Here is a 144,179-nt window from a genome sequence, read left to right as displayed (position 1 = left end):
CAACTTCATGGTGGGGGAGGACGGAAATGCGTATGAAGTCAGAGGCTGGACAGAGATTGGTGCTCACACTCTCAACTACAACCACAATGGCATCGGTAGGTCTTGTGTGTGTCAAGTCAACTTGTTCCTCTGCACCCTCATGGTGCTCGTACTCAATAGACGGACTCCGGAAATCACTCTGTCGGCTTTGTATGGGTTGCCGAAAGAGTGAATACTCTTCCTTTTAGTGAGGCAAGCTTTCAACACGGGCTCCTTGTCCACGTGTTTCACTCGGCACACCCCTTGCCTATAATGTCACGTTGGAACGTCAAAAATCAAGAGTATTCACTCTGTCACAACCCATGCAAACTGACCCGACAGAGTTATTTCCGAACATCGTCTATTGAAACGTTGGCACTATGTGTATCAATCTTTTGTCTATATGCACCAGAATTTGTGCTATGTAAGTCAGCAATATTATGACGGGTGTTAAAACTCTTTCCGGAACATTGCATCACATCTGAAAAAAATACCTGTAACGATCCGAATGTTTGCGTATGTTAGGCATAAGATCCTGAAAATGTTAGAGCAATCCACAGTGTCATTGCTGAAGTACCGTGCTTTTTGTTGCGTTGAGTATCTGTGTCTTTTAGCTTTAGCACAGTCGTTCGCATCGTAGAGTGGGATCGTCCACCTCCAGGGCCCGTATGCATGAGGAGGAAAGCAACACTGGAAGTAGAGGCCTCTTTCGGAAGTGGGAACTCCCGAAGTTTAACTTTCCAACTGTTCACTATGCATGAACGCCGGAGTGGTGACTTCGAGAGTATTCGGTCAAGGTCGCGAAAATTGGGGGAATCCTAACTAGTACGCATGCGTTTGTTAACGGTAAGCTTGCCACCAGAAGAAACAAATCTCATCGCGAGTTCAAAAAGGCGAACGTTGAGCGCGCTGTAGTACTAACAGCGTTATTGCTGTTGTTTTTTGAACGGTTAAACGAAAGGGTCGGTTTAAACCTGTGATGATTGTCTTGGAATCGAATGACTGCCTATGACAAATGACTTTGTTGGCTTGAATGTTAGGAGAAGAGTAAATGATTATGTTGAACTTCTTCTTTTTTTTGTGCTTTTTTTTATTTTTTATCTCAGCTGCTTGCTTCAACCCTTTTTTGTGTGTGTGTGGGGAGTATCCCTCTTCATTGATCTTTTTTTCTTTTATTTTTTTTCTGCTTTTTATATTAATTTTTCTACTTTAAATGTACCTATATCGTTAACAAGACTATTTCTAAATGTATTTTAAACACGCCCAAAAAACTTCCTTTACGGTAATTTTTAATAATCATATTGTATTTACAAATCACTTTATCCTCAACGCATTTCCAAATGAACATAATTTTGGGGCACAAAAAAACAAAAAACAAAACCAATTTTGTTCTCACAATAAGTACAACAATTACTGTATGTTGAACTTGTGTTTAATAATTTTATATCGGTAAAACTGTTGGACAAACATAGATTGGTTATAGAGAAACTTTGGGTTACTGGTAAAGTTTTAAAGGAAGAACATTATGCAGTAGACCGTAAATAACTAAGTTTAGTGACTTGTTCCTTATTTATTGGGGAAATGTCTGTCAAGAAGTTTAGAAAAGACAATACTGTTCATCGGTGTTTGATTTCCCTCGTTAATTTTTGATTACGATGGCGATGCATGGTTATGTACAGTTAAAAGTCAAGATTCGATTTTTTTGGGAAAGCATAGGAGTTTCTTTACGCGTTTAAAACAAATTAACACAGAGGCAAAAACCGGTTGTTGCAGTCTGAATGCAACTGAGGTCTATTAAGAAAAAGGTTAATTAAAAAAAAAATATAAAAAAATGTGTAGCTCACAGCGGCACTTGAACCCAGAGCGTCGGATTGAAATTCCGAATCCGTAACCACTGCACTATGCTACTCGTCTAGAAAAATCTCTATGCAAAGATGTGTTATCAGTTATTCAGTCGTGGTAGTTTGAAAGCTCACCACCTTCGCCGAATGACTCGAGCACGGTTTTTTCGGTCAGTAAATGATCGTACTGTCGGTTTTAAGCCCCTCTGTTTCAAGCTTTTCACCTAAATTAAACAAGAATGTCACAGTTCGTGTCTATGGTGCAAGGTAGCCGACCGTCTCATTGTAGCCAAGTTACGACAGTTGCTCGATTGACGCATTTCACGTCTTCAATATTGTGTCTGAGCTCATTTCCCAATGAGCTGCCTTTAAAACCAGAATGTCAGGCAATTGTAGCATGCGTTGGAGGTTTCTTTTAGATGGGTAAGGACCTTTAAAGATGCGATATCGTCGTATAAATGATGAAATTAACTTTGAAAGTGGGAACTTTGGAAGCAAAGTTGCCAGCTACTCGGTATGCACGAGCTAACTTGAACGCCGAAGTAGTGGCTTCGAGAGTCCTGAGGTAAAGGTCGAGGAAATTGGGGGAATCCCAATTAGTGCGCATGCGTTTGTAAACGGTAGGCTTGGCGACCAGAAGAAACAAATCTCATCGCGAGTTCGTAAATGGGCGAACGTTGATCGCGCTGCAGCTTTTACTATAGTTGTTGTTTTTGACTGGTTGAACGAAATGGTCTGTTCAAAGCTGTGCTGATTGTCTTGAAATTGAATTCTTTCTTTATTTGGTGTTTAACGTCGTTTTCAACCATTCAAGGTTATATCGCGACGGTTGAAATTGAATGACTCTGTAATAATGATTTTGTTGACCAGAATGTTGGGGAGAATAAAACTTTTTTTGTTTATGTGGTAGCGAAGTCGGTTATGTTAAACCTCTTTTTTTTAAATTTTTTTTTTAATGATTGTGTATCGGTAAAACTGTTTGGTTAGAGCGAAAGTTTTGGGCTACTGGTCAATTTAAAAAGGCAGAACTCAAGTTTTGGGGGGAATCAAGATAAGGTGTAGTGAAAAGAAGATAAGTTCAGTAACTTTCATATTAATTGAAAAAATGTGTGTCCAAATTTTACAAAAGATAAATTGTTGTACTTAGGTGTTAGTAAATTATGTTTGTCCTCGTTAATTGTGAACAGGATGTATGTTTATGTAAAGTTGAAAGTCAAGATTGGATTTTTTTTATCCTACGCGCGTGTGTGCATGTGTGTTTGACATAGAACACTTTATTATCTCAATTTCGAAAAACTCGGGTGTGGTGAATCACAACAAACAACATAAAACGTAAGAAAATAAATAAAATATCGAGGCGCAAATAATCAGCTCATAATAGTGTGCGTGTGGGGTGGGGGGTGGGGGTGCACACACACACACACACACACCGTCGCCGGAACACACACACACACACACACACACACACACACACACACACACACACACACACACACACACACACACACACACACACACACACACACACAATCAATCAATCAATCAATATGAGGCTTATATCGCGCGTATTCCGTGGGTACAGTTCTAAGCGCAGGGATTTGTATTTTTTATTTATTTTTTTAATGCAATTTATATCGCGCACATATTCAAGGCGCAGGGATTTATTTATGCCGTGTGAGATGGAATTTTTTTTACACAATACATCACGCATTCACATCGGCCAGCAGATCGCAGCCATTTCGGCGCATATTTACCTTTCACGGCCTATTATTCCAAGTCACACGGGTATTTGATGGACATTTTTATCTTTGCCTATACAATTTTGCCAGAAAAGACCCCTTTGTCAATCGTGGGATCTTTAACGAGCACACCCCAATGTAGTGTACACGAAGGGACCTCAGTGTTTCGTCTCATCCGAAACACACACACATACACACACACACACACACACACACACGCACGCACGCGCACACAAACGAACGCACAATTATACCCGCACCCACGCACGCACAGGCAGGCAGGCAGGCACTCGCACAAATGCATACAAACACTTTCACACACACGCACACGCACACACGCACACGCACACACACACACACACACACACAAACACACCCCCTCCCCCCACCCCCCCCCCCACCCCCCACCCCCCCACACACATGTGCGCGCGTGCACTGCAAACGAATGAATGAATGAACAGATGCACACCTACACACGCACGCACGCACACACACCCACACACACACACGCACACGCACACTCTCACACAAACATACACTCACACATGCACACAAAGACGCCCATTTACATAGAAACACCCCCTCCTATAAGCGGGGATGAAATTTTAAGAGTGGTGGCCAGTGACCCAGAACGAACAAAAGTCAAAGCTGGCAACTCAGGTTTGTATTCAGGGAAATTTACACGAAATGCACGCACGAGATACGACTTTTCTTTCTATTTTCTCTCTTTGGGACTTTCATTTGCGTTAGATCGGTTTTTTATGAAAAACCGAAGAAAAGCCCTGGTATTTTGCACTGAGAAACTTTGGAAGCAGCGTGTTTACTCCTGGGTTTCGCTGTAGTACAATTACCCTCACTTACTTCCTCGCTTGCTTCAAAAGTAAGCACTTTTTCCGTCCCATGCATGCGAAATTGAGGATGTACTTCCGATGTCGCTCAAAACGTAGGAAGTTGTCGCAAACTACCATCAATTACTTCCTCGCTTTGCTTCGAAGTAAGCCTTTCTTCCGGCCCATGCATACGAAAGTGAGGCAAGTTCTTCCGATGTCACTCAAAACTTCGGGAGTTATCGCGAACTTCCCCCACAAGCATACGGGCACAGATTGTCAATCAGCTGGTGCATGCACTGCCTATACCACCACTACCATTACGTATGATTTTGGCAAATTCGTCTATAGGCCTTTCCATGGGTGTCTCATTAATATATATTTATATATATTTATTAATTTTCATTTATTTCTTACTGAAACGTAACATTTTTCAGCGATCTGTGTGATCGGCGACTTCACGAACAAGGTGCCCAACACGGCGGCCCTCAACACCGTGAAGCAGCTGATCCAGTGCGGGCTGAGCAACGGCAAGATCTCCCCCTCCTACACCCTCAAAGGGCACCGTGATGTGGGCACCACGGCGTGCCCGGGCACCGCATTCTACAACCTCATCCACTCCTGGCCGCACTACGCTTCGGGCACCAATCACTACGCCGGGTAGAGTGCCCTTGGGTTCGTTCTGCAAAGAAATCGGCAGTTTGTTACGGCATGAAGTCTGAAGTTTCATCTTATTTTTGGATTAAAAGTTTTAATCAATGTTTTGATAGGTTCTCAAAGTTAAAATCAATTTTCAAAATGGATATTAATAACACACACGTTTTTGACTGCATCAAGAAGCATGCACACAATAACAATAACAAAGACTTTATTGTCCATTAAAATGAATGCATTAAATGGAAAATGTTTTAATCTTGTTTATTGTCCATGAAATGGAATACATTAAAATTAATGGAAAATGTTTTTAAGTTCATGTCTGTGTATGTTTCTGTATGTCTGTCTATGTTTCTTTATATGTATACATATGTATGTGCGTGTTAGTATGTGTCTGTCTGTCCGAGGCTAGCTGTCTTTATCTCCGTGTTTGTGTGTCGGTTTCGGTCTATGTCAAACTGGATAGTCATGGTTATAGACAGGCGCGACTGAGCAGAAATTGTGGTAAACACGATAATCTTACCGACACACTGCCCTTCCCTCCCATCAATGTTTATGTGATGCAGCGACTGATTTTCAACACTATCTCAACACAGTCTTGTTCGGGGACAGTTGCCCCCACTTACGGCAAATGTCGCCAGGTATTAACTGGTCTTCACACACACAATCAGACAGACACATACACCCACACTTGCCCCATGAAGAATACATTCACATTATCGTGTAGCCTGGGTGTTGTGTTTTGTTTTGCTGTTACATGTATCTATACTCGCAACGGTAAGGCTTTGAAGCACATGCACATGACGCTGAGTGGGTGGTTGGGGGGAGTTGAGCTCTCTTCTTGCCTACTTATAGACCCTCCCCTCCTCACCCTCCACCAGTTGTCATGCGCCTGTGGCAGTAAAGTATACACTAGAAGGAAACAGTCGGGATTAGTGAAAACAAATTTGTGCCAGGTGCCTGCGAGCCGCGCAGGTCGCCCGGTTAGTTCAAGTAATGGCATCTGCTACCTATACGTGAACTGACACTGTATGCGAAAGCTACCAAGCAGAAAGAACTTAGTTAACTTGCGTCAGGTGCCTATGAATTGGGTCACACTGCGTAAAAGTATCAGCAAACGAAGAGCGGATAGTGAAGAAATACAGAACGTACATGACTTTGACACAGACGTACAAACCCTGAGACTGGAACGCGTCAACTAGCAAGTGCGACTAGAACACACAGACGAACGCACAGACGACGGCATAGCACAATCGAATCAGAACAAGGAGTTTGTGCAAGAATTGCGTTCATAGTCGTATACGTGAACGCTTCGGAGAAGTGAGAAGCAAACAATGGCAGAGAAGGTTGAAGACACGTTTACGTTACCAGACGGCCAAAAAATTCCTGTTTTGGCGTTTGGAACATGGCAGGTCAGTGACGATTGTGGCATTATTGATGATTTTTTTCTTCTCCCTCTCTCTCTCTCTTTCTCTTTCTCTCTCCCTCTCTCCTACCGCAATTCTCTCTCTTGTCGAACACAATTACAGCCGGCGGCTTTCTATTCAGTTTACACTCGTGGTTAATCGATTCTTTTTTCTCTAATAATCTGTCCCTGATACAGTCCTTTTCCGCAGTTAGATTCTGTGTAGCAGGCTAATTGTATCACAAAACTAAGAACTCGCAGAACTATTGTATTTTCCGCGTGTAGGCTGTCATCATTATTCGCATTTTCAGCTGTCTGTCTGTCTGTCTGTCTGTCATTCTGTCTGTCTCTCTCTCTCTCTCTGTTAATTACCCCAACCCCTAGAATTGACCTTTACAAATCAAGTCTTTCTTATTCTGGCGCCTTATTGTGGAACTCCATTCCTGATTTAATTAAAATGCAATTCAGTGAAACTTCCTTCAAAGAAATGTATATGCTGTTTCTCTTGGAAACAAGTAAATAATTATGTGATATTACATCATTGCTTGGTATTCATAATGCATTTTGAATGTCTTTTTAATTGTTTGACATGTTAATTATATACATTGTATTGTAATTAGCTTAACTTCTATTTCTTCTTGTTATTAATCGAGTTACCCTCAATGGGCGAGGGCAGGACGAAAAAAAGCATGTATACTTTGCTTATTCTGTTACCCTCGATAAATAAATAAAGTTCAAAGTTCAAAGTTCTCTCTCTGTCTGTCTGTCTGTCTGTCTGCCTGCGTGTCAGGGTGTCTGGCTGTCTGCCTGGCTGTCTGTCAGTCTGGCTGTCTCTCTCTCTCTCTCTCTCTCTCTCTCTCTCTCTCTCTCTCTCTCTCTCTCTCTCTCTCTCTCTCTTTCTCTCTAGCTCTCTCTAAGAAATATTATCAAGCAGCTGGCAAAATATAACTGTACTCTCTGATTATATTGAAAAACATGATTATATGTAATTCATGAAGGATTTTATTTTTATTTTTTTTATACAAACACTGTGTTATATATAATTTTCAAGCATTGCTAAAGAATCACAATGCATCTTAAAATGTCTTATTGGTTGCTTAACATGTTAATTATGTAAATATGTCATTTGTACTATAGTTAAACTTATCTTTTATTTCTTCTTGTTTGTTACCCCTCAATGGGCGAGGGCCGGATGAAAAAAAGCATGTATACATTGCTTATTCTGTCACCCTCGTAAAATAAATTTCAATTCAATTCAATTCAATTCTCTCTATCTCTCTCCCTCTCTCTCTCTCTCTCTCTCTCTCTCTCTCTCTCTCTCTCTCTCTCTCTCTCTCTCTCTCTCTCTCTCTCTCTCTTCAAAGATTTTGATACGTGCTTTTGTTCATTAATCTCCCTCCCTATTTCCCTCTAGGGTATAACCTACTTAGGTAATCAATGAGCCTATTTATAGAGATATGACACTCTTTCTTCCTGGCATTGACCGGGGATGTTCCATCCACAGGCACATGACACTGGCGTGGGGTTGAGGTGGGTCGGGGGTGCGATGTCATCCAGCCTTCCAATACACGAATTAAAAAACAGCAGGAGAGCTCGATCCCCACCCCTCTTTTTCACCCTACCATTTTCCTGCGTCTAATGTTCGTAGAAATCAGCAATGTGGGAAAACATTTCATCCATACAGGCCGTATTTGGCCCGTTTTGCTTATCGCCTCAGAGCTCCGCCCATTTTGCTAATTCTCAGAGCTGGAACATTGTCTAAACGAATTAATTAAATTCGAAAGAAATATAGGACCAGTCCGTAAGTTTGTGTGTCATCAAAACATTGCGTTTGCATTGCTTTAGCTCCGTATTATGGTCTGTATGTACTGTGTTGGTCTGTGTTATCTGCCTAATCTGGGCCAGCTTATTTCAGTCTAGTCTAATCTAATCTTGCCGCTAGGTGAGCGGTGACAAGATCAAGGAGGTGCTGCCCTTAGCACTGGACACTGGCTACCGACACATAGACACGGCCTATTCCTATGGCAACGAGGAAGCCATCGGCGACGTGCTCCACGACTATTTCGCCCAGGACAAGCTCAAGAGGGCTGACGTCTTCGTTGCAACCAAGGTGACGTAGCTCCGTACTCGATGACGTCACCTTCATGTGACGTTAACATGTTTAAGATCTAACTACCACGGCTTACCATTGTTGCACTGATGTTCAAAAGAGGTGGTAATTTGATATCTCAGTAAGTGTAACATGACATCTTGAGACCTGACAATATGAAGATTAACGCTTATGTAACAGTTTGGTGAAGCTCTTATAGGCTATACCAAGGTCACACGTCAGTGATGTCAGTCACTAGTCAGCCCTTGGTAAAGAAACAAGTCAGCGACCTAACGAACTACCCATTGTGCGCTCAGTACGCAGTAACCGTTACCAGGAAAGGAAAGGGACAAGAAATTTAAGGGCCCAGTTAGTGAAATAAAAACAGCGATCCGAAGTTAAGATGCAGTCACGTTGATATTAAGTGCGGTAAATACAATATCAAAGCTCAATATTTGCATTTACATTTAAACCAACGTCTGTTCTGCACACAAAGTAATCCCATACAATAACCCTTTCACTGCCTTTGGGACGCTGACGTAGTGGGTAACTTTCTGTAACGGGCAACAGACCGTTCAATAAACAACACCAGAAGATGCAGTGTGTATGTGTGGTGAATTCATAATACATCGAGGACATACTGTCAATTCAGGTAAATACAGAAAACGCTTTGTATACAAATATTTGCTGTCAGAGAACATGTTAAGCATTGTACACGCGGCTATGAAAAGTGGACAATACCTTGGATGCACGTGCATTGTGTGTTTGACAGCTGTGGATGACCTTCCTGGCCAAGGACGACGTGCGACAAGGGGTGGAGGAGAGTCTCAGGAGACTACGACTGGACTACCTTGACCTCGTCATGATTCACGCGCCATGGGGGTTCAAGGTCAGTATCAAGAGTGCAAGGTCAGGGATTGAAGTTCAAGCTCGGTGGGTTCAATGTCGGTAAAACATACAGGGTTAGAGTGCATGAGAGTCAAGTTGCAGTGAAACTTCCTAAAATGGTCTGGGTCGGTCATGACCTTGGCAGTTTTAATGTCGGTCAGATGAGTTCCGGGCCAGTGTGTGAAGGTCAAGATCCGTCACGTGACGACAAAGGTTACTGAGGGGTTCTAGGTCAGGGTCCGTATGCATTTTATTTATTTTATTTACGAGGATTTATATCGCGCACGTATCTCACCACACAAGGCGACTCAAGGCGCATGTTACCTATTAATGCCGTGTGAGATGGAATTTTTTACACAATATATCACGCATTCACATCGGCCAGTAGATCGACTGCCTTTAGGCGCTGCATCCACCTTTCACGGCCTATTATTCCAGGTCACACGGGTATTTTGGTGGACATTTTTTATCTACGCCTATACAATTTTGCCAGGAAAGACCCTTTTGTCAATCGTGGGATCTTTAACGTGCACACCCCAATGTAGTGTACACGAAGGGACCTCGGTTTTTCGTCTCATCCGAAAGACTAGCACTTGAACCCACCACCTAGGTTAGGAAAGGGGGGAGAAAATAGCGGCCTGACCCAGGGTCGAACACGCAACCTCTCGATTCCGAGCGCAAGTGCATTACCACTCGGCCACCCAGTCCCTTGCATGAGGAGGAAGTCAGCAACACTGGAAGTAGAGGCCTCTTTCGGAAGTGGGAACTCCCGAAGTTTAACTTTCCAACTGTTCACTATGCATGAACGCCGGAGTGGTGACTTCGAGAGTATTCGGTCAAGGTCGCGAAAATTGGGGGAATCCTAACTAGTACGCATGCGTTTGTTAACGGTAAGCTTGCCACCAGAAGAAACAAATCTCATCGCGAGTTCAAAAAGGCGAACATTGAGCGCGCTGTAGTACTAACAGCGTTATTGCTCTTGTTTTTTGAACGGTTAAACGAAAGGGTCGGTTTAAACCTGTGATGATTGTCTTGGAATCGAATGACTGCCTATGACAAATGACATTGTTGGCTTGAATGTTAGGAGAAGAGTAAATGATTATGTTGAACTTCTTCTTTTTGTTTGCTTTTTTTTTTTTTATCTCAGCTGCTTGCTTCAACCCTTTTTTGTGTGTGTGTGGGGAGTATCCCTCTTCATTGATCTTTTTTTCTTTTATTTTTTTTCTGCTTTTTATATTAATTTTTCTACTTTAAATGTACCTATATCGTTAACAAGACTATTTCTAAATGTATTTTAAACACGCCCAAAAAACTTCCTTTACGGTAATTTTTAATAATCATATTATATTTACAAATCACTTTATCCTCAAAGCATTTCCAAGTGAACATAATTTTGGGGCACAAAAAAAAAAAAAAAAAAAAAAAAAGTATAATCAATTTCGTTCTCACAATAAGTACAACAATTACTGTATGTTGAACTTGTGTTTAATAATGTTATATCGGTAAAACTGTTGGACAAACATAGATTGGTTATAGAGAAACTTTGGGTTACTGGTAAAGTTTTAAAGGAAGAACATTATGCAGTAGACCGTAAATAACTAAGTTTAGTGACTTGTTCCTTATTTATTGGGGAAATGTCTGTCAAGAAGTTTAGAAAAGACAATACTGTTCATCGGTGTTTGATTTCCCTCGTTAATTTTTGATTACGATGGCGATGCATGGTTATGTACAGTAAAAAGTCAAGATTCGATTTTTTTTTGGAAAGCATAGGAGTTTCTTTACGCGTTTAAAACAAATTAACACAGAGGCAAAAACCGGTTGTTGCAGTCTGAATGCAATTGAGGTCTATTAAGAAAAAGGTTAATTAAAAAAAAATTAAAAAAAAATTTGTAGCTCACAGCGGCACTTGAATCCAGAGCGTCGGATTGAAATTCCGAATCCGTAACCACTGCACTATGCTACTCGTCTAGAAAAATCTCTATGCAAAGATGTGTTATCAGTTATTCAGTCGTGGTATAGTTTGAAAGCTCACCACCTTCGCCGAATGACTCGAGCACGGTTTTTTCGGTCAGTAAATGATCGTACTGTCGGTTTTAAGCCCCTCTGTTTCAAGCTTTTCACCTAAATTAAACAAGAATGTCACAGTTCGTGTCTATGGTGCAAGGTAGCCGACCGTCTCATTGTAGCCAAGTTACGACAGTTGCTCGATTGACGCATTTCACGTCTTCAATATTGTGTCTGAGCTCATTTCCCAATGAGCTGCCTTTAAAACCAGAATGTCAGGCAATTGTAGCATGCGTTGGAGGTTTCTTTTAGATGGGTAAGGACCTTTAAAGATGCGATATCGTCGTATAAATGATGAAATTAACTTTGAAAGTGGGAACTTTGGAAGCAAAGTTGCCAGCTACTCGGTATGCACGAGCTAACTTGAACGCCGAAGTAGTGGCTTCGAGAGTCCTGAGGTAAAGGTCGAGGAAATTGGGGGAATCCCAATTAGTGCGCATGCGTTTGTAAACGGTAGGCTTGGCGACCAGAAGAAACAAATCTCATCGCGAGTTCGTAAATGGGCGAACGTTGATCGCGCTGCAGCTTTTACTATAGTTGTTGTTTTTGACTGGTTGAACGAAATGGTCTGTTCAAAGCTGTGCTGATTGTCTTGAAATTGAATTCTTTCTTTATTTGGTGTTTAACGTCGTTTTCAACCATTCAAGGTTATATCGCGACGGTTGAAATTGAATGACTCTGTAATAATGATTTTGTTGACCAGAATGTTGGGGAGGATAAAACTTTTTTTGTTTATGTGGTAGCGAAGTCGGTTATGTTAAACCTTTTTTTTTCTTCTTTTTTTAATGATTGTGTATCGGTAAAACTGTTTGGTTAGAGCGAAAGTTTTGGGCTACTGGTCAATTTAAAAAGGCAGAACTCAAGTTTTGGGGGGAATCAAGATAAGGTGTAGTGAAAAGAAGATAAGTTCAGTAACTTTCATATTAATTGGGAAAATGTGTGTCCAAATTTTACAAAAGATAAATTGTTGTACTTAGGTGTTAGTAAATTATGTTTGTCCTCGTTAATTGTGAACAGGATGTATGTTTATGTAAAGTTGAAAGTCAAGATTGGATTTTTTTTTATCCTACGCGCGTGTGTGCATGTGTGTTTGACATAGAACACTTTATTATCTCAATTTCGAAAAACTCGGGTGTGGTGAATCACAACAAACAACATAAAACGTAAGAAAATAAATAAAATATCGAGGCGCAAATAATCAGCTCATAATAGTGTGCGTGTGGGGTGGGGGGGGTGGGGGTGCACACACACACACACACACACACACCGTCGCCGGAACACACACACACACACACACACACACACACACACACACACACACACACACACACACACACACACACACACATACACACACAATCAATCAATCAATCAATCAATATGAGGCTTATATCGCGCGTATTCCGTGGGTACAGTTCTAAGCGCAGGGATTTTTATTTTTTTGCAATTTATATCGCGCACATATTCAAGGCGCAGGGATTTATTTATGCCGTGTGAGATGGAATTTTGTTTTACACAATACGTCACGCATTCACATCGGCCAGCAGATCGCAGCCATTTCGGCGCATATCCTACTTTTCACGGCCTATTATTCCAAGTCACACGGGTATTTGGTGGACATTTTTATCTTTGCCTATACAATTTTGCCAGGAAAGACCCTTTTGTCAATCGTGGGATCTTTAACGAGCACACCCCAATGTAGTGTACACGAACGGACCTCGGTGTTTCGTCTCATCCGAAACACACACACATACACACACACACACACACACACACGCACGCACGCGCACACAAACGAACGCACAATTATACCCGCACCCACGCACGCACAGGCAGGCAGGCAGGCACTCGCACAAATGCATACAAACACTTTCACACACACGCACACGCACGCACACACACACACACACACACACACACAAACACACCCCCTCCCCCCACCCCCCCCACCCCCACCCCACACACACATGTGCGCGCGTGCACTGCAAACGAATGAATGAATGAACAGATGCACACCTACACACGCACGCACGCACACACACCCACACACACACACGCACACGCACACTCTCACACAAACACACACTCACACATGCACACAAAGACGCCCATTTACATAGAAACACCCCCTCCTATAAGCGGGGATGAAATTTTAAGAGTGGTGGCCAGTGACCCAGAACGAACAAAAGTCAAAGCTGGCAACTCAGGTTTGTATTCAGGGAAATTTACACGAAATGCACGCACGAGATACGACTTTTCTTTCTATTTTCTCTCTTTGGGACTTTCATTTGCGTTAGATCGGTTTTTTATGAAAAACCGAAGAAAAGCCCTGGTATTTTGCACTGAGAAACTTTGGAAGCAGCGTGTTTACTCCTGGGTTTCGCTGTAGTACAATTACCCTCACTTACTTCCTCGCTTGCTTCAAAAGTAAGCACTTTTTCCGTCCCATGCATGCGAAATTGAGGATGTACTTCCGATGTCGCTCAAAACGTAGGAAGTTGTCGCAAACTACCATCAATTACTTCCTCGCTTTGCTTCGAAGTAAGCCTTTCTTCCGGCCCATGCATACGAAAGTGAGGCAAGTTCTTCCGATGTCACTCAAAACTTCGGGAGTTATCGCGAACTTCCCCCACAAGCATACGGGCACAGAACGTGACAGTCTGCATGCGTTCTGGGTATCTGCGGTAGATATTTGAGGCTGTCATACCAAATAGGTTGAAGGGACGTTATAAAAACAGCCAGCCAACGCTGTCTGCCCAGTCGCAGCGTCTGTCTGTCTGACTGTCTGTCTGTCTGTCTGTCTGTCTGTCTGTCTGTCTCTCTCTCTCTCTCTCTCTCTCTCTCTCTCTCTCGCTCATCAACTTCAACAACAACGACAACAACAATAATATCGCTTCCCTTTTCAAAGGTATTACTATTACTTGTAACATGAGGGGTGTTTGTGAATGCTTGTGTGCAGAACCGGCGAGACGGGACTCTCTTTCCCCTGGACAACCACGGCAACTTTGAGCTGGAGAACTATGATCTCATCGACACCTGGAAGGTATAACGTCCGCATTATTCTCCTGTCTTAGGTTCAGCAGGAATACTCTTTGACAAGCCCAGTGAAACCTCCCTTTACCTTGCTGTGTGGCTTTATTAGTGTTATCCCCCCCCCCCCCCCCCCCACACACACACACGCTTCTGTCTGTCTGTCTGTCTGCCTGTCTGTAGGTCTGTCAGTCTGTCTGACTGTCAATCTGTCAATCTGTCTGTCTGTCTCCCTCTCTCTCTTTCTAAAGAGTCAAAACAAAATGAAGGTGAATTTACAGATGTTATCTAATTGGGCGAAGTCGACCCCGCGAAGTCTACTTCATGAAGCTCGCTGCACGAACCTCTGGCACTGAATTTTTGGAAAAAAGATTGTGTGAGTCTTCGAGAAGTCAAATTTGGGTTCCGTTAAGGACAGCCTTAAAAGGGAGGTTCAGTGGTACATGACTCTGCTCCCTCCCTAACGCAGGCGCTGGAACAGCTGGTGACGGAGGGCAAGGTCCGCAGCCTGGGGGTCAGCAACTTCAACTCCGTGCAGGTGGACCTCGTCAACTTCGTGGCCAAGGTCCCGCCCGTCGTCAACCAGGTCAGTGTGTGTGTGTGTGTGTGTGTGTGTGTGTGTGTGTGTGTGTGTGTGTGTGTGTGTGTGTTTGTTTGGGTTTGTGTGCGTGAACGGGGTGGGGAATATAAGATCAGGTGGACCATATAAACTTTGTAGCCGTGCGAAGTCCTGCCAGTCAACTTGTTAGGCACCTAGTCAATAAGGAATGGTGTGTGTGTGTGTGTGGGGGGGGGGGGGGGGGGGCGGGGTAGTGCCGGTAGTGCCGGAAATTAAACCAGGTAGACTCATCAACGTTGTGGCAAAGTCTCGTCTATCGACGAGGTCAGCCAAACAAGCAAAGGACACCCTTGGGACTAGCCGATAGTGTCCGTCCGGCTCCTAGCGCCACCGAACGTGTCGTTTGACGGCACGCATAGGGGTGACACTGTACACTGGGACGCCACTGAACGTGTCGTTTGACGGCACGCATCAGTAGGGGTGACACTGTACACTGGGACGCCACTGAACGTGTCGTTTGACGGCACGCATAGGGGTGACACTGTACACTGGGACGCCACTGAACGTGTCGTTTGACGGCACGCATAGGGGTGACACTGTACACTGGGACGCCACTGAACGTGTCGTATGACGGCACGCATAGGGGTGACACTGTACACTGGGACGCCACTGAACGTGTCGTTTGACGGCACGCATAGGGGTGACACTGTACACTGGGACGCCACTGAACGTGTCGTTTGACGGCACGCATAGGGGTGACACTGTACACTGGGACGCCACTGAACGTGTCGTTTGACGGCACGCATAGGGGTGACACTGTACACTGGGACGCCACTGAACGTGTCGTTTGACGGCACGCATAGGGGTGACACTGTACACTGGGACGCCACGGAACGTGTCGTTTGATGGCACGCATAGGGGTGACACTGTACACTGGGACGCCACGGAACGTGTCGTTTGACGGCACGCATAGGGGTGACACTGTACACTGGGACGCCACGGAACGTGTCGTTTGAGTTTGACGGCACGCATAGGGGTGACACTGTACACTGGGACGCCACGGAACGTGTCGTTTGACTGCACGCATAGGGGTGACACTGTACACTGGGACGCCACGGAACGTGTCGTTTGACGGCACGCATAGGGGTGACACTGTACACTGGGACGCCACGGAACGTGTCGTTTGACGGCACGCATAGGGGTGACACTGTACACTGGGACGCCACGGAACGTGTCGTTTGACGGCACGCATAGGGGTGACACTGTACACTGGGACGCCACGGAACGTGTCGTTTGACGGCACGCATCAGTAGGGGTGACACTGTACACTGGGACGCCACTGAACGTGTCGTTTGACGGCACGCATAGGGGTGACACTGTACACTGGGACGCCACTGAACGTGTCGTTTGACGGCACGCATAGGGGTGACACTGTACACTGGGACGCCACTGAACGTGTCGTTTGACGGCACGCATAGGGGTGACACTGTACACTGGGACGCCACTGAACGTGTCATTTGACGGCACGCATAGGGGTGACACTGTACACTGGGACGCCACTGAACGTGTCGTTTGACGGCACGCATAGGGGTGACACTGTACACTGGGACGCCACTGAACGTGTCGTTTGACGGCACGCATAGGGGTGACACTGTACACTGGGACGCCACTGAACGTGTCGTTTGACGGCACGCATAGGGGTGACACTGTACACTAGGACGCCACTGAACGTGTCGTTTGACGGCACGCATAGGGGTGACACTGTACACTGGGACGCCACTGAACGTGTCGTTTGACGGCACGCATAGGGGTGACACTGTACACTGGGACGCCACTGAACGTGTCGTTTGACGGCACGCATAGGGGTGACACTGTACACTGGGACGCCACTGAACGTGTCGTTTGACGGCACGGACACTGTACACTGGGACGCCACTGAACGTGTCGTTTGACGGCACGCATCAGTAGGGGTGACACTGTACACTGGGACGCCACTGAACGTGTCGTTTGACGGCACGCATAGGGGTGACACTGTACACTGGGACGCCACTGAACGTGTCGTTTGACGGCACGCATAGGGGTGACACTGTACACTGGGACGCCACTGAACGTGTCGTTTGACGGCACGCATCAGTAGGGGTGACACTGTACACTGGGACGCCACTGAACGTGTCGTTTGACGGCACGCATAGGGGTGACACTGTACACTGGGACGCCACTGAACGTGTCGTTTGACGGCACGATAGGGGTGACACTGTACACTGGGACGCCACTGAACGTGTCGTTTGACGGCACGATAGGGGTGACACTGTACACTGGGACGCCACTGAACGTGTCGTTTGACAGCACGCATAGGGGTGACACTGTACACTGGGACGCCACTGAACGTGTCGTTTGACGGCACGCATAGGGGTGACACTGTACACTGGGACGCCACTGAACGTGTCGTTTGACGGCACGCATAGGGGTGACACTGTACACTGGGACGCCACTGAACGTGTCGTTTGACGGCACGCATAGGGGTGACACTGTACACTGGGACGCCCCTTTTCAGACCCCCACCATCCCCACACCTCCTCTTGCTTTAAGACCCTAGTTTTCTACATTTTCTTTCAACAGCTTATACAAATATAACTATATTAACAGACTCCATTCCTTTTAAGTCCAGATTTCCTCAGATTGTTGAAGGCTTTAACAGAGGGTTCCACTGTAGTAAACTTGGTCGTTGACTACAGGTGGAGTGCCACGCCTACCTGCCCCAGAAGGAGCTGCAGGAGTTCTGTGCCAAACGGGGGGTTCGTCTGTCTGCCTTTGCCCCCCTCGGCTCACCTGGCAGGCCCGAACACCTGTATGTTGACTTTGTCTTTGTCTTTCTTTTCTTATGTTTTAGAAGACACTGCGAGAGCAGTGTGCCTGTTTAATCAGAAGAAACATTGTATTCTTGATACGCGTCTCAAAGATCTTAAATAAAATCGAAGCACAAATTGTGTGTTATATTTATTTTATGTATTCGTATTAAAACATGGTAACATGTACAGTATATGTACAAACTTGGCATCTCTCTGTAGAATTGTACATTGAACTAAAATTGTATATTCTCTTATATTTCTCAGGCCAATGGACTTTCCATTTGTCCGATATTTACAATGTGCATGCGCTTATGTGTGTGTGTGTGTGTGTGTGTGTGAGTGTGTGTGTGTGCGTGCGTGCGTGCGTGCGTGTGTGTGTGTGTGTGTGGGTGTGCACAAACGTGTGCTTGCATGTCTACAACTATGACATTCTCAGATTTGTTTGTACAGAATAACAGACGGGGAGCCTGTACTCCTGCAGGAATCAGTGCTGCAGGCAATAGGTGCAAAATACGGCAAAACTCCAGCACAGGTAACACGTCATCTCCCTAATTCCTGTGCTGAAATAAATATGTTTGAAAATGTGTTGCATAAATATCATGCCTTCGACCATGTATTTCATTTGATTCAATTCTCATTTCATTTTATTTGAGTTCAAGCCTGTCAACTCTCCGAATTGCTACAGTGGAACCTAACTTTTAAAACTCTCCATTTCAAGCCTGTCAACTCTCCGAATTGCTACAGTGGAACCTAACTTTTAACACTCTCCATTTCAAGCCTGTCAACTCTCCGAATTGCTACAGTGGAACCTAACTTTTAAGACTCTCCATTTCAAGCCTGTCAACTCTCCGAATTGCTACAGTGGAACCTAACTTTTAAGACTCTCCATTTCAAGCCTGTCAACTCTCCGAATTGCTACAGTGGAACCTAACTTTTAACACTCTACATTTCAAGCCTGTCAACTCTCCGAATTGCTACAGTGGAACCTAACTTTTAAAACTCTCCAGTTCAAGCCTGTCAACTCTCCGAATTGCTACAGTGGAACCTAACTTTTAAAACTCTCCATTTCAAGCCTGTCAACTCTCCGAATTGCTACAGTGGAACCTAACTTTTAAAACTCTCCATTTCAAGCCTGTCAACTCTCCGAATTGCTACAGTGGAACCTAACTTTTAAAACTCTCCATTTCAAGCCTGTCAACTCTCCGAATTGCTACAGTGGAACCTAACTTTTAACACTCTCCATTTCAAGCCTGTCAACTCTCCGAATTGCTACAGTGGAACCTAACTTTTAAAACTCTCCATTTCAAGCCTGTCAACTCTCTGAAATGCTACAGTGGAACCTAACTTTTAAAACTCTCCATTTCAAGCCTGTCAACTCTCCGAATTGCTACAGTGGAACCTAACTTTTAAAACTCTCCAGTTCAAGCCTGTCAACTCTCCGAATTGCTACAGTGGAACCTAACTTTTAACACTCTCCATTTCAAGCCTGTCAACTCTCCGAATTGCTACAGTGGAACCTAACTTTTAACACTCTCCATTTCAAGCCTGTCAACTCTCCGAATTGCTACAGTGGAACCTAACTTTTAAAACTCTCCAGTTCAAGCCTGTCAACTCTCCGAATTGCTACAGTGGAACCTAACTTTTAAAACTCTCCATTTCAAGCCTGTCAACTCTCCGAATTGCTACAGCTGGAACCTAACTTTTAAAACTCTCCAGTTCAAGCCTGTCAACTCTCCGAATTGCTACAGTGGAACCTAACTTTTAACACTCTCCATTTCAAGCCTGTCAACTCTCCGAATTGCTACAGTGGAACCTAACTTTTAACACTCTCCATTTCAAGCCTGTCAACTCTCCGAATTGCTACAGTGGAACCTAACTTTTAAAACTCTCCAGTTCAAGCCTGTCAACTCTCCGAATTGCTACAGTGGAACCTAACTTTTAAGACTCTCCATTTCAAGCCTGTCAACTCTCCGAATTGCTACAGTGGAACCTAACTTTTAAGACTCTCCATTTCAAGCCTGTCAACTCTCCAAATTGCTACAGTGGAACCTAACTTTTAAAACTCTCCATTTCAAGCCTGTCAACTCTCCGAATTGCTACAGTGGAACCTAACTTTGAAAACTCTCCAGTTCAAGCCTGTCAACTCTCCGAATTGCTACAGTGGAACCTAACTTTTAAAACTCTCCATTTCAAGCCTGTCAACTCTCCGAATTGCTACAGTGGAACCTAACTTTTAAAACTCTCCATTTCAAGCCTGTCAACTCTCCGAATTGCTACAATGGAACCTAACTTTTAAAACTCTCCATTTCAAGCCTGTCAACTCTCCGAATTGCTACAGTGGAACCTAACTTTTAAAACTCTCCATTTCAAGCCTGTCAACTCTCCGAATTGCTACAGTGGAACCTAACTTTTAACACTCTCCATTTCAAGCCTGTCAACTCTCCGAATTGCTACAGTGGAACCTAACTTTTAAAACTCTCCAGTTCAAGACACTAATTGTTATTTTGTTGTTATTGTTTATATCAATTATCATCTGTACAGTATAATCTTTTTAGACCTGATTTCCTTAGACTTGTGGAGGTTTTAAATAGGGGGTTCCACTGTACCATGAAGTGTCACTTCCTTCACATATTTTTTGTTTCCCTTTTTTCGTAGTTTTCTAGCTGGGTAATGTTTGCATTCATCTGTGCAAGTATTGATTGTTGTTGCTTTTGTGTCTGTGTGTAGCTTGTTATGTGTTTTAAAAGTGCTACATGTAAATGTGTTTCTAGTTAATGGTGTTTCCTCTATGCATGCCATGCAGGTTCTGCTGCGAAGCCTGACACAGAGGGGTATCATTACCATATCAAAGAGTATCACTCCTTCCAGAATCAAAGAGAATTTTGAGGTAACTACAGTTTCTTTGTCAGCTGTCGCCGTTACTTATGGCTAAATGATGGACAGGTATGGCAAGGGTAGGTTTGTTTCATGAATTCAGTTCAATGTAAGCCTAGGTGTCACCTTTCCTAACCTTAAAAGATGTGTGTTTGTATATAATTATGTGGGTGTATGTGTGATAAACATGATCAGTGGTACCTTGGGACTTGTTGAAAGTGCACCTAAATTTGTAAATTGCAGGTGTCATTTCATGACAGGTTAATTGATCAAAGTTTTTAGACCAAAAATACAACAATAAGTGTCCTTTGTTGGGAGGTGTCCTCCCATCAGATGGGCCTCACATCGCAGGTACATGCACCACTGTATGGAGAATTCAAGAACACACACAAGATGGCTTTACTGGGTTCAGCATTGAGATTGACATTCAGATTTTGACTTAGAACTCTCTTGTATGAGATACAGTAGTACCTGTAATGAAAGGACATCATTGAGACGAGCCAAAAGTGTCCCTTATTTGTATGTGGCCGTTCATGAGTGGATTGTTTTTGTTAAATCTTTAGATGAAGGGACATCACAAAGTGTCCCGTTAGGGAGGTGTCCTCTCGTTCGGGGGCCCGGTAGCTCAGTTGGTAGAGCACTGGACTTGTGATCGGAAGGTCGCAGGTTCGAATTCGGGCCGGGACGGACACGGGTCAACTTTATGTGCAGACCCAGAGACAGAAGCCATGTCCCACCCCCGTGTCATCACAAAGGCACGTAAAAGACCTTGGTCATTCTGCCATAAGTGCAGGTGGCTGAATACACCTAAACACGCAGACACCTGGGTAGCGCGACTCCGTTGCTGCTAGCTTTCCACTGGGAGGAAGCGACCCGAATTTCCCAGCGATGGGACAATAAAGTAATGAAAATGAAAAAAAAAAGAAAAAAAAGACCACTTTGTTGAGTCACTTGAGAAAAAGTGACTCTATGTAATCGGTCAGTGTTAGTCTGTCCGGCCGGCCGTCCGTCCGGCCGGCCGTCCGTAGACACCACCTTAACGTTGGACTTTTCTCGGAAACTATCAAAGCGATCGGGCTCATATTTTGTTTAGTCGTGACCTCCAATGACCTCTACACTTTAACGATGGTTTCGTTGACCTTTGACCTTTTTCAAGGTCACAGGTCAGCGTCAAAGGAAAAATTAGACATTTTATATCTTTGACAAAGTTCATCGGATGTGATTGAAACTTTGTAGGATTATTCTTTACATCAAAGTATTTACATCTGTAGCCTTTTACGAACGTTATCAGAAAAACAAGGGAGATAACTAGCCTTTTCTGTTCGGCAACACACAACTTAACGTTGGGCTTTTCTCGGAAACTATAAAAGTGACCGGGCTCAAATTTTATGTGAACGTGACTCATTGTGTTGTGAATAGCAATTTCTTCCTGTCCATCTGATGCCAGTCATATAATATTCAGAACTGCGAAAGTGACTCGATCGAGCGTTTGCTCTTCTTGTTTAAGGGAAAAACTAGATTTTCCCTTTTACGTCCATAGATTAGCAATTACCATGCAAAGGAAGGCATATGGACCATGGAAATGTAAAAGTACTAGTGTCCTTCGCACATTCACGATCATGTCCAGATTTGTGCAGAATGTCACACGGAATGAGAGCATCATGACACTTGGACACGTACCAACAGTCAATAGCATGGCCATAGAGTGTGATTTTGTGGTTGTTGGATTAATGTAGCAGATTGACATAGGTATTAGAAAATCGACATAACAGGAAATGCCCACTCTGTACAGGAAGCGGCCAGGTTGTTGATGCTTTTTAGCATGTGGTTAAGTTGTAAGATATTGCTCGTATTCGGTGTGAAAGTCTGAAAGGATATCATGTTGTGATGAGTATGATCTCTTACACGGATAGGTATGTACCATTAAGCCCATCGATCACTTTGTCATGTGTTTGTCACAGATATTTGACTTCACGCTAGCAGCAGAGGACATGATGGCCATTGGCAAACTACGCAATAACCATCGCTTTTTCACATTTCACAAAATGTGAGTTTTGTCTATCTTTTTATTTTAGGTACGTTCCCTTTAGCTTTGGTTTTATGTGTTAGTGAACCAGCTGTTAATTACTGTCAGTGATTTTAAGGAGACAGTTTTTATGGTGATGTTTATGGTTCTTTAGTTTTACGCTATACACCTTAATTTTTATGCCATTTTTTATGTTGCTAGTGAAATGCTACCACTAGTAACATGGTTATGTCCTTGCATTTTAGTCGATGATCTGAGCATAAATTCATCTGCAAATTCGAGCCTTGAGCATCCCACAACTCCACTTGCCTATGTTAACCTGTTTGTGTTGAACTGTATGTCATTGATTGCTTGTTTGTTTCTTGTGAGTTGAATGTGTAATAATTCGTGTGTGTGCGTGTGTGTGTGTGTTTGTGTGTGCGCGCGTGTGTGTGTGTGTGTGTGTGTGTGTGTGTGTGAGTACTTGTGTGTTGCAGGGCAGGCGCACACCCACAGTATCCGTTCAACATTGCATTTTAGAAATGAGTGCAGCATTGTGCCTTTTACTTCCATGGCAAAGATTTCAGCCACTCATTGGATTCCTGTCCGTATTTGTGCAAGTTACCAAATGGGAATCAGGCAGAAAGGATTGTTAAAAGACATTGGTGATACTCGTTTTAACTTAGATTGCAGGTTTTATCAATAGTACTCAATTTTAGCATACATGTATTCCATTACTTTTAAAAATACCGTTTAATAATGTAGTGTACCAATACATTCCGTTTGAGTACGAACAATCTTGTTTTCCTCCGTCACAACTAACAACATCACCGGTTCCCGTAAAGACTTCCGAAATACAAAAATAACAAAGTGCAGTTAGCAAGTTTATTATTCGATGTGAAATCCCAGAGTTAATGCTTGAGATGTATGACACATGAAAAAGTCTGAAATGTATTAAGGAGTTCAAAACACTGAAGAGATCCAGGCTCTGAAACTCAGGTAGTGGGGTGTATCAGTGTTGTGTGACCATATATTTATGATAATAAGAAGAAGCATTGCAAGCTGATATTTTACATACAGAGCCAGAGAAAAAGGTACACATCAGCATTTTTCAGCATACATTGCAGTCTTCAAAGTAACGGATATAAGATTTTACATCCAATTTCAAAAGTATTTGTATGTAGCTAGGTAACGGTGCAGCATGAATGAATATCCAATGTTCTAATTTTCATCATAATCAGCATTATCTGAATGGTTTGTTTGAACTGAACATATTGAAATCAAAATGCGTTTCAAATAAGCCTAAATATCAGCATTGAGCTGAACAAGACACTCTTGCGTGCTTGCAAGGCGTTTGAATGAACAGCTGTGCACAACCATGAATTTAGATCATTGACTTGATTTACGAAACAAAAGGAAGTAAATGCTGTACATATACTATAGAGCCAGAATCATTACTAAGTGAGGCAAAGAGATAATAACAACATCTAAAAAAAACAAAGGGAGGTAAACACTCACTTCCTTTGATCTTGTCATTAATACTCTGCCCCACTCGGAAATGATTAAAAGCAATATATTTATTGGTTACAATCCTTATCGTGTTCTACTGGTAATTTTTAATAACCACTATAAAGGTATGCATATCTTTGAACGCACTTTTATTGTAATAGATGAAATGGTGATAACGGACATTCATAGTTGTGCGTTTGGTTGTTTGTCTTTGCAGTGACAATTTTACTCACACCTGAATAAAATGGTTGTCTAGTTGTATGACTGATGCAATAAAAGTGGTACTGCAACTGATATGATTTAAATGCATATGAATTTAGCTCAAACACGTGTGTGTGTGTGTGTGTTTTTGCAGGTGCCTTCAATAGATTTTTTTCTGAAATAACTCTGTCAGGATTTTGATACGCTATGGATCAGTGGGGCCCCTGACAGCAAGGCAAACACCAAAACCTGAACACATTGCCAAACATTTAGAATTAGTATACACAGCAACTAATTAACTCTTAAGTGTACATCAATTGTGCAGTGTCTGCTCGATATGACCTTAAATCTTTTGAGAGTGTGAATATGGGAGCTCACGATTGATGCAGCACTGATTTCTGGCCCGCAGTGATTACTGATATAGTGACGTGTTTTGCCAGACGTCAGGTGAGTTTGGCTTGAGGTGACCTGAGTTAGTGACAACGCGTTTTGCCAGACGTCAGGTGAGTTTGGCTTGAGGTCACGTGGGTGTTTTGCCAGACTTCGGGTGAGTTTGGCTTGAGGTCATGTGTTTTCAGTGATCACGGCAGGCCATTGACAGTGACCCGTGAGCTCTAATGTACATAATTTGGAGAAAGAAAAGATAGCGTATCGAGCGGACACTGCATTTGATACACATAGGAATGCATTTATTGCTGTGATTGCTCACAGGCTCATCAGCGACATATGCCAAAACTGTCAGGTGTGCAACTTTCAGAGCCAACACAAACCACTGCAGTCATTTCCTAACGTAGTCTATTGTACATGTACATGCAGGTTTGTGAAAGTGTTATACAGAGAGATCAAAACATCCTGGAAATGCAGTACATTACCTGTATAAGCCAAGCAAGCTACTCCGCTTGTAACGTTGACTTCAGAAAGTCAGAAATATTCATGCAAAATCTGATATTACATGATGATCTCGGATAAAATCATGTTCCAGTAACACACATCTTTCACACGCAAGCAACACACACTAAAGGATCTTTTTTATTATTTTTTTTATTATTATAATTATCATTAGTACATTCTGACAAAATGTTCAAGTGAACCTTCAAAGGCAAAAATGAATAATTACAACAGACAAGTGCATGATATTTTGCTAACTGCATTAACTCATTCGCTGCGTGGCGGAACTGGAATTCCGACACCTGTGTTTAGCGTTGGCTGCGTGCCGGTACTGGAGTTCCGACGGATATCACGAATTTTTAACGGTGTAAACGGTCCTGCTGACCAAGGGAAACAACCCCTGCAATGAACTTCTATCTGTCTACAGTGGTACCATTCACTGTAAACAGTTCCTTCCCTTAAATTGTTGGGATTAATAACAATTTTGTTGACGGTGTGCGACCCACGTGTTTTGACTTTTCCAAGATGGCGGATCGTTCTGCTGAGACGTAGTAACTTGAAAAGAGTGCTAGAACGTGTTATTCAGTACGGTTCTGATCTTGACCTCAGTGATGATGATAGTGGAGATGATATTTTAGATTCTGGTGACGATTTTGTGCCAATGGACGATCATTTGGGTGATGATTCGGGCAATGCAAGTGTCGATCATGACATTGTGTATGATGAACCCATGACGTAGAAAGTTTTTTTGTTTTGCTTCAAATTGGATATTTTGCCTGGATATGAAGACAACAAAAGGTATGTACTTTCAAATGTTTCATATATTTTCTAAAAGAGTAAGTTCCAAACTTTGCAAAAACATAAGGTATGTAAGGTTATCTTGTGTTGTTGATTTTTAATAATTTTTTCAAAATGGCTCTAAATCGCGCGTTGGCAGGGAACACAGGGGAAATTTAGACGCGCAGCGAATGAGTTAAATGACCTGAACAATAACTTGCACCAGACTATATGCATAATGTTGTAATGAGCTTTTTCAAGCCTTTATTTGTTAATACAGTCTTAACCTTACTGTCATCTGCAAGATGCACACGAACTCAGAGTAGAGATTCTTCCACGTTTTTCACAAAAATGTGTGGTTTCAGATTTTGTTTTGTCTCAGCCTCACATTTCACCTTTTTTCAGAATCCCTTCTCTACTTCACTTTCCTTACTCAAGTATTTGATTATTTAAAATGTGCAATAATCTAATATTAATATGGCAACTTGTTGGCAAAGTTTTGCATGTCTTCAAACCCCATTTTCACCCCTCCAGTGTTAGCCCTAATTATCCCTGATAAAAGAATGGCATTTCACCACACAACACTTCATGACATCTCTGGATCCAACTTTTTTTAATCCAAGGAAATACAACATTCTTGCATAGCTGCATGAATTAATTGCATCATCTTTTATCTTCAAATTGAAAATTTTGAAGAGAAATTTGTTTTTGCTGTTTCCCTGCTGGGCTCACTTGAGAAAGTCTTGGATACCAGGCACCCAAACTTACAATTACCTTAACTCAATACCTTCACCTATGAGAAAAGCGGCATTCATTCACCAATAGTTCCTTTCTGGACACAAGCTGCAACCACATATAGTCAGCACCAGATGCCACTAAAGAACAGAACAGTCCTTTCAGTACAAAGCTGGATGACAAATCAAAAATTTTAGCAGTAAATTTTCATTTGATTAATATACTTACCCAACTCACATATAGCAATTAACTCTAGTTCAGTGCTGGTAACGCTGTACGCATTCCCCTTGGTAACAAGGGAAGCCACTCTAAAAAAAAGAGTGACCCATACCCATAAGGCCATATTAATACATAGTTCCAACTTCCGTATGCGTGCGCATACGCCGCCATATGCATCATTCCAAACGAAGCCCAACTCACTCCCTTTTTTAGAAATCCACCCCCCACAGCGGGGAGGCGGGAGGGAATAAACGATGTGAGTTGGGTAAGTATATTAATCAAATGAAAATTTACTACTAAAATTTTTGATTAAATTACATATCTTACCCAACTCACATATAGCAGATTGCTACTATAGGTGGCGGGTACTCACCATCTCAAACACGAAGAACCTGCCCTGCAGCCACCAGAGCCGGCAAAGCAGAGGTGCCGTCCTGACGACATGAGGCGATATCCCTCAGATAGTTGTTAATAAAGATGTCCTCAGAGCGCCAGTATGCCGCCGCAAGGACCTCTGAGAGGCGTCCCGAGCAGAGCACCGCCAAGGAAGACGACCAAGCTCTCGCCTCATGTGTTCTGGCTGAGGTCAGAGGCAAAATAGCCCTAGCATCACCAGACTGGCTCTGCCACCAAGTATAAGCTTGCCTGATAGTCATTGATACCCATTTAGTCAGGGTAACTTTCGCAATGTCTCTACTTCTCACGGTATTGAGTGAAATAAAAAGCAGCTTTTGAGTTTCCGAACGAAGAGGAGAAGTTCTAGCCAAGTAACTGCTGCGGGCTCGGACCGGACAGTTAACGCCATCAGGATCTCCTGGAGCGAGCACAGCGCTCAAGGGGGGAATATGAATAACCGGGGAAGCATGACCAGACTTTTGATTTTTAGCTAAAAAATCCGGTCTGAATTTTAAAGAAAAAGAGCCGTCTTTCTCTAAAGAAATGTCCCGTGCCAGCCCCGACAAAGCATGCACTTCACTGCCACGCCTAGCTGTGGCGAGTAGAACGAGAAACAAAGTCTTCCTCGTAAGGTTAGCTAAACTAGCTAAATGTAGAGGCTCAAATTCCTCCGATGCCAAGTAACGCAAGACTAAAAACAGGTCCCACGCAGGGAGCTGAATTTTGGACCGAGCTGAATGAAGGGAAGCGCCCTTTATCCAGACCTGTTTACCCCTAAAACATTGCATGTGTATTTTCTGGGAGCAAAATGAGGCAAATGTGTAGTTTTGTAATTGAATGTGTAGAATTTCTCGTCGACCTATCACAACAACAAGAACAATGATTGCTACTTTTTACCACATGTATTGATTGACTGACGGAAAAATGGGAATTGCAGACAGTGCAATGAGCATGACGTTTTCCTTTCCGCGAAGAGACAAGGCATGGGTAGTCCTGATGATATTTTGGCAGAAAGACTTGGTTCGGCGCATTGCTCGTCTTTTTCTTTTTGGTCGGTGGCCTTTCGGAGTCATTTTCTTCACAGTTCTCATCTTCACTTTCGTGTGCTCTGCGTTCAGCCATTGTGTCGAAACGCCCGCATGGTTTGGCAGTAACGCGTTCAGTTGTGCCCGGCATTTGCTTGGAGAAGCCTATTCGGCATTAACAAGCTACAACGCAACGCCCGCGGGCGCTTTACGCGCTGCACGCAGCAAACGACTGCTGGCCGAAAACATGGATTGGAAAATGGATCGGTCAAGGGAGATGAAGAAAATTACGGATTGTGATATGCGTAGCCGAAACAATACCGTTTGCGTGCAGGGACGGGGCGGTGTGAGAGCACAACGGGACAAGGAACAGGTGTAAACAGTGAAGACGAAAAAAAAATTTTTTTTTTTTTTTTTTAATACCGTTTGCGTAGAAAACGACAGACTTGCGTAGTTGCGTAGTATATTATTCAAATTCGTAGTTTACTACGCTCAATGTGTAGTGTAAACAGGTCTGTTTATCACGCTCGCGATCACGCCACTTAAAGTAATCTTGTGGCCCAGTTGTCTAAGCGTTGAGGAGATAAGACAAGCAAGATAAACCCAAGAGGAGGATGTCCAAGTCCAAAGACGAAGTGACAACCGGCTGAAAACAGCCAGAGCGTACAAAACACGACCAGTCTCACTGCTCGCTGAGTATGGAAATGATGCATATGGCGGCGTATGCGCACGCATACGGAAGTCAGAACTATGTATTAATATGGCCTTATGGGTATGGGTCACTCTTTTTTAGAGTGGCTTCCCTTGTTACCAAGGGGAATGCGTACAGCGTTACTAGCACTGAACTAGAGTTAATTGCTATATGTGAGTTGGGTAAGATATGTAATTTAAAGGGGTGCTGAGAGGGGATTCAATGCATGTGAAAGCCAGCTGTTAGCTGAAAGAGTATTTTTATAGCTACTTGAGTTAAATTCACTCAGATTTTTTTTATCATAAAAAATTGCAGCACCTGCTTTTTTAAGCAAGTCGTCCTTGCTACTTGAGATTTAAGAATGAAATGCGCCTTTTTGTGTTCTGTAACAGGTTTTGTTCTGTAGGTAAATTTGACTAGAGTTCTTTGATTTCTTTTGATTTAACAAAACAAATTCAAACAAAAGTGACAACCCCTCAACAATCAATATAAGTTTTCCCACTAATAGCCTGAAAACCACCTATAAAATATTAACAATACACATACATGCACACATTGTTTCTTTTTTCAATAAAGATGTATCCGTGTATTAAAAAAACAAAAACAAGCTTAATCTACAAACCTATGCGATGAAAACATCTTTTAAATACTTAGCTTCCACCAGAACATTAATGTGTTGTTCACCCATTTGTTTCAGCAAACACTTGAACTACAAACCATTTAGTCCATAGATTGTGTTCTTATTTAAACATTTTGACTTCACAATGAAACAAAGAAAATGAAGCTACAAATTTGAACATCATTTACCAAGACACACTGAGCCAGTGTTTGGCAATGTAGACGTAGTACATGTACATGTATTTCCAAACTGCTGATTACAGATAAACTCCACACACTTCACCACTCACGATTCACATGGAACAACACAAAAAGCCAAGTGCACATCTCAATCCTGTGTACAATCAATAGGTCAGTGACAGATAACTCGTAAAATCACAGAATGCTATTAGTATTACACTTCATTCATACACATCGAACTTGGCTGCATTCCCATTGCTCACTCCAGCCAGGGAGAAAAATACACCACCATTAATTACTCAAACCATTTTTCATCTGCAGAAGAAAACATGTTTAAACATATGCTTGCAGAAACCAAAGAGTGTGTCAAAGACACCTAACGTTGTCAAACAATGCATAGAATGTTGTAAGTGGTATGTACAATACAAGGAGTGACTATATTTGGCTGACTCACATTAAAAATTACAATCATTCATGAGCAATGTCAAACTTTTTATTCTGAATATCTGTGACCACACAAAAACACCTTACCTAGAAACAAACAGCACATATTCACAACTTGATTGAAAATATCAATTACTTCACTCTACTATAAACGACTTAAACAGCGAAGATCTTCTTTTACAACAAAAGATTTCATGGCCACTTCTGGCAGTAAAATAGTTTAACTGACATGTACACACGTTTCAGAAAAACTCAACATTTACTGCAGGCAATGCCTCATGTGTACAATCAAATATAAACTAATTCTTCATAAAAAGACAGAGACATAACAGGTGTGAAATATTCAATACCTCAGACTATAATTAATTCTTTTCCAACCTTACATTAGGCCTTCTTACATTCAGTCTGAGTTAGCTTTATTCAACAAGATACAATTGGCAATTACATCTGACTGACTATCTTAAAAGTTGCTGCGATTGCAGCATGTCAGTAGGGTCTGATAATGTGATGACACAAGGCTAATTAAATGCCACCAATTACTGTCCAAGATGTGGCGCTTTGCAAAAACTTGTCCCATCCTAATGGTCCAAAAAGCCACAACAGCATGCAATGACATCAGCCTGCTCCATAACAAATCACTCCTGGCCATCTGGTACTAATCAACTTGCAGTCTTTCCGTTACAGACACATAATTACTAATTACGCCACAAACACCTAATGGAAAATACCAAACTATCACTTATTTTGTACAAGAAAACTGTTACTTCTTTTACACTTTTATGTCAGGAGCAGCTTTTCAATAATGTGATTCTTCTTCTAGTAGAATGCCAAATTTTGAAGAAACCGAAACAGGCCAAAGTAAAACTTTTAAAGCCTGCGCTCAAGACACTGTGTCTTAACTTTGGTGGGAGTTTTCATTATTTTAGTGGAGTTTACCGGTTAAGCATTTACTCTTTTTCTCTTCTGGCTTTGGGAGTTAAGAGAAACAATGACTGAAATTGGAGAAATAAAACTGAAAGCAAACGAGTTCTGATGTTCAAAGTAAGAAATTTTTATCCTATAATTCCTGTGAAATACTCACCGGTGGTGACATGCAAGAGTGACCAATCGAATATATTTTGAATATATTTTGATTCACCCCTTGTGATCATTAGAAAAGTATTAATATACAGACATATCCAGATTTGTTTGTTTGTTTGTTTGTTTGTTTATTTGTTGCTTAACGTCCAGCCGACTACGCAGAGCCATATCAGGACGAGGAAGGGGGGGATGAAGGGGGCCACTTGTCAAGCGATTCCTGTTTACAAATGCACTAACCCATTACTTGTGTCCCAGCAGGCTTTAGTAAAACTAAATTAATACCTACTGGAAGATTACCAGTTTCCAGTATGTTAAAATAGGCTTAACCTATCTACTGCTGGACTTACATCAGAACACTAACAGATTAAACTATACATGAATCGCGAGACAAGCGGCAAGAGAAGAGATTTTTGGAAAAAATACAGGTGAATGAGCAAGAAGGCAGAAAAAAGAAAAGAATTCATGAAGAAAAAGAGAGCATGACAGGAAAGAGGAACCAAAAATCTACCTAACAGCAAACTAGAAAGCTCCTGCGGTTCCAAAAACAGGAGGGGCTTTTAATTTCATAACCGCAGTGCCCCACTGCGGGAATATCCAGATTTACTCTCACCCCTTCCACATACCATACCATGACATTTTGATGTGACACATTATCTGATGCTAAGTATGTGTCCCAAATAAAACATGCTGCGGTCAAGCGTGTTTACAAGCCTAGCAAATTTGCGTCAGTGCATATACGCACATACAACTTTTGCAGTGTGTGTATCAATCATTTATCAAAAGACATGCGAAGTCATGACATTTTTGGACACAAGTGAACAATCCCATGACGAGTTTAACAACTTTTTCCGGAACATTGCATAACATCTTAACACATAACTGTAAGGATCCATTCGCTATGTTGACGAATTATTCTGAAAGTTTCAAAGCAATCCATTGCTAAAGTGCAGCGTTTTTTGTCATGATACCCCTAAAAGTTGATGCAAAAAGTCCCGTTTTTGACCGCTCTTGCGATCGACACCTTCATCAGTAGGAACAGCATAGCACACGAAATACGCAAGCTAGCTAAATAAATCAACCTGTTAACACTTTCGCGACGGGACACTGATAAATCAGTAACCGCGCTGACACGCCCATGGATGGGACGCGCATTTTTCAGTACCAGTCATACAAGGTACAAGACTCGTGATTGCTTCCCGGTTTTTGAAGATTGCAATAAATTGAGTTGTTTCCCTTGATACACGTGGTTTTCTCTTCCGGCTTGATCAAATTAGTGCAGATTTGCGTGGTGTTTTCGAACAAAAAAAATGAATCGAAGGCGAGCCTTGTCACGGGAGGAGATTCTCCGGATGTTGGATCTTGAGGATCCTGTAGATCATGATACATCGTGTCGTTTTAGCCTCAAGAAAGCGATAATAGCAGTGATATTGAGGAAGAAACAGTCCCGTTGTTGCTAGTACGAGTCGGCAACTACACGTGGTAGGGGGTGATACTGCTAGACGAACATGTAACTCGGAATTGTGCAGGAGCTATGGGGGCGTGGCAGCACTGATAACAATGGATGGCTGGAGCCTTCAAATCCTTTTGGAATTGTTCATAGGTGTACAGTTGGTACTTTGTTGTGAAAATGTGACTTATATTCAATATGGATTACCTAGACATCATTTGGTGAGTGTTACAGTTTTGTTTCATTTGAGTCAGGATGCTGTGAGTGAATGCGTGATTTGCTTGTTTTTTTCTTTGTTTGTTTGTTTGTTTATTTGTTGCTTAACGTCCAGCCGACTACGCAGAGCCATATCAGGACGAGGAAGGGGGGGATGAAGGGGGCCACTTGTCAAGCGATTCCTGTTTACAAATGCACTAACCCATTACTTGTGTCCCAGCAGGCTTTAGTAAAACTAAATTAATACCTACTGGAAGATTACCAGTTTCCAGTATGTTAAAATAGGCTTAACCTATCTACTGCTGGACTTACATCAGAACACTAACAGATTAAACTATACATGAATCGCGAGACAAGCGGCAAGAGAAGAGATTTTTGGAAAAAATACAGGTGAATGAGCAAGAAGGCAGAAAAAAGAAAAGAATTCATGAAGAAAAAGAGAGCATGACAGGAAAGAGGAACCAAAAATCTACCTAACAGCAAACTAGAAAGCTCCTGCGGTTCCAAAAACAGGAGGGGCCTTTAATTTCATAACCGCAGTGCCCCACTGCGGGAGTTTTTTTCTTTGTATACTGTCTCCTTATTTCTGTGTACAATGTCAACAATATTTCAGCTAATTCATAGGTTTTACACCTTGTTTGGTTATAACATTATTTATAATACTTTCTGTTAAAAAATAACTTTTAAAAAAAGCAGTGGAAAATAAAACACACAAAAAAACGTTAAAAAACACAAATTATCCCCCTTTCACCCCCCTTTGCTAAAACAAATCGCGTGACAAACTTATAAATAGCACGACTAAACTGGGCATCCATTTTTGAATTAGTACACAAAATTTGGTGGTGATTGGACTTAATTCAAGCTTGCTAGACAGATTTCTTTACAGTTACTGATTTTTGGGAAGTTTCTTGGTGGCAAGCTTGGGCAGGCAGGACGTTAACGCCGTGGCAGTGCTAGTCACAATAGTGTTAAGGCTAGATAATTGATTTGACTTTCTTCTTGTAGGTAAAAGTGGCAACGTTTTGCCTATTGTGATTTTGAATTGGGCCCTTCCGTTTTTGTCTGGTTGATTTTGAGGGTACCCTTATTTGAGTGGCGATCACGTGATCCCTGTAAAAGATATCTTTGATCCAAAAAGTGGTCCTGATATTCAAGTGAACGGCCTTAACTGGCATATCAAGTTTTAATGAAATTACTCGGGAATTAATTGGTTGCAATCATTTTTTGGCCAAGTTTAATTCAGCTATGGCAATAAGCAATACATGAAAAACAATCTGGTCATGTTTTCATGTCTACACATATCCTTTTTCCCCTCTCCAACTTTCTACGCAAGCACAATATGTTTCAAACACCTGTAAAAGCTTTATATTCATGTTTTAAAGATACATGAAAACTTTGTAGAGAACAAAAAACAGACAGTGTAAAAGCACTGTCACAGAGATACATGCACAAAAAAGGACACATATACAAACACAGGTTAACAAACAAAAATCATGGCAAAAAACAATCAGTATGATATGATGTATATACAATCATAAACAAATATGTAAGTTAGAACAATTCAAATTACTTGCACCCACAGAAACGCAAACAAGCTGACATTGCATATGTGTTTTGTCATCTCTCACACACACACACACACACACACACACACACACACACACACACACATACACACACACCTCATGCACAAACTAATTGTCAAGGTTTACTAACAGAAAAGCTTATAATATTCAGGGGCGGATCAGTTCATTTTATGGGGGGGTTTCCAAAAGTATATTGTGAAGATATGGGTGTGAAGGCGCGAAGCGCCGAGCCGACGGGTGAAGCGCCTAGCTTGCTAGGGGGGTCCGGGGGCATTCCCCCCCCCCGAAAAATTTTGAAAAAAAAGGATGCAAAATGGTGCAATCTGGTGCATTCTGAGGATGATCCCAAAAATTGAAACTCAACCCAAAAAAACACAAAAAAATATTTTTATTTTTTGGCTGGGGGGGTTTCCGGAAACCCCAGAAACCCCCCCCTCGTCCGCCCCTGATATTTATATCAGTTATATGATTGCCCATAAGAAAACCACAGAAAAATGGCTTTAAAAGCGACTATGAAAAAAAGAGCAGGACAGAGTATGACAAGAATTATAAGAAAAGAGAACACAAATTCTACAAACAATGATGCACATATAAAACAGGCTTTAAATCTGCATGTCAAAAATAAAGACGGCCACACACAGGCATGAAAAGAGTGACATTTAAGTAAAAATCAATCCTGGCAGCCACTGGTCTGAGGATTTAGCACGGCCATCAACATCGAACGCAGAAGAAGAAGAAGAAGTAAAAATCATAGCTCTGCATGGCAGACACGTTTGTGATCACAGGGTGCCGCCTAAAATCGGTCAAAGGACTACAACAAACAAATTGTGACCATTTCATACTTTCTTTCTTTCTTTATTTGTGGTTTAACGTCGTTTTCAACCACGAAGGTTATATCGCGACAGGGGAAGGGGGGAGATGGGATAGAGCCACTTGTCAATTGTTTCTTGTTCACAAAAGCACTAATCAAAAATTTGCTCCAGGGGCTTGCAACGTAGTACAATATACTACCTTACTGGGAGAATGCAAGTTTCCAGTACAAAGGACTTAACATTTCTTACATACTGCTGGACTAAAATCTTTACAAAAATTGACTATATTCTATACAAAAAACACTTAACAAGGGTAAAAGGAGAAACAGAATCCGTTAGTCGCCTCTTACGACATATTGGGGAGCATCGGGTAAATTCTTTCTCGTCCCAACCAATATGGGACTCCCCCTAACCCGCGGGGGGTACCATTTCATACAAACATGTCAGTTTCAACAATCATGCTTCCCAAGACAATGGTAATTTTTTCTTCACCCAAGTCACGTTGCCAATGTTTTTACAGAGTGACATAAATTAAACAATTTTTTCATCACCCAAGACTGACAGAGCCTGGGCTTTAAATTTTGTTTACGACTCAATTTCAGCATTATCCATACATTCCGCGTAAAACTCAGTTTAAAACATTTTCATGATAAAACAAATGTTTAGTCAGCAAAGCCTTGAAAAGTTCATTCATGGTCCTCTTAGAGGTGACACTGAGATATAAGTATTCAAATTGCAACTATAGTAGCTCTTTCTTTACACATGTAAGTTGTCCAGGACTGATAAACAAAAGTGATGGGCCTGGGAGCTCTGCAGTTCAGGTAAGTTTGGTGAAGGGATCAGGTTAATTCTTTCAGGTTTTAACATGATGAAACCACTCGATAACCCCACCTGATAGGGACAGTCTTGGGAGGCAATCAGTATTTTTTAAAAAGACATTTATTTCACATTTTTAACCAAATCAAAAATAATTGCACCAAATTTCAACCTAAATTGCAAATCATTAATTAACAAACAAAATACACTTTGTGCCCACAGTGTGCAGTCTTTATGGAGAGGAGAGTACTGAACCAGAGAAAACTTTGCAGTTCACTATAGGAACTTAACAAAAACAACAATAACACAATCAGTTTTAAGCCATTACAGAAAACGAAGCCATAAAAAAGAGATTATAATACTACAAGCAAGAGGGCAATAACCAACTGCTGCAACCTTTTTGCCTTCACAATCTACTAGCTGCAAATTAAATTCTTAGTAGGGATTAGTAGTGTAATGTACACAAATCAGAAACTAAGGAATGCATGCACTCACAGTTCACTTTCTGCCTCACTTGTACACATGCATTTACAGATGATTTGTTTGAGACTTATCATTCAGGCAATATTTGGAGTTGTGAAGACTCATTCCTGTCAGGCATGCATAATTCCAGATTCAATCATAAAGAAATAAACATCTAGGCCACACATTTCTGAAATGGCATCATGGCACACATTTCACATCAAATAATCAAAATGACCAAAATCACAAAAAGTAGGAGAACACTGAGGGAAAAACTGAACTGTGTTTGTGAAGAGTAAAATGATTGCTCTTCAAAATGATTGAGTAACATGACAAAGCTTTGGTAAGGAGTGACTCCTTCAGCACCAAGATGGCATCAAAGGTACAATTTGCAGAATGAAGGTCACAAATGAAACAAGTCGCGAAAGGCAAAATTACTACATTTAGTCAAGCTGTGGAACTCACAGAATGAAACTGAACTCACTGCATTTTTTCACAATGACCGTAGTCCGCCGCTAGTGCAAAAGGCAGTGAAAGTGACGAGCCTGTTTAGCGCGGTAGCGGTTGCGCTGTGCTGCATAGCACGCTTTACTGTACCTCTCTTCGTTTTAACTTTCTGAGCGTGTTTTTAATCCAAACATATCATATCTATATGTTTTTGGAATCAGGAACCGACAAGGAATAAGATGAAATTGTTTTTAAAACGATTTCGAAAATTTAATTTTAATCATAATTTATATGTTTTTAATTTTCAGAGCTTGTTTTTAATCCAAATATAACATATTTATATGTTTTTTGAATCAGAACATGATGAAGAATAAAATAAAAGTAATTTTGGATCGTTTTATAAAAAATATTTTTAATTACAATTTTCAGATTTTTAATGACCAAAGTCATTAACTAATTTTTAAGCCTCCACGTTGAAATGCAATACCGAAGTCCGGCTTTCATCGAAGATTGCTTGGCCAAAATTTCAATCAATTTGATTGAAAAATGAAGGTGTGACAGTGCCGCCTCAACTTTTACAAAAAGCTGGATACGACGTCATCAGACATTTATCGAAAAAATGAAAAAAACATCTGGGGATATCATACCCAGGAACTCTCATGTCAAATTTCATTAAGATCGGTCCAGTAGTTGACTCTGAATCGCTCTACACACACACACGCACAGACAGACACACACACACACACCACGACCCTCGTCTCGATTCCCCCTCTATGTTAAAACATTTAGTCAAAATTTGACTAAATGTAATGGAAAAAAAGAGGACAATGTTGAAATACTTGCAAAGAAACAAATATGTTTGGCATCCTGTTTGAATATATTTTGTCTGAATTGTTGCAGTCTTCTACCATTTGATTCAAGTGTAAATTTGTCGTAGAAAGTAGAAAAGTTAATATTAGTGTTTTTTGTGTGTGTTTTTTTAAAGAATAAAGGAAATATTTTACTATAAAATGAATTACTTGACTCTTTTTGCTATACAAAAAGAACATGTTAAAAACAGCTGTAAGCTGTTGCGGATGTCCTCTAAAGCCCCTTTTCAAGCTGAAAAAGGTTTGATTTTCTGCAAAAACTTGATGGAAAAAGTTATTATGCATAATGTACAAACCACAAGGCATCTCAGATAACTGACTGTTGCCAACCACAAAGTGTTTGTGATGATCATCATTCACACTTTTTCTTGTGGGAATTTCCTGCTTAAAACAAGTTTTCTGAGACACTTAAAGAAAGGTGGACCTTGAGACAGAGATCAGATCATAATCATTAACATCCCCTTATGTGCATCCTTAAGTATCAACATACTAGGGCTGTTTATAATTTTAAAAAAGAATATGCCATGGCCCAGAAGGTCCCACAGTTTTGCTGCCATAGTTTTAAAAAAGTGTCCATGAGATGATGATTTTCTCTAAGGAAACAGCGTAACTTTGGCATTTTTTAACCACCCTATGCATTATATATATATTTTTTTTTTAGCTCACTGCATTTTTTTTTTATGCACTTTCAATTCACATGTATGTGTACATATGCAAATACTGTATTGTTTTTCTGCATAAAGTTTCACCAAGTTCTGACATACTTTTTGTATATGGTGGCATAACAAGAAGAGCAAACGCTCGATCGAGTCACTTTCGCAGTTCTGAATATTATATGAGGCATCAGATGGACAGGAAGAAATTGCTATTCACAACACAATACAGATGTAAATAATTTGATGTAAAGAATAATCCTATAAAGTTTGAATCAAATCCGATGAATAGTTTCAGAGATATGATATTTCAATTTTTTTCCTTGAAGACATACCTGTGACCTTGAAAAAGGTCAAAGGTCACCAAAGCAGACGTCAAAGTGTAGAGGTCACTGGGAGTCACGTTCACATAAAATTTGAGCCCGGTCACTTTTATAGTTTCCGAGAAAAGCCCAACGTTAAGTTGTGTGTTGCCGAACAGAAAAGGCTAGTTATCTCCCTTGTTTTTCTGATAACGTTCGTAAAAGGCTACAGATGTAAATACTTTGATGTAAAGAATAATCCTACAAAGTTTCAATCACATCCGATGAACTTTGTCAAAGATATAAAATGTCTAATTTTTCCTTTGACGCTGACCTGTGACCTTGAAAAAGGTCAAAGGTCAACGAAACCATCGTTAAAGTGTAGAGGTCATTGGAGGTCACGACTAAACAAAATATGAGCCGGATCGCTTTGATAGTTTCCGAGAAAAGTCCAACGTTAAGGTGGTGTCTACGGACGGCCGGCCGGCCGGCCGGACAGACTAACACTGACCGATTACATAGAGTCACTTTTTCTCAAGTGACTCAAAAAGTAGACTACAGAACACATTTCACTGCAGAAGAGAATGTCAGATGGCCACTTACTTTTCACCACTGTCATTCTATTTAATTTACAACGACCTTAGTATCCTCGTTTGCAAATAATTTTAAGCTGAACATGTCACTACTGCTAAGGATCATTAAAAAAAAAGTATTAACACTTATGTGAGAGTATATATTTCACCTAAACAAATCCCCTCTGCTACGCCAAAGACAACTAACAATTATGCAAGTATATAGAAGACTCTGAACATGACTATGGGCTACAGCACTGCATAACTGTCTGCCTTTCTTACGTTTTTGCTGGGTCACTCAGAATGAGATAGCTAGGTGCAAGTAAAGAGCCACAAACTGATTTGATTGCAAAACATTTTGATTCGTGACATATTGGAAAATGTCCAAAAAAATTGATGATAACAAAAATGGCATATATAAACAGATGCTGCAAAATAATAGTCAACCGTTGATAGTTAAACGCTCGTCACAGTCCAGTTTAGTCTTTGTAGCTGCTCTTGGGTGAGAAACAAAGCCGTATCAAGCCATCAACGACATCGCATAACAGAATCGCCCCAAGAACAAAGACAGATCTCCTTCATAACGCAATCTCGCCCCATAGGGATGAGACAGGCAATAAACAAAACAAAAGAGACAAACAGCAAAAATTAAAAAAATAAAATAAGCAACTGAATGGCTGTTCATAGTGTAATCTCGCCCCAAAGGGATGAGACAAAAAGAGAGAGAGGAAAAAGCAAAGAAAAGGCTGTTGAAAGTGCATCAAGTAATTGTTGCAGCTTTTAACGGAATAATCTGTAACATTCACACAAATATACTTTCACTCCACCGACACCCCGAGGCATAAGATGATCAATAAAACTGAAAGACAAAGACTGGTGATGGTCTCATTGAGATGACGATGATGACGGTGAAGATGAGAGGGGGGTTGTCTTGTGTCGTTACCACTTCATGTCGCTGAGTAGCCACTGTTGGGACAGTTCAGCCGTACATGGACCTGTATCACACAATGGGATAAAGAAGAAATTATCAGTTAATTCTTCAGCACATCACTGGCTCATTCATCAGGACGGAATCACTGTTTAGTTTAAAAGGACTGAATCAACATTGAATTCATCAGGACTAAATCCCTAGTGAATTCATCAGCATTAACTCAGTAGTGAATTCATCAGGACTAAATCACTAGTAAATACATCAGGATTAACTCACCGGTAAATTCATGAGGACTAAATCATTAGTTAAGTCATCAGGATTAACTCAGTAGTGAATTCATCAGAACTAAATCACCAGTAAGTTCATCGGGAACAACTCACTAATGAATTCATCAGAACTAAATCACCAGCAAGTTCATCGGGAACAACTCACTAATGAATTCATCAGAACTAAATCACCAGCAAGTTCATCGCGAACAACTTACTAATGAATTCATCAGAACTAAATCACCAGCAAGTTCATCGGGAACAACTCACTAATGAATTCATCAGAACTAAATCACCAGCAAGTTCATCAGGAACAACTCACTAATGAATTCATCAGAACTAAATCACCAGCAAGTTCATCGGGAACAACTCACTAATGAATTCATCAGGATTAATTCACTAGTGATTTCATCAGGACTAATGGAAATAATGCGCCCAGAAAAGGAGGACAGTCATCTTATGATTTGTACCACTGTGCACGTGCCCAGAGTGATGTCCTGGATTCTCCTGAAACAACAAATGAACCTATCAAAAAAGGACTGACCTAATGATGGTGCTTCTTTGTCGTGTATTGGTGCTTTACCAAGACACTGGTCCGTGTTGACGTGGCGTAGTGTCAGTTTCTGAAAGAATATGAGGAAAACAGTCAAAACAGGGCATAGATGGTAACAAACTTGATTAATTTAATATAAACATAAGATTTCTGTTTGCATGTCCGTAGTTAAAGGCACAGTAAGCCTCCCGTAAACCATCACAGATACTGTCAGGCTTTTACACACAGTACAAACACCCTTCCATTTGAACACTCACCGAACGGGAACATCCTAGGTGCCCTACGTAAAGAGCGAGCAATTTTCAAAGAATTAATTTTTCGGATTGAGACCATCTCAATCGGACCCATCCTGAACTCAGGTTAAAAATGAGTTACTTCCCTTCAACTGGTGACAGCCGTGGAGCGATGATTATCAGAATGAATCGGACCGTGGTGCGTTTTGGCGCTAGACCTAACTTTTAAAATCTAAATAATAAATTGACAGCTTGTTACACAAACATTCTCAAATCATAAAAGAATTCTTTTTTCATCAAGACAAGATCAGTACAATTCGAAGTTTTGAAAGTTTGAAAAAAGAAAAGCCCGGAAGCAGGGTCACGCAAGGTCGTGGTTTTCATAGCAGACGGCGGTTTATAGGCAGTCGAAAGTCATCGCTAGAGTTCTTATGAACCACATTCGTTTGTTTCGTGCATAGTCAGAGGTACATAATAACGTGCTATTGCAGATAAGCTCACAGCGAGCCGCATTCAAATTACAAACTGACGACTGCATTATGAAAAAGGGAAACTGGATCACACGGGTTCACGATGGCTCAGGGGTAAGATAAACCACGCAAAAATAAATTCTTTGAAAATTGCTCGCTCTTTACGTAGGGCACCTAGGATGTTCCCTAGGGTGTTTGTACTGTGTGTAAAAGCCTGACAGTATCTGTGATGGTTTACGGGAGGCTTACTGTGCCTTTAACCCTATTAAAAAAATAAACTTAGAAAAAAAAAAAAAAAAAGGTCTTGAAAATAATAATAATAAAAGCATACATGAAACATAGATTAAGTCACCCGACCCTCCCCTGCCCTTCTGTATGGTAAGTCATTTCCCCTTTAAAAAAAATAAAAATAAATAAGCACACCAAAGAGAAATAAACATGGTGATAAAAAAAATCAAAAACCTTTTGAATAGATGCTCTTAAAAGCCAAGGGCTAAATACATGTAAAAGCTTTACTTTGCAGGTACATATATATATGTATATATGCTTCGCAAGGATCAGCAGCACAATTAATACTGTATTAGTACATGTAGGGTAAATGTTAGAATTTTAGTAGAAATCAATGACACAAGTCATTATTTCTGTCTGGTTGTTTGAAAAATAATGTTCTTGGTGACTAAATGCTCTCATTTGGACTGCTCAAAACCTATGAGTACCTCAGTGCATAATACAATGCCATATTTGTAAGCAGGCATACTGACGCTGGCAAAACACCAGGAACATTTTGCACATTCAAGCTCAGAAGAATAACATTAATTATCAATCAACTAGCACTTCAAAGGAAAATCAGCTTGTATACATGTACCATACATGAAATGAAAGTTTGCTGCTATTTTTTTGTTGCGAGAGGGTAGAAATTGAAAAAAGGTGACAAATTAGAATATTAACAAAAACAAAAGAGGGATAAAAGTATTAGTAGGTATGGTGAGAAAGAGCAAAATGTTAAAAATAAGGAATGAAAACAAAAAGAGTTAGATTCCTTTGAGTTTGTGATCTGATAACATCTACTGACTGACCAAAATCTTTCACAGAAAAAAAGGACTGTCGTCTACTAAAAATAAAAACAGGACTTTCTCAAATCTCGTCTTATTTAAAATAAAAACAGGACTTTCTCAAATCTCGTATATATATAACCAAATAGAAAATAGAAAATTCCCAATTTGTGCAACTTATCAATGCTTCATTGTCTGAATAAAAGGGCGTAACTTTGGTCAAAACACAAAACTTGAAACAACACAGGCAGTAAGTGGATCGGGGTGATTATTCAAACATAATGTTAATTGTACGAATACAGACATTCACTGTACACATCTTGGGCGATATGTAAACGCAGTGCAGTCAGTAAATACAACAGTGCTTCATGCTATTCATGCTACACATGGTGTGGTATTGCAGAATGTGTGGGTTCAAAGGGGAACTAAATGTCTCATGAAAGTCACGTACAACTGTGCTAATAGTCTAATGCACCCCTGACTATTAAGTTCAAATGATAATGCTTTACTGTCAAAGAACGCACAACTTATTTTCCTGTGTTTTTGTTTGTTTGTTTGTTTGTTTTTAATACATAACTATAGAGCTTTTTTGCTTGCTTTCTTTATATTCAATTAAATAATTCTCTTACATAGTGAATAACATTAAAGTGTATTGGGGACTGCACTTTGACCTGCTATCCCTCACAGAAGTTTCATTCAGAAAACAGAATGTATTATTATTTTATTTTATTTTTTTCCAGGAACTTTACTTTTGGCAACTTTGAGGAAATAACCATAACAGTTTGGGCCATATTTGGAAAAGTTATTGGAAGTCCTTGGCATGACGACAAAGTTTTTGGTCATTTGAAAAACGTTTTGCAGTCTTAATTGCCATCAATAATCCAGCGCTCACGTCCCTTTTTTTCTATGATCTTAAAATAGCACTCTGTCTCATTTGATTAAAGGCACAGTGCAGCTCACAGCCTTCGTTTTGCGTTTTTGTTGCAGCTGAGTGCATTTACAGTTCAAAAATCCTCCTATGGTAGTAAAACAAACCCAAAACTACCCAACAACGACATCTGTGAAGCTCGACAGTTTCTTGTTCACGCGAGTGCATAAATTAACCTAGTTATTACGTGGTGTTTGGTCGGAGTTCGATTCAACTGAGTGATTCCGGCCTCCATTTTGTTTTACACAAACTCATGATGATGTCTGACATAGTTTGCTTGTGACGTGTCTTTTTGTGCATTATGTGGTGATCTACCTGATCTAAATTTAGATCCAAAAATAGGTCAAGACCAGCCGGGTCCGAGTACGAAATTAATTCGTAAAAAAATCGCAGTTCTTGACTCTTTGGGTGCAAGTCAATGAAACTTGGTAGTTCTTCCAACGGATAGCTGCCTGAGGTATGACTAAAAGCCCCAGGGGCTCCGTGCACCTGGATTTGACAAGTTCAGTACCTTTAAGATTGACTTCCCAACTGCCAAACAACACCCTTGGATTAGTGCTGTATCCTTCAAATAAGAACCACTCTAAAGCCAAGAATCTTTAGTTCTGAGAACTCTGTCATGCACTAGTGTTGGCCATACACAGAGATTTACTGTGAGTCCAAAACAGTTATAGATCTCTCTTTGCATATTTAACAGCCTATTTCTTAGCTTCAGAGACTGCCCTGGGGTTTATACATGTTTTTCACCTCATGCATTTTGATTGTATGGCATGTTCTGTAAGATTATGAATGAAGAAAATAAAACCCCTGTTGTTTTTCTTATGAGAATATTCCAATATGCCACGTCTAACCATTTAAGATGACAGTTACGAACTATGACAATATGCATTACAACATAAAACACATACACCACATTGCATGATACTCACAACAACTCAAACACTGACACAATTTTAGGACTGCTAAATTGAATATAAATAAAATAAGGTTAAACGCTTACAATGAGTTCAACACCGCAGCGAATTGAAAAACAAAATACTGTGGCGTGCAGTTTAAAGAAAACAGTTACCTACAGTTATAGTGCTCATGCCAACAATATAAAGCTCACACAATGCTTTAAACTGAACTGCATATGTGTAAAACAGAAATACAGGTTAACAAATTTTTTAAATTACGGACAATACAGAAACAGGACTGACACACTAGGTCCTGCTCTTCAAATGGTTCTTTTCCACCTTTGAGATACTGAGAGACAGACACTGTTAAAAGTTAAAAGCCGCACAAAGCAACTCTGAGTATTCTGCGAAATAATGCAGCTGGTCAGACATATGTACAAGTAAAGCATTAGAGTGTTAGATTGACATTATGATCACCGCACGGTCAAGGCTACATGCACCCAAGCACCAACAACCATTGCCTTATTTGATAGCGAACAGCGTATCAGTTTGCACAGCAATCCTCTCAACCATGATTTATTAAAACTCAGTCTCAATTGGTTTGACATCTGCCTTGAGATGAGCCTTGCAGCTGGATTATTTATTCAAAAACTGTCTTTGGTTCATGAGGTTAATCCAATTTGTATCCATCCTTAGGCTATTTGTCTTTCTACGAATCTATTTGCAGCTAGGTTACTGGTTAGGACTCATTAAATGTGCTGTAAGGGAAAGCGTGAGTGTTACTATGACTTCACTAAGGGATGTAGAATACTGCTTTCACTCACTCAACTTATTACTAGTCCCTCACCAAAATGATCACTTGCTGGTATTTTATTCCTAGTAGCCAACATGTCAGCCCAACCTCAAAATTGACTGTAGTAGTTCTCACCAGTATTCTGATCTTTCCACAGCCGACAACAGCTTCACTACATAATAGTAGACTGTGAGTGTCCTCTCACCACAAAGCGACTAATTTAAGCAGTGCTAGACTTTCAATCCAGTGAAAAATTGCTAGGAATCATACGTATGAATCAAAGCTACACACTCTTATGAACCTTTTGAATAGATGCTCTTAAAAGCCAAGGGCTAAATACACGTAAAAGCTTTACTTTGCAGGTACATATATATATGTATATATGCTTCGCAAGGATCAGCAGCACAATTAATATTAGTACATGTAGGGTAAATGTTAGAATTTTAGTAGAAATCAATGACACAAGTCATTATTTCTGTCTGGTTGTTTGAAAAATAATGTTCTTGGTGACTACTGAATATCCATACAAGGAGGAAGGGTTAAAATTCTGAGAAATAAGAAACCGTTTTAAAAAAATCATTTAAACTTTTGCCCTAAGCCTTAGTTCTACATTTGTTAAAAGTTGTTCTGAGCGGGTTAAGTCCTGCTATTGAAGCAGATGGATGAAAAGGAAGTTAATGGAGAGTCTCTGATAGAGCAGAGAAGAGAATGAAAGTCAGGAACTGCAAGATGTCAGAGACTGGGCCTCTGTGGGGAGAGCTACCTGTTGGCTATAATCCCACTCAAGGTTGGGGGCGTCGCAGCGTGCAAACACGATATGACCGGCCCCGGCTTGCACGCACATGTTATCGTCCGTCATAATTTTCCGCTTCATGGTGTACGAGAAGACCTGTGCCATGCAACAGACAAGAAACAAAGCCACTGAAAGAGTGCCCAAAACTAGGTCAAGGTCACACAATGCCCTTGAGAGAGTGTGTCTGCAGACAGCATGCAGTCACCACATTTCTCCTCTTTCCTTTGGGTGGGTCTTCCACGTGAAAACAAAATGTATTCCGTCAATGTTTTTCCAAGCCAACTGCTTCCCCGCGTCATGCAGACTAGGCTAGACAAGCACACATCGACCCCCTACATCTGCATGTCAAACTGGCAAGTACACATGCTGACGTTTGACTCAGCTTGGCAACTGTATCGCTGCAAGCTTTAGGCAGCTGCACGCTTGCATTGAAACACACTTGTGACAAATACAACAACACCTTTGTAACAGGGAAAGCAGCCACATACAGAAAGACTGACGGTGACATAAACGATAAATGAAATTGCCTTGGTCTTGTCTTTTGTTTGGGGTGTGTGGGTCGGGGGAGGGAGGGGGGGGGGGGGTAATGGCAGCAAGAAGAGGGTAAAGGGGGGAGGGAGGGGGGGTAATGGCAGCAAGAAGAGGGTAAAGGGGGGAGGGAGGGGGGTAATGGCAGCAAGAAGAGGGTAAAGGGGGGAGGGAGGGGGGGTAATGGCAGCAAGAGGGTAAAGGGGGGAGGGAGGGGGGGGGGTAATGGCAGCAAGAAGAGGGTAAAGGGGGGAGGGAGGGGGGGTAATGGCAGCAAGAAGAGGGTAAAGGGGGGAGGGAGGGGGGGTAATGGCAACAAGAAGAGGGTAAAGGGGGGAGGGAGGGGGGGTAATGGCAGCAAGAAGAGGGTAAAGGGGGGAGGGAGGGGGGGTAATGGCAGCAAGAAGAGGGTAAAGGGGGGAGGGAGGGGGGTGTTCTACTTCCTAAAATGTAACTTTTTCAGTCATAGTGCCAGCGTTGTATCATTCCAGCATTCCATCCAGCCCAACTCCTGACACTAAACAACAAGCAGAAGTAATGCCTCAGTTACCTTTCTGCTTCACCTCTTGTGCCAACTGGAAGAGCTCAACTCACACTCAACTTTACAAGCTGCTAAAACAACCCTTCCTATACCTTCTGTTAGTTTGGGAGGACACGTTATCTTCAATGATTCAGTTACCTCTTACAGAATATAAGGGAGATAATACATTTTCACCGAATACACAGCCTGTTTTTTACATGCACGGCAGTTTTATGAACAAGTTTTGAAACAGACACTCATTGTATTTCCTCTCTGACCAGAGTTAGCTGCTAGCATAAGCTCTGAGTTATGTTCAGTAAACATGATCAATGAAGCATGACATAGATCACAAGAGGAGAAACTCAGGAAAACGAGACACTACTTAAACAGATCGGTTTGTGAACACAAGTCTGAACTAAGGTGTAGCAGGCAGTCAAGGGTACATGCACAGATTTGAGAGAAAAAGCCAGGTTTTACTTGCACACTAGAAATTCCAACTATAATTCTTTAGCTACGAATTCCATCACTGTGTTTATGTTTGCACTTCTTGGCATGTTCAGATAAAAATGTCTCTTTTTTCCTTGTTCAGACTACATGTTGACGGACAAACACAAATCAAGCAACAACAGCAACAAAACACAATACCAAATATGGTACATGTGCCTAACACAAAACAACATGCAGCATCTCAAACACACAGAGCATACAATAGAGTGCTGTTCCACAATGCCTTCGTCTGCAAGAAAGTGGGATGGGGTAGGGAGTGACATTTCACTTCAAGTGGTCAGCCGGTGAGGGTGGGGGGAAACGGTAGGGGGCTGGATGGTGTGGAGGTGGGGGGGAGATGACCGTTGTACCTGGCGATGATATTCCCACTTCTGGTTGCCACCCAGGCCGTGACACTGAAAAAGTTTGACCGGACCTCCCAGTGCCGACACGTCCAGGCACAGGTCATCTGTCTGTAAAGCTTTCTTTTTTGTATAGGAAAAGATCTGAAATGCACCACAGTCATGTTAGCATGGGTCATCACATACACTTATTAATGGTATCAGTCTTTTTGTTAAAACTGACTCCCCTTTCTCTGCATGCAGGGGTCTGGAAAATATGCAAGGAAAATTAAACTTTGTGGTCTATCTTGTATACTGCCATTAACTTTTAACTGTCCACTCTTAGTTTGGAAGAAAAGCAGGTATCTTATAACTGATCAGCACAGGCCATGCACTGCATCCAATATCCATTTAAAAATAAGTTTGCTGAAAAGGAGTTTTTGTGCATATTTACCTCTCATTATCATTATTAACAGCTATTGTGTTTTCAGCGTAGCAATAGGGTCTGATATCTTAGACGAGACAAGTATAATGCCGACGAGTCGAAGACGAGTCGCATTATACTTGTTCGAGTCTAAATATCGGACCCTATTGCTACGCTGAAAATACAATAGCGATTATATAGCTGTTCTGACCTTGATTTGTTGTTCCAAACTTACAAAATGACCGTTTTTGCGTCGATGCGTGAATCTCAGGTTTTGATAGCAGATGCCGTTTCTTATGCGCATTAGTTTTGCGCAGGCGCCACACTGACTTTGAAAAAAAAAACGATTTGACAACACAGCTGTTAAACAGCTTTTTATTAGTTCATTCGTATACAACAAAAAGAAGTTTGAGTTTTTTTAATTTTGAACAAGACTACTTATGAAGAAAACCAAAACACAACATCAACGGAAAACTAGAAACAACTGAAGAACTAGGATGCAACAAGGGGAGGAGAAGAGAACAACTAATCCGTACAACGCGAGCAGACGCAGCGAAGTTTTCAGTTTGGGTGAATGGCATTTATATTTGTCTCGTCATGAAGCGAATTTTTTAACCTCAGTTATAACGACTACATGAATGTTAGTGCCATGGGTTGTACATCAATACTTCAGAGGGGAAGTGGGGTATTTAGTGTGGAGTTACGAGATAAGAAAAGCCGAGTGCGAAAGTTTGTGTCAGTCGGCAACTCAGCTCACACAGGCACACACAAACGGCTGTTCCGTTTTACTCCCCTGTTTGTACTACACTGCCGAACTAAAGTTAAGGGCCAGAATAAGAATCATCTCTCATAACACAACAAATCAAAGCAACACCTTCAACCCTTGAAATGTTTTAATACGACATGTAACCGTTCGAGTCATGTGAACAAAATCACCAACAAAGAAATTTCATTTGCGCAGCAACCGTCGGAAGTACCCCACCCCCCTTTCGAAAAGTGGCAAGAAAGTTCTGTCAGTTTGGTCAAGTTCAGTAACGGGTGTGGCCACCCCGGGCTGCAAGGCATTCACCGATCCGTGAGCGCATTGAGTTTACATGGTTCTGGAGCATCTGTTGAGGGATTGCCGTCCACTCCTGCTGCAGGAATCGGAAGAGCTGGTCCACATCAGCAGGTGGGGGGTGATTGTCCCTCACCCGGCGTCCAATGATGTCCCAGAGGTGTTCTATGGGCGCCAAGTCGGGGGATCGGGCTGGCCAGTTCATCCTCACAATCTGCTGACGCTGCAGAACATCTTGGACCACCCTAGCGCGATGAGGGGTCGCGTTATCGTCATGGAGCATAGCGCCGGCACCCATGGCTTGCAGTGTAGGGATGATTTGAGGCCTCACGATTTCATCCCTGTACCGCACGCCGGTAAGATTGCCTCTAATACGGTACAGGGGGGTCCTCCCGTGCAGATGGAAGCCAGCCCACACCATAACTGAACCGCCTCCATACCTGTCATGTTCCTGGACACAGGCATCGATGAAACGTTCACCCGGACGTCTCCAAGTGCGTATGCGGGCATCACAGGAAGAGAGAGTGAACCGGGACTCGTCTGTAAAGAGTACCCTGCCCCACTGCTGTCTGTTCCAAGGCCGATGGTTGCGGCAGAACGCCATTCTGGCCCGGCGATGACGTGGTGTGAGGGGCGGACGGACGACAGTTCTCCTTGAGTGCAGGCGCACCTCACGCAGACGACGGGTCACAGTCATGCGACTGATGGTGACGTTGGTAGCGGCCCTGAAGTTGCCTATCAACGTCCTGCGGGTGTTGGTTCGGTTACGTAGAGCCAAGAGCTGGAGGTAGCGATCGTCTCTTCGATCTGTACATCTTGGGCGCCCAGACCAAGGTCGCTCAACAGCACTTCCGGTAGTCTGGAAGCGTTGGTGGAGCCGCTGAATAACAGAGTGGCTCACTCCTAGCCGTCTGGAAACTTCTCTGCCAGACACGCCGTCCTGCAGCCATCCCAGCGCCCGTCCTCGATCCAATGTTGTCAGTTTCGTTCTTGGAGGCATGCTTACTCAGAGCTCTGGTGCGCGCCCCTAAATACCCATTCCTGTGCAACTTTCGTTGAGGAGTTTTCAGTATAGCCATGGTTTGCTCGTGCACCATACCAAACACCGACTGCAATACTGCTTCTTCAGCTAAAGTCGAGCAAATTTTATAGGAAATTATCGTGTTTTGACAACCTTTTCACTGCCCCTAAAAACGGTGTTGCTGAACTGCAATGCGTGCAAAACAAGGTCAGACACGTGCAGCAGTGAGACAGGCTTCTGGAAAACCCAAGTTGGCCATTTTTTTGTCATGCAGTGTTGGCATAAAAAATAACAACGGAAAGCTGCGCAAATCAGAGGCCGGCCCTTAACTTTAGTTCGGCAGTGTACATCTTTCAACTTTGGGCATTTTGTGGTGTTTAGGGACAGAAAATAATTGGGTTTAGTCCTGTTTCATCGGGAAGTTAGCAGAAAAGGGTATGCTATCGACATTTGTAAAGCTGAAAAACATTCCCGAGAAGAATTTCAAGTTGTCAGTGTACTGTTGTCGATCAGTGAAACATCGTGTGGTACAGATGGGTAAACCGGAACCATGCGTCTTTGTTATTGACAATATGCTTTTGGATATTGGCAAAAATGGCCGACTTCCGTAGCATTATGCTTTGATGATCGGAAGAGACCATCCAATCACAGCCCCCAAATTCCCCCACGTGTCCATCAGAATAGCTATGTACATTCTTTCTGGTAACACTGTAAATATTTGACATCACAGCAGGAATGACATGAGAAGACATTGAATCATTTGCTGTTGCTCTCTACTAGGCCAGCTAAAGTTTGACTGCTTTTTTTTTTTTTTTGCTGAAATAAAACTGACATACAAGAATCACATTATATACTTTGATGTACAGGAATCTTACCTGACTAATTCACAATATGAAAGAACAAGAAGGGCAAAGCCCATACGACTCACATGCTTGACCTTCTGCTTTACACATTTTTCCTACCAAAATACATGTGACCTTGACCCAAGGTCAAGGTCATCCAAGGTCATGCAACACAAAGCTGTTAATTCAAGACATAGGAAGTACAATGGTGCTTATTGGCTCTTTCTACCATGAGATATGGTCACTTTTAGTGGTTCACTACCTTATTTTGGTCACATTTCATAAGGGTCAAAGTGACCTTGACATTGATCATATGGGACCAAATGTGTCTCATGATGAAAGCATAACATGTGCCCCACATAATTTTTAAGTTTGAAACAGTTATCTTCCATAGTTCAGGGTCAAGGTCACTTCAAAATATGTATACAATCCAACTTTGAAGAGCTCCTGTGACCTTGACCTTGAAGCAAGGTAAACCAAACTGGTATCAAAAGATGGGGCTTACTTTGCCCTATATATCATATATAGGTGAGGTATTCAATCTCAAAAACTTCAGAGAAAATGTGAAAAATGTGAAGGTCAAGATGCTATGTATGTTTTTTGGGGCCTTGTCATCATACACCATCTTGCCAAATTTGGTACTGATAGACTGAATAGTGTCCAAGAAATATTCAACGTTAAAGTTTTCCGGACGGCCGGACGGACGGACGGACGACTCGGGTGAGTACATAGACTCACTTTTGCTTCGCATGTGAGTCAAAAATGCAACACCTATTTTAGTCCTTATAACCGTTCAATCTTGCCACTCACTCCCACATCAAAACTGGATTCTGTTGAAATTTAAACATCAATTACCAACATTTGTAAAACACTTCTTACATGGAACTTTAAACAAACAAAAAAAGGTAAAGATCAGACTTTGATTTTAATTCAAATTTTAAAACAAAAAGACATGATGAACACATATTTTGAAGTCTTTGATATCGTTTCAGACAGAATTGCTGAAATAAGATATTTTTATTGTCACCATGCTGCATGCATGAAAGTCAGGAATGTGATCAGTTTTGTCTGGAATCTAAGCAAAAGGAATGTCCCTAATGACACAATCTCTCCTTTTGCTCACTCTGAGAAATGCTATTCTCAAACCAATAGTTCAATTTTAAAAAATTGACTTGCTGTGTACAAAATGTGAACTTCAAAATAAGACTTCCAATTTAATTTGGGGCTGATGTTCCTCTTAACCAACAACTTCAGGTTTATTTCACTGAAAAATGCAAACGCTTTCAATGACCAGACCAGCCAGACAGCAAGTATGAGTGATTGACCGACCTGGTTGCCTCCCTGTCCATGGCAGCCCACCAGACCCACTTTCTCTCCGCTCTTACGGCCCATGGTGTCGATACACTGGTTGGTCTCCTTGTTACGGATCTGAAAGACACCAGTGTTTGTTAGTCTCTGAAAGCACACCTGCTTTGGTAACAGTCACCAACAAGTTACATCAGGTCAATGTTCTTATAGCTGTCCCTAATTGAGCCAGAAGTTCAGACTTCACGCAGAGTTCACAAAGTCTTTTGACCGAAAATTCTGTGCCAAAGCTAACTTGTTATCTGGTGTGTTCTGATTGTTACCAGTAAAATTCAGACAAATACCAGGTAATATGATCCCTGATAAAGGTTGCTGCGCTGATGTTCCAGCGTTTGGGTGCAACCTCTCTAAAACGTGTTCAGAATGACGCGTGAGGAACTCACCTCTCCCAGTGAATGGTACTCCACTGGTAGCTGGGACTCTGGGTAGATGTTCTCCAGATACCAGCGGAAACTCTTGCATTGCAGCTTCTCCCTCAGAGCTTTCCTCTCCGATACATCCCCATACTCTGTGGCCCGCACACCTGACAAACAGACACAAACGCAGGTCACCATACTGATTTCACCTGCAGGTATTTCTTCAGTTACTACTTTCCAAGAACGGTTATGCCATAACAAACACATTTACAGTGACAAGTAGCTCGTACCAGGGTTGATTTTGTAGAAGAAGTCCTTGTACTCATCCATCCAGACTTCCACGATGCGCTGCGTGTTGTGGTTGATAATGCGAGCGACCCCGCCAGGCCAGGAGTACGGCGACGTCTTACGGAACACGTGTCCCACGCGAGAACATGTCACAATGAAGACCTGACCGCCACACATCCACACCTGTCGAAACACAAATACAAAGCTATTGAAACATAGTAGGTGGATAAATAACTCCAGTAATAAAGCTGATGTTCACAGCGCAATTGCTAGCAAAGTTGTGGGAATTTGGGTGAGTCAGGGATGGAATGGTAGTTACAAGATGTGCAAGATAAAGCCACAAACCCTGAATGACATCTCCAGGTTTTCTCCACCCCAAATGTCCATGCCCTCATCGTAGGAGCCGATTTCATAAAAATAGTCCCGGTCGATGGAGAACAGGCCTCCAGCCATTGTGGGTGACCTGAAACAGAGTACATGGGTTATTCTCCAGAGCTGTGTACCAGTGGAAACCATGTTTCGAAGGTGATATTTCTTTACTTGACTGAGACATTTAACCATACAAATTGATTTCATTAATACATACTGGTTCCATATGCAGAGAAAGAATTAGAAATACTTGCACATTTATTTTGTCTACGTTCAGTAAATTACAAGGGTTTCAAAGTACATCACCTTCGTAACAAGGAAACCAATCACCTTCGTAACATGGAAACCAACGGATATGACATGGATTTGAATACTAACAATTAAAAAAAAAAGACAAATATATAAACAATGTTTTTTGTTGCATGTCTGCATCATTATCTAACTGGAATATTACTGAAAAAAGTTAAAAGAATACATTCTAGTTGCCACCTAATATACGTTATAATCAGGACTGAAAATGCATGTCACAAAATGGTATACAGCTCTGGAGAATATGTATGTTCTCTATGATACTGGTCACATTTCGGGGTCGCTCTCTTTCATCATCCTATTCAAATTCAAAATTCTACTGTGCTTTTCAATGTTGGTTGTCATTTTAAGGGCAGAGGAGGCACGAAATTTAAGATGTGTTTCCAAGGCTTTTCAATCTTTTTTCCAAGATCTTGGTTAAAAACGCTCAAAAAAGGGTTTATTCTCAGAAAAAGTGTTATTTGCAAAAGGAACTTTAAGTCTTTCTCACCGTGTGGGAATGCTGCGGTCTCCACCCCGTCTGTCCAGCTCTCTCTGTGGCACAGGGTACCAGCGGAAATTGAGCTTCCAGTTGAAACCTCCCCACGTCATGTCCGACCCTGTGATGTACTCAAACGTATCATCACTGATCACGTCGATGATGGGGCACACCACAGATTTTCTGCACAAGACAAACAGAAAGGCTGGATGAATAAGAATTTTTCAGATTTTTTGTTTATGTGTGAATATGTGAATGGGCATATAAGAATCTTCATGTGTGTGTGTGTGTGTGTGTGTGTGTGTGTGTGTGTGTGTGTGTGTGTGTGTGTGTGTGTGTGTGTGTGTGTGTGTGTGTGTGTGTGTGTGTGTGTGTGCGTGTGCGTGTCTGCGTGCGTGCCATTCAGGCAAAATGGTTCGTAATTTCAGAATTCATTGCATGGTAGTATGAAATGCTAGGAAGTTAGCAGTTGTGGTGCTGAAATGTTAAGGGGAGGCACTGGTGTTGTGATTTTTTTCGTTTAATAACTCTCATGTCAAATTTTGTGTGTGCTTTAAAGTACACAGTCCATCTCCTGAGAAAATGTAAACAAATATTTGGGGGGACCATCGGTTGCCATGGTAGCAATCCAAGATGGCCGCCAAACTGCCCCTTTTAAAAAGCCTAAGGCTTTTACAAAACTGCCTGGAATTTTGTTTTGAGGCTTATTTATAATGAAAGCATTATCACGTACAGTAGTAGTAGTACAGACTCAAGTTTTTTTAACCTGCTTACACAATTTTTCACTGTAATGTAAAGTGCTTTGTGCTGTAAGAGAAACGATATATAAATGTGTTATTATTATTATTATTATCATTTAAGTTATTGAGACATCCCAGTGCACTAAGGGATTTATAGAGCAAATCGAGAAAATTCATTATTGAACGAAGCGCATAGCGCCGAGTTTAATAATTATTTTCGAGATTTGCTCTATAAATCCCTTAGTGCCCTGGGATTGTTTCAATAACGATATTGTCGGTACCGCCAGAAAAAAAAGAAGATACAACACGCACATTTTGCTACGCGCATTTGAATAGGCATAACTGTGTGGTCAGGTTGTAGAAGATCTACTTTTGTGTGGGCTGTCTCAAGTGTGTCGTGCTTTCATCACACGCAAACTCTTGTTTTAATTTCTGTTGGTAAATTCCAGTGTAGCGTTAAGCTAAACAGTGATGATCTTTCAGAGAGACCTCATTTGAACTCTGAGAAAGGACTGTGTTCTTAGTTATTTGCGATTCGAAACCTCAAGTCGAGCTTCGACGGATTGACTGTGCAGAGTGACTCCCCTTGAATTGGCTAACCCCCCAAGGTCGACGGTTAGCACATTTTCAAAATAAATGTGGCATGTTTCTCGTGTGGTATCGTTGCACTGAGTCTGCACGCATGAGGCAGGCTGGTAATAAGTCTTATATATATGGTACGGACGTTCTAAACCCTACACGTTTTCGATTCCGATTGTTCTTGCCTTGAAATAATAATTCGGAAACCATTCATTTACTGAACTGATGCATAATTATGAGAAGATTCTTCGCAAGTCGAAACTGAAAAATTAGACACAGCGAGTTCTATTTTTAGATCAGTGGCAACTGTGGCACAGGCACATGCAATCTGTCAGAAAAAAACCACTTCTGCTTTAATTGAGAAGCAGGAAATTTATGGTATTTTGGTATTGTGGAGAATATAAGCTACATGTCATTAATTAATTCTGAGGATGAGAGTACAGTCTCGCTTAGGCAAAGGGCGGAAGAATACGCTCTGTGGAAAAGTTAGCGCACTCTTGGAGTGCGCTGACAGTTTTAGCGCATCGCCATTAGCCAATCAACTGGTTCACATCAGTCATGTGACACCAGCACTTACTGACAATTATCATTATTATTATTATTTGTCCAGCTACCTGTCTCTGTGGATCTCGTTGATCAAGGGTTCCAGCCAGCCTTCAGTGCACTCGCAGTGAGCGTCCAGGAAAGTCAGCACCTTCCCTGTGGCCACCTTGGCACCTGCAACCAACACATGTTCATATATATATGATTTAGTGTGAACACCATCACAGCTTTACATTTCAAAGACATTTTCAAGCTGCAGAAAGAAAAGTTAAACAAAAATAAGAAAGAAAATAAGATGAGAAAGAATTAAAGGCACAGTAAGCCTTCCGTAAACCGTCACAGATACTGTCAGGCTTTTACACACAGTACAAACACTCTTTAATTTACACACTCACAGCTTTTGAACATCCTAGGTGCCCTCCGTAAAGATCGAGCAATTTTCAAAGAATTTATTTTTGCGTGGTTTATCTTACCCCCGAGCCATCGCGAACCCGTGCGAACTAGAGCGGTCGCAGTTGACTGTTCAGAGGAACAGGCGCTAGGCACAACCGTCATCTGCTACGAGAACAACGGTTTGCGCGATACGTTTCTGGGCTTTTCTTTTTTCAACCTTTCAAAACTTTGAATTGTACTGATCTTGTCTTGATGAAAAAAGAATTCTTTTATGATTTAAGAATGTTTGTGTAACAAGCTGTCAATTTATTATCTAGATTTTAAAAGTTAGTTCTAGCGCCAAAACGAGGTGCCTGATTTGCCGATCAGACGGTCCACGAAAATAAATTCTTTGAAAATCGCTTACGTTCTTTACGTAGGGCACCTAGGATGTTCTCCAGTGGTGAGTGTTTAAACGAAAGGGTGTTTGTACTGTGTGTAAAAGCCTGACTGTATCTGTGATGGTTTTCGGGAGGCTTACTGTGCCTTTAAGTTAAAGAATCTAGAAAACTTAAAGGCAGAGCAGAATACCAAACAAGTCGCGTAAGGTGAAAATACAACATTTAGTCAAGTAGCTGTCGAACTCACAGAATGAAACTGAACGCAACGCAACGCAGCAAGACCGTATACTCGTAGCATCGTCACTCCACCGCCCGTGGCAAAGGCAGTGAAATTGACAAGAAGAGCGGGGTATTCGTTGCGCTGAGAAGGATAGCACGCTTTTCTGTACCTCTCTTCGTTTTAACTTTCTGAGCGTGTTTTTAATCCAAACATATCATATCTATATGTTTTTGGAATCAGGAACCGACAAGGAATAAGATGAAAGTGTTTTTAAATTGATTTCGAAAAAGAAATTTTGATCATAATTTTTATATATTTAATTTTCAGAGCTTGTTTTTCATCCAAATATAACATATTTATATGTTTTTGGAATCAGCAAATGATGGAGAATAAGATGAACGTAAATTTGGATCGTTTTATAAAAAAAATAATTTTAAAATTTTCAGATTTTTAATGACCAAAGTCATTAATTAATTTTTAAGCCACCAAGCTGAAATGCAATACCGAAGTCCGGGCTTCGTCGGAGATTACTTGACCAAAATATCAACCAATTTGGTTGAAAAATGAGGGCGTGACAGTGCCGCCTCAACTTTCACGAAAAGCCGGATATGACGTCATCAAAGACATTTATCGAAAAAATGAAAAAAACGTCCGGGGATATCATACCCAGGAACTCTCATGTCAAATTTCATAAAGATCGGTCCAGTAGTTTAGTCTGAATCGCTCTACACACACACACACACACACGCACAGACACACACACATACACCACGACCCTCGTCTCGATTCCCCCCTCGATGTTAAAACATTTAGTCATAACTTGACTAAATGTAAAAAGAAGGTAAGGTAAATTGACTTCATGTAGTTCTGTGAGGTTTCCCTCCTAAAAATTCCTGTCTTTTTCTCACTGGGGACAGCAAGCTGCCATGCACTATGGGCCTGCTACACGGGGGATAACCGGTCGAAGGCCGAACAGAAGCCGAAGGCCGCTCATGACACGTGTGAAGGCAAGTTTTGTCTGTTTTCTAGGTACTGTTTGATTTATGTCGGGATTTAAGGTAAGCTACTGATTCAGCGATGACTAAATTTGTTTCTCGATGCATAAAAAGTCAGGGAGCGATTGATATTTGCCCGTAAATAGCCTTCAAAGCTGAAAATGTCCGCGATCGAGCACCGGAAATGGCTGTTCGATGGGTTTTGCAAGTAGAAATGTGCTTTATTTCACCAAATCAGCTCGTATTTGGTGTGGGTACGGGATTCTAGAGGACGAAGGAGTCATAAGATGTGCAAAGAAGTGCTATTTGGGAGTAGAATAAATCTTCCGAGACAGTAGACAAGAGAAGGTCATATTTGAGAGATGCGCGTAGGCCGATTGTCTTTCCGACAAGCGAATGATACAGCAGATTAATCATTCGTTTTGACCAGAAACCTAGTCTCTAGTTTTTATGAATGAGTTTTTTAATTAAAACAATCACGAGAACTCTCTCGCTTAGCCTAAAGGCTGTTCGATGGGTTTCGCAAGTAGAAATGTGCTTTATTTCACCAAATCAGCTCGTATTTGACATCGGTTTGGTATATGTACATGGGCACAAAATGGCGTCGAGTCCGAAAAAGTGATACAACCTCCGGAAAAAGTCTCTTTCTGGTGCTTCTTTTTTATCTAAAATCGTGAACATGAAGAGCATTGACGAAGAAGGTTTTTTTCTCGGCTCGGAACATGACTCCGTGGCGTGTGGTTCCCGTGTACGGAATATAATCGATGTTTTGTTGGTGATTATTGACGGTGATCTGTTGCAATTCTGTGACACCAAGTACAGTGTGCTCGGCAAACTTTCGCATACTGTCAGATCACTGTCCAAAATATTGAAAAAATACGGAGATTCTATTCTGAAATGGTCGGTCTTTCCCTTGCAAAGTTTGATCTGCCCCGAAGTTTGCCGAGTCGGATTTACCGGAAGATTACCACAGGCTAGAATGTTCGTCGTTTCCTGTCGTGATTTTCCGGCCGAGTGTATTAATGAGCCGACAGTCAAAATTCACTTCCAGAACAACAAAGTTTTTGTTGATTTTCGATGAAAAATCATTCTTCTGTGTGAAAATGAGTTAAAAACACAAATTTCATGATAAACAGCGGTACGGGAAAGGGTTTTCGGCCAACTGCGTGATGTGTCGTGACGCGTAAGTTATGTACTATTTTTTCTTCCGCGCATAGACTCGTTTCTACATGGGGTGTGAGCAAATTTTGAATACGATTCGTCCCGCGAGCAATCGCAGTTGCATTCGAAGAAGTCAGCGAGTGAGATGAACGAGGAAAAAGAGAACACAGGAGGTAAGTGTTTTGTCGTGATTTTTTGAAATGTGTTATGTACAAAATGATGGTCAGTTGTATCAACTTTTAAGATCATATTGCTGTTTGAGTTGTGTTTTCTTTGTTTCTGACGATGGTTGAGTGCAAGTCAAACATATCGCGCGCTAAACGAAGACATCGAAGTCTCCGATCTGACGCATTAGCGAAGAAATTTAATTTTTATTGTTCAGATACGAAGCTGTTGTCGTGACGGATAACGTACGATGCATGGTTCAGCTAATACAGTTTTAATCTTTTTAAAAATAGGTGGAAAACATTACTATGTTGATGTCTTTTGTTCCTGCGTTGAAAGGGACTTTCTGACGGGCTAGGACATCGGGTGAGAAAATACGGTGCGATGTTCATAACGTCACATCATGAGATTACTGTCTTCGGGCTAGGCGCGGAATATTTTACATTTTTATCAATGTTTATCTTTGATTTTCGTTCTTTCTGACTTGGGGTTTAATTTTTTTTTGTTCTTTGTTAATGAACGGGTTCTGAGACCCAGACCTTTCTCTGTGTGATTCGTGTTTTCTTCCATGACTGCGTGTACATAACTTCACACGCCTTTAGATCGAGATAGCTTGTCTGGGTGACGTGTGACATTATGTACACGTTATTGAAATCTTGTTCTGAAGACTGTGCAGTAGAGAGTTTTTTGTCACGATCAAATCTTGTTCTTTGTTGCCAGTAGAATTAAAAACTGAGCTGTAGATGACTGCATTCAGCTGTTTTTATGACCCTGAAAATGTTCATAACGTCACTTCATATTGTGTTGCTGTGATGGTTATGTACAATGAGCTATTCTGCATTTTGGTGTTTTTTTTCCCCGCTCCTTTTTTGTTTACACTGTATGTCTCAGCTGTTGTTGGATTTGTAACATAGTTCATTTTCCATGTTCTCTTTTGGTGCACATATCTGGGTGGTATTATGTGCATAATGTTGCACATTCCCTATGATTAACTATTTTTGGGATTCTTACTTGTTCCTTGAATGCTAGGTCTAGAAGTAAGAATTTGTAATGAAGGCTACAGATTTTGATTGATGCTACAGATTATTGTATTAAAACCTGAGTTATAATAATAAATGTGCATTTTGTGTACTTTTCCTAACTTTATTGATTTTGTTTGCCATTCATATTACCTCGATCATTTCATTTTTAAGTTCTCGGTGATAACATACTTCTTCGGTGTCTTTTGGGCTGTGCGTAAATTAAAATCAGGAAGGAATGATCTGTAGCGTGAAGTTAAACATAAACATGATTGTTTTGTGTGAAAGCATTTCATTGCCATTCTAGTTAAGATGAACTGCCGCAAGTGTAGTTTTAGGCACATTTGATTTAGTGACACTTTTATTAGTCATTTCTTCACTTTAATCTATTCAAGGCCTGGGCTAGGAGCGTTAGAGACAGACAGACCTGTTTACCCTTACTATTTTGGATTGATTTTTTAGGCTTTTGGTGGTAGGGGGGGGGGGGAATATTCTTTTTGTTTACGTTTGTAACCATTTGTTTACTATTTTGGTCATCAGATTACAATTTTGTTACTTGTCAATTGTTTGGGGTAAACAGGTCTGCACAGGGGATGGTTAGTCTGAAAGTTTAGAAACGTGGGAATGGGGTACACCAGACTAGCTTGCTGTCAGTTAATTGTGTCTAGTTATGAAGTCCATTTGTCTAAGGTGGTGGTCCCAGGTATATGCTCAGATGTGGTGTTTGTGCATTTTTAGCTGGGGGTTCCCAATCATGTACTCAATGTTTGCACTTCTGCATCAGACATACAAAAAGAGTTAGTTTCTGAGCAAGCATTTCTTTACAGCAGTCCCTGCAATGATGAAGGCCCTCCGAGAAAGAGAGTGAAAAATCGGCCACCGTTCTCAGCATCGCGTATCTGTGTGTAACCTCTTTCATTGACAAGATACTCTTGTTTCCCTGCAGCCTTGACCAGTGAGTCGGTTACCTAATCTGTGAACCCTTCAGTTGTGTTGCTTTGTCAAAAGTTAGACACAGTCAACTAGTTTTGCTCTGAGTGAACGGTGCAGCTGGCCTCAATTAGCCGGTGACACCTCTCTGGCCACAGCACCAAACAGTACATGGCTGGGGGGAGAGAGAGAGAGAGGGGGGGGGGGGGGGTAGCTGGCTAAACTCAGTGGGGTGTCCGGTGTCACTGAAGTCAGCAGGAAGAGCATTGGAGAGAAATAGAGAGGTGTACTCTTCCAAACAATTTCCAAGGATCAGTTGTCAGGGCTTAGGGTAGGAGAGTGAGAGCGGTTTGTGTACAGTCCGACTGAAGAGTGAAAAGTCACTGCCACAAGATCGGCATGCAGTCAATAAAGCCAGACAAGAAGAATGATTATGACATGCGGCTCTATCTGCTGGGTTTTTTTTTATTCAAACTGGTTTTCAACGCTTATTCTCACAAAACATCTGCACACCTGCCTCTGTGCTGTGTTTGTGTGGCTGCTTTCGTATGATGTCAGTGCATGGTGAGTGCGTTCACTGCCTTGTCACCACTTCCCCACCTTTTTCAGAATGTTTTCTTGGAGTTGGATAATTCTCCTTACTCCTCGCCCCCTCCTAACTTCAGTTCATACTTTATTGCGTGCCGACTGACCAGTCGGTGTGGCGTCCGTGTAGAGAAGAAGGGAATAAGGTTACACAATGCGCTAGTGTTTGACGCCAAGTTTCGTGTTTCGAGTTGCTGTAGTAAATATAGAGTAAACTTTGTCTTTGGGACTGACTTTCTGTTGTGTGCTATCCGTCTTTCGACTTACGTAAGAGAAATCCCATTTCGAGCTCAGGGTACTTTGTACACATAGATAAAGAGGGATAATTCCGGACCAGAATTTCTTTGTGTGCTAAGCGAATTTTTGACTTAACCGTTTGTGAGTTAGCTGGATTTGCCTGTACTGTAGTGTTGTAGATTCTTTGTCTGCATTCTGCATTGCATAACTTTTAAATCTTAAAGCATTCCTGGGTGGGAGTTTTTTTTTTAGTGTAATACATTTTGTTTATTTACCATGCTTTTGTCCTGTCTGTTGTTACATTTATTTGCTGATAAATGAAACAACAAGAGTGAAGGAGGTATTTTTTAACAAAGCCAATTGTGATAGGGATTGTTGCATGGCATTGTCACTTTTGAAGTTCCCCCATTCTTGTTTTTCATTAGTTGTGTTCTTTATCTGTCCAGGTATCTTCAAGTACCTTCTTAGACGAAAGAGGGCGTACAAGTACTCGTTTTGTGACGATGACCCTGAAGAGAGGACCTGTCAGCCCAAGCTTACCGGGTACAAGGCTCTCGTTCAGAAACATGTGCAAGTGGGGTCACTGGACACTTTTCGGGAGTCTGAAAAACAGCGTGTTAAGGTGTACAGATCTTCTCTGCCTGAGGTAAAACTGCAACGCAACAGGGAGCTGCAGAGGACACGCCAAGCTCGCCACAGAGAGAAGAAGAAGAAGGAAAAGGAGACGTCAGGCTCCACACGTGGCGCACATGACAGACTCAAGAAAGACGATGACGAGAGGAAGGCTGCACATCGTGAAAAGATGCGGTTGTGGCGGACTAAGCAGACTCCAGAAAAGAGAGCCTACCATAACATGAAGTAAGTTGTCAATTCATAAAAAAAAATTCAGCGCTTTTTATTTGTTTGGGTATTGTTGTTGATGTAGTATTTTGAATTATTTTCAGGTGGTGGTGCAGGAATTTATCATTTTTGACTCACATGCGAAGCAAAAGTGAGTCTATGTACTCACCCGAGTCGTCCGTCCCGGCGTCCGTCCGTCCGGAAAACTTTAACGTTGGATATTTCTTGGACACTATTCAGTCTATCAGTACCAAATTTGGCAAGATGGTGTATGATGACAAGGCCCCAATAAAACATACATAGCATCTTGACCTTGCTTCAAGGTCAAGGTCGCAGGGGCCATAAATGTCTAAAAAAAAACCAGCTATTTTTCCCATTTTCTCTGAAGTTTTTGAGATTCAATACCTCACCCCATCTTTAGTTTGGTTTACCTTGCTTCAAGGTCAAGGTCACAGGAGCTCTTCAAAGTTGGATTGTATACATATTTTGAAGTGACCTTGACCCTGAACTATGGAAGATAACTGTTTCAAACTTAAAAATTATGTGGGGCACATGTTATGCTTTCATCATGAGACACATTTGGTTACATATGATCAAGGTCATTTTGACCCTTATGAAATGTGACCAAAATAAGGTAGTGAACCACGAAAAGTAAAAGTGACCATATCTCATGGTAGAAAGAGCCAATAAGCACCATTGTACTTCCTATGTCTTGAATTAACAGCTTTGTCTTGGATGACCTTGACCTTGGGTCAAGGTCACATGTATTTTGGTAGGAAAAATGTGTAAAGCAGTTCTTAGTATGATGTCATTGCTAGGGTTAGCTGAAGGTCAAGGTCAAGCATGTGAGTCGTATGGGCTTTGCCCTTCTTGTGTGGTTATGTTTCATGTTATCTTGCCTTTTCAGATGTATGTATCCTTTAGTTTTTAGGCCTCATTATTTTATTTGTTTTTTAGGCGCATGGAGCGATACCGCAGTCAGAATTCTCCCCGACCAGCTTTGGATGTTTCACCTCTCCGCGACAGCAGCGAAGGTGCTACGACTCCGCCGATCTCCTCTTTTGCTGGGTCCCCTTTCCGGTCAAACGAGGCCAAGCGCCAAGCGGCCTCCAGAGCTAGCCGTCAAGACCCCAAGGACCCCGTCAAATATGCTGAAGTGAAGGCGTACCAGCTGGCACAGGCCATGAAGAGCCCGCGGAAGCGAAAGGCATTGGGCGAGGTGAAGATGCCAGCCTTCAAGATGCCATCATTTGCTGGGCGCATATTGCAACACTTATCAGCTTTGAGGGCTAAGAAAAAAAAGAAATACACTGTAGAACGGAAAAAACTTGTGTCGGTACTGGTGCAGGAGTCAACGGACTCCATTTTGTCCCTCAGCCGCCAGCTGGACCAGAGGTGGCACTTTGTCGCTGCTGCGTCCACCATCGAGCCCGAGGCAGAGGAGCTCCTGCATGCTGGTCGACATGGAGGTTCATTGAATCAAGACTTAACCGACCTTGTGGAGGGGTTTTATTCAAGACCGGAGACCTCGGTGATGGTGCCAGACCGAAAGATGGTCAAGAAAGATCTTGTACCACGGGCCTGCCTCACCTCATCACTTGCCAAAGTGCACCAGGCCTTTCTCAAAGAGACCAACCATAACATCAGCCTCACTGCCTTCAAGAAGCTGAGGCCGCAGCACATCCTTACGATGAACAACTTGAAGAGAACAAGCTGTCTTTGTAAGATGTGCACTAATGTGGCCCAAAAGTTGGAGGTTTTGCGCACCTGTCTCCCAGGACTCCCGTCTACACTTTCTGAGCTGTCAGACCTCACCCTCTGCTGCTACACAGACGAGGTAGGCAGATGGACCTGCATTGACAGGGAGTGTCCCAACTGTGGGGTGGAAGTCCTCACCCAGTCCCTGGCCCACCTTCCCATGGAGAAGAGTCTGTCATGGCTCAGATGGCAGCCCTATGATGTGTCCTCTGGCCAGCGCATCGGCAACATAACCGTGAAGGTTAGTGACTGTTTTATTTTGACATCTATGGTCTATTGCCGGTACTGCTTTATCTATGTTTGAGACTTGACATGTCAACAGTATAGGTTATTCATAAAAACTAGTCCTACATGCTGGTTAATATTGCTATGCACTAATTGCATTTACAGTAGAATCCCCTATTTACGACTTTGGAAAAACCTTGAAAATTAGGTCGTAAAAAGGGGGGGTCTTAAAATGGGGGTTTGAGTTTTTGGCCCGGGCGGTCATGAATTTGGTTGCAGTGTACGTACTGTTATGTACTGTCATGTTTACACACAGTTGCAGTTTACTGTCATATCAACACACACACACACCCAAACACATTACAGCAGAACAACTTTAACTCAATTTTCAAAGAAAATTTACTCATGGCGTTTAAATGCTTGCTCCCCCTGAGTGAAGCACATTTGACATTGTGGCGCAACCAGTAAAATCCGAATGTCCTAACTCGATAGAAAGCATAACGATTTTTCTCCCGAATTATCTTTTCGCTCACATGAATGTTTCTTCGCCTTGCATCGCTAAACTAGTCCCATGCACGATCGTTGAGGTTTTCGTACAGGCACCTCTCTTTGCATACTTTCGCTTCACTTTCTTTCTCGCCATCTCGATAACACTGAGTCCTTATCATTGACGATACACAGGATTTGCGTCTTCCCGACTCCTGAGGAAGTCGCCGCGAATTGCCATTTCGCTCGATTAGCAATTATTTTATTAGCTCTCTACTCAAGAGTCGGCGCTTTTCTCTTTCTATCGCGAATCTTTCTTTGTGAACAAGTCGTCGTGACAAGATAAGCGTACAGAGGAAAACCGGATGTATTAGGATCTCGCGCGTGCGAGATTTCGGCTTTGTTTTTTTCTCGCGGTAGTTGCACGAGAGCCGCCATGTTGTGTTTTCGTCTGCTCGACTGAAAATGCGCGAAAGTCGAATTCATCCCCAAAAGCTCGGTCGTAAGTCGCGTTTTGGGGTGAGTCGTTCACTGGGGGTTCATTATATAGTAGAACGCATCCGTGGTAGAAAAATCAGTCGTAAAAAGGGGGTGGTCATAAACAGGGGGGTCGTTAAGGGGGAGTACAACTGTATTACAAAAGCTCTACAAGTTGAACATTTTTCATATTTTCAGGGGACTCTTGGTGAACTCATTGCCGAGCTGGCAGCAGAGCTTCAACCCTTTGCTTGCCATCTGGCTGTGGCTTTCTGGCAGTACAGGCAGTTCAGGCAGCTCAGGGATCATCTTCCTCCAAACCAGGTGCTCACCCTCTTGGACTTCGCTGAGAACTACAGATGTGATTTTCAGCATGAGGTGCAAGCAGCTCACTGGAGCTACAATCAGGCTACAGTGCTGCCCACTGTTAATTACTACAGGTAGTCCTTGACTTTCTCCACAATCACTTTCTTTCTTTCTTTCTTTATTTGGTGTTTAACGTCGTTTTCAACCACGAAGGTTATATCGCGACGATCCACAATCACTGACCTATTCAAAATACCTTACATCAGGATAAAAGCGGCTAGTTTTGTTATGGTTATTTTCTTCTCTCTCTCTCTCTTTCTCTGGTTTGTTTGTACTTTTTATGGTTTGACATATCTAAATTTCAAGTTATAGCTGCCGGATGTCTTATTTCTGTCAGTTATTTTGTGTTATAATTTAATGCGTTCAACTTTTGCAGGTGCACTTGTGGTGAACTGGTGACTGAATGTGTCGTCTTCATCAGCAGTGACCTGCAGCATGACGCCAGTGCTGTGCATGCCTGTACAGCACAGTTGCTGCATCATCTGCGGGAGAAGAGGCATCTAAAAGTTGATCGTCAGGTCAGTGATTTTACCACTGTATGAGTGTGCAAGTTTGCTTTCCACGATTGGTTTGATATGTATTTCATTGTAAACAACTCCTACATGCCCGACAACTGTGACTGATCACGTTCCAATTTCGTGTTCTTTCAGTTTCAATTTACAGACGGAGCAGGCAGCCAGTTTAAGAGTCGGGAACCCTTCACGGACCTGTCCTGTTCTGCAGATGACTTTGGGGTGCCGATCGAAAGGTCTTTTTTCGGCACTTCCCATGGGAAGGGGCCTTGTGACGGTGTCGGCGGCATCGTGAAGTCGGCAGTGAGGAGAGCAGTGCTCAGCGGAAAGGTATGTGCGCTTTCTTAAGAGTTTTGTGTGTCTTAATTAAGTTGCCTTTCACGGGCGCTAAATTGGATAATGTGCCTGTCTGGAGCTTCAGTGTTTCAGCCCATAAACGAAGAAGCTGCCTCTTTATTTATGCTTTGCAGGTGCTGCTGCATATTTCTGTTGCATGTTGTTCATTGTGTATTTTGATTTTTTTTTCTTTGCAGGAGATCATCAGGAATGCTGAAGAAGCCTTCCAGTACCTCAAGCAAAACTTTGCGGTTGACCCAGATGGGGATGCCTGCTGCCACTCCAGAAGGGTCTTCTTGAGACTGGAGGATATCAACCGGAAGCGACCTGACCGACGACCAAACAACCCTGTTCCAGGTACGCGGTCAATTCACTGTGTTCGACCTGAAGAACCCAACACCATTCTTCACAGGAGACTTTCATGCTACTGTGCAGAATGTATGCTAGGGGATCCCTGCCACACCATGAGAACTCTCCCCCACGGTCAATGGAAGTCCCATGTCTTCCGCTGCCCTCAAGCTGTTCCTGCCGCCAAGCCCTCTGATGCCAAACCCTCCACTGCCTCCAAGCCCTCTGATGCCAAACCCTCCTCTGCCACCAGGCCCTCTGATGCCAAACCCTCCACTGCCGCCAAACCCTCTGATGCCACCAGGCCCTCTGATGCCAAACCCTCCACTGCCGCCAAACCCTCCTCTGCCACCAGGCCCTCTGATGCCAAACCCTCCACTGCCGCCAAACCCTCTGATGCCAAACCCTCCTCTGCCACCAGGCCCTCTGATGCCAAACCCTCCACTGCTGCCAAACCCTCTGATGCCAAACCCTCTGATGCCAAACCCTCTGATGCCAAACCCTCCACTGCCGCCAAACCCTCTGATGCCAAACCCTCAACTGCCGCCAAACCCTCTGATGCCAAACCCTCCTCTGCCACCAGGCCCTCTGATGCCAAACCCTCCACTGCCGCCAAACCCTCTGATGCCAAACCCTCCACTGCCGCCAAACCCTCTGATGCCAAACCCTCCTCTGCCACCAGGCCCTCTGATGCCAAACCCTCCACTGCCGCCAAACCCTCTGATGCCACACCCTCCTCTGCCACCAGGCCCTCTGATGCCAAACCTTCCACTGCCGCCGAGCCCTCTGATGCCAAACCCTCCACTACCCCCGAGCCCTCTGATGCCAAACCCTCCTCTGCCGCCACGCCCTCTGATTCCAAACCCTTCTCTGATGCCAAACCCTCCTCTGCCGCCAAACCCTCCGCTGATGCCAAGCCCTTTGCCGCCATGCCCTGTAATGCCAAGCGCTCCACTGCCCCCAAGCGCTTTGCAGCCAAACCCTCCACTGCCCCAAAGCCCTCTGCCGCCAAGTGCTCTACTGCCCCAAAGCCCTATCATGCAAAACCTTCCACTGCACCCAAGCCCTTTGCTGCCAAGCCCTCGGATGCAAAACCCTCCACTGCTCCCAAGCCCTCCGCTGACCCCAAGTGTCCTCCCCCCTTACCCATGTCTTTCTTCAGGGACATGCTGAAATCACTGGGAAAAGTGAAGGATTGGACAACATTGGAGGCTTTAGCAGAACAGCACCATGGGCTCATGCAGCCTGTAATGATGCAGCAACTGGACACAAGTGACTTTCAAATTGATGAACCATCATTGGCGCTCTTTCCAGCTGACGTCCCTTCCACTTCCAGTCTCTCGCCCATTGCCATCTACGGAGATGGCAACTGCCTTCCCAGGTGTGGGTCTGTCCTTGCCTGGGGAACGCAGGAGCGCCATCTTGAAATGCGGGCAAGGATTGCCCTCGAATTGATAATCAACAAGAGCCACTACCTGAGCGACCCAGACTCGACTTTCTGCGCTCAGTACTCTGAACATTTCCTCAATGAAAAACTGACCAAGGCTGCCATTGACAACATATTTCAGTTGGAACTTCGCGACATCTTCAAGGCTGGCACATACATGGGTATGTGGCAGGTGTTGGCCCTCACCTCTGTGCTGCAACACCCCATCCTCTCCATATATCCAGAGTATGGTGGGTACACAGTGAGGCCGCACCTCCACAAGCTTTGCACCCCAAGATCCCAACCCACTCCGGCTCCACACCACAGCAGTACATACCTCCCCGGCATAATGTGGACTCACATTCACGGAAAATGTCTGCCTGCTTTGACGTGGAGACCCAACCACTTTGTGGTTTGCTTGCCATCTTCTGGTATCCTTTTTGAAGTGAAATATTGTGATAATGAAAAGTGATGCTTATTCTTTTTTATTATTATCCAAATCATAGTAAGTAACCTTTATGTTATCATAAGAATTACATTTTTGCTTGTAGTACATGACCATAGTAATCTAGCAATATATTGTTGACATTAGCAATACATTGGTTTTTTATTTTGTTAGTCAGTGACTTTTAGACACTATCTTTTTTCTTTAACACTATCCATATGTTGGCAACTGTGCTTCTGTCTGTGTAAAGCCTGGGGACTTTGTTTTGGTTGGCATACCAACAGAAAAGACTGTGGTGGAGTATGTTGCGCAGGTAAGAAAACTTTCTGGTACTTAAAGAAGCTTCTCAATTTTTGAAAAGTTGGTTTGTTGTTAGTTTTCCATCTCAGTTCACCCTTATTCAAGGCGGTTCGAGTTTGTTTCCTTTGTAATTTTGAAAGATGCACGTTTGGGTCTTTCAGGTAAACTGTTAATGGCTCTAAAAGTTATATTTTTCAGGCTTGTCGCTTTTAACAAAAACTTGGGGGGGGGGGGCAAATTATGTGAGAATAACATAGCAATCATTTCAGAAACTCCATGCATCTATAATTTTACATTGTTTTTCTTTCAGATCACAAAAGCTTCAGCTGATGGAGCCTGGGGGGTCTTCCTGAAGGATGTTGACTGTGGGAAGAATAAATGGCCTGCCATATGCACAGAATTTTTTATTCCCTTGTGCGACATCTTGCGTGTCTTCAAGGAAAACGACTACACCATGTCCCTTGAAAACAGGGCTTTGATTTACACCTTTGCTGTGTAGATGTGTTTTTTTTATGCATGCACAAGACGTGAGGGGGTAAATCTACCTAGAGTTGGACAAAAAGCACTTTTTTTGAGACTTGTGCCAATGTGTGGCATCATTACGATGCTAAATCTCTATTTTCATTTACAGGAGATGCTGGTTCTAAGCAGGTGTGCATGAACCCTAAAATCTGGTCCCATTTTACTCTTTATTTCATTGTACACAAATACTAACTTAATTTTAGCATGCAGATTTTCTCTGGAAATGCCACTCTTCAGGGTGTTAGTACACCACAGTTTTCTTGGCTTTTATGCTAAAACCTTGTAATTTGTGCTGGAAATAGATAGCCATAGCTGGATCATAAACTAGCCATACTGTAACCGAACAGACAGAACAAAAATGTCATTTATACTATGCAGATTTTTAAAATTTGTTTTTATTGTGTACATGGCGTTTACTGCAGGGTTCGTACAGGTCATGGAAAACCTGGAAAGTCATGGAATTTGATTTTTAATTTTCCAGGCCTGGAAAGTCATGGAATTTCAATTCAAGTCATGGAAAGTCATGGAATTTAAAAAAATAAAAAAATAAAAAAAATACCCTTTAGCACGCCAGCGGCTTTTTTCGTCGCCCAGCCATTCACCCCCCCTTGCCAGCCAGCAGCGATTTGCGTCGCCAGCACAAGGCTTGTTCGTATGACCAACTTCTCGTTCGTATTTGCATACAAAAATAACGGTATTTTTAACGGAACTTGAGCCAAAGCGAGGCTCACTTCCTTCCGTTATCTCGTCTGCGCTGCATTTAAGTCTGTTTCATTGAAGTTTTCTGCTTATGTTTTTGCATCGATAATGTACTTTAGCGCTTCGACAAGCAAGATGGAGGATGATGAGTTTGAAACTTTCTTTCGAGTTGTTTCTTGACAACAAAAAGTATGCGGAATTGGAACGAATTACCAAGGAAGATCTTCGCAATGAACTGTGTATCGCGGTGAAAAAAAATGACAGTTCGTCAAGTCACAGTGACGGTTACGAAAGTGCAGATGGATACAAACAGTGGCTGGTCCAGTTTAATGAAATGACAGGACCAGCAAACATTACCGATAATCTGACTGCGTAGCAAATGCTTGACTTGCTTGTCGAAAAGACACTGCTTAGAAACTGACTCAAATTCAGTGCAAAGCAAGCCAGTGTCAAAACTGGCAGTGAAAAGACGTAAAAAGTTTGCGTGTTCGGAAATGGCGACCTGTGGATCTAGTCATGGAAAATGTTATTGGGTCTCATGGAAAAGTCATGGAATTTTGTTTCTAAAAACCAGTGGGGACCCTGTTACTGGTAGTATGCCACACACCTGCTTTTTTCTAGTTCAGGCTCCAGGTACACTTTTCCAAAGTACATGTTTCTAAAAACCTGTGGGGACCCTGTTACTGGTAATATGCCACACACCTGCTTTTTCCTAGGACCTAGTTCAGGCTCCAGGTACACTTTTCTAAAGTACAGCTTTGAGGGACAAAGAGTGTAAGAAATATTGTGTAAAAAGTGATACCAACATTTTAGTGATATGATGTGACTGTTATGTACACATGGCTCTAGTTGGGTGCCAACATTTTAGTGATATGATGTGACTTACTTATGTACACATGGCTCTAGTTGGGTGCCAACATTTTAGTGATATGATGTGACTGTTATGTACACATGGCTCTAGTCTAGTTGGGTGCCAACATTTTAGTGATATGATGTGACTGTTATGTACACAATGCTCTAGTCGGGTGTAATAATGTTTGATTTGTGTTTATGGTGTTCTTTTGATTTTTAAAGTGATTTAATGTGGGTCTTCATTTGGATTATGGTTATTTTCTGTGATAGTGCGCTTTGAATATTAAATAAAGTTTGTGACATTGTGACAAGTTATGTACTTATGCTGGAATTACAATTCACTATTTCCAGCGTGACTTCTTTTTGAACTTATAGTGTTTATGAGCTTATAAATGTGACAGGATTTGTCTAACCTTTGTTTGTGTGTCCTTTTTGGACAAAGTTTTCCTAAGCATGTTTGCATAATGTTATTGCAATCTTTTTTTTTCTTTTTTTTCTGTCATGTTTGTGAAAATCTATCAGCTTGCTTTTTCTAAAAAGCTACAAAACTGACATACCTGCCCACCCAATCCCAGGCAGCAAAAATAAAGAACAATACACCCAACTCTAGGTAGGTGTGTCCCCTGAGGCTGAGGTCAGACTTTTTTTTTGGTTTAAATTCAAGGTTTTTTTTCTGGATACATTGTCTTGACAATGACAGAATACTTGAACTTTATCATTTATTCATGTTCCCATTTCTGTTGATATTTCTCAACTCACAAAATGAAAGTGAGCTGTACCTACCAGCACTCACTGCATGAAAGATAATCTGTTGTGACGTTATGTACACATTCTCATGTTTTTTGCATTTTCTGATCTGAATTTATGTTTCAGGGTTGCTAATTGGTTTTTTATTTGTACCTTTTATGTGTCATTTGGGTTTTTTATAATTTCTGCCTATGAAGGTGTGGATATGTGTTAGAGACATCCCTCAGAATCATGGGTGTCACGGTGTGATGTTATGTACATATGTAGTTTTCCCTCTTATTTCTTACCTCCTGCATGTGTTATCTTGTTTGTATCAGGTTTTTTTATTCATAATGGTAACTGTCTCCCTTTGCTACTAATTTCTTTCTCAGATTTGTTGATTGCAGTTATTGTGGCACCAGTTTTAGCTGATATGGGCACTTTCATCCTCTGACTTTGCGTGCCGTTATGTACAAATAGGTTATTTTTGTTGTATGGTGGATTTATGGTGGTTTCATTCATAACTTTTTCTTCTTATGGGTACTTCTCATTTATTTGGATATGCCCATACATTTTTTTGTCTGTTTGGTCAGAATGTTCCAGTTTTAATGCATCTGTTTTGATTACGTCACGCTGTGATGTTATGTACAAAGGTTGACTGCTGCTGTTTTCTTGGAATTGTCAAGCCCCTATAGCAGAATTTTGCTTGTTTGCCACTTTTAACATCATAGTTGTTAGCATTTCTAACTATATTGGATGTTGGATTCATTCCTTGTTTTTTTGTGTGGTTTTAATCTTGATTTTGTTTGCCATTTGTTGCGGATGAAGTGAAAAAGTATGTTATTCCTTTAATCCTCTGTGGTTACATGTCTCCTTGCTATGGCTGTCTGGTGTCTAACTCTTGTACATGGGTTTTGTACTTAGGGGTCAGAAATCGTCCTTTGTAACCTTTTTTGTTGAATTTTAGTGATATGATGTGACGGTTATGTACACAATGCTCTAATCTGGTGTAATAATGTTTGATTTGTGTTTATGGTGTTCTTTTAATTTTTAAAGTGATTTAATGTGGGTCTTCATTTGGATTATGTTTATTTTCTGTGATAGTGTGCTTTGAATATTAAATAAAGTTTGTGACGTTGTGACAAGTTATGTACATATGCTGGAATTACATTTCACTATTTAGTTTAAAATAAACTTCTTTTTCAACTTAGAGTGTGTTTATGAGCTTATAAGTGTGACTGGATTTGTCTAACCTTTGTTTGTGTGTCTCCTTTTTGGACTAAAAGTTTTCCTGAGCATGTCACAGTTTTAGACTCCTTTTCATGCCTGTGACCATATATATATATATTTTTTCTAATCCTACCGCGAACTGGATAGCAGACGCGGCACGACTGTTGCACCACACTTTGAAGTAATCCCACACTTTGAAATAAATTACTTCAAAGTGTGGGGATGTGCCCCACACTTTGAAGTAAACCCATTTTTTACTTCAAAGTGGGGGGGGGGGGGGGGTGGATCTTCCCACACTTTGAAGTAAACTCAGTTTTTACTTCAAATTGTGGGGGGATCTTCCCACACTTTGAAGTAACTTACTTCAAAGCGTGGGACTTTTGCATCGCCTGTTTGAGCCTGATGATTTTGTCAAAAAAAATGGCAAAGTCTTTTGGATGAGTGAACAAAAAAAGTGAGCGAGCCAAGAAACATAGTGATGTTTGTTATCAGGCTTTAAACAATGTCCCATTGTTGAGTGTGACGAAAACTCGTGGTGACGATTTTAAAACATGTTGGGTCACGCATGGTCCAATCTTACATGGTCCAACCTTACATGGTCCAACCTTACATGGTGCAACCTTACATGGTCCAACCTTCCATGGTCCAATCTTACATGGTCCATATATATATTATTGGACCATGTAAGATTGGACCATGTAAGATTGGACCATGTAAGATTGGATCATGTAAGGTTGGACCATGTAAGGTTGGACCATGTAAGGTTGGACCATGTAATATTGGACCATGTAAGATTGGACCATGTAAGATTGGACCATGTAAGGTTGGACCATGTAAGATTGGACCATGTAAGGTTGGACCATGTAAGATTGGACCATGTAAGATTGGACCATGTAAGGTTGGACCATGTAAGGTTGGACCATGTAAGGTTGGACCATGTTATATTGGACCATGTAAGATTGGACCATGTAAGGTTGGACCATGTAAGGTTGGACCATGCAAGATTGGACCATGTAAGATTGGACCATGTAAGGTTGGACCATGTAAGATTGGACCATGTAAGATTGGACCATGTAAGATTGGACCATGTAAGGTCGGACCATGTAAGGTTGGACCATGTAAGATTGGACCATGTAAGATTGGACCATGCGTGACCCAACATGTTTTAAAATCGTCACCACGAGTTTTCGTCACACTCAACAATGGGACATTGCTTAAAGCCTGATAACAGACATCATTATGTTTCTTGGCATCCTCACTTTTTCTGTTCACTCATCCAAATACTTTGCCATTTTTTTTGACAAAATCATCAGGCTCAAACAGGCGATGCAAAAGTCCCACGCTTTGAAGTAAGTTACTTCAAAGTGTGGGAAGATCCCCCCACACTTTGAAGTAAAAACTGAGTTTACTTCAAAGTGTGGGAAGATCCCCCCCCACTTTGAAGTAAAAAATGGGTTTACTTCAAAGTGTGGGGCACATCCCCACACTTTGAAGTAATTTATTTCAAAGTGTGGGATTACTTCAAAGTGTGGTGCAACAGTCGTGCCGCGTCTGCTATCCAGTTCGCGGTAGGATTAGAAAATATATATATATATATACCAAACCGATGTCAAATACGAGCTGATTTGGTGAAATAAAGCACATTTCTACTTGCGAAACCCATCGAACAGCCTTTAGGCTAAGCGAGAGAGTTCTCGTGATTGTTTTAATTAAAAAACTCATTCATAAAAACTAGAGACTAGGTTTCTGGTCAAAACGAATGATTAATCTGCTGTATCATTCGCTTGTCGGAAAGACAATCGGCCTACGCGCATCTCTCAAATATGACCTTCTCTTGTCTACTGTCTCGGAAGATTTATTCTACTCCCAAATAGCACTTCTTTGCACCTCTTATGACTCCTTCGTCCTCTAGAATCCCGTATCCACACCAAATACGAGCTGATTTGGTGAAATAAAGCACATTTCTACTTGCAAAACCCATCGAACAGCCATTTCCGGTGCTCGATCGCGGACATTTTCAGCTTTGAAGGCTATTTACGGGCAAATATCAATCGCTCCCTGACTTTTTATGCATCGAGAAACAAATTTAGTCATCGCTGAATCAGTAGCTTACCTTAAATCCCGACATAAATCAAACAATACCTAGAAAACAGACAAAACTTGCCTTCACACGTGTCATGAGCGGCCTTCGGCTTCTGTTCGGCCTTTGACCGGTTATCCCCCGTGTGCTACCCATTTTTCTGTCACCAGGAAGACAAGCAAAGAAAGAAAAGGATAGAAGAAGAGAACAACAGTCACTAAATATGATTATGCATAAAGAACATAAGGACAACCAAATGAAATGCTGAACAAGACAAAGGGACACAAAAGAAAATATTCAATAATGTAACTAAAACATGTCAAAATCACATTGGACAGAAAACACCCTCTCAAAAGAAAAAGTACCAAAACAAATTAAAACGGGCAGAACAAAAATTTGAAAGAAAAAAAAATGAGAGCACAGACAGCATATAAAATTCTTGTAACCAGAAAATGTGCAAAAACTCTACCTCTGAGTCTAGCGCGGATGAGGCCAGTACGTTTCTCTGATCTCTCCACATGGACGTGAACAGGGAGCTTTGCCACGTACTCGTCCAGCTTGTGACCCAGGTGTTCTGAAAGAAAGAAAGCACAAACAGTGCACAGCTCGCCTCACACAGTATGTGAAGGAAAACTTCAAATTTCAAAATACATGTGCACAGATTGTATTATGAACAGATACATGCAACATAAAGCATGCATGCATACACACCCACAAACACACATGCAGTATGATAAAAAAAAAAAACTATCAAAACTACTTTTCCGATTTTCCGAGCTAACTGTGTCAAGGTTTGCCTTGCCAGTTAATGGGATTTTATCCTCAATAACTTGAGTGTTGACAGACTACATTAGTAATGCAATTTCAACTGAGTGCAGGTACTTCTGCCCCACATCAGGACCTAAAATTCATGAATTATTCAAACTCACACTGTTTTGAGTGAAGTTTTGTTAAAAGCATCCCAAAATGGCCTGAGGTACCAACAACCATCATTGTTAGCAGACTGTTTAACATGATTGCTGATTGATTTTGTTCTTGTTGAACGCACTTCACACATTCAGCTTGAGCTGCTTCACAGAATCATACAGAGAATTCACCACTAAAGCTGATCCTCTCAGAGCAAGTGACTATCACTGTTTACAGTGTACCTACATTTAAAACAAAAAACAAACAAACATGCAGTTGACCCTATCTTTAAAAGCCCTGTTTTCAGACCATAGTCTTTTTTCACATTTTCTGTTCATAACGGCTGTAAATTTACCTCTACATTAAAACTCACTCCCTCTCCAAAATTGACTTGATGACATTTGGGAGGTCTCAACATGGGGAGGGGTGGGGTCCAGTCTGTATATGTACACTTCATTTAAGGGCAAGTGGGCCAGTGCACTATGTTTTTTTTTAATTTCAATGTTTTATTTAGTTTGAATGTTATTTTATGAAAGTAATGAATAAACAATGATAAATGATGGTCACTTTTTGTATTTTGGGTTGCTGGTTTTTGTTTTACGCCACAAAAACAGTCAAAAACCGACAAAACTGGAGTACAGGGGGAAAATAATATTTCAGCAGATATGATTGTCACACTTCTAATTATTGTTATATTTTATCTTTCTGGGTATGCTCTAGGGGATTATGAAGCAGATTTTGATTGTTATATTTACATTTGGAGTTAGGGACATTTCTTTGTTACAACCGTAAAACTTTAGGGTAACCCCTGCAAAAATTTTGTTTATGACTGTAATACAATGGCAACAAAATCCTTTCGTAATCCCCCAGAAAGTGATATTCTGCACAAACGGCACAAAAAGTTATTGCTCTAGCTAAATTACAGCCAGAGAAATCGCAACACCACAGATGCAACTGCCGCAAAAATGGCTGACATGAGAAAAACGACGTTGAAGATAAACTATTCAAGTATTGTCTTTATTGACACATAAATATGACACTTTAGACAAAAACACAGACACACATGCATTTTAGGTATGTTATGAGACCATTATCTGCAAACAAATTTAAAAAAGGGTTTTGATCAATTTGTCCATTTTGCACTGGCCCACCTCCCCTTAACTGCCTTACAGCTGTGTCAGCACGTTTGAGATCCTGAGAGAACAGGCATGTTATAAATTACCACTTAAATTTTATCACTGTTCTGAATAATTTAGAATTGAGTAAATAAACTCAAGGTTGGTCCTGCTGCTTTATGTGATTACTTCTTAAGATTTTGATACAAACCAGGGCTACTTCTCAAACCTCCCCAAAAGTGTTACACACGCACCTTTGCAAATGTTTCACCCAGCCACACCTCAATCAGACACATACAAACAATTTGCACCATTGTCTGAAATACATGACACATTAAAACACACACATTCTAATATTTCACCATCAAAACTGTTAGTGATAAGTGTTTTAAACAGATCCAAAAAGCACCATAAAAAAACACTGGATGCAATGCACACCTTTGTCGCTGGCATCGTCTACAAGGATGATCTCCTCCAAAAGTTCCTTGGGTGATCGGTTGATGATGCTCCACACTGTACGCAGCAGCGTTGACCAGGCTTCGTTGTGAAACACGATCACGATGCTGGTCTTTGGGAGGGACTCAACTGGAGGGTATGACTTCTTCTTGCACCTAACAACACCAAACACATAGAATATATATTATGTAAGTAAGACATAAGACTTTATTACAACCATGTGTAGAACACCATGGCATAGTGTCTAAAACCAATTCAGGTGTGCTAGTACAAATCAATCAACGTGCTTCAGTACGGAATGCACAAAAACGTGAAGTACAGCACATATTCGACTTGTTGACGCATGGTCTACAGCTGAAAGAAGTTGACAAACAGTTTTATCTGACTCATACCTTGAAGGACTATCATTCTTACCACAGGTGAGAGATCAGAGCCTATTGCTAATACTCTCATGTCAGTCTATGTTTGATAAATCACAGAATTTGGAAGGAAAACAGAAATATGCTGGAGTTTTAGAGCAGTTAAGCGCATTCAACAATTCAGGCCCACCTATCTTCAGCATGACTTTTTTTTTTTAAATCAACAACCCTTGTTTCTGTTCAACAGTAATCTCATGCAAAACACATTGCTACATACACACAGCCTCTCCCTTTTCTTAACTTGTCAATTGTTTGCCCATCTTTTCCACGTAACAGACAGTGTTCGGTTTGTTTACCCCCCTCTCCCTTCTACACTGTGTTTGTCTGCATTGTTGTTCTTTCTAATGCCTGCCATGTCTGCGTTCCTGTCTGTTCGTCCTTTCTTTCTCTCATGGCTAACTTATTTTCTTATTCCACTCTCCTTCCCCACCCAACATCCCCAACCCTTTTTGTTTTCATACAATTATTTTACTTGAGACAAGTCAAAATAAACCGAAAAGAGAAAGAACTGAAAGCTTTATCAACACTTCTCCAGCAGCCATTAAAACACAATTACAACCATCTCAAAAGCAACATACCTACTGTGTACACTGAAAAATAGTGTGCTTCAAAACAGCAGTAGCAGACCTCACTTAAACGCGTCCCAACCGATCCGGCCTCTCCCATGATGCACCGCAAAAAAGGGGCGGAGCCTAACTAAATATAGCGAGAACGCATGCTACGCATGCTGTAAACAATCCCATGCTGTGTTAGTCAAAGCCGAATGGAAAGCGTGTACTGCCTACCTTTACTGCTGAAGAATTGCTGATGCGTAATCGTGCCACAGCATCGTCCAGAAATCAAAACACTTTCTTTTTAAGTTCCGCCTGGCACTGACACGGCGTGGATTCCTGGCATCCTGAATTTCACGAAGAGAGGTCACTATTCTGGAGTTGATGTTCTCATTCCAGTCTAGTATTGACATGTGCGTTCTCAGCGTGTAACTCTCGAGTGAAAGGCTGCCGTCTGTTCGTTTGTCATGGTACTGGAGCATGGTGTTGTTGAATGATTCAACGAAGTAGGTGTCCATGCAGTGAATGTAATCTAAAGGGTTCTTGAAAATGACTGTTCGTTCTAAAGCTTGTCGTAAAAGAAGTTCTGCCTTTGGGTCTGTGATTGGAAGTTTTGAAGGTTCGTACTGTGGGTCTGTTTTGCATCTTGACGTGGTGTGGCAGTCGTGGTGATTACCTTTGTAGTGTTGAATAATATTGATGATCATGGCTTGAAGTTTGGTAGGGTCGTCTTCACAGTTCTTCATGCTCCAGTACATGTGTGTCTTGATGCTGGCAGCCTTGTCACTCAGTTCTGGATGCCAGGTTTTTCCTTCTTGGTATCGTGGCCCAGTGCATACTGTTCGGACCTCTTTGGCGACGTTTTTGGCAGCGTGCCAAGTGTCATTAGTTGAGGTCGTGTCTGGCCGGTTGTCCCTCACCCACTTGTTCACGGTGGCGTTCCTGTCGTGACAGTGGACTCGTATGTGGACCGATCCATCCTCCTGCCCGTCCAGATAGTCGTAGACACGCTTAGTGCCAATCAGTTCGTGTTTCTGGGCGCACGGCTCATCGGTCCTGCTCACAACGGACACGTGTAACACTTTGTGGCTCTGTGCGCCCAGACACACAATGTCAGAATATCTTGAGTTTTTTCTCGTTCCGTGTCTGGCATCCGTAAGGATACTGATGCCACCATCCTCATAAAGAACAAGTTCCTCGAGTAGGGCGTCGTACGTCGAGTCAGACACCTGTCTGGCGACACAATCCTTGTACACGCTAAAAACATTACTTACGTAGTCATCACCCAGTTTGCCAATGCCTGCTGCCTCAACAATTCTCTGGTACTGGTTCAGCTTTATCCCAGAAACAAAATACCCATGAATCATTTTGCAGTTGACAAGGTATTTAACACCCAGGTATGGCGAGCTAGGCCAGTCGATTTTGTGATCATTATCACATGCAAAGGTGAAAAGACCGACATGTCCAAGCATTTTCATATTTGTACGCACAAGACTACATCCACACTGAACAGAATGATGATACACACGTTCACAAAACTTATCCAGGGAACTCTGGGCACAAACAAACAGCTGTTCGTCACTAGAATCAACACCACTGACAAGGGAGAAAGAAGTGTCTGCAAAATGTCCAAGAACTGGAGCATCAGTTGGTGCAGGAGGATCAAGTTCAATGTTTTTATCGATGAAAAAACGCAGTATAGTGTCAACAAGTTGTTTGTTAGTAACAGTGTTTGGATTCCCTTCTCCTAAAAATGTCTTAATCTTTCGTACTTGTGAATGAATCAAATCAATTTCATCTTTCTCTCCACTGAACTGAATTTTGCCTTCTGCTTTTCTCTGTACACGACCAACATTTCTTCGCTTTACAGCTTCTTCTGAGTCTTTGTAATATTTTCTTTTTTGTACGTTTGTTATGTCTTCCATTCTTGGAATACAAAATCACAGTCTAGGTACAATGCAACTCTCAACCGTTTTGGAAAAAAGCAAACCAAATTCCACAAGTAAATACTTCAAAGCCCTTCTCCGTACAGGACTGATAGAACATTTAGATAAATGACTGATTTCTGTGATTAATTCAACTTTTGAAGAATCAGTGCCAACACTATCTTTTAGAATGTAAGTATGTCCAGCTAGCACACTGATAGAAACAGACACAACAGAATAATTGGTGGGAATTTTTAGCGCCTTGTTTTTGGGCGCAAAATCTGGTCGAGATGACCGCACTTTTTCAAACTACAAAAGTAGAAAGGAAACTGGGGCCACAAGGAGGGGGGGGGGGCTACAAGGGGTGGGGGTACGGGGACACTGAGGGGTGGGGGACATGGAGGGGGTGGGGAGGGGGGCGGACCACTGACTTACAGAAAGGTCTAGTCTCTGTATAGTGAGTACTTGTAGGGCACACACAACCGAGATAATTAGACGTATTCATATTTCTGAGAGTAAACCCTCGACCCCCACCCCCTCCCCATCACAGGATTCGGAAACTCAACTCATGTGTCTTGCTTTCTGCTCTTCCCCCCGTTTGCATAGACTTGAAAATGAGCCAGTCTGTTGCCAGGGGGTTTTCATTAGTACCAGCTCACAAATATATAGGATATGTTGCAAAGTCAACGATACAATTTCAACTTGACCAACCTGATTCACAAATGAGCCTGGTCTTCTGTAAAGGTGTGGTTCTGCTTCAGCAGCCCGCGCGGTGTGAGGCCCACTAGAGGGTAACATGCCAACACAATTTGTGGAACTAACTAGGTACCTAAATACAATGAAGTAGAATGAGACACCGTCGTTTTTATTCATCCCTGGGAGGTCCCCACCAGTAGGGCGCGAACCCTATCTACGTGATGACAGACTGCCCTAGTTTCCCACCAGTCAGTTTGTTTCAGTTTTCTACAGAACCATGGTTAGCGCCCTGTACTGTTCAGTCATTTGCAATTTGACGTGTTAGTGTGTAAATGATAATCAATGGAAAATAACTCATTTGATTTGACTCTTTTAGGCGTAACAGAAGAACAACAAACGTCTGTTGAGACACTTTTTCGTGATCGTGGATGGTTTTTGAATACGAGAAGGAGTGAAGTATCAGTTTCTTCTGGAGATAATATTGCCAGCATCAGTGTCGAGAGGGACTCAGATTCACCAGCACTGTGTTCTGTGTCGGGTCGCGGTGTTTGTCCAGGCCTCAGCGTTGGTAGCGAGGGCGGTGAAAGCCGAGGAATCGGAGGGGCACAGGTGTCAGTGCCAGTGCCAGCCGAAGGGGAGTGTCTGTTTTGTTTTTGTTTGCCGTGTGTTGCAACGTGCAAACAGAAGTGGCTAGGCAGTGGGCAGCCAGCAAACATTAGAAATTCGGCGATCAGAAAAAGACTGTATAAAAAATACTGGACAATGATGTCAACACGCAATGCATGGAGACATCCTCTCTACATTCAAAAAAAGACACGCACACTTAGCATTGACAATCCCTGCACAGTTAATATACAAAGAGAGATCATGCCGGAATGTATACTTGATTTAGTGAGGGGACTTTATCCAAATCCAAACGGAATTCCATACCAAGGACATCACTGGTGGTAAAGGTAAGCGACAGCTTCTTGTTTCAGCATGTGTAAAGCTTGCCATGTGCTGTGTTATTTTTAGAACACTGTTGTGAATCTGTCACGTCAAGACCAAGTTTTCCACGCCCCCTTTTCGAACGTATTTCTCAGTTCAAATCTTTATCAACAAATATAACATTTCAGACAACTTTTTAACCGTTTGTATCAACTTCTTAGCCTTTGTAGTCGGAATAGCTTTGCGTATGCAAAATTATTTGAGAGAAAGCGACCTAGTATGTGAAATATTCAAAAAAACATCAGAGCTACTTCTGCTCGTGGCTCAGGAACAATTTCAAATGGTCTCCATAACGGGAGGCACAGGCGCCTTATATATGCCTGCCGGGCCTTTAAGCATATATAAATTATAAGCTCTATATCAAACTTATCATATGTATATCATGTAACACTCTCACTCATAGTTGTTCTTTTCATTATGAGCAATACCTGCAGTTAAAAGTACAGTGAATAAGGACCTCCAAAAATCTGAGAATATAAATCAGGCTTAAAAAGGAGGGATTTGTTAAAAATGTGGGTACATTTGCAGAGGTTATGGACAGACAATTTGAGAAAACAGTCTTGAAAGGGAGGAAGTCTTAATCAAATCTGTAGGTCTTAAAAGGGGGGTTCCACTGTAATAATAAAACAATCCCTCCTGTTGCTTCTTTTATGAGCTATCGATGGCAAAAATACCTGCAACAGCTGTCCTCAGACGTACATTACAGCTGGACATTATGAGATGGAAACAGCTCTGTTATCGCATCAGCTTTCCTTTTTGAAATTATGCAAACCGTGAAATTTATTAAAACTGTTCACTTTTTTTTTTACATCAGCATTGTGCTTGACATAAAAGTCAGAGACCAAATATTTTCCTGTATTCAAATACAACATTCATCATAAAAATACAGTGCATAGTAACTGCAGCTGTTCTCTGGAGTGCGAGCTCAGAATTCAGCCAACACCAGTACTACATGGCAACACCGAACTTACGCATCCATTCTGTAGTCTGGTAGAGAGCGGTTCAAAGACATCATGTCGCTGGCCAGCAGGTTGAACTGGTTGATCTTGAACATCTCCTTGGACTGGGCCTCCTTGTCCTTGGGAATGACCACTGCTTTGCCCATCTCCCCTGGCCCTGTCGGCACCTTCTTGGGCAGTAGGCCTGCAAAACCAGTCAGCGCATGTCTCTATCAAACACAAACCACTAACTTAGTACCCCATCAGACACTAATTTTAGCTTCTTTAAACCAGAACTGAGAAAGCATAAGCCGTTGAACACTAGCTAGCTCCATCACACACTAAACCTGTAAACCCAGTCAGCTCGCCATCAAACACAAGCCATTGAAAAAATCTATTACACAACACTGCCTTGGCTTCTAAACTTGGCCAAAAAAATTATTGCAACAAATTTCGCACCCAAATTAAAGCATTAATTCCCGTGAAATTTCATTAAAACTTTATATACCAGTTAAGGCCGTTCACTTGACTATCAGGATCACTTTTTGGATTAAAAATATCTTTTACATGAATCGCGCTACCGCCGCTCAAATAAGGGTACCCTCAAAATCGACCAGACAAAAACGGAAGGGCCCAATTAAAAATCGACAAAAAATCACAATAGGCAAAACTTTGCAACTTTAACATACGAGAAGAAAGCCAAATCAATTATCTACCCTGAACAGGTTGATTTGTTTAGCTAGCTTGCGTATTTCCATAGACCAAATAGCCTGGACCGCCAACTAGCTCTCTCTCCGCTCTTTCTCTCTATTACGAGGTAGCGGCCACCCCCATTTAGGAACGAAGAGAGGTACAGAAAAGCGTGCTATCTTTCTCAGCGCAACTACTACCCCGCTCTTCTTGGCCTTTCAGAAATCAGGGGGATGTCATATCCGGTGTCGATTGTAAACATAGACGAAGTTGCCGAGGTAAGTTCTGAAAATGCTAAAATAAACTCAGCTAAAGTGCATATGGAACATGTTTTTCGATGAGTTTTGTTAAGTTTAGTTTGGAGTTTTGGAAAATCCAGTTCATTGTCACCTCCCATTGTCACAAATAACTGGAGCGTGCTTTCTTTTCACTGTCTTTCAAACCGGACGCTAAGCGCCCCTGTGAAAATCGAGCGTCGTAACCTCGAAGGGTCACGTGACGAGTTGACGGTCCAGGCTATTTGGTCTATGGTATTTCGTGTGCTATGCTATTCCTACTGATGCAGGTGTCGATCCCAAGAGCGGTCAAAAACGGGACTTTTTGCATCATTTTTTAGGGGTGTCATAACAAAAAGCGCTGTACTTTAAGCTTCAGTCACACACGCGATTCAATCGTTCAGATTCAATCGCGCGATTCAATCTTGAGCCTATCACACATCACATCGTAGGCCATTGACCTGTCACAAAATGAACGATAGACGAACATTTGACGAACGATAACTCCACGCGAGCGGGGCGGAAGTGACGTGTCACAGTGAACACGGCAAACGCGCTTTGCGAGAGCAGACGCTAATGTTCGAACATCACTCTACCTTTCTGAAAAATACCTTTCAGCATTACGCTTTTGCGAGAAATAAAGTTCCCAGACAGTTGCAATTAATGTTTCCCAACCGCTGTGCACGCCTAAAACGTCTCCTTTATATTTGAGTAAGAAACTGTTCTTCCAAAAAGTTTTGAATCGACGAAGAGACGCTGTCCGCCACTGTCTGCCATTATTTTACGTCACGGCGTGTTCAAGGCCGCAACGACGCGTTCTGATTGGCTCTGCCCCTGCGATTGACTGACGACTGGGTCGCAGGAATAGAACAAGTTTTAAAGCTCAAAGCTACGAGGGAATCGCATGAGACTCAGTCGCAGACTTGTCGTGGCTATTTTCAACGACTCAGTCGCCCGTGTGACAGGGTAAATCTCACGATTGAATCGCGTGTGTGACTGCCCTCTTTGCAATGACTTGGTGGATAGTCAAGTGAACGGCCTTAACTGGCATATAAAGTTTTAATGAAATTACACGGGAATTAATGCTTTAATTTGGGTGCGAAATTCGTTACAATAATTTGTTGGCCACGTTTATTTCTAAAGCACTGTGGTCGCACTTACTTTTTTTAATTTAATTTTTTATTTTTACCAGTATGTCCTAATTTTCATGAATCCTGGCTAAAAAAGAACCCAGTCAAGTTTCAGATAACAAACCAAGTTATAACTTGCAGTAATTACACTATTAATATTCTGAACAGTGAAAGACAAGAAGAGCAAACGCTCGATCGAGTCACTTTCGCAGTTCTGAATATTATATGAGGCATCAGATGGACAGGAAGAAATTGCTATTCACAACACAATGAGTCACGTTCACATAAAATTTGAGCCCGGTCACTTTTATAGTTTCCGAGAAAAGCCCAACGTTAAGTTGTGTGTTGCCGAACAGAAAAGGCTAGTTATCTCCCTTGTTTTTCTGATAACGTTCTTAAAAGGCTACAGATGTAAATACTTTGATGTAAAGAATAATCCTACAAAGTTTCAATCACATCCGATGAACTTTGTCAAAGATATAAAATGTCTAATTTTTCCTTTGACGCTGACCTGTGACCTTGAAAAAGGTCAAAGGTCAACGAAACCATCGTTAAAGTGTAGAGGTCATTGGAGGTCACGACTAAACAAAATATGAGCCCGATCGCTTTGATAGTTTCCGAGAAAAGTCCAACGTTAAGGTGGTGTCTACGGACGGCCGGCCGGACAGACTAACACTGACCGATTACATAGAGTCACTTTTTCTCAAGTGACTCAAAAAAGTCAGTGAAACAAAAGATATTATATATTTATTGGATACCAGTAGGTCTGATTCAGTGGTTGCAAAAGAAATTTCGTCTCCAGTATTTTCAGATTTCAAACAGTTAGATACTGGAAATTTCTGGGTAAAACTATTATCCCTGATAAAGCAACTACCCCCTTCAGGCGAACGAACCTGCCTGAGACCACGTAGTCTAGTGCAGAACTCCAGCTTAATTATCATCAGATTAACTTTTCCTGGCTCAAATTAAGGCAGTTCCAGAATAAAAGAAAAAGATACTAGAAATAGAATGCTTAAAGGCACACTCAGTAAGCCTCCCGTAAACCATCACACTCTGATTCTGTCAGGCTTTTACACACAGTACAAACACCCTTTCATTTAAACACTCACCGCTTGAGAACATCCTAGATGCCCTCCGTAAAGAGCGAGCAATTTTCAAAGAATTTATTTTTGCGTGGTTTATCTTACCCCTGAGCCATTGTGAACCCGTGTGATCCAGTTTCCTTTTTTCACAATGTAGTCGTCAGTTTGTAATTTGAATGCGACTCGCTGTAAGCTTATCTGCAATAGCACGTTATAGTGTACCTCTGAATCTAAACGAAACAAACGGCTGTGATTCACAAGAACTCTAGCGATGGCTTTTGACTGTTCAGAGGAACTGGCGATAGGCATAAACCGTCGTCTGCTACGAGAACCACGACCTTGCGTGACCCTGCTTCCGGGCTTTTTTTTTTTAAACTTTCAAAACTTCGAATTGTACTGATCTTGTCTTGATGAAAAAAGAATTCTTTTATGATTTAAAAATGTTTGTGTAACAAGCTGTCAATTTATTATTTAGATTTTAAAAGTTAGGTCTACCGCCAAAACGCACCACGGTCCGATTTTGTTATCAGACAATCCGCAAAATTAATTCTTTGAAATTTGCTCGCTCTTTAAGTAGGGCACCTAGCATGTTCCCGTTCGGTGAGCGTTCAAATGGAAGGGTGTTTGTACTGTGTGTAAAAGCCTGACAGTATCTGTGATGGTTTACGGGAGGCGTACTGTGCCTTTAAATGCTATTAATTTTGGCATTCATTATATAAACATTACTCTGTACAATGCATTACTGATCTGCACAATATGCCTGAACTATGATGCAAATTATTACTCATTAGGTTAATGTTGGGATTTTTTAACCCTCATTTGAGTGGCTCACAGTCACTGACCCTAGCCTTATAAACGATATCCTCAATCCAAAAAGTAATTGCCAAATAGCCAAGACAAGCCATTTTTAGAGCAAAGAAATGTTGAATCATGTGGTGCAATGTTTTTGCTATGTTTATGAGGAAAATGTTCTCAATTTGATTAAAGATTAAAACTGTATGATACATCTAACTGAGGGATCACTGTTCAGTTACTGTACTGTCCTTTTGTGAAGTACTGGATATTGACATCAATAACCATTTTTCTCATTCTTCCCCTTTTCACTTTCATTTTCAGTTTCACACAGTCATTATAGTCACATACCAGTGGAATCACAAAAAACAAAAACCACAGAAATACTAAACCAACAAGGAAATGTAAACTATGAGTCAACCTAAAATGTATATGATTTTGATGACATTCATAAAATATGAATACTTTCGCCATGTCAGTAAGTGATCTAGTGATCCTTCACCTTGACTCGCCTATAACAGTATTAGTATAGATTTACTCTGTATTAGGGCAAGATGCAGTCACTATTGCTTTGTTCCTTTGATTTACATCCCTTTTTGCATTGTAAATAAAACCAATTATTATTATGAATTCAGCATACAACAAATAAATAAATACAATCAATTTAACTTATCAATCATATCTAACTGTGTCAATTTTCCTTCTTAAGGCAAATTATTTGGCTAATTGTCACACACACGGTTACACACACACACACATACAGACACACACACGAACACACACACACAAACACACACACATTTTTAGACACTATCTGACATAGTTTTACTATTACCCAGAACTGTTCTGAATTACTGTTAGTCTGATAACGTAATCCTGCCTGTTCCTCATTATCAGCAGATTATCACACACATACATAACGCTACAGACACACACATGTGATTAACATGTATCATTAAAGTATGCCACACTCACTGATCTCACCTGTAACACCTTGACAACCACATCAATAGATCTCATAATTTAAATGAGAACTTAGACACAAATATACCCCAACAAACAAGACACACACACAAAAACACACCTGTGTGAGACAATCACCAAACTCACCAAGATGCCAAACACAACTCACTTTTTGGGATGATTTTCTCCAGGAATCCTTTGGTGTCCTCTTTGTGCGACTGGACGCCCCCAGCGGCAAGTCCGCCATTTCCATTGCCCTGACAACCAGCATTGTTGGTGGTGCAGTCGGTGAAGTACATGAGGACGAAGACATCCACCATGACCCACACCATGGAGGTCAAGATGATGACCTTGCAGTACTGTATCCGCATCCGTCGCGACGACATGACCACTGCTCTGTAATCCTCGTCTCAAGGACGCCCCAAAATGGAATTCAAACTGGGAAGCACGTGTCAACCGTGGTCAATATGTCTCAGCTGATTCACTGTTCAAACTTGTCTCTTCCAAGTGAACCTTCTTCTCTCTCTCTCTCTTTTTTATAATTTTTTGTTTCAACTATGTGTGCCTGACTGCTGCAGAATATTTTCTAAGCAATATAGTGAGGTAGACTGGTATAGCTTGATCAATACTGAATCCGCTTCTGTTTGCAACTTTGCTGTGGCTGTTTGAAAGAGATCAATACGGTATCACTGACAGTACTGGAATGACTGGAGTAAGTTCACTGTAAGGAAGCTTTTTACTCTGCGGCACATCTTCATCCACACAACTTTGTGCTACCGCTTCACTGGGTATTGAATATTGCTGTCTGTTAGTCTTACACTATCTACCGCCCCAAAGCAAAACATAACTTTCTATTTGTTTTACACACAATTTTACATTTCACACCAGCAACAACTGCTATCACTGTAAAATTAGTAAAACTAAAGGCTATCACTCCACAAATTGCTGATTATAATTTTTTAACACCAAAAACGCATCAAACACAGCTGTTGCACAGAATGTCAAGTAGTCGGCAGCTTCATCTGTCCAGCATGTCACTGTTTCACATGATGATGCCACGAAACGTGCACACACGCTGGACGACCACTTGTGCGTCTGAGGGTTATGGACGGATGAAGAAACAAACTTGGGGATGAAGATTTTTTGTCCACACGGTGGGAGTGGGGGGCGACGGTGGTGGTGGTCAGGGCTGGAGGAGGGGATCCGATGGACAGGTCAGTGTTTGTGGTGTGGCCCAGGTGAGGTGTCGGTGGATTTAGAGCCTAGGGGGGCGTGATTTATCCCCGGCTTCCCGCCTGTTCAAACAGGGTCCCCAAACTGCAAATAAGCAGAATGAAAGCACACACTACTCCATCAACACGTCACAGTAAACGGCGTCCCTTCTTGCCAAGGGCCTGGATGACAACGAAATCGCCTGACATTTTCTCCTGGCTTTCTCACAAATTGATAGCCTCTAACAAATACTAGCTGTTTTAATGAGAACCACTTCACCAGCCTGAAGTTAAAGCCCCAGTATGTCTCAAGTGGTTTACAAAACGATTTAAATCTTCTAATGAAAAAAGCAGATCTAACCTTATGGAACACACTTGCAATAGCATTTAAAGCATTAAATGAAACAGTTCGTTTGAATTGCTATTTAGCCCGCGTAAACCACACACCAGATTTCGTGGTTTATCTAACCCCTGAGCCATCGTGAACCCGTGTGATCCACTTTCCTTTTTTCACAATTTAGTCGTCAGTTTGTGATTTCAATGCGAGTCTGGCTGTATCTGCAAAAGCACGTTATTGTGTACCTCTCATTCTAAAACGCAACAAACGGCTGCGAGTCACACAAACTTGTCGGCGGCGGCTGGCTTCAAAGAAAGCGAGCGCTATGCAGAAAAATTGTCTGCTTTGAGACACGACCTTTCGTGACCCTGCTTCCGGGCTATCTTTTTTAACCCTCACACTGGTGCAATTCTGTAACACATGTTACATAGCCACTGGTGATTTAACAGAGAGAAAAATAAAGAAAAACGGTCATATAGGTTTTCGCATCCATGAGAGGTAATCGGAACCGACCAAACAGACTGAGCCAGTTGCGCGACATATGTCGTGACAACCAGGTGACAGTATACGTAAAGTAGCGCGACATGAGTCGCGACAACCAGCCAAAGGGTTAAAACTGTCAAAACTTCGAATTGTACTGATCTTGTCTTGATGAAAAAAGAAATCTTATGATTTAAGAATGTTTGTGTTACATTAAGCTGTCAATTTATTATTTAGATTTTAAAAGTTAGTTCTAGCGGCAAAACGAGGTGCCTGATTGTAGATCAGACGATCCACGAAAATAAATTCTTTAAAAATGTCTCACTCTCGACGGAAAGCAGCCAGGATGTTCCCGTTCGGTGAGCGTTCAAATGGAAGGGTGTTTGTACTGTGTGTAAAAGCCTGAGAGTATCTGTGATGGTTTACGGGAGGCATACTGTGCCTTTAAGCTCCTATTGACAAGACGATGCAAAACCAACATGCACGTTTTACTGACAAAGTCAAGTGCACACCAGGAGTCTGCTCTGATCCACAATTAAATAAATATTTTATCTGTGCTGAAATAATCAGCTATGGATATCGAACATCTCACTGCAAGTACACATATATCTCCTTCTCTTCTTCTTCGTTCATGGGCTGAAACTCCCACATTCACTCATGTCTTTGCATGAGTATGACGTGTATGACCGTTTTTACCCTGCCATACAGGCAGCATACGCCGATTTCGGGGGAAGCATGCTGGGTATTTTCGTGTTTCTATAACCCACCGAACTCTGACATGGATTTCATGATCTTTTCAGTGCGCACTTGGTCTTGTGCTTGCGTGTCAACACGAAGGGGGATAAGGCACTTGCAGGTCTGCACATAAGTTGACCTGGGAGATCGAGAAAAAAAAGCATTTTCGGACCGCCTAACCTGCTTTGCGCTTTTTGCCTTCGACTATGTAATGTCCAATCAGAATTTGGTTGAGGGGGACAAATGTCTCATTGTCTTTTTCTTCCAGGTTAAACCGTACCGTGCTTCTTTCCTGCTCGAACTCACCACTTAAATGCTTTAATACATTATAGTAGTCCTGAAGTTGTCATGCCTGCAAAACAGCGTATGTAGTACAGTTTCTCCCCCACCCCCCACCTATCCTCCCCTGGTGCCCAGCTCAATTTATTTCTGTCCATCATTCATGATTTAGTAACAATCAGTGAACAGTATACTTATGGGTCTTTTATGTAAATTAATACATGTACCATCCTGGATTGTGTGAATTGTTTTGATGAGTAACGTCATCTTTGACAATTCTATTCATGTGTCAAAAACACGTACAAAGACGCACACAAAACTTGTACTGTCAACAACCTCCCCTTTCAAGATCGCCCAACATAAGACCAACCCCCCCCCCCCCCCCCCCCCCTTTTAAAGAAATTGTTTTTGCAGACTTTCTGTTCATAATGTCTGTAAATTTACCTCCATTCTTCTCCCTCTATTTTAAGACCCAATTTTTTCTGATTATTTGAAGTTCTAGTCAATTCATGTAGGCTGAAATGACCCCTACAATTAAGCTAAAATTGATTGAGAAGTTGTATAGGCTGCTGACAGAGGGATACACTATGCCAAGTTAAGGCAGAGGGATACACTATGCCAAGTTAAGGCAGAGGGATACACTATGCCAAGTTAAGACAGAGGGATACACTATGCCAAGTAAAGGCAGAGGGATACACTATGCCAAGTTAAGGCAGAGGGATACACTATGCCAAGTTAAGGCAGAGGGATACACTATGCCAAGTTAAGACAGAGGGATACACTATGCCAAGTTAAGGCAGAGGGATACACTATGCCAAGTTAAGACAGAGGGATACACTATGCCAAGTTAAGGCAGAGGGATACACTATGCCAAGTTAAGACAGAGGGATACACTATGCCAAGTTAAGGCAGAGGGATACACTATGCCAAGTTAAGGCAGAGGGATACACTATGCCAAGTTAAGGCTGGATTTCAACCCCACTTTGCTACTCCTCATCTCCTTTTAATTAACTGGAAATTCAAGCCACACCATTTCGAGTCTCTTTTTAGGGATTTATGTTGTTGGATATTATGTATACACACTTTTTCTTATGTCGCTGTGATCTCTTGTGAGAAGGTGGTCTTGAGATGTGTTCACTATCAATGTTATTTTCCCTACTTACTTTTTAGACCAGTAAATTAAGTCTGTTTATTAATTATTCTTGTTTGGAGTCAGTCATGAGTCACTGATACATGAAGGTATAACAAATCAAACATCACCAATAACTTTTCTGGTAGTAATTGCCAGCCAAACTATACCTTACTGAACTTTAAATAGGCTGTTACAACACACTGATTTTGATAACAAACTGATTTCCCATCAGTGTTGAGACCTATCATTTGCTTTTTGATCCAAACTAATCCAATCTCTGCTCAATTAATTTATAAGGGGGGGATGACTTTCTTTCTTTCTGTGGTGTTTAACGTCGTTTTCAACCACGAAGGTTATATCGCGACGGGGAAAGGGGGGAGATGGGATAGAGCCACTTGTCAATTGTTTCTTGTTCACAAAAGCACAAATCAAAAATTTGCTCCAGGGGCTTGCAACGTAGTACAATATATTACCTTACTGGGAGAATGCAAGTTTCCAGTACAAAGGACATAACAATTTTCTTACATACTGCTTGACTAAAATCTTTACAAGGGGGATGACTTGCCAGTTAATCATTTTAATCACATGGTAATCGCTGTCTTTCCATTCTCAGGGCACTAATTACTTCCCCCTTCATTACCACCAGCGTACATAAAAAGGAGTTTAAGGGACGCATGACAAATCTTCATCTGTCTCGTGATTTAAAAAAAAAACACCACTAGCTTTTGCTACACAATAACATGATTAGACTCATGTGCAAAATTCATAAAACTCTGCTCAACATTCTCCGTTCACTAAGCTTTGTGTGTGTGTCTTCTATGTCTACATTATTGAATGACACTTATGAGCTGTTATGCTAACCAAAAATCGTGGCAATTATGTCACACTGAAACGCTGAGTGCTGTGAGGCGTACACAATTACATGGCTAGATAGCCATCACACATGCTACAGCTACTTAAAAAGCAAGCTTGCTTCTCATTTCTTATGGCTTCCTGTCAAAGGTTATCTGCTTGAACACCACTCCCTTAATTCATAACTTTACCCTGTGCACGGCTACACCCATGTCTGAAGCATTGCCTAAATTCATTCTTTAAACTGTGTCGTCGTTTTGTTGAGTCTGTCAGCAAAAAACATCCATCAAAGTCAGGTAGTCTCAAGCTAAATTACATTAAACCATGATGACATTCTCTCACTGGCAAAGACAATTCATAGCCCTGCAAAGACCATACATTCCTCCCTTTGTTATGGTATGATGACTTTATGCAATACTGTTTTTGGACATATGGTACAATCACACGACCCTTGAAGTCTATCTGGAGGGATGCAGATCATGAGTCACTAATTACCTTCATAACATACCATGAATACCATCTCACCACAGCAACAAACCAATAAGCAATACCTGTTGCAAAATCTATTTAACCACTCTTGTCTGTCCTGTCCTGTTCCCCAACTGCGATTTGTGAATTTATAATTAACTATTCCTGTCATTGTAGTGCTGACAAAGGATCCAACGGTTGATACATTACATAATAAGGCTAAATGGGAAGAGGGGTGGGGGAGCTGTCAGGTAGGGGCAATTCCAAGGGAGTCAGGGTTAAGGTTGATTATCAGGCATTTAACAGCTCAGTCACACACATGTGCATAGATGTGCTGTCAGGAAGGGGCAATTCAAGGGGAGTCAGGGTTAAGGTTGATTATCAGGCATTTAGCAGCTCAGTGCATAGATGTGTGAGAGTGATTAACCTCAGAGACTAAAGGCACAGACTGGCTACAAGTCTTATGGTACTGGGTTCAAACCTTTTCACAAGTTTCTGTGTTCTAAAGTAAGCCATACGAATTATCTTAGACCCCATAATCTCACCAGAAAACATGCAGTAATATATGCCTAATTGTTTATTTCAGCGATTGTAAACAGAGCTATGTCAAAACAGGGTTTGAAGAAAAAGAACTGATACAGACTGTTATCAGTGTTTTAAAACAGAAACTTGCCTCACAAATATAAAAAGATAAATGACCAATAAAAAAAATAAGAATGTGATGAAACATCATGACTATCATACATTAAATACATATCATTTCTCATTTGACAAGCACCTCAAGTGGTTAATGCAATTTCTGGAGAAAAAAAACCAGTTTAAATGTTACAAGATGAAACGTTAGACCTAAATGGTAAATTATAGACACAAACCAGGTGCTTTTTCTAATTTGATTTTACTTTCCTTGCACGCCTTTTGCTTTGCTTTGCTTTGCTTTGCTTTCCTTTCTTTCCCCACTGTTACAGCTGCAAACCATTCATGTTATTCGCACCTTGAAAAGGGGATGAGCCATGAATGCCTCTGGCATTCTTTACATATTTGCACAATCAGCAACTGCCAACCTCTTAAAAACATCCTTGTTGAACAAATATACCCAAAGCAGCAGCTGAAAACTCTCTATGTTGTTACATTCTGTCTATTAGTTTCCATGCAAACATTCGTGTACCACCGCAGTGTCACCAGCAAGAAAAGTAGCAACTTGATATAATGTGAAATTTAGGAAATTATAAAAAAAACTGTTTTCTGACAGAATATTTGGTTGAAAAATGTTTGAAGTAGACTCATAACTGCAGTGAAAAAAATATACTGCAGACCTGAATTTTAGTCCAAGCAAAAACACATTTTCTGTAGAAATGTTGCAGCAGCCATACCAGGTGACTTAATATTTTATTTAAGCTACGGTCACATTATATAGCAATTTAAATCGTAGGATTTGTTCATTTCGAGACAATCCCCGATTGAATCACAAGCTGCTACCAATCACACGGCAAATACACGGTACGAGAGCAGACACTTTTTGGAGAAGCGGGTTCTACTAATGTTCAAATATCGCTCTTAGGCCTTAGTGAGAAGGTAATTACGCAGACAGTTACACCTGATGGTTCCCGACCTAAAATGTCTCCTTTGTTTCTGAGTAAGAAGCTGTTCTTCCCCCAAAAATTGAATTGACGAAGAGACGCTGTTCGCTGCTGTCCGCCATTTGTTCAAGTCACGGCGTGAAGGCCTCAACACCTCGTTCTCCTTAGTCCGCTCCTGCGATCGACTCGCAGGAATAGAGAAAGTTTTATTGCTCGAAGCTACGAGAGACTCACTTGCGAGTGACTCCTAACTCCATCGCAGCTCGATCTTATGAGCAAATCGTCCCATGTGACAGGACAAATTGTTGTGTCTGACGGGGGCATTACCATATTTACCACGAAGAAATAGTTGTAGTAAAATAGGCAGGTATGTCTGATGTACCTGATTTCTTCATACTTATCTATTGTGCGCATGCAAACCACTGACTGGCTTATAAGGTATGCCTCTCAGGCCTATGAAGATACATGTGAGAAGTCTGTGAGCCTGCGTAGCTCAGGTAGTAGAGCACTGGACTTGTGATCCTAAGGTTACAGGTTCCAACCCAGGCCGGGACGGACACGGGTCAACTTTATGTGCAGACTCAGACGAGTCAAAAATGGTATCCATGTCCCAGCCCCGTATCACCACTGCAGTGGCATGTAAAAGAGAGCTGAACTTTGAAGCAAGTACCACACAGCCGGCCGGCTTTAACCTGTAATCACGACGAAGTACCAACTCTAGTTTGTATGTTATGCAGTACGCACTCGATACGATACCCTATCTGTCAAAAATATGCACATTGGAGCTACGCTTCCCCGCCGATTGCTTGCTGATCACTGACAGTGATCGCTAAGCATCTGTGTTTTTCCTAAACTCACGTGTCCTCAAGGCAAACCCACGTGATCTCTGTCAAAACACGTTGTCTCGTTGTCACGTTGCTTCTAAAAAGCTTGCACGAGAATAAGAGGTTCTTACTCTGCCACACCACTTGAAAATCCGCTCCGAGTTATTTCCGAAAATATTCTATTCGAACGCTAATTGAACAAAAAAGCAGTTAAGTCTGTCATGTTAGCCATTTAGTAAGACTATAACACATAATGTGTTCCTAAGAAATCATAATGTATTATGGTAAAAGACTTTCATCAACATATCAGGATCACAGTGGAACCCCCCTTTAAAGAACTAAAAAGAAATCTGAGAAAATCAGGTCTTAAAAAGGAGGGAGTCTTAAATTAAGTTAAAACCAGGGTGAATTTACAGGTTATTAACAGAAAGTCTGACATAACTGGGTCTCAAAAGGGAGTAAGTCTTAAATTGGGAGGTCTTTAATAAAAGAGGGGTTCCACTGTACACTTAAATATTAAATAAACCTCCGTTCATCCATGGCATCGCATGTTATCTTGTCTCAACAGGGTGACTGAATGTGATGACGTCACTCATTTTTGTTCCTTCATCTCTGTAAAATCAGTAGATTTCTAGTGCAAATGGCACTGGACTGTGGTCAAATTTGTAAAAGCATTATGACACAAAACTTTCTTTGTTCTCTGAGGTAATGAAGCTGTGAGAGTCATAATCCCTGTTTTGGCTTAGTTGTGCAGCTGTATTTAGCCTGGCTCCCATTCAAAATTGGATCATATGTCATTGTTTCAACTAACTTTTTTTCATTCATTGTTTTTTATTTCTTTTCCTGTCAGGTTTGTGTGTGCTGTGGGAGAGTGACTTTTTCTTGCACACACCTCCGCCAAACATTGGAGGGGCCAATCACTAGCGAGTGGAGTGTCGGAAATACGACGACTATACGTGTTCCCGTCCACATGTTTCCAACACACCCGTCGCAAGTGATTGGCCCCTCCAATGTTTGGGTCAAGTGATTGGCCCCTCCAATGTTTGGGTCAAGTGATTGGCCCCTCCAATGTTTGGGTCAAGTGATTGGCCCCTCCAATGTTTGGCAGAGGTTTTGCAAGGAAAGGTCACTCTTCCACAACCCATACAAACCCGAAAATCGTCTAGTAGTATTAGTATTAGCCTAGTTGAGTAATTCGGTCAATACAAAATATTGGGCTAGATTTGCTCACTAGAATAACACTAGAATAACAGAGACAAAGAAAGGAGGTCATGGGATATAATCATATTCATTATTCAAAAGGCTGTGGCTATATCCACGGATCCATGTCTCTTGACTCAATGCTATATATCCACGTCACTGACGTCCTCGTACTAAAGGGACGTTACTCTCACCTTATATTTTCCTCTTTTCGGTTGGGCACTTCACTGACATGACCAAGACGTCAGCTGTAAAAATGTTAAAAGTCAAAATTCCCTATTTAATAATGAGTTAGACTCCATGAGAGGAATACAGGGTCTAAAGTTCGATCAGCAGCACTTTGAAGGGGAGGAGAGGGGAGTTTAAGTGATACATCTATGTAAACAAAGCCGGCTGCCGTCCCGCTACCGTTGTGACCTGTGAACATTGCAGTCCCCTCTCGTGAGCTTTTTTGTTGCAATCTCAGTTTTATCAACGAAATGCTTTGAAGAAAAGAAGAGTAGATCAAAATAGAAGGAAGAAAAGTTTAAGGGTCTAAAACATATGTAAATATTGTGCAGCAAAGGGAAGCTACCCACGGGAAAATAATCATCGAATATCCTGTTATTAACCAATGAGCGCTGGTATGCATATTCGGTGCAGATACATGATTTGTCCCCAAGTGGATTAGCGGCTCGCAAACGAAGATTCATCCAAATGATGGTTAAAAACAACCTGCAGCGGACGGAAGCTGAAAACTAAAGGCACATAATAGTTCAAACAATCATTCAACTGTATTTATTTGACCTTACACAGACTGTAGGAAGAAGCAAACCGTCTTGAACAATATTTTTTCCCAGGAAGCGACTCCAAGAACACAGAAGACTCGAAGGTGAGTGACAGACCTTGTAGTCTTTCTGTGATAGTAGTAGTCCAGTGGACGATACCTTCCGCCTGTGGACAGACGATACTACGAGTGTACGGTCTTGCGGAAAAAATGCAATGCATTCAGTTTCATTCTGTGAGTTCGACTGAGCTTCAGCTTGACTAAATGTTGTATTTTCGCCTTACGCGACTTGTTTAATAATGTTCTTAAAATTCTGACACGAAGAACGAGAGAGAGAGAGAGAGAGAGAGAGAGAGAGAGAGAGAGGAGAGAGGAGAGAGAGTGAGACTGAGTCAGGTGTGTGTGTCAGTGTGACACTGTGTGTGTCTGTGTGTGTGTGCGTGTTTGTGTGTGTGTGTGTGTGTGTGTGTGCTTGTGATAGCGTGCGTGCGTAGTAAACTCATGAAAGAGATAAAGAGAGTGACAATCGGCGTAACGGACAGAGGCAGTGTCGGAGTCAGTGAATGAGTGAGGATAATTGTGGTTCTGGGGTCCGAGGACAGTTAGCACAGGAGGACGGGTTGGAGAGGAGCTTAACATAAAAAAGAGCACCACACACTGTAACTTGGCTGCGTACACGATAAAAGAAACAAACATGGAGATGTGAACAACACCAAAAAAGAAGGAAAGGCCTACCTGCTTGATATAACATCAAAACACCTCTTTACCACTTCTCTCCACGTCTGCATTCACCATTGCATTGGGTCCGTCCTATCGCTTACTGCGTTCAAAAATCAGTCTCTCTTTTTGTCTCTTAATTTAGTTGGATTTAAGATACGCAGGGCATTAAGAACTGGCTATTTTAGAGACAAAAACAAAATTTGCTGAAATAAACAAAATATATTTTGTGTCTGGAGGTACATGTATACAGTTTTTGTTGATGTTGTTATTGATAAGGCGATGAAGAAAATAATTTAACCTGATTTGAAATCTGGACTTCATTCAAGAATGATCACCAATATAAGATGTTTGGTGGCTTGTTGACAGACCAGCTTTTTTGTTGGTCCAAGGGGACCATAATCGTCTTTTGTTTCATCTTTGTCGACCAAGGCCGAAGGCCGCGGTTGATAAATATGAGACAAAAGGCGATATGCTCCCCGAGGACCAACAACAAAATGCTGGTCTGACAACAAGCCACCAAACATCGTTTTTGCAGGGACTTATATTTTGTCATAATTTTGGTTGTGCAACAAAATGCACAATAACCCACAGGGAGACGAATTTTTAGAATCCAACTCCGGGCCACAAAGCATCGTCACAGTAGCACGAGATAACACGTCAAACTTGTATGTGACGTCAAACGTAGCTTGTTGATGCTTTTCTTCCAGTCTGAAAATGTACAGAGCTGCGATCATACCTGTGAGTTCAGTAAGTGTTGAGCATATTTCTTTTCTTTTAAGTGTTTTTGACTTTTCGTTGTGGATTTTGCGATTACAGAGATAAGTTGGAAATTGACCATGAGTCGCCGCGGTAATTATCAACATTGATTGGGTCTTTGAGAGTGAATGCTTACAATCGTTGTCCTCGGAAACACAAATCCAAAGCCGCGATGGTTCCACACATCAAACAATCAGCCTGATTGGCTTTTACTTTGACAATCCATGTTTTACCTGAAAGCTCAAACCCATTCACCACCTCGAGTTATTGCATGGGGAACATGAGATTTATTTCCCAGGTGTTTGTGAATGAAAACTCGTGAAAATGATGACAAACGTATTTATCCACGTGTAAACATGTATTGTGGCATGTTTTTCTTTTCATCGCAAGCGTTTGTTGTTCACAGCTCGTTTTCAAAGTAAACATACTTAAATACAACTTTAGAAAACCGGGACGAAACGAAAAGAAAGGAAGAAAAAAGAAACCAGTCAATTGCCGCAAGTGAATGATACGGTTTTCAGAAGGCAAATTCATATTCAATGCTAAAGGGCAAAGTGGCATCATCGTCTAAAAGCCAATCTGGCAGAAAAAAAACCCCAGCCAGTTAAACAATGAGACTTTGACAATGCTCAATTCAGTTGTGAGCACAGCTCCACCACTGAATGATCCAGGGACCACGTTAATCTGCAGTTGCGTACACCACCACCAGGCACGTACATAGCGCAGCCACGGTTCTTCTCCGTCTTCTTCTTCCGTCTGGCTAGTTGTTTTTTATGGGATGATAAGGGGTCAGTACAAGGAGAATGTGAGGCAAGTATATACTTTTTCTTTACGAGGGTTGGGACTGATTTGCATCAGTACAAGTGTTCTTTTCAAGTCATCCAACCAGCCCTTGGCAGTTGCCAAAGGAGGGACTTGACTAATCGGACATCCGCATGAAACTGAACTGTCACTGAGCAAGCCGCATACGTGAATCCGAGTCCAGTTCCAGACCTTCATCCAATATTCCCTTACCTATGATTTGTTTGTTGATAAACTTGATCGGCAAACACATTGGGCTGCAAAACTAAAGGTAAATATATATTTATACATATATATGCATACTGAAATTGCAACAACACTTCAGTTCAAATGTTAGAGCTAGATGCGAACTGCTGTTCGACTCATCAGTATCGGTACCAGAACGTAAGGCAAAATCGGTAATCTTGAACTTTTAATCTCTCTCTCTCTCTCTCTCTCTCTCTCTCTCTCTCTCTCTCTCTCTCTCTCTCTCTCTCTCTCTCTCTCTCTCTCACAGAGGAAGAGCATCTCAAACTTATGCCAAACAGGTTTTCCATTGTTGTTGTTGTTTTCCAGAATAAAAGAGAGTTGATATCTGTTTCACTTATTCTTGAATATCACCTGGGCCCGTATGCATGAACTGGAAGTCAGAAACACTGGAAGTAGAGGCCTCTTTTGAAAGTGGGAACTCCCGAAGTTAACTTTCTAACTGTTCCCTATGCATGAACGCCGTAGTGCTGATTTCGAGAGTATTCGGTCAAGGTCGCGAAAATTGGGGGAATCCCAACTAGTACATGCGTTTGTTAACGGTAAGCTTGGCGACCAGAAGAAACAAGTCTCATCGCGAGTTCAAAAGGGCGAACGTTGAGTCGAGCGCGCTGTAGAACTAACAGCGTTATTGCTGTTGTTTTTTAAATGGTTAAACGAAAGGGTCGGTTCAAACCTGTGATGATTGTCTTGGAATCGAATGACTGCCTAGCTATGACAATGACTTTGTTGACCTGAATGTTAGGGAGAAAAATAGATGATTATGTTGAACTTTTTTTCTCCTTTTTACATTTAGTCAAGTTATGACTAAATGTTTTAACATCGAGGGGGGAATCGAGACGAGGGTCGTGGTGTATGTGTGTGTGTGTGTGTGTGTGTGTGTGTGCGTGCGTGTGTGTAGAGCGATTCAGACCAAACTACTGGACCGATCTTTATGAAATTTTCCATGAGAGTTCCTGGGATTGATATCCCCGAACGTTTTTTTCGTTTTTTTGATAAATGTCTTTGATGACGTCATATCCGGCTTTTCGTGAAAGTTGAGGCGGCACTGTCACGCTCTCATTTTTCAACCAAATTGGTTGAAATTTTCGTCAAGTAGTCTTCGACGAAGCCCGGACTTCGGTATTGCATTTCAGCTTGGTGGCTTAAAAATTAATTAATGACTTTGGTCATTAAAAATCTGAAAATTGTAAAAAAAAAATTTTTTTATAAAACGATCCAAATTTACGTTTATCTTATTCTCCATCATTTTCTGATTCCAAAAACATATAAATATGTTATATTTGGATTAAAAACAAGCTCTGAAAATTAAAAATATAAAAATTATTATCAAAATTAAATTGTCGAAATCAATTTAAAAACACTTTCATCTTATTCCCTGTCGGTTCCTGATTCCAAAAACATATAGATATGATATGTTTGGATTAAAAACACGCTCAGGAAGTTAAAACGAAGAGAGGTACAGAAAAGCGTGCTATCCTTCTCAGCGCAACTACTAAACCGCTCTTCTTGTCAATTTCACTGCCTTTGCCATGAGCGGTGGACTGACGATGCTACGAGTATACGGTCTTGCTGAAAAATTGCATTGCGTTCCGTTTCATTCTGTGAGTTCGACAGCTACTTGACTAAATGTTGTATTTTCGCCTTACGCGACTTGTTTTTTTTTTATCTCAGTTGCATGCAGGCAGCTTCAACCCTTTCTTTTTTGCCTCTTTTTTGTTTTTTGTTGTTGTTTTTTTTTGTTATTGGGGAGCATCCGTCTTTATTGATCTTTTGTTCTGTTCTTTTTTCCTGCTTTTTATATTAAAGTCAAGATTGGATTTTTTGTGAAAGCATAGGACAGTTTCTTTACGAAATTAAAAAAAAAATGAACACAGAGACAAAAACCGGTTGTTGCAGCGAATGCCTACAAAGAAAAAGATCAATAAAAAAATAAAAAAATAAAAAAATTGGCTCCCAGCGGCACTTGAACCCGGAGCGCCGGATCGAATTTCCGAATACGTAACCACTGCACCATGCTACTCGTGTGAAAAAAAGCGTGATAAAAAGATGTAATATGAGTTATTCAGTCGTGATGGTTTGAAAGCTCGCCACCTCCGCCGAATGACTCGAGCACGTTTTTTTCGGTTAGTAACTGATCGAACTGTCGCTTTTGAGCCACTCTGTTTCAAGCATTTCACCTAAATTAAGTAAGAATGTCACAATTTGTGTCTGTGGTGCAAGGTAGCCGACCGTCTCATTGTAGCTAAGTTACGACAGTTGCTCGATTGACGCATTTCACGTCTTCGATATTCTGTCTGAGCTCATTTCCCAATGAGCTGCCTTAAAAACAGGAATGTCCTGCAATTGTAGTATGCGTTGGAGGTTTCTTTTGGATGGGTAAGGACATTTAAGAAGCAATATCGTCGTATAATGATGTCAAGTGAGAGACCCTGCAAATTAACATTGAAAGTGGGAACTTCGGAAGCAAAGTTGCCAGCTACTCGGTATGCAAGAGCTAAATTGAAAGCCGAAGTAGTGGCTTCGAGAGTTCTGAGGTCAAGGTCGAGGAAATTGGGGGAATCCCAATTAGTGCGCATGCGTTTGTAAACGGTAGGCTTGGTGACCAGAGAAAACAAATCTCATCGCGAGTTCGTAAATGGGCGAACGTTGATCGCGCAGTAGCTTTTACTTCTGCCTGGTTGAACAAAAGGGTCGGTTCAAAGCTGTGATCAGTGATTGTCTTGAAATTGAATGACTGTCTATAATAATGATTTTGTTCACCAGATTGTTGGGGAGAATAAAACATTTTTTGTTTATGTGGTAGCGAAGTCGGTTATGTTAAACCTCTTCTTTTTTTAATGATTGTGTATCGGTAAAACTGTTTTGGACAAAATAGGTTGGTTAGAGTGAACGTTTGGGTTACTGGTAAATTTGAAAAGGCAGAAATCAATCAGTGTTTGGAGAATCAAGATATAAGGTGTAGTGAAAAGAAGATAAGTTCAGTGACTTTCATATTAATTGGGAAAATGTGTGTCCGAATTTTTACAAAAGATAAATTGTTGTACTTTGGTATTTGTACATTTTGTTTGTCCTCGTTAATTGTCAACAGGATGTATGTTTAGTATAAAGTTGAAAGTCAAGATTGGATTTGTTTAGCCTACGCGCATGTGTGCATGTATGTGTGTTAGACATAGACATAGAACACTGTATTATCTCAATTACGAGAAACTCGGGTGTGGTGAATCATAATAAACAACATAAAACGTAAGAACATCAATAAAATATCGAGGCACAAATACTCAGCTCATAATAGTGTGTGGTAAGGGGGGATGGGGGGGCGGTGCACACACACACACATACACACACACACCGTCGAACACACACACACACACACACACATGCATGCACGCACGCACACACACACACACACACACACACACACACACACACACACACACACACACACACACACCGTCGAACACAGACACACCGTCGAACACACACATAACATCGAACACACACACACACACACTCACGCACACACACATGCACACACACGCGCGCGCGCACGCGCACACGCAAACAAACGTATGAAGGAACAGGTGCACAATTATACCCGCACGCACCCACACACAGGCAGGCAGGTGCACTCGCACAAATACATACACACACACACACACACACATACACACACACACACACACACACACACACACACACACACACACACACACACACACACACACACACACACACACACACAGATAAAGCAATGACCAAAAAAGTAGCAGAAATTTACACTTCAACACTCGAACACACACACACACACACACACACACACACACACACACACACACACACACACACACACACACACATAAAGCAATGACAAAAACAACAGCAGAAACTTACACTCAAACCCACACACTGCACACACACACACACACACACACACACACACACACACACACTCACACATGCACACAACGATGCACATTTTCATAGAAACACAGTAACCCCCTCGTACAAGCGGGAATGAAAGAGTGGTGGCCAATGACCCAGAACAAACAAAAGTCAAAGCTGGCAACTCAGGTTTGTATTCAGGGAAATTTGCACGAAATGCATTCACAAGATACGACTTTTCCTTTTATTTTCTCTCTTTGGGACTTTCATTTGCGTCAGCTCGGTTTGATATGAAAAACTGAAGAAAAGCCCTGCCTTTTTGCACTGAGAAACTGTGGAAGTAGCGTGTTTACTACTGGGTCTGGCTGATTTACCCTCATTTACTTCCTCGTTAGCTTCCAAAGTAAACTCTTTTTTCGTCCTATGCATGCGAAAGTGAGGATGTACTTCCGATGTCGCTCAAAACTTTAGAAGTAGTCGCAAATTACCCTGAGTTACTTCCTCGCTTTGCTTCGAAGTAAACCCTTTTTCCGGCCCATGCAGTGAGGCAAGTACTTCCGATGTCACTCAAAACTTCGGGAGTTGTCGCGAATTTCCCCCATAAGCATACGGGCCCTGGAAGAGTGTGACTTCTGCAGTAAACTACCTTGTATACGCCCAGTATCGAGTAAACGCCCACCTCCTACTTTTGGTCACATTTTGCGCACAGGGTACAGTACCTAGTAAACGCCCACCCCCCCAGTTTCGACCAGTGGAGTAGACAAGGAAAATTTAAAAAAAGATTATTCAGTCTGCTGTTATTGTTGTTTTTCAATTGTTTCCCTTCCTTGGAAATGTTTCGGGGAGTGGACAGAAAAAGGATTCTAGAGTGGCTAGAGAATCGCAATACATATTTGACTGGGAGGGAAAAGAAGAAATGAAAGCTTCATCTTGGGCGGGAAGTGATGTCTGAAGAGGTTGATTTACGTGTTCTTTGATTTCTTGACCAAGAATGGTTAGAAAGCCGTGTCGTCAGGAATAAAGATCTTTTGAAGTTATAAACTTGTTTAACAGACACTAAAGCAATAAGATTATCTTCATGGTTTGATTGCAGAATTCCTTGTGTGTATGTGTGTGTGTGTGTGTGTGTGTGTGTGTCACGCATGGTGTGTGTGTATACCTGCCAGTGTGTGTGTGTGTGTGCGTGTGTGCCAGTGTGTGTGTGTGAGAGAGAGAGAATGAGAGAGAGGAAAGTTGTGTGCAATAACGCATCCTTTGAACACTTCTATGCCAAATGACCAAAATATCGTTATTCTGGCTAATGAACCGCTCCTACAATGGGTATTGTCATCATTTTCACGAGTTTTCATTCACAAGCACCTGGGAAATAAATCTCATGTTCCCCATGCAATAAATCCCCTGTTACCATAGTTGCAGGAAACAGGATATACATGGATAATCAAAAGCAAACCCAATAGAAACGTTCGGGGATTCTTCGGCTCTTTTCATTGGCGTTTCCACCTAAACAGACGACACGACACTGCTTTGCAAATTTCTAAAAATGAACTGGCAAACTGGCAAAAGTAAACAAAAAACGAAACTACTTCATGAAAGGTCATAAATTCATCACAAACAAATGAAACCTACCGATATGTTTTGTCTTCTTACAAAGTCATGGAGTGCGTGTATCTGTGTTTCGATACACAGACGTTCGGAGAAACACGAACGTCATTAGTTCAAGTCAAACCAATTGACCCCTGACACACAAATTTTGACCCGTGCACAAGACGTTGTATCGATAAACGAAGCGCAAATAAGAAATAATAATAAAAGCCAAGAAAATAGCAACAAGATAATTATGCAAACATCTAACAAAGCCGAGCAAGCAGAATGACAGGTCTAATGAAAAGCAAAGAGGCACTGAGTCAGAAACAAGATCGCGATTCTTTCCTTCGCTGCACGACGCAAATCTTCTGTGACCTTTGACCCAACGTAGCTTCCACATTCGATCACTAAGCTTAATATTTACAACTGAAAGCCAAGGGGGTGGAATACCGAGATGAACCAACAGAACTGTGCATCCTCAAACCTGACATATTCATCCCAACATTTTATGAACTCAAAAACACAGAAAGTTGCTTTCACACGCCAGCTTTGATTGCCAGTGGTTATCAAAACGGAACTCGTGTGGTTATCAAAACGGAACTCGTGTTTCAAAGCATGGCTCCCTGTGTTGATTGTGCACTTAATTTTCTCACTACCAAAATGATGACAAAAACAATGTTTGGTGGTTTGTTGTCAGACCAGCTTTTTTGTCGGTCCTTGGGGGGCATATCGACTTTCGTTTCATATTTATTGACCGCGGCCTTCGGCCTTATATGAAACAATAGACATTAAATTACATATCTTACCCAACTCACATATAGCAATTAACCCATAGTTCAGTGCTGATACCGCTGTACGCGTCCCCTTAGCAACAAGGAAGACGCCTCTAAAAAAGAGTGACCGGGACCCGTAAGGGTATCCAGGCCAGCCCGTAAGGGAGGCTGCCTTCCATATGCGCGCGCATATGCCGCCATCTTGTCATTCTACTCTCAGCGCTCAGTGGAGCTGGTCGCTTTTGGTACGCTCCGGCTGTGTTTCAGCCTACTTGCTTGGTCTTCCAGACCTGGTTTGTGTTCCCCTTGGTGTCTTCTTGTCTCCGGACTTCGCATTTGCTGTTGAGGTGAGATCTTTCCAATTTTTTACCTGAATTTTGGCGACATTGTTGGCTTGTTTTCGGACTTACAAAATTGTTTCCAAATTTGTTTGTGAGTTGTTTTCATCATGGCCGACAATGCGGACGGGAAGAGGTCAACACCTAAACATGTAGCTGCTTCGCCCTCTCCCGTTAGGAAAAGTTCTAGAAGATCTAAATCGCACGGCGATACGCCCGTGTCTCTTTCGGGTTCGGAATCCAAAAAATGTAGTGATGTTGTTGTTGACGTGCCCGGAGTTTCCGGTTCGTCGGCTAAACCTACGGAGAAGCCCGTGCTCGGGGTTAAGCATGTTGTAGGGGATGTCTTGCCTGTAGGTTCTGGTTTTGCATCTGTGGATGTTGCCTCTTTGCTTTTGACATTAAGCTCACAGGTTTCGGCTTTAGCGGCTGAAGTTTCGTCAACAAAGGCGGAGCTACGTGCGCTGCCGGCAGGTGTCGGGGGTGCGTCGTCGCTGGCCAGTGTTCGTTTGCCTCCCTCTGCTACTGTTACGAGGGCGGACGTGCATGCGTCTCAGGATGGGATCTCTCAGGCTCCGGCTCCTGATGGGTCTCCGGCCGGTGTCCGGTCTTCCTCACAAGGTATGTGGACTACACGAGTAGCTGGGTTTTCCAGCGAAAGTGTAGAGCGTTGTCTTGAGAAAGTAGCCTCAGGTGAAAGCCCAGGTGAAAGCTCTGAACCACTTGCTGACATCGGCCGCTTAGTCGGTTCGTCAGTGGGTGCTAAGGGCCCTGACAAGCGAACAGATGTTCCTATGCTTCCCGCCTCGTCAGTAGACTGGGGCCAGGTTGAAAGGCATCTGCTTCCGCCCAGGGGGCAGGAAGTTGGTGGTAGTATGGCTGGTTCTGGACTTGACTCTGTTAGTCAGTACGGGGACCAGCCTCCGGAGTGCACGGAAGGGCACGAAGGCTACCTGGATGACGGTGCCGCCTCTCAGGCTGAAGGTGCTGGATTCTTTTTGCCACGACGGCTGCCAGATGCGGTGGCTTTGGCGGCTGGAGTGGCTTCGAAATATCTCGAGGAGGAGGTGGCGGTGAACAAATCTCAGTTCGTCCATCCTCCCTCTGCCTTAGGGGATTTCAGGAGTGCTAAGGAACCGAAAAGTTCGTTCCGATTCCGGGAGTCCCCCTCTGTGGCGGTCGAGATGTCGAAGGTTTTTTCGAACAATCGAGCTATGTCCGCTGCCTTTCCGCTGTTGTCACAGCATGGTGAGGCTCCGGAGGTGGTGGGCCCTTGGTTGGCTAAAGCGGGACAACATGTTCCTAGTTCTGCGCTCTCAAAGAGCTCTAAACTGGTGGTTCATCCCGTCACTTTACTTGACTCTTTTGCTTTGCCGAAATCAGTTCTACCGGTGACTCCGGAACTGCTTTCTTTGCGGGAGGATGGGTATAGCAGGGATAGAGTAGTCCCTTACACGGAGTCTGCTCTTCTTGCTTTGGAGGAGACGGGTAGATCTTTGCTCGAGTTGGCTTCCGTCTCTAGTTCTCTGCAACGCTCTTTGTCTAGGTCTATCGCTTCATCTTTAGACCCGTTTGAGTTCCGTTACAACGCCTCCCCGGAGGATGTGACAACTCTGTTGGCGACGCTTGCCAGGGTCTCTCAGGAACAGTTGAGCGTGTCAGCCAGGCTTTACGCGCATGCTGTGCATTCCCGCAGATCTGCCTTTTTGGCGGGTTCAAAGATCCGAGACAGGGGTACCATTGACAAACTTAAGGTATCTCCTTTTACGGAAGGTTCGCTGCTGGGTGCTTCCTCTTTGGACGCTTTGCAGAAGGAAACCCAGGACGCTAGAGATCTGGCTATTGCAAAGATTGCTCACCACGGCTTTCAAAAGGCTCAGAGCAAGCCTACCTCTCAGAATAAGGCTCAGCCTTCTTCGTCTGGGGGGGGCAAGATGCAAAATCAGTCCACCTCTTTTCGGGGTAGGGGGCGAGGCGCGCCCTACCAGAAGAGAGGCTCCTTTGGGGGTTCTCGGGGGTCGGGGCACAAGCCTCACCCCCAATGAGGGTCTCCCGAGCCACTATTCCCAGTAACCCCCGCCTTGGCCGCCTAGACACGCCTGGTGTCCAGCCGGTGGATTTTGGGAATAGTGCGTTCTGGATTCCGTCTCCTCTGGGCAGAGGGGAAGGCACCTCTGTCCAGGATACCTCCGCCTTTCAGATACCCTGTAGACCCGGAAGCCAAGTCAGCCGTTCATGCGGAAGTGGCTTCCCTACTCTTGAAGGGTGCGATAGAGGAAGTTCGAGATCGAGAGTCCCTTGGCTTTTACGGCAGGCTGTTCGTGGTGCCCAAAGCCTCAGGGGCATGGAGGCCTGTTTTGGACCTGTCCACCCTGAACAAATACCTGCGGGTAGTCAAGTTTGTCATGGAGACTCCTCTATCTGTGAGGGAAGCTCTGCGTCCGGGAGATTGGGCCACGTCGGTGGATCTCACCGACGCATATTTCCATGTGCTCATGCATGTTCAAGACAGGAAATGGCTGCGCTTTCTGTGGGGCGAGAAAGTGTTTCAATTTCGGGCACTCCCCTTCGGACTTTCCCTTGCCCCCTGGATCTTCACGCTGGTCGTTCGCCAGCTTTGCTCCCTTGTCAGACAAGAGGGGGTACGCCTACGGGCTTATTTAGACGATTGGTTGAATCTGCATCAGGATCAGTACATGTGCAGAACTCATACTGCGAGGGTCCTCGACCTGGCGGCTCAGCTGGGCTTTACAGTCAATCTAGGGAAGTCAGAGTTAGAACCATCCCAACGCTTCACTTACCTGGGCATGGATTTCGATACGGTGGAGTGGTTAGTCCGCCCCTCTCAAAAGAGGGTGGACAAGCTTCAGAACTTGGTTCGCTTGTTGAACGGAAAGAATGTGTCCACGGCCCGGGAGTTGTCCTCCCTCCTGGGGCAAATGGAATCGATGGCTCCCCTTGTGCCTCTAGGCAGGGTCCACAAGAGGCCGTTTCAGGCGGCTTTGCGGAGGCAGTGGGACCAAGCCTCTCAGGGCTGGAATGTTCGCATAGAACTGGGGAGTTGGTTCAGCAACACTACAAGTGTTTGGCTGCTCCCCTGGGTCTCTCAGGGTGTTCCGATCGTTCCTCCGGCGCCGGAGAACATTCTAGTTACAGATGCGTCCATGACAGGCTGGGGTGCTCATCTGGCCGATCAGACAGCCTCCGGTCTGTGGGATCTCTCCCTAGCTCCTCAGCACATAAACGTGCTGGAGCTGGAGGCTGTGTCTCTGGGTTTACGGGCCTTCCTGCCGCTTCTGGGGGGCAGTCATGTCCAAGTCCACACGGACAATACGACTGTGGCCGCTTACATAAATCGGCAGGGGGGCACACGCTCGCAGAAGCTGTCGGAGAGCGCTTGCCGTCTGTTGGTTTGGTGCAGCTCGCACAACATACTTCTCTCAGCGAAGTACCTGAAGGGCACGCTCAATGTATTGGCGGATGCCCTCAGTCGGGGGGACAAGGTTCTGCATTCAGAATGGACCCTCTCCCACCAGGCGTTGGACCGTCTTTGGGATCAAGTAGACAAGCCTTGCATAGATCTGTTTGCAACGAGATTCTCGACCAGGCTCCCCCTTTTCGTCTCACCGTTCCCGGACCCTCTGGCGTGGGCGGTGAACGCGATGGATCTGGATTGGACAAATCTGCCGGCTTACGCTTTCCCTCCGTTTTGCCTGCTAGGGAAGGTGCTAAGAAAAGTGGATCTGGAAAGACCAGCTCTGGTGCTGGTGGCTCCTCTTTGGCCCAGCCAGCACTGGTATCCAGACCTTCTGCGGCTGGCAGTGCGCCCACCCATTCCTCTAGGCATTCGAAGGGGCGACCTGTTACAGCCCAGGTCAGGGGTCCCGCACGAGAATCCACAAGCGTTGCAGCTTCACGGCTGGATTCTGTCAGAATCGCTCTGCGTCGTGCCGGGGCCTCGGCCACAACTCTGAAACTGGTACAGAAGGCACACAGAGACTCAACTAGCTCCGTGTACTCTTCTCATTGGGCTGCATGGGCTAAGTGGTGCTCTGAGAATGAGGTTCAACATCTTTCCCCAAGGTCCATGGAGGTAGCCAACCACCTCTCTTGGTTGGCTAGTAGGGGAGTCTCTCCTTCTTCACTGCGAGTTAGAAGGTCTGCGATTTCTTCCACTCTTAGACAGCTCGGTCGCAAGATCACTCTTGACGGTGTCATTTCAAGCGTGCTTAAGGGAGCTGCCCTTGACGCAGCTCTCTCAAGATCACAGCTCCCTGCCTGGGATCTGTTTGTGGTTCTCCGTTTCCTTGCGTCGGAGGACTTTGAGCCTCTCCGGTTGGCTAGTTTACCTAATTTGACGAGAAAAACTTTGTTTTTGGTCTTGCTTGCCACAGCTAGGAGGGGTAGCGAGGTGCACGCTCTTTCTGGTCTCGCTAAAGATATTTCCCTGGAGAGGGATGGCTCCTACTCTTTGAAATTTACGTCTAATTTTCTCGCTAAAAATCAAAAGCCCGGTCAGGCTTCGCCTTGCATTCGTATTCCCCCCTTGAGCGATATACTCGCTCCTGGAGACCCCGATCTGTCAAATTGTCCTGTCAGGGCGTTAAGCAGCTACCTGTCTAGGTCTTCGCCGATTCGCTCGGAAACTCAGAGATTATTGTTTATATCCCTCAACACGGTGCGGGCGAAGGATATCTCGAAGGTCACCTTGACTAAATGGGTTTCACTGACCATTAAGCAAGCATACGGATGGTGGCAACGCCAGTCAGGCGAGGTCAGGGCGGTGCTTCCGCTTACGTCAGCCAGGACTCACGAAGCGAGGGCTTGGGCGTCTTCTGTGGCCGTGCTTCGCTCAGGGCGCCTATCAGAGGTCCTGGCGGCGGCTTATTGGAAATCTGAGGACGTGTTCATCAATTTTTATTTGAGAGACATTGCGGCAAGGCGGCAAGATGGCAGTGCGGCTTTGCCGGCTCTCGTGGCTGCAGGGCAGGTCCTGCGGTCTTAAGTTGGTAAGTACCCTCCTCCTATAGTAGCAATCTGCTATATGTGAGTTGGGTAAGATATGTAATTTAATTAAAAATTTTAGTAATAAATTTTCATTTGATTAATATACTTACCCAACTCACATCGTTTATTCCCTCCCGCCTCCCCGCTGTGGGGGGTATGGGGGTCTAAAAAAGTAGTGAGTTGGGCTTCGTGTAGAATGACAAGATGGCGGCATATGCGCGCGCATATGGAAGGCAGCCTCCCTTACGGGCTGGCCTGGATACCCTTACGGGTCCCGGTCACTCTTTTTTAGAGGCGTCTTCCTTGTTGCTAAGGGGACGCGTACAGCGGTATCAGCACTGAACTATGGGTTAATTGCTATATGTGAGTTGGGTAAGTATATTAATCAAATGAAAATTTATTACTAAAATTTTTAAATATGCTCCCCCTCGGACCGACAATAAAGCTGGTCTGTCAACAACCCATCAAACATCTTATATAGTACCTAGCAAACGCCCACCCCCAACTTATGGGCAAAATTGGTGCATGGGGGGGGGGGGGGGGGTGGGCGTATACAAGGTAGTTTACGGATATATATTGTGTCAAAAAATATTTGTAAACATCTGTATAAATTATATTTATATTGCGTCAAAGGATATTTGTAAACATCGTGCGAGCTAATTATAGAACACCCTGACGAAGGCCACGAGGCCGAAATATTGGTGAAAACTTGAAGGCTTGTTTTGGTTATTTTTTCCTTATTTGTTTGTATATGTGTTGTTACTATAAACGCTTGGTCTGCACAGTACCTTTGAAGAAGGCCTGCAGGCCGAAAATTTGGAAACAAAAGATGAGACATTCTGGCTTTGTGTTGAACTTTTTATTGTGATGTATATATATATATATATATACATGAGGAATACCCGGCTTCGCCGGGGTGAATCGCGAGACAGAGACAGACAGCGTGGCGGTTCACCACAATCACCTTTGAAGGCGAAGTCCTGTCAAACGGGATTGAGAATTTTAGAGCTTATTTCTTAGCCCTATATTATCTGTTGTGGCTTCTCAAATGCCAGAACATACAGACAGACAAAAGCCGCTAGACCCCATCACAAACAGAACTCTACAATCCACAGGTTTTGCCCACACACACACACAAACACACACACACACACAGAAGCCGTATATATATATATGTATATCTATATCTATAAATATATAGAGATAGGTGACAGTGTATTTTTCGCGTGGCTATAAATTGATTCGACCTTTTCACTTTGACAGTAAGAACAACTTACGAGTGCAAGGGAAGCGTTCTGGACAGCGCAGTGACATTCTAAAAATAGTAACGTAGAAACGGGAATATGGATTGAAGCCACACGAAGGAAGGGAGATAAAAGCAAAACACTGGAGAAGATAAGGAAGAGTTACACAATCACCTTTGAAGGCGAAGTCCTGTCAAACGGGATTGAGAATTTTAGAGCTTATTTCTTTGCCCTATATTATCTGATAAGGAAGAGTTACTGGGAATGGTGAAATGAACAGAAAAACCAAAATCGGTTCAGCGCTGCGCGCTGAAAGCACGTGTTGAAATATCTCATCGATGATATTGTGTCCGGGGTGTAGCTGAATACGGTGTCCAAATTTGAAAAAGATCCACCGAGAACTTTGGCTTTGGTGTGTCGGTATGGGGGCCCGGGTAGCTCAGGTGGAACCAAAATCGGTTCAGCGCTGCGCGCTGAGAGCACGTGTTGAAATATCTCATCGATGAGGTTGTGTCCGGGGTCTCTCTGAATAAGCCCACCAAATGTGACCCTCCACCACGAAATGAGTCGCATGTCACCTCACGCGGTTCTGCGCTAGGCATAATATAAGTCCGGGGGGTGTCTAGTAACAGTGTGAGTGTCCCCATAGTCGCAGGCTTATAACTCGAACAGTTTTCGCTCTTTTCTAAAACGGTTTTCACCACTGGATAGAGAATAAAAAACTCTGTAAGAAAATGTAAAAATATGAAAATCATGAAAAGGTGACATGCGACTCATTTCGTGGTGGAGGGTCACAAATTTGAAGCAGATCCATCGAGAACTTTGGCCGTGCATGGCGAATACACACACACAGACACAGACAGACACAAGTCGTATATATATAAATATAGATATAATATCCCATGACCTCCCTTCTTTGTCTCTGTAAATGTACTCTAGGTATATATATTTATGGCCAAGAATCTGTCAAGGAGTCTAAAAAGACAATTTTTAGACTTTTTTAAACCTCCTTAAATTTACATGAATAAACATCTCGGTATTCCTGTCCTTCAGTTGGAGCATTTCATTTTCCAGTCAAGTGTTCGGTTTATCAAATATTTGCAGATAAAGCACAAATGACTGTATGTTACATTTACACCATAACATAATTTTAAGGTGCTGTCATTTTCTTAGGTTCAGCTTTAGGCAACGGTTTCACTATCCAATGGCTTGATGGCTGAATGTAGAGTTGATCTGTACTAAAGCAACACTTGAAAAAAGTTTCTCCTGTCTCAATAAAAATTAAGCAAAATCATTTATCCGTTAGTTACTTTACACCAAAGCCCAGAATCAAAGATATGATTCAACATTTACCTATTTACACTGTTTTTAAAACAATGAAATTCTCTATGGAAGTGCAGAAAAGGTTCCAGTAAATTTTCATGTCATTTGTTTTGCAAACCTTAACCTCAATCATCAGGTTATTACTTAATTTGAAAAAAGCACGGCCAGCGGTGTAGAAATTATTATCAAATCACCCTCAGTGTGTCTTTATAATTCTAGCTAGGGCACACAGCTGTTAGAGTGCAGTGGCTTTGATCTTGCCTCACAAGTTACCTCTATGTACTTCCTTTGGTGTGCGCTTAATACACAGGAATTGCCTATTCTGTTAATGTTTCTAATTTTTACCTTAAAAAGAAAAGTGGGGGTTGCGCCTTTTGCAACTAAGCTGCCTACAGTCCTGAAAATATGGTAGTAATTCTCCAATTATAAATTGATACATTACATGATACACATTGGAATGTATAAAGTGTATAATGTGAAATCATTGTTACATACGTATGTATTTAAAAATATTCCAGGTTTGTGGACAAGATGAGACTTCAAATTCAATCTTAACGTGTCATCATGATGTCAACAAATACCTCACAGTCTATGAATTCTGTGCCAGCAGAACAGCTACAGGACCACCCGTCAATTGAGGATATTGCTACCAGCATTCAGCAGGGCAAAGATGGAGATGAAATCATCAAGCATGTGAAGTTTCTGTCAGTTAATCAGACAGATTTAAAGGTAAAAGAATGGAGGACACGTTCATCCCTGAACCTGTTTCAGCTGGCCATACTTCACAGACAGAAAAACTTGGTGGAACATTTGTTGATACAGTACAGAAGTTTTATGCGCAAGGACCTGTATTGGACATGTAGACATCTTCCAAAGTCTCAGGAATCAGTAACAAAGCAGGAACAGAACAGGGGGCAGTCGTCTTCAAGTTCACTTGGGGTGGAGACAGGTTTTCCTCAGCAGGCAGCAAATCAGCTAGCAGCAGCGATATCAACAGCAGCAGCATCATCAGAGCAGCAACAAGTGAAAAGCGATGCAGAGGCAGGCATCTTTATGAATCACCCTCTGCATTTGGCCTGCTGGATAGGTGATGTGGACATCGTCAGATGCCTTATTAAACCAGTAGTAAGCTGTGTAGAGAGGAAAAAGTTCAGTCATGACCAGGAGCACTCATTGCCTGTGCTTTCTGACCAGAGCAGGGAGGAGTTGCAGGACTTGATGAGGACTGTGTGCACCATCTCCGTGGATGCAGCAGGGACAACATCTCAGACACACCCTCAAGGCTTGCCTCTGGAGCTGGCGGTCAGCTCTGGGAGCGTGGCATGCGTCAAGTATCTGCTGTCCAGGGTGTTGCTGCCCTGGCTATCCTCCCACTACTACTTCATGTGCGTGGAACTGAAGCGAAAGGCTGTCTCCTTGCACCTGGCATGCTGCTTCAGTGCCCCCAAAGTGGTGGCCCTTCTGCTTCCTGCCCTGTCTGAAGAGATTGTGCACTGCCGTGACGGCCAGGGACAGACACCGCTGCACTTTGCTGTGTGGAACGGAGACACTGATACCATCCGTCTGCTGCTGGAAAATGGCGCTGATGCCAATGCGCTGACTGATTCTTCCTATTCCTGCCTGCATATTTTATACAGGTATTACCACACTAGGTTTTACATAATACAGACCTGGGAACCCATACGATTTCACCGTATTTTGTACACCCGATTGTTTAAAATACGATCAGTATGGTCGGTGGAGAAAACAGATACGAGGAGAAAAATTCCTAGAATACTTTTCTTCACAAGCGCATCCCTGTCATTCCTGTATATTGATTGGGGCACTGTTTATTTTAATGATTAAAAATATCTTTATAACTTGGCATTTGATCAATGATTACAGCTTTGATCATTAAACATTGAAAGAAGCATTTGTTTTAAATGTATTGGTAAACTCGATGCAACAGACGCGAAGCATGTTTGAATCATCAATGTTCAAATGTTGTGTGGAGTACTCATTATTCCAAAAATACGCCAAGTTTGTTTGAGAATACTCCAAGTACAAAACAGGGGTTCCCATGTCTGATAATAGCTTACAGAGAATATTTTGTTCTTATATATCATGTTTTTTGTATGAACCTTTTTTATAAGTCTTTGACTCATTGACTGTACAATCGAACCTGCCCTTGTAACCATCTTGAACACGCGGCCAGTACAACTGGCCTTGACACGGAACGATTCAAGGGGGGCCATCTCAAGTCATCTGAAAGAGGGAAATCCAAACGCAATCCGCCTTGTTCGATTTTATGGGCTTGGACGATAGAGAAAAATAAGAAAAGCAAAAGCTGGAGTCCAGTCTGGACGAAACTGCTATCAAGAACGCAGAATTGATTTTTTCTGAGTTTTTTTTTTTTAGCCGTAAGCGCCATTTCTCATTTCGAATTTCTCATAACTGCTGTTCACCGCAGTGAAACCAACAAAGGGGCCTCACTCTGGAAGAGTTTCCTGCTCCGATAAACATGGCGCTTACGGCTAAAAAAAACTCAGAAAAAATCAATTCTGCGTTCTTGATAGCAGTTTCGTCCAGACTGGACTCCAGCTTTTGCTTTTCTTATTTTTCTCTATCGTCCAAGCCCATAAAATCGAACAAGGCGGATTGCGTTTGGATTTCCCTCTTTCAGATGACTTGAGATTGCCCCCCTTGAATCGTTCCGTGTCAAGGCCAGTTGTACTGGCCGCGTGTTCAAGATGCCCCTGTAACCACCTCTCCTAAGCAACTACCTGCCCACAACAACCACTCCCAAGGATCCCAGGCAGGTTTTTCTTCTAAATAGTTCACCTTTACCATTTTTAAAATACAGTCAGACCTGCATGTCTATAAAGACCACCCAAGGCACCCACCAAATGTGGCCATTATTATAGACAGGTGGTCGCTGTCTATATAATAACCGCCTGTCTAAATGACCACATTTGGTTGGTGCCTTGGTTGGTCGTTATAGACAGGTCTGACTGTATTTTACAAACTGTTGATAAAATAATGCAACATTTGAGGTAAGAACTTGGATTTTATTTTCAGGTCCATGCTACAGCCGTTCAACTATGAAGCCAACACACGTCTGCTTCTGCAGTATGGAGCTGATGTTAAATTGTGTGAGAGAGCATCCACTGGTAACAGCCCGGGAGCACTGTCACCTCTTCATGTTTTGCTGGAGGAAATCATGGATGCTACTTTAATGAGCTTAAACTCGTGGGAAAGGGTAAATATAGACATAGAGGACTTCATTATTTGAGTGAGAAATTCATGTAGGGGCATATTTCACAACTTCAAATAACATAAAAACATAACATGTCAAAACACCTTAGAACATCTAAAACACTGTGCATGACAGACAAATACTTTTACTCGTAGTGTTTTGTCATTTTAAGTTGCCAGGGTTTTCTTAAATACTATGTATTAGTACTTCTGGGAAATCGTTCACCAGAGGTACTCGATAATTATACAACCCTTTCATAAATTGGATCTTCAATACATCACTCAAAGCTTTGGAATTAATTAATATGAATAAAATACAAGAATTACGAGTTCAGAAAATTCAAAAAAGTTGAAAATAAAAAATAAATATGTTTAAAAAATTGATAAATTCGATCTTCAATACATCACTCAAACCATTGGGATGAATTAAAATGAATAAAATACAAGAGTTACGAGTTCAGAAATTACAAAAAAGTTGAAAAATTAATTCAGAATATTCTTGCCAACTATGCGTATCGAGCCCGTGACCGCCGGGTTTGTGGGCGAGTACACTACCACCAAGTCAATCTGGCACACAACTCTCGGGGTGAAAATAGAATTTTCAACTTCGAACGTTACACATGAGTTCTCGAGCATGTGTCGACTCCTCTGTTTACGAGTTTCTCCGTTAGTGTTATGTACATTCTGTCAATCTCACTCGAGGTAAGTTAAGTTGATAACTGACGCTATGCGCCCGTTTACTTCGTATGGAAAGCAAGCAATTTTAAGGAGCCCTGAAAGTAAAAAAAAATAGTGATTCTGAACATTTACTAGCCAGAGAGCAAACTTTACTAGCAGAACCAACAATTTGTTTCAGCAACTTTACTCGCATTTGGCGATTAGATGAACATTTCTGCTCGCCAGTTACATGTTTCTACTTGCCATGGCGAGTATTCTACTCGCCACTTTCAGGCCTGTTAAGTAGCGTTAATTTCAAGTGTGTCCGACATTATGTTGTAGTCCAGCTCTGAAATGCATTGACCAATCACCGAAAGGCTCTGACGTAATTTTTTAAAAGGATTTCCCTGCCCAGAATTCAATATTTTTGATGACATACAAAGGATTTAGTTCGGGACGCCGCCGCCCTATAATCGGTTTATTATATAAAGGGAAGCAAGCAGTTAAAAACGGGCGTCAACAGAGCCAATGAAGGGGGATACTAACTTGTAGTAATCATTCGCTTGTGACAACACAGACACCCCCGAAAATCAATTCCCAAAAGCGGGGTTCCCACATTAAAATTGACAAAAAGCAGAACAGCTAAAACTGAACTAGTTTTGCATGTCATTGCAAAGAACAACCCATTTTTGTATTCAAAACAGGCATTGTTGTTCATCTATCTTGTCAAACTATCACACACACATACTTTTTGGGGGGGTTGGAATTAAAAGGACAACTTAACCTTACAGAACTTAGTGTTTTAACTAGTACTTTCTGCTATAAAGGTATATATATTGTGCAAAGATGAGCTGTGGTTCCAGATATTATTTGTGCTCAGATTCAGTGCTCAGATTCAGTTGTCATGGTTATTTAGTATGTATATATATTTGAATCAGGGGTCTTTACGAACATCATGATGTCTGTTGTGTTTCATTTCAGAACTTGGGACAGAGAGCAGACCAGAGCCTGTTTGCCTACACACAGTCCAAACGGCCAACCAGGCATTTGTCCTCCTGGTCTGACTACCTTCAGGGTTTGCTGTCTTGTATGCGTCTGCTGCTAGAGGCGGGAGCCAATGCAAACTTTTCAGCAGATGTACCAAACTCGTCTGCTGCTACTACAAGGAAAACTCCTCTTGAGGTAATATGCTTGTACAGTCGGAATCGGTTATAACGTAACCGGTTATAACGTAGATTGGTTATAACGTACACTTTATTTTTTCCCGGCCAGCGGTGTTCTTATTTATCACTAAAAATGAATCGGTTATAATGTAACCGGTTATAACGTAGATCGGTTATAACGTATATATATTTGTTGTTCCCATGCCAGAAAAAGAACCTAGCTGTAGCAAGATCTAGATGTGGCACTTTTCAGCACGTGTTAAGGGAACGTGTACGGGTAATGTCATCAAATCTATTTTTTACATCACGCGTTAGCCAAGATCTACAGTCTTGGTGGGAGCAAAACAACGTATAATTTGGAACATTCAGGTGACCCGCTCCAACAAATGGATAACAAAGTCGCTGAGGCTGAACAGAGATAACAGCAATAAACCTGAGCCATGGCAACAATTTGGGATTTTGAGATTTTTGCATTTCTGTAATCTACTAAATGTGTTTGATCTATTCTGTAAATATTAATTTCAGATTCGCTTTGCAAATATAATAAAAATGAGGTTTTACGCACTGCAGACACGAAACGAGCTCCCTTTCACCCCCAGATCATTGTTTCTTTCTTTCATTTTCATTTTTTTGTGATGCATATTGAAGAAAAGTTTACATCTGATCATTATCAGTCACTTTCAGCTTAAGAAGTAAAACTAAAAACCCTGTTGCTAGGGATTTATTCCTGTTACCATCACATCTGCTTTTCTCAAAATGGCCGCTGGACTTTTAGCAAACTTTAAATCGCTATATTTCATCAATGCTAAACAATAGACACTTGTTTTATAGACCATCTGAAAGCTGGTTATCTTCTCTTTCAATAGATACCAAACAGTCCAAAATGTCAAAAATGACACTTTGTTATCATTTTGTTGGAGTGGGTTACTGGAGAAAAAAAGTGAGTCACGGGTGACGCAATATCTACATGTACGCGTACAGGTCTTTGCTACAAGTTCGATCATCTGGAACAATGTATTACAACATTTGTGGTTTGTTACAGTTGCAAAGCACCTCGGGAATTTTTGACTCACATGCGAAGCAAAAGTGAGTCTATGTACTCACCCGAGTCGTCCGTCCGGCCGTCCGGCCGGAAAACTTTAACGTTGGATATTTCTTGGACACTATTCAGTCTATCAGTACCAAATTTGGCAAGATGGTGTATGATGACAAGGCCCCAAAAAACATACATAGCATCTTGACCTTGCTTCAAGGTCAAGGTCGCAGGGGCCATAAATGTTGTCTAAAAAACAGCTATTTTTCACATTTTTCCCATTTTCTCTGAAGTTTTTGAGATTGAATACCTCACCTATATATGATATATAGGGCAAAGTAAGCCCCATCTTTTGATACCAGTTTGGTTTACCTTGCTTCAAGGTCAAGGTCACAGGAGCTCTTCAAAGTTGGATTGTATACATATTTTGAAGTGACCTTGACCCTGAACTATGGAAGATAACTGTTTCAAACTTAAAAATTACGTGGGGCACATGTTATGCTTTCATCATGAGACACATTTGGTCACATATGATCAAGGTCAAGGTCACTTTGACCCTTATGAAATGTGACCAAAATAAGGTAGTGAACCACTAAAAGTGACCATATCTCATGGTAGAAAGAGCCAATAAGCACCATTGTACTTCCTATGTCTTGAATCAACAGCTTTGTGTTGCATGATCTTGGATGACCTTGACCTTGGGTCAAGGTCACATGTATTTTGGTAGGAAAAATGTGTAGTGTATGATGTCATTGCTAGGTTTAGTTATTTGACCTTGACTCTGAAGGTCAAGGTCATGTAAAGGTCAAGGTCAAGCATGTGAGTCGTATGGGCTTTGCCCTTCTTGTTATTCTTGTCCCAAAGTCGAGGACACACACACACACCACTGTGCAACACCCGTAATAAACAGCACAAACTAACGACACAAGAGCACTTCCCATGCATCAGTAGTTGCAATACCTACCCAACACACACACACACACACCACTGACGAACACCCGTAATAAACAGTACAAACTAACGACACTCTCTCTCTCTCTCTCTCTCTCTCTCTCTCTCTCTCTCTCTCTCTCTCTCTCTCTCTCTCTCTCTCTCTCTATCGCTTGAGGTATTACACACCGGTACGACCGAACTAAGGTATCAATAAACTACTGTTGTGCAGCGGGTTGAAAGAATACCCTATACCTCGGAGATATACCTTCACTCGGTCTCAACGACGTCACGTGACTAATGTTATATGGTGGAAGAGAATGCTGTCGCTTATTTTCCACCCTCAGTTCGGTAAGACTGAAACGATGCTCAGTCATGGAAAGAACTATCCAAACTTGCAAGCACAGCCGCGGTTGTCCTGTAAGTTCCCGATCCATGTTAAACCCTCATCCTCAAAAGGAAAATAAGTGACAGCATTCTCTTCCACCATATAACATGTCACGTGACGTCGTTGAGACCGAGTGAAGGTATATCTCCGAGGTATAGGGTATTCTTTCAACCCGCTGCACAACAGTAATTTAACGTTACCTTAGTTACCTTAGTTCGGTCGTACCGGTGTGCAATGGGTGCTCTCTCTCTCTCTCTCTCTCTCTCTCTCTCTCTCTCTCATTATTATTATTATTATTGTGATCATTTTTATGCGCCTAATCTAGATATAGCCCTAGGCGCTTACATATTAATTTCTGCCGTTTAAAATGGAATTTTTTTACAGACAGACAGACAAACACACAATATATAACGCATTCACATCGGCCAGTAAAGCTCAGTAGCCTATTAGGCGAGCATTCACCTTTCACGGCCTTTATTCCAAGTCAAACGGGTATTTGGTGGACATTTTTATCTATGCCTATACAATTTTTGCCAGGAAAGACCCTTTTGTCAATCGTGGGATCTTTAACGTGCACACCCCAATGTAGTGTACACGAAGGGACCTCGGTTTTTCGTCTCATCCGAAAGACTAGCACTTGAACCCACCACCTAGGTTAGGAAAGGGGGGAGAAAATTGCGGCCTGACCCAGGGTCGAACACGCAACCTCTCGCTTCCGAGCGCAAGTTATATGACAGTACCCTCTAGTGAAAAGTTCAATGATATGACGAATATGACGTATGCAATAGAAAACCACATTTTACCATATTAGCGTTAACAAGTCGCGTAAGGCGAAAATACAACATTTAGTCAAGTAGCTGTCGAACTCACAGAATGAAACTGAACGCAATGCCATTTTTCAGCAAGACCGTATACTCGTAGCATCGTCAGTCCACCGCTCATGGCAAAGGCAGTGAAATTGACAAGAAGAGCGGGGTAGTAGTTGCGCTAAGAAGGATAGCACGCTTTTCTGTACCTCTCTTTGTTTTAACTTTCTGAGCGTGTTTTTAATCCAAACATATCATATCTATATGTTTTTGGAATCAGGAACCGACAAGGAATAAGATGAAAGTGTTTTTAAATTGATTTCGACAATTTAATTTTGATAATAATTTTTATATATTTAATTTTCAGAGCTTGTTTTTAATCCAAATATAACATATTTATATGTTTTTGGAATCAGAAAATGATGGAGAATAAGATGAACGTAAATTTGGATCGTTTTATAAATTTTTATTTTTTTTTACAATTTTCAGATTTTTAATGACCAAAGTCATTAATTAATTTTTAAGCCACCAAGCTGAAATGCAATACCGAAGTCCGGGCTTTGTCAAAGATTACTTGACGAAAATTTCAACCAATTTGGTTGAAAAATGAGAGCGTGACAGTGCCGCCTCAACTTTCACGAAAAGCCGGATATCAATCAATCAATCAATCAATGACGCTTATATCGCGCATATTCCGTGGGTACAGTTCTAGGCGCTCTGCAGTGATGCCGTGTGAGATGAAATTTTATACGGCCAGTAGATTGCAGCCATGTCGGCGCATATTTACCTTTCACGGCCTTATTCCAAGTCACACGGGTATGGTAGACAATTATTAACTGTGCCTAAGCAATTTTGCCAGGAAAGACCCTTTTGTCAATCGTGGGATCTTTAACGTGCACACCCAATGTAGTATACACGGGGGGTGGTTCGGACACCGAAGAGAGTCTGCACACAAAGTTGACTCTGTGAAATAAATTTCCGCCGAACCTGGGATCGAACTCGCGCGGACAGCGGCCAACTGAATACAAATCCAGCGCGCTACCAACTGAGCTATATCCCCGCCCGGATATGACATCATCAAAGACATTTATCAAAAAAATGAAAAAAACGTTCGGGGATATCAATCCCAGGAACTCTCATGTCAAATTTCATAAAGATCGGTCCAGTAGTTTGGTCTGAATCGCTCTACACACACACACAGACAGACACCCGTACGAAATGAACATATATGAACATATAAGAGACATATAAGAAACCTATAAGTTTCTTATAAGAAACATATAAGTTTCATATATGACAAGTAAAAAGCTATGTATGTCAGTTGTAGGAATAGGTTTCTTATAAGTCTCTTATATGAAAAAGACCCCAATTCATATAAGAATCATATATAAATCATATATGAGAACCTGCACTTCCAGAAACCTATAGTTTTCTTATATGTTTCTTATATGAATCTTATATGACTCTTATATGAATCATCACTTAGTTTCTGCATAGGAGAATTCAGGACTTAGAAAAAATATTGGACAATGCTGAATTACTGGCAATACTGGCTTTCATATATGTTTCATATATGAACAGGAAGTGGATGGTTTGCCTTGAGCATTATCTCCCCCTGACTGAACGGCCATCTTTGTGACAGCAGCTCTGTGAGGATGTTTAGCAGAAAATCAGTGAAAGAGCAGGACTAAAATGCAAAGTTCTTACAGAAATAATTGGACTTGATGTATGAATATGTGAAGAGAATGTTTATGTCATGCTGATGTTTGTGGGTGGCTGGCAGCCCAACCAACCCAACAGCTTGACACTGACAGGTTTGTGTTTTTATTCAAAATCCAGAATTTCCCTCCATTATTTGTTTTACTTTACAGTTCTGGTTCTGCATCAGGTGATCAAATCATGTTTACCAGCACTACTTTGGTTCAAGCAACAAGAAACTGTGACAGCTGTGCATATTCAAGAAAATTATTTGTGGCTGTAACTTGTTTGTTGTTTCTTGTTCATAATTTCAAGTTTCAAAGTATTGGATTTGAAGAGGACAATGCATGTCTTACTCCTCTTCTTGTGACCAGTGATTTAGAGATCTGTTTGTTTTTGCCCTCAAAATAAACACAACTTCAGTAAAGATATGTATATATACTGAACCAAAAGGTATTTTGCCGTTGGATTCATTATAATTCAAAGTCAAGACAGTTAAATTGGGTTAAGCAGGTGTTATTTCCCTTGTAAACACAAATGTAGGTCAAGGTCGTGTATCTAGTATGAGACATATAAATATCATATATGAGACATATAAGAATCCTATAAGGGAGATGTAGGTTTCATATAAGATTCTTATAAGTCTCATATATGAACATTTCATATAAGAGACCTATAGCCAGGGTTCGTACGCTCCTTGAATCTCCTTGAATCTCCTTGAATTTTCAACCCCCCTTTTCAAGGACCTTGAATCTCCTTGAATTTGGAGAAAATGGTCATTCTTGTGTTTAACCTCCTTGAACCTCCTTGAATTCTGAAGTGCAGGCAACAACAAAAAAATGTTAATATTAAAGTTTTTCAGCAATTTATATTGATTGTGTGCGTGTTGTGTGCAAGTCGTGTGTCGTCTGCCATCGTGCGAAGGGAAGTTGAAACCGATTACTTCCCCTTCATCCGGGTAGCTTTTAGCGCCATTTCTGAAGAAGAAGTGTGTCGATTCATTGTGACAGCGTTTCAAGCCATCGCCGGTCGAAAGTCGTAGTCATGCCGGGTGGAAAGTGCTTTTTTAACCCACGATGGCTGGAGGAAAAGGAATACAAGGATTGGATCCAGCGGGATTGCGACAAATACAAGGCTTTTTGCAAATGCTGCAAAGCACGTGTGGATATTTCAGTGATGGGCGAGTCAGCCCTGGTTAGCCACGCAAAAGGAAAGAAACACACAAATAATTTAAAAGCGTCTGCACCTGTAGTCCCGATTGCAAACTTCTTATCTGTAACGTCATCGCAAAGCTCTCAGTCTGCTTCTGTAACTGCAACCCCGGGTCCCGCGATGCCAACGTCCTCTCGGACTCTTTCATCATTTTGAGCTTTGAATGCATGGTTGATGAAAGTTTTTCCACGTGTACACCTATGCAATTTGACCTCCTTGAACTCCTTGAATACTCCTTGAAAACTCCTTGAATACTCCTTGAATTTCACTGTCAGGTGTCTGTATGAACCCTGTATAGCTTTCTTATAAGAGAATATAAGATTCATATAAGAGACCTATATGAGCTCAGGTTATAGGTTCATATATGATTCATATAAGTTTCTTATAAGAATTTACCTCATTTGCATTTAAAATACCTATAAGCCACATATATGAAATTGTCATACAAGACTCTTATAAGAATCTTATATGAAATTGGGTCCAATTTCTTATAAGAACGTTTCGCACACACACACACACACACACACACACACACACACACATACACCACGACCCTCGTCTCGATTCCCCCCTCTACGTTAAAATATTTAGTCAAAACTTGACTAAATATAAAAAGGGGGAAACGGGTTATAACGTACTGTTTCCTCTTATATACGTTATATCCGATCTAACCGGTTATAATGTAGACCGGTTATAACGTATAAAATACAGTTTCCCCTGAGCTACGTTATAACCGATTCCGACTGTATACAGTTGAACCCGACTTTTCAGGTCTTGGCGAGGTGGAAGTCTTACAATGAAAGGAAATTGACAGAGGTTATGCACAGAAAAGCTGAGAAAACAGGGTCTTAAAAAGGCAAGCTCCTGGTATCTAATAACAAGTCGCGTAAGGCAAAAATACAACATTTAGTCAAGCTGTCGAACTCTCAGAATGAAACTGAACGCAATGCAATTTTTCAGCAAGACCGTATACTCGTAGCATCGTAAGTCCACCGCTCGTGGCAAAGGCAGTGAAATTTAAACAAGTACTCAGTGCAGCCCTGAAAAATCCAAAAACTGGTGAACTAGCCTTTGGCTTTGTGCTTCTCAAAATATACTAGCCAGAGAGAAAATTTTACTCGCCAAACGAACCATTTGTTTCAGCAACTTTACTCGCATTTGGCGAGTAGATGAAATTTCTACTCGCCAGTTACATGTTTCTACTCCCCATGGCGAGTAAAATACTGGCCACTTTCAGGGCTGCAGTGCAAGTTAAAAGTAAGTGGTAAGTGAGTAAGGCCTTTTAATTATCTACTTTGTCTTTGCATGGGATGGTGCACGTTTGTTTCATCAATTGTTGGGGATTTTTAAAATCAAATTTTCAACAGCCACTTTTTCACAAAGTAGGTTGTACATTCACACAGAAGACAAACACTTAAACAAATAAAAAATAACAGCACATATTCTTCAAACTTGTATAAACCCATGTCAATTAAACTTTTAAACGTAGGTGTTTTTTTTTACAAGTTTAAACAAAATTAAAGACAGTGCGAACCCTGTGACTGTTTACCCTCATCTGTGACAAAAAGATAAATCATTGAGCCATACTTCCCCTTTAACAAATTGATTTAGCAATGTTGAAGCTTGATGAAATGCAATCCCAGAGTCCTGACGCAGCTTGTTTCACAAAAACATGTGGTCGCCACAGTGCTGCCTCAACTTTCAGATATTGACTGAATGTTAAAAAGAAAAACAGTTAAACATACCCACATTAATTAGTTTCAAACGCTGCAGCATTTTTAGTCAAATAAGATTACTGTTTTGCTGCTCTCTGTGTATGTATGTGTAAATACAAATTTGTGAATTACGGGCGAGACATTGCACAGTGTTTCATGCATCTGCATGCTCCAGGCAGATTTGAGTAGTGTTACCTCCCCTGCTCCGCATTTAACAGAGATTTCCTGTGCATGAGTGTACACTTCAGATGAGGGCAGTTTAAATCACAGCAGCATAAACTGTTTCAACCAATGAATTTAAACAATGTGTATTAAATTACATATTCTTACTCCGAATCACATGATTAGCATTGACACACTTCGAGATGCTTAGGTCTTGATAATAATAATAATAATAATAAGAACATTTATATAGCGCTAAATCAAAAACTTTCGTTAAAAAGGCTTGCTCTAAGCGCTTGACATCTAAACTAAAACGTCATTCACACTCTTTGCAATGATGTACAAGAACTTCATGTCACACTCTTTCATTCAGTATAGCACCATTCACACAGTTGTTATTCTGTACAAGACAATAAGTTAGTCTAACATTTAGAATGTTCATAAGATGAAAACAAGAGAAAACCAGACTGATTAAAACAACTGCTTAGTGCTAACAAAGCATGAATCTTAATGATAACGTAATACATATTTAACTGTTAAGACCATAAAAAAACCTATATGCTAAAATAACTTCGAACTTTTAAGAACTTCTTATAAGATACACAGCACATCTAGATAAACACCAGAATGATAAAACAAAAGGCAACTCGTTAAAACTATTAAATGCATCAATGTCTAAAACACGAAAGACTCAAATATAAGATACACAATTCTCTAGAATTGTTTATTAAAAACTGAAACCGACCTGCTCAAAGTAAATCATACCCACCCCCTCCCTACCCACCCCCAACCCTCCTCCTACACTAAATACTAATTATTTCTACTCTTAACAATTCCCAACTACACGTTATCCATAAACTATGCACAGGAACATGTGTGTCAGCATTATGTGGCACCGACATGACTTGTGCATATCTAGCTTACAGCTAAGGGTTAAAGTTAAAGGACTACTGCAGTGAAAAATTATATTTATAATAATTTAAAACAAAAGACAAAAATAACAAGCTGAGTAGAGATGGAACCGTTACAGAACAGGATGGCAAAATGTTGCGACTTTAGGAGTTGTGTTTCTGGAAGAGGTGAGTTTTGAGTGCTCGCTTGAATGACTGTACTGACTGAGAGTGGCGAATGTGAGAGGGGAGAGAGTTCCATTGAGTAGATGCGCAAAATGCAAAAGTGCGTTGTCCATATGCTTTTGATTTTGTGTGTGGGATGACTAGGGTGCGGCTATCAGAAGAGGAGCGGAGTTGTCTAGCAGGAGTGTATACAGTGAGAAGTTCAGAGAAATAAGCAGGAGACGAGGCAGAGAAGAAGTGAAAGCAGAGAGTGGACAGTTTGTATTCAATGCGGGCTTGGATGGGTAACCAGTGGAGTGTGCGGCGAAGTGGTGTGACATGATCTTTTTTTCGTGCTTTGAGGATCAGGCGTGCTGCAGAATTTTGAACTTTCTGTAGTTTGTGCAGGAGGTAGAGCACCATGGTACTTGCCACCCGCGGTTGCCTCCCATTAGTGGGTGAACTACGTCACCATTGGTGCCTACCATGTGATTAATATCAATCGACTTCTATCACTTGAGAGAGACGGTCGTGTTTTGCTTTGCTCTGGCTGTTTCGTTGTCTGCTGACACCCACCGGCCTCGGCCCCCGTCTTCTTGCTGGCTTCCCCGACCCGGAGGCTTGGGAGACCAACGCACTGGAGATCCCCTGGTCGGGTCTAGAGGCTTACGCCTTTCCTCCCTTCCAGCTGCTCAGCCGGGTGATCAGGAAGGCGGAGCTGGAGGGACCGCCTCTTCTTCTTCTGATCGCCCCGTGGTGGCCATCTCAGACTTGGTTTCCGGACCTTCTGAGGCTGGCCAGGGGTCCTCCTATCCCTCTGTCTCTCGTGAGGGGAGAGCTCATTCAACCTCGAACAGGCGTCCCTCACGAGGATCCTCAGTCTCTAAACCTTCACGCGTGGAGACTGTGAGGTCAGCTTTGAAACGTTCTGGCGCTTCAGAACGTACCTTGCACCTAGTTCAGCGCTTTCATAGAGCTTCTACTTCAATGGTGTATTCCTCTCACTGGAAATCCTGGGTTACGTGGTGTCAGTCTCACAGAGTTAATCCGGTGGCACCACGTACTATGCATGTGGCCAATCATTTGGCTGATTTGTCTTCACAGGGAGTCTCCTCCGCGTCGTTGAAGGTCCGTAGATCGGCAATCTCTTCGACCCTTAAACAGACCGGTCACTCCATCAACCTTAGTACAGTGATTGCTGGGGTTATCAAGGGGGCAGCCCTTGAGGAGGTCAAGACGCGCTCCTCTTTACCCAAGTGGGACCTCTTTCTAGTCCTGGAGTTTTTGCGCTCTTCGGCTTTCGAGCCTCTAGCTGACTCTAGTCTTCCTAACCTTACTAGGAAGGCTCTTTTTCTCCTCCTCCTGGCTTCAGCTCGCAGGGGGAGCGAGATTCACGCTCTTTCGGGTAGTCCTCAGGACATTTCTCGAGAGCAGGATGGTTCCATTTCCTTGCGTTTTCGAGAGAGTTTTTTGGCTAAGAACCAGTCTCCAGGCCAACCTTCTCCGCTGATTCTGGTGAGGCCTCTCTCACATATCTTGGCCAGGGATGATCCTGATATGGTCAACTGTCCTGTTAGGGCTCTTGAGGCCTATCTCTCCCGTACTAGTTCTATCCGGTCAAGCTCTCAGAAGCTTTTGTTCATTTCTTTGAACACCGCTATGGATAAGGATATTACGAGGACAACCTTGGCCAGGTGGGTGTCGGCTATAATTAAACAGGCCTATGCATGGAACCTGTCAAGAAAGGGGGGGGGGGGGGGGGTCGCAGCCTGGCTTTCCCCTCCGCTCTGCCCGAGCTCACGAATCAAGGGCCTGGTCTTCTTCCTTGGCCGTTTTACGGTCTCGGAGGTTAGACGACGTCTTGCGCACTGCATACTGGTGCTCAGACGATGTTTTCATCAGTTTTTATTTGAGAGACATTGCTGCACTTTGCCAGGATGGTTCAAGGTTCCTCCCTGCCTTGGTGGCAGCGGGGCAATGCCTTTCCAGAACATAAGAGTGAGTTTGAACTTTTTTGGATTTTACCCACCACCTTGTTGGAGTTATCTGCTAATCATGTGATTCGGAGTAAGAATATGTAATTTAATCGAAAATTTTTAATTAAATTTTCATTTGATTAATATACTTACCCGAATCACATGGGTAATTCCCTCCCGCCTGCCCCGCTTTATAGTTTCTTAGTATTCTATAAGTCGATTGATATTAGTCACGTGGTAGGCACCAATGGTGACGTAGTTCACCCACTAATGGGAGGCAACCGCGGGTGGCAAGTACCATGGTGCTGTCACTTTTTTAGTTGGGGTTGCTTCCCTTATACTTAGACGGGTAGCTTTTATCAAGACCTAAGCATCTCGAAGTGTGTCAATGCTAATCATGTGATTCGGGTAAGTATATTAATCTCTGGCAGCTGAAACGATAGAGAAAAAGACTGTACAGGTCAGGGCAGGGAGAGAGAGAGCTTCTGTGTCAGTGTATGTGTACAAAAATATCGTCGTCGTCCTGGAATTTTGGCGTAACTCCATTCTTGGCGATTTTGATGTTTTTGTGCTTTTGACTAAGTAAATCATTTTCCATGAAAAATATCCTCTAAAATATGATGGACAATGCATGTTTTGATATTCTTTTATCTTTCTAACCATACCAGGTACAAATATAAACACCATTTCATAATAAAAATAATCAGTGTTGGCCTTCTGCTGAAAAGCTGTTCAAAATGAGTTACGCCAAAATTCCACGACGGCGTTGATATGCTGTTGTGAATGGTACATAAGCAATTGTGATTGGTTGTTTGAAAGACTGGTGAAACTTGGATGTCATAAGAAATCTCCATTGCTTTATACGTACATGTGTATTGTTTTTGCAGCGGATTCTGAGCAGGGAACAAAACAGACTGGTGGATAGGGAACCACAAACGGCGTTGTCTGTCATATCTATATTGCTGGAATTTGGTGCCAGTTTAACACAGGAGAATGGAGTGAGTAATATTAATATTCAGGAGAACAATTGATTAGGTGGATGATAAATGGTGTTGCATGTGCGTGCAATCAAAGGACACCCTGGGGTCAATTGGATTAGCCAGGGGCCTGTCATGAAAGGTATTATTTGGTCATGTAAATAGGAAAGGGGACATTAGAAAATAGCCTTTCTAGGATGTGTCCTCTCATTGGTTGGGCAGCACATCGCAGGTACCACTGTATGAGAAGTCAAAACATTATTTGATCAACCGATTCCAGATGTCGGGTCATGCTCATGCACTGTATTGATCACAGGCGCTAGGCATGAAAACTTCCTCTTTTCTGAAGAAATTCCTCGTCTTTGTTTTTACAATTCCTCAGTTTTACAAATTTTTCTTGTAAAAAAAAATGAGGAAAATAAAGGGGATGTTGTATTGTTTGGAAAGGGAAGTAAAACATGGGTTCGCAACAAGATAAACCGTAAATCACCATATTCGCAAATCTTTTGATTCAAGCCAAAATTTATTTTTAGCTTTCATGGTTAAAAATTGTTGTTATGCCAGGTTAAAGGCATACTAACGCACTCCCGTGTTTACAAAGTGTAGTTTGCCCACAATCGATGTCAAACGCACCATAAGACCATATAATGACGATATGTCACCATGCGCGGACCATAATACATGCATTACAGCTTGTTCTAGCCTCTGAAAAAGTGAGGATGTCAACAAAGCCGCGGTGTTAGCTCCCTTGCATCAACGTTACATGTGTTGCCAAATCTATAAATAGGACGATCCAGATCAAAATGAAAATTAACATATCTCAACATTGAAGGGGTCCTAGACCACAATATTTTGCAGGGAACTTAATTTAGCATGTCTCCAGCTGTTGGTAAAGCAATTAGCGTGTATAGTCATCGAGTACATATGGCTTTAAGAGTGTTTCGCTCCAAATGAACTGTTGCAAATTCAGCCGCGTTGAACTGTGAAACTGCTCAAAGGAGGTTGAAGAACGATTGGAGGTTGGACTTAGATTGACAGAGAACAGGATGGCAATTGCGAAACAAAATAAATTGGAGTTGGTTTGAAGAAAATGGGTAGAACCACTAAAACTTGATCAGGGAGGTGGTTAGGATTTCTTGTCTAAAGCAAATTTTCGGTTTTGCTCTTGTGGAAGTTTGAAATTCACGTTGTTTGTTGACTGGGGACTGGGGACTGTATACCTGGTACTCTGGGGTCAATTGAGCTCAAATATGGCGAGTAGCTTGGAATTGTGGGGCCAATGGTTTGTGCAAAAAATTACGTTCCTAACGGTAGGAAAACGGAAGATATTAGCTTTATACGTTTTTCACTTTTTTGGCACCCGGCCAGGAAAATAAATTCCCTGTAAAGCGGGTGCTAAAAATTTGGCATCAGGACGCGCGTTTCAACTTAACACTTGACGTCGAAGACATGTTCTAAGTGAGACCTAAAACCTTTATACACGAAGCATGGAAGCTTTTACAAAGCATGGGGTGTGTACACTAGTCAGATAACATGTTTTTTTAATTCGTTTCAGCTGTTGTCAAAGACGTTTTCAACTTAAATTGAATATGGTACTGTCATTGCGTATGCCTGGGTTTGAAACATCGTCCCGCGGCGCTCTCGATGTGTGGAGGGGTTGTTATACTCTAAGAGAGGCTTGATTTCGACGAGCACACAATAGCTCAATCGTTTAGGGCGCTTATGTGGCAAGGCGTAGGTGCGTGGTTCGACGCTCCTTATGGACCAAATATTTTTTTGATTGTTATTTTCATCCGAGCATGCAGCTTTCAGTTTTTTCTTCTGCACTCCTTTCTGGCTCTCTCTTTTATTTGATTTTAATTTTTTTTTAAATTTTTTTTTTATATTTCCTTTCTCGCTCTCTTTCATTTTATTTAATTTTTTGTATTTTTACTTTTTTTCAATTATTTATTTCTTTCTTTTTTTTTAATTCTTTTAATTTTGTTATCAGTGTCGAAAGTTACACGGTCAACTGGTTTTGCTCTGAGTGAGTGCAGGTGACCTCAATTAGCTGATGGTGACACCTCTCTGTTCACAGAGGGGCTGGGGAGGGGGGGGGGGGGGGGGGGGGAGACAGTGAAAGATCTCTGGAGGTAATGAAGAGGTGTACTCTTCCCAAGTTCAGTTGTCACGGCTTCGGGTAAGGGGAGCGGTGTTGTGTACAGGCGTCTCAGTGGTTAATCGAGACTATCTAAAATAAGGTCTCGGCGACGACTGTTGTTGTTAATCTGTTACTTTGATGCCGACAGCTCTGTCTGTCTGTCATTCTGTGTCTCTCTCCCCCCTCTCTCTCTCTCTGTCTCTGTCTCTCTCTCTCTCTCTCTCTCTCTCTCTCTCCTTTTTTTTTTTTTACAAATCAAGTCTCTTATTCTGGCACCTTATTGTGGAACTCCATTCCTGATTTAATCAAAATGCAATTCAGTGAAACTTCCTTCAAGAAACTCTACATGCTGTTTCTCTTAGAAACAAGTAAATAATTCTGTGATAATACTACATCATTGTTTGATATTCATAATGCATTTTGAAATGTCTTTTTAATTTTTTGACATGTTAATTATATAAATTGTATTGTAATTAACTTAACTTCTATTTCTTCTTGTTATTAATCGAGCTACCCTCAATGGGCGAGGGCCGGATGAAAAAAAGCATGTATACATTGCTTATTGTTACCCTCGATAAATAAATAAAGTTAGTTCTCCCTCTCTCTCTCTTTCTCTCGCTCTCTCTCAGTATGGTTTGAAAATGTTAAGCGTGACTTAAGGTCGCGGATTAGGTCACAGGTCAACTGTTTGTGCAAAGACGGTATCCATGTCCTACCCCCGTGTCACCACGAGCGGCTACTTTGCCCGTTAAGGTCAATGCTTGTTAGGTTTTGAAAAGCTAGAAGGGCTACATCCCTTTCAGCAACAGAGGTTTTTTATTTCACTGGCTCCCCACTGGAGGCTTTGCTTACAGTGCACCCCCCCCCCCCCCCCCCCTGCTTTTTTGGTATTCATCTGTTTTCATTACTGATTGATAACTGACCATACAGGCAGATTATTGCTGATTTGAGACCTCTCTGCCTTTAAAAAAACCAAACTATTTTGCTCATGCATGTTTTGTTGATGAAGTTGGAGCAAAAACATAAATATAACATATATACCTAATTTGAAATGCATCTTAAGAGGACGGAAACTGCCTCAAATTAATTAGGTCTTCTTGACTTCATAAAAACCTGTTATAATATTTCATGCGCTTGAATTTAAAAGTTGCATGTGATATTAATCTGTAGTAACTGTTGTTTTGGGCTTGACTGAGAAGAAGATATTGTCAGAGGTTCAAGCCCCTCAAATGGTTTACAGAACGATTTAAATCTTCTCACAAAAAAAAGCAGTTTTAACCTTATGGAATACACTTGCAATAGCATTTAGCAGCATTAAATGACACAGTTGAGTTCGTTTTAATGGCTATTTAGCTTGCGTAAACCACACACCAGATTTCGTGGTTTATTTTACCTCCGAGTCACCGTGGACCTGTGTCACACACTTTCCTTTATTTCACAATTTCATCATTAGTTTGTGATTTTAATGTGACTCACTGTATCTGCAATAGTACGTTATTGTGAATCTAAAATGCAACAAACGACTGCGAGTCGCACAAACTTATCGGCGGCGGTTGGCTTCAAAGAAGCAAGCCATATGCAGAAAATTTGTCTGCTTGGGGAAACACGACCTTGCGTGGCCTGCTTCCGGGCTTCCTTTTGGCTAAGCCTCAATTTTTCTTTGATACGATGCCTGCTTTAAAAAAAAAAAAAAAGAGAGAGAGATAGAGAGAGAAACATACTCATCACAAAAATTACGTTTTGGAGACAATTTGTTTCATATATAAAATTATGAAGTTTGTTTATGTGAGTTTGTTTTCATTTTTTTCTCGCAGGTTATAAATGCATATCTGGTGCCCTTCTTGAACCATGCCAGCGTCCCAGAAGAGGACTATATCAACTTGTTTTGTGAGAATGGGGTCGGTGCAAATGCTTTGGGCCATGGGCTGCTGGCTCACTCCAGACAGCACCCAAGCTGGCGACTCTCCTGGAACATTTCTAGCATGATGACCCTAGCCAACAAGATGTCAATTGAAGGCTTAGGAGTGTTGTCCCAAGTTCTCCATCCCCTAGCACTTGAGAGCAAAGAACTTGACTCGGTGGTCTCGTCTCTGTATGGAAATCCTGTGCGTCCTTTGAGACACATGTGCAAAGTGGTGCTGCTGCTACACTTGAGAAACAGGAGTTGCAACATCGAGGCATTGCTCTTACCAGACGTAGTGAAATCTTACCTGAAGGCTCATGACTATATCTGAGTCAAGAGAAAATCCCAAACAGATACACTTCTGACGTTGCAAAATGAATCAAAATCAAGTAAGGCGAGTTTATGGAAACTTTCTCTAAAAATTCCACCTACTGGTCTTTGAAGTTGATGAACAAGATACACAACTGACAAATTAGAGCACTAGATGATCACTAATCTTTTGGATGTTGCTTCTTGTAAGTGATCATCCATCATTATTTGTTTTGTGTATACATGTATTGTAATTATTTGTCCACTGTTAAGACTGATAGTTTTGAAGTTCTAGTCAATATTTTGTTTTATCTAAAAGTTAGATGTTACATTAAACTTACCTTTCTTGTTTTTCTTAGTCTGCATCTAACGTGAACGATCGACAGATTAAAAAAATCCCAACAAATTGCAGCTTCCAGCTAGCAGGCATGGGATCATAAAATTGTTACAAGCCTAAAAGCAGTGCCCCGACAAAACAATTTTGAACAAATTATGCATTAATGTGCAAGCTGCCCTCAGTTTTGTGTAAAATGGTAGCTTTGCAGTTTGTGATAATGTATTACAAGAAAAAGGACTTACTTTGAAGGGTGGATGATCCTTTTGAAAGAGCCGGAGGTGTAGAAGGACAAGCAGGCTGATATTTCAGGATGGACCCTTTTTCAGCAAGGAGTGGCGAGGAGAGTTTGTGTTAAAAGTGTGTGTGTGTGTGTGTGAGATGATGAAGATCTTGCATTTGAAATGTTTTTTGTGGGGTTTTTTTCATAATGAAGATGCATTTTTTTTTTTTACTCACTTGAGTAATCGGTGAGTCGTAGTACTAAGCAGTGTCTGGCCGTGGAAAAAAAACTTAACGTGGAGGTTATCTCGGATGATTTTCAAGCTAGAGCTTTAAAACTTTGCACATTTCTAGGGTTAGATGATCTCCCTTAGTGACCCCGGTTTGGTTGACCCTCGTCAAATTTTGGGGTCACAGCGGGGTCATGTTCGATTAATAAAAGCTTATTGTTGAAGTTATCTCGGATGTTTTTGAAGCTGGACCTTTTAACTTTTCACACTTCTAGGGTTTAAAAATCTCCTGACATGACCGCAGTTTGATTGACCCTCAACAAATTTTGGGGTCACAGCAGGGTCATGTTTGATTCATAAAAACTTAACGTTGACTAGAGCTTTTGACGTAATTAGTTTAGGTGCGATACATGATGTGAGGCTGATCGAGTGTTACGCTGTCACCCTTGGGCAATGGTAACAGTTGTGTGTGTGTGTGTGTGCGGACATGTGTGGGTGTGTGTGTGCATTATAATTGCTGTGTATACTGGGAGTTCGTTCCTGCAAGAGCCTCTGGATTTTTGTAACATTTATGTTTTGTTTTTGGTTTTTGTTGTAAAGTGTTTATGATTGTGTTCTATTCCGTCAATGGCGTCATTCAGGTAATGATGTTGTTATTGCTTTTGTAAAGCGCTTTGTGTGTTCGAAAGCGCTTAGAAATCACCATTATTATTATTATTAACAGTTAATTCGTAACAAAATTGCAGTTTTTGACTCCTTGCAAGGTCAATGGAACTTGGTATTTTTTCAAATAGATGCCCGAAGCATGACCGTAAGAACTGAAGGGGCTCCGAGCACCTGGAAGTGAGAAGTTCAGTAACTTTAAAGAAGAGGTCATCATTTATCAATTCAAACAGACACTGCAAAATATACACAAACGAGTTGATTTACGCCATAAACGGGCAAGTTCACGTACATATCATTGGCTCACTATTTTGAATGAATGCAACTCATCCACAGCCGGTTAACACTGGACAGAGTTATTTCAAACTTAACCATCTCATTCGTCATTTTCTGCCTATTTAGATTTGAATCATGTTGCCTTGCTGATGCTGTTGAGGGTAAGGAAAAATGTGAACATGGTACAGTAACACAACAAGCTCCAAGTGTAGGTGAAGAAAATTAAGCTCTGGTCAAGTGTGATTAACACACAGAACAACCATCAATCTTATTTCGATCACTTTTTGCCTATATCCTATAGAATGACTGATATGATCCTTTGAATACAACTTACAAGGGGAGATGTGGTGTTTAGGCAAAGAGGGGTGTTTATTTTAACCTTCACTGTGGTTCCTGGGTCTTGAACAGAGCCTCACGAAAGTGTCTGTCTCTAAAACTATTGGGAATTTTTGATTGAGACTTCATGTAATCCTCACACCATAGAACCTTCCTATTGAGCAATTTTTAAAGGATTATTTTGTAAACAAACAAAATAAACAATGACGTCATTTGAACTTCATAGTCTGGATGTTGTTGGTCGTGGACGACTCATGTGGAATAAAGAAGGCATTTTATGGTGTTATCCCTATTCCGATGGCGTGGTTTGTGTACCACACATACTCTGTAAATAGGCGGTAAAGTGTGTATCCCTATTCGATGGCGTCGGTCGTGTAAGACCCATACTTTTTACGTTGAGTCCTTTAGAAAGTACGAGTCGTACACAACCCAGATCATCCAGACTGTGTAGTCCAAAGCATGATCCGGTGAAGGTTTAACATGTATAATTACTTTCCGTACAAATACATTTTGTTTTATCTCTTGCAAAACAAAGGTTCATCTCTCTCATACATGTCCTGATGCCAAATTTAGAAGTGTGTCTGTACATCCAAATAAAGAGAATACTATGTATGTTGCAAATCGTGTGATATCATACAATGTTTGGTGGCTTGAGGTTTAGGGGGGGGTCGAGGGGAGCATTGTCTAAAATTTATCGTACATCTACATTAAGGCTTTTTTTGCGCAAGAATATGGGTGCGTCTCAGAAACTGATCCTTTTGTGTGTGCCATAATCAAATTAGCCCACAATTGAAACATACTGAATTTTAAATCATGATATTGGTATTTTTGAGAAGTAAAATGAATAAAGAAATAGTACAAACAAAACTGAGTATTTTGCATGATTATTATGAAGGTTGTTTTGCGAAAGAAATGATTAAATGCGTGAAAAATGGAGGTCTGATCTGTGACATGAACCATCAACTAGTTTTGCACCTCACTACAAGAATCGTTTAGAATGTCCAAGGACTGCTATTCTTGTTATGTGTGTTTGGTTTAAGTGTACTTGACAGTTGAAATGTTATTTTGTCCACAGAATTGTTTTTTTAAACGAAATTAATCGCTTGAAAGTTTGCCATCACTGTCGTAACATAGGTTTCCGCACGCGTGCAACAGCAACATGTCCTAAATTTGAACTTTAGAATTTGCATATTCATCTTCAACACGATCTAGACATGAAAGGGCATAGAACATCGCTAAGCTAAATGTTATTTAAGTATTATTTTCTCAAAATTGCATTTGCAAACTAAGTTGAAAGTTGCGCAATATGACATGCTTCTTCAAAATTCAGTTACGATGGTGAACGGTTTTGCAAATAATGTTCAGAGTTTTGAAGAAAGATTAGAACTATTTTGCGCGTAGTGACTTAGAGGTGCGGGTGATTACGCATGCGCAGTTACAGAGAGAAATAGTTCAGCTTCCAGCAGCGAAGAAAGATTTCGAGAATGTTTCCGAAGTCTGTGATTTTGTTACGACAGTGATCAACACCCCAGGTTCTTGAGAAAAGGTGAGTTTTTGCTGCTATGATATTCTATGAAGTGAAAAATTAGGCTAAACATTTGTTAATAATAGTTTTTCTTTCGATTTCACCTAGTCAAAACTTGACTAAATGTTTTAACATAGAGGGGGAATCGAAACGAGGGTCGTGGTGTATGTGTGTGTGTGTGTCTGTCTGTCTGTGCGTGTGTGTGTGTAGAGCGATTCAGACTAAACTACTTGACCGATCTTTATGAAATTTGACATGAGAGTTCCTGGGTATGATATCCCCGGACGTTTTTTTCTTTTTTTCGACAAATACTTTTGATGACGTCATATCCGGCTTAAAAGTTGAGGCGGCACTGTCACACCCTCATTTTTCAATTAAATTGATTGAAATTTTTGTAAAGCAATCTTCGACGAAGGCCGGACTTCGGTATTGCATTTCAGCTTGGTGGCTTAAAAATTAATTAATGACTTTGGCCATTAAAAATCTGAAAATTGTAATAATTTTTTTTTTATATAAAACGATCCACATTTACGTTCATCTTATTTTACATCATTTCTTGATTCCAAAAACATATAAATATGTTATATTTGGATTAAAAACAAGCTCTGAAAATTAAAAATATAAAAAATTATGATCAAAATTAAATTTCCGAAATCCATTTAAAGGAACGGTAAGTGTCAATGTTTTCTTTAATTGTAAAAGTTGTATGTTCAATGGAATGGTAAGTCTGAACAAAATAATTACTTTATTTTGTTTTTAGCCAGTGAATGTGGATGCATCAAAATCTTGATAGACATCAAACAAATTCATGTTAGTGAAACTAGTACACATATTGCATCAATCTTTGGTTGAAATCGCTGGTACTTGCATGTTTCAGGTGCAAGAGATTCGACCTGATGAACTGGTGGTACCGTTCCTTCGAAGGAAACCGGAGGGGAACTACTATTGCTTTCCAGGGATCGATGATATTTCCTTAGTCCCTGCATCTGATGCAACCATGATTCGTGACCCCACCTTCAATGCCAGGGGGCATTATTTCTTTTAAAATAAATTAATTAACTGCAAGTGGCAACTGTTCTATATGTAACCAATGCCTTTGGTTTATTGTCTTAACAATTGAATGAACCACTTTTGAACATTTGCATTCTTCATGTCAAACCTTATAATACATGTCTGGTTGTTCGTTTCCGAGTTACGTCGGTGATGAACTTTTCATTAATGTTTCTCTTTTTTGGGGCAAAGTTTTCTTGATTTTTTCCAGCTTTTTTTCTTTCTGTTCCTGTTTTAGTGTTTGGCATTTTACCTAAGAAGAATCTGGTTGCAAAATCAGCTTCATTTAGTAAAGTTTGTGGGAAAAAGCATAACCGTTTCTTTGTTACAAAAGTGATGTTTCCATGTTACATCGGTGACCATTTTGCATTCTTTTGTGATAACTTTCTAACATTTTGTCTTAGAGCAACAAATCTTTGTATATATGCTATTGTGAAGGTTAAATGTCAATAAGACTGAATGAATGCCATGTATCAACATGTTCTGATCAGGATATCATTAATTAATTTTCATTTTTGTATTGAAATTTTGACGAATGCATGGAACATTGAAAAAAACATTATTTTGTTGTTTGCATGTAGTCATTTCATATTGAACTCTATAATGGCTTGTGATTCAACAATAATAACTGAATAAAAGTCGTTTTCAGCCTTATAAATGCAGTTTTTTTGTCTTTTATTGTTTCCATGTTGCACGGGTGATTTTGCACACATGGTCCAAATAATGCTCAACATATGGCAAACTAAAGGCAATGTTATATTTTTTCTTGTTTAAACTGAAAAGGTACACCCTGAGAAGTGTGTAAATAGTATTATCAAAGTTTTCTGGGAAGATTTTACTTTTGGTGATAATGTCACAAACAGAGGACGAGATTCTGAGACGCACCCATATATATATACATTTTAAAACGTTTATTTAGGACAAAAAGAAACATAATGGCCAATACAGAGTATCTGCACCTAGACAATGTTTAATGACACAAATTGTGACAGCTACACGGAGTGAGAATCAGAAATAAGTACCATAACTTACAAAAAAGAGCAAACTGCATGCTTGTGATGATTTGTTTGAGCAACTAGCATTAGCAATCGTAAGCTTGTCTTAAAACGTAGCATGCTACGCAGCGTACCAGATGTGTCACTCTCCTCTGTGCTATCGGCATTAACTTGCCATGTTCTTTGAACTGCATCTGTAGTATTTATATATGGCTTTTTAACCGGTTAGCACGGACGGTTTCTACTAGCCCGGTTGATTTTTGCTCACTGAGAAAACAGTGTCTTAAATGGGGGTCTTAAAAAAGGGGAACCATGCTGTATAGAGCATCTACTTACAAGTTCAAAGAACGAAACACAAGGAACAAATGGGCATTCACAATCTCAGCACTCCCTTGTCATTGTGAGCCTGTGGCACACTCATGATCCCCTTTCAGTTTCACACACAGGTCTTATGCATAGACACTAGAGATCAGAGTCCTGCAACTCCAACTTGCAGACACATTAACCGATTCAGTCACACGTTGAACAGTTATATCTTTTATCGTTCAAGTAAACAATACAAACAGATAAAGGATACTCTTGAAGGAACTAAAATATGATAGAGACATCTTGTTTTGGATAAAAATTACAATCTGTAAACAAGAACATTTCAATGTCTTGTATTCTCCATATTCAGTCTTCACCAACATGTGAACCTGCAAATAAACGACCCGGAACTCTTCATCAAACTAACACAATGAAAACAAATATAGTCTGTACAATCTGTGCTTCACAATGAATAATCAATAGCCATTCACAATACCTACATCCAAGTTTACAGTCAACAATCTCAATGTTAAAAGACCAGGCATGGGAACAAAGTTAATACGACAACAAATTTCTGAAAAACATCACACACAGTTCCACTGTTTGGACACTCAGGTATATCTGAGCAAAAACTTGATCTCCGAATCAGAAATCACAACATTTTCCTTCAGGGTCAATTAGCAGGCAGTAAGGCATTAGAGGTTTGTGTTTTTTTACACTTTTCCACATTATAATGTATGTATTTCGCAAGACAGCCGGT

At 41.7% G+C, this 144,179-nt stretch overlaps 6 protein-coding genes across 7 annotated transcripts in view; 3 read left to right on the top strand and 3 right to left on the bottom strand.

The window, feature by feature from the left end:
* LOC138982371 (peptidoglycan-recognition protein SC2-like) overlaps positions 1 to 5,388 on the top strand; it is a 9,863-nt gene extending 4,475 nt beyond the window's left edge. Inside the window, exons 5-6 of the mRNA XM_070355631.1 lie at positions 1 to 95; positions 4,863 to 5,388. The exon at positions 1 to 95 is cut by the window's left edge and continues 19 nt beyond it. Coding sequence (XP_070211732.1) covers positions 1 to 95; positions 4,863 to 5,089 — 322 coding nt within the window. The 3' untranslated portion in view covers positions 5,090 to 5,388. The remainder of the gene's footprint in view (positions 96 to 4,862) is intronic.
* A 733-nt stretch (positions 5,389 to 6,121) lies between these two features.
* On the top strand, positions 6,122 to 24,645 carry LOC138982368 (aldo-keto reductase family 1 member A1-like). Its single transcript, XM_070355623.1, has 10 exons — positions 6,122 to 6,491; positions 8,427 to 8,594; positions 9,346 to 9,462; positions 14,485 to 14,568; positions 15,025 to 15,141; positions 17,850 to 17,962; positions 18,414 to 18,495; positions 20,767 to 20,850; positions 22,799 to 22,884; positions 23,340 to 24,645. The coding sequence occupies exons 1-10, from the start codon at positions 6,414 to 6,416 to the stop codon at positions 23,380 to 23,382; spliced, it is 972 nt and encodes a 323-aa protein (XP_070211724.1). The 5' UTR covers positions 6,122 to 6,413; the 3' UTR covers positions 23,383 to 24,645.
* A 5,578-nt stretch (positions 24,646 to 30,223) lies between these two features.
* Positions 30,224 to 100,320, bottom strand: LOC138982366 (polypeptide N-acetylgalactosaminyltransferase 1-like). 2 transcript variants are annotated; one of them, XM_070355620.1, is made up of 14 exons: positions 100,183 to 100,320; positions 89,756 to 90,903; positions 84,688 to 84,859; positions 79,121 to 79,293; positions 77,131 to 77,235; positions 57,020 to 57,122; positions 55,099 to 55,269; positions 54,276 to 54,393; positions 53,933 to 54,113; positions 53,670 to 53,809; positions 53,251 to 53,349; positions 48,608 to 48,742; positions 41,529 to 41,607; positions 30,224 to 40,782 (listed from the first exon to the last, which is right to left on the bottom strand). In XM_070355620.1, the coding sequence occupies exons 2-14, from the start codon at positions 89,970 to 89,972 to the stop codon at positions 40,727 to 40,729; spliced, it is 1,749 nt and encodes a 582-aa protein (XP_070211721.1). In that variant the 5' UTR covers positions 89,973 to 90,903; positions 100,183 to 100,320; the 3' UTR covers positions 30,224 to 40,726. The 2 variants fall into 2 exon arrangements, with proteins under 2 accessions (XP_070211721.1, XP_070211722.1); XM_070355621.1 differs by lacking the exon at positions 48,608 to 48,742 and adding an exon at positions 46,673 to 46,798.
* On the bottom strand, positions 80,195 to 82,364 carry LOC138982367 (uncharacterized). Its single transcript, XM_070355622.1, has one exon. The coding sequence runs from the start codon at positions 82,031 to 82,033 to the stop codon at positions 80,345 to 80,347; it is 1,689 nt and encodes a 562-aa protein (XP_070211723.1). The 5' UTR covers positions 82,034 to 82,364; the 3' UTR covers positions 80,195 to 80,344.
* A 1,623-nt stretch (positions 100,321 to 101,943) lies between the features above and the next one.
* Positions 101,944 to 140,155, top strand: LOC138982365 (poly [ADP-ribose] polymerase tankyrase-like). Its single transcript, XM_070355619.1, has 6 exons — positions 101,944 to 101,995; positions 116,643 to 117,761; positions 119,182 to 119,362; positions 120,997 to 121,197; positions 133,041 to 133,151; positions 137,085 to 140,155. The coding sequence occupies exons 2-6, from the start codon at positions 116,689 to 116,691 to the stop codon at positions 137,502 to 137,504; spliced, it is 1,986 nt and encodes a 661-aa protein (XP_070211720.1). The 5' UTR covers positions 101,944 to 101,995; positions 116,643 to 116,688; the 3' UTR covers positions 137,505 to 140,155.
* A 3,479-nt stretch (positions 140,156 to 143,634) lies between these two features.
* The window catches only part of LOC138982369 (cAMP-responsive element modulator-like), a 15,685-nt gene continuing 15,140 nt past the window's right edge, over positions 143,635 to 144,179 (bottom strand). Inside the window, exon 6 of the mRNA XM_070355625.1 lies at positions 143,635 to 144,179. This exon is cut by the window's right edge and continues 1,763 nt beyond it. The gene's annotated coding sequence lies outside the window, so the exon portion shown is untranslated.

This window comes from Littorina saxatilis, linkage group LG12 (assembly GCF_037325665.1).
Source record: "Littorina saxatilis isolate snail1 linkage group LG12, US_GU_Lsax_2.0, whole genome shotgun sequence".
Classification (NCBI taxonomy): domain Eukaryota; kingdom Metazoa; phylum Mollusca; class Gastropoda; order Littorinimorpha; family Littorinidae; genus Littorina; species Littorina saxatilis.
Note: the sequence above shows the minus strand (reverse complement) of the source record. Positions and strands in the feature narration are given on the sequence as shown.

What these genes read in the sequence shown, in the direction of transcription:
- LOC138982368 (XM_070355623.1), top strand. Translation starts at nt 6,414, where the DNA reads ATGGCAGAGAAGGTTGAAGACACGTTTACGTTACCAGACGGCCAAAAA. An exon ending in GAATCAAAGAGAATTTTGAG is followed by an intron (nt 20,851 to 22,798) that starts GTAACTACAGTT and finishes TGTTTGTCACAG; the next exon opens with ATATTTGACTTCACGCTAGC. An exon ending in TTTTTCACATTTCACAAAAT is followed by an intron (nt 22,885 to 23,339) that starts GTGAGTTTTGTC and finishes TGTGTGTTGCAG; the next exon opens with GGCAGGCGCACACCCACAGT.
- LOC138982367 (XM_070355622.1), bottom strand. Translation starts at nt 82,033, where the DNA reads ATGGAAGACATAACAAACGTACAAAAAAGAAAATATTACAAAGACTCA.
- LOC138982366 (XM_070355620.1), bottom strand. Translation starts at nt 89,972, where the DNA reads ATGTCGTCGCGACGGATGCGGATACAGTACTGCAAGGTCATCATCTTG. An exon ending in ATGGACAGGGAGGCAACCAG is followed by an intron (nt 48,743 to 53,250) that starts GTCGGTCAATCA and finishes GGTGCATTTCAG; the next exon opens with ATCTTTTCCTATACAAAAAA. An exon ending in AGTGGGAATATCATCGCCAG is followed by an intron (nt 41,608 to 48,607) that starts GTACAACGGTCA and finishes ATATTCTTTCAG; the next exon opens with AAACTGACACTACGCCACGT.
- LOC138982365 (XM_070355619.1), top strand. Translation starts at nt 116,689, where the DNA reads ATGATGTCAACAAATACCTCACAGTCTATGAATTCTGTGCCAGCAGAA. An exon ending in GCTTAAACTCGTGGGAAAGG is followed by an intron (nt 119,363 to 120,996) that starts GTAAATATAGAC and finishes GTTTCATTTCAG; the next exon opens with AACTTGGGACAGAGAGCAGA. An exon ending in CAAGGAAAACTCCTCTTGAG is followed by an intron (nt 121,198 to 133,040) that starts GTAATATGCTTG and finishes TTGTTTTTGCAG; the next exon opens with CGGATTCTGAGCAGGGAACA.